At 33.8% G+C, this 110823-nt stretch overlaps 9 protein-coding genes and 1 long non-coding RNA gene across 15 annotated transcripts; 3 read left to right on the top strand and 7 right to left on the bottom strand.

Moving 5' to 3' along the window:
* The first annotated feature begins 3001 nt into the window (after positions 1-3001).
* LOC128187236 (sodium/calcium exchanger regulatory protein 1-like) lies at positions 3002-8238 on the top strand. Its single transcript, XM_052857528.1, has 4 exons — positions 3002-3161; positions 6944-7116; positions 7552-7653; positions 8050-8238. Exons 1-4 carry the CDS (start codon positions 3092-3094, stop codon positions 8098-8100), a joined length of 396 nt encoding a protein of 131 aa, XP_052713488.1. The 5' UTR covers positions 3002-3091; the 3' UTR covers positions 8101-8238.
* Positions 8239-9120: 882 nt separating this feature from the next.
* LOC128187230 (glyoxalase domain-containing protein 4-like) lies at positions 9121-19119 on the bottom strand. Its single transcript, XM_052857516.1, has 10 exons — positions 18916-19119; positions 17438-17487; positions 16108-16228; positions 14956-15094; positions 13633-13683; positions 12963-13042; positions 11576-11662; positions 11322-11435; positions 10742-10828; positions 9121-9621 (listed from the first exon to the last, which is right to left on the bottom strand). The coding sequence occupies exons 1-10, from the start codon at positions 19003-19005 to the stop codon at positions 9556-9558; spliced, it is 885 nt and encodes a 294-aa protein (XP_052713476.1). The 5' UTR covers positions 19006-19119; the 3' UTR covers positions 9121-9555.
* Positions 19120-19805: 686 nt separating this feature from the next.
* Positions 19806-36603, bottom strand: LOC128187227 (RILP-like protein 1). Of its 5 annotated transcripts, XM_052857511.1 has the most exons (9): positions 36170-36603; positions 35607-35757; positions 35230-35348; positions 32652-32885; positions 31998-32293; positions 29546-29584; positions 25933-26031; positions 25166-25234; positions 19806-21738 (listed from the first exon to the last, which is right to left on the bottom strand). In XM_052857511.1, exons 1-8 carry the CDS (start codon positions 36467-36469, stop codon positions 25186-25188), a joined length of 1287 nt encoding a protein of 428 aa, XP_052713471.1. In that variant the 5' UTR covers positions 36470-36603; the 3' UTR covers positions 19806-21738; positions 25166-25185. The 5 variants fall into 5 exon arrangements, with proteins under 5 accessions (XP_052713471.1, XP_052713473.1, XP_052713470.1 ...); XM_052857513.1 differs by lacking the exon at positions 29546-29584; XM_052857510.1 differs by lacking the exon at positions 25166-25234 and having other exon boundaries at positions 36170-36602.
* A 2904-nt stretch (positions 36604-39507) lies between these two features.
* Positions 39508-42021, top strand: LOC128187231 (transmembrane emp24 domain-containing protein 2-like). The gene is made up of 4 exons (XM_052857518.1): positions 39508-39789; positions 40095-40290; positions 40533-40640; positions 40886-42021. The coding sequence occupies exons 1-4, from the start codon at positions 39607-39609 to the stop codon at positions 41008-41010; spliced, it is 612 nt and encodes a 203-aa protein (XP_052713478.1). The 5' UTR covers positions 39508-39606; the 3' UTR covers positions 41011-42021.
* LOC128187229 (rRNA methyltransferase 3, mitochondrial-like) lies at positions 41412-44626 on the bottom strand. The gene is made up of 4 exons (XM_052857515.1): positions 44370-44626; positions 43757-44001; positions 43254-43406; positions 41412-43116 (listed from the first exon to the last, which is right to left on the bottom strand). Exons 1-4 carry the CDS (start codon positions 44624-44626, stop codon positions 42590-42592), a joined length of 1182 nt encoding a protein of 393 aa, XP_052713475.1. The 3' UTR covers positions 41412-42589.
* A 2449-nt stretch (positions 44627-47075) lies between these two features.
* Positions 47076-49982, bottom strand: LOC128188976 (potassium voltage-gated channel protein Shaw-like). Its single transcript, XM_052860330.1, has 2 exons — positions 49272-49982; positions 47076-48440 (listed from the first exon to the last, which is right to left on the bottom strand). Exons 1-2 carry the CDS (start codon positions 49749-49751, stop codon positions 47313-47315), a joined length of 1608 nt encoding a protein of 535 aa, XP_052716290.1. The 5' UTR covers positions 49752-49982; the 3' UTR covers positions 47076-47312.
* A 1120-nt stretch (positions 49983-51102) lies between these two features.
* Positions 51103-52312, bottom strand: LOC128190536 (RNA-binding protein FUS-like). The gene is made up of 3 exons (XM_052862614.1): positions 51599-52312; positions 51312-51344; positions 51103-51198 (listed from the first exon to the last, which is right to left on the bottom strand). The coding sequence occupies exons 1-3, from the start codon at positions 52236-52238 to the stop codon at positions 51194-51196; spliced, it is 678 nt and encodes a 225-aa protein (XP_052718574.1). The 5' UTR covers positions 52239-52312; the 3' UTR covers positions 51103-51193.
* Positions 52313-53319: 1007 nt separating this feature from the next.
* Positions 53320-54254, top strand: LOC128190911 (uncharacterized). Its single transcript, XR_008244402.1, has 4 exons — positions 53320-53401; positions 53619-53827; positions 53958-54027; positions 54145-54254. It is a non-coding gene; the product is annotated as an uncharacterized LOC128190911 (long non-coding RNA).
* Positions 54255-55605: 1351 nt separating this feature from the next.
* LOC128190645 (uncharacterized) lies at positions 55606-56691 on the bottom strand. Its single transcript, XM_052862762.1, has 3 exons — positions 55997-56691; positions 55840-55896; positions 55606-55733 (listed from the first exon to the last, which is right to left on the bottom strand). Exons 1-2 carry the CDS (start codon positions 56520-56522, stop codon positions 55856-55858), a joined length of 567 nt encoding a protein of 188 aa, XP_052718722.1. The 5' UTR covers positions 56523-56691; the 3' UTR covers positions 55606-55733; positions 55840-55855.
* A 213-nt stretch (positions 56692-56904) lies between these two features.
* On the bottom strand, positions 56905-107772 carry LOC128190842 (equilibrative nucleobase transporter 1-like). 2 transcript variants are annotated; one of them, XM_052863054.1, is made up of 11 exons: positions 107510-107772; positions 103403-103516; positions 74448-74895; positions 65473-65519; positions 64262-64431; positions 63380-63560; positions 62888-63049; positions 61210-61308; positions 60785-60968; positions 57998-58124; positions 56905-57366 (listed from the first exon to the last, which is right to left on the bottom strand). In XM_052863054.1, the coding sequence occupies exons 1-11, from the start codon at positions 107610-107612 to the stop codon at positions 57196-57198; spliced, it is 1806 nt and encodes a 601-aa protein (XP_052719014.1). In that variant the 5' UTR covers positions 107613-107772; the 3' UTR covers positions 56905-57195. The 2 variants fall into 2 exon arrangements, with proteins under 2 accessions (XP_052719014.1, XP_052719015.1); XM_052863055.1 differs by lacking the exons at positions 103403-103516; positions 107510-107772 and adding an exon at positions 78441-78525 and having other exon boundaries at positions 56907-57366.
* Between the last annotated feature and the right edge of the window lie 3051 nt (positions 107773-110823).

Genomic DNA, 110823 nt, shown 5'->3' with positions numbered 1-110823 from the left:
AAATGGCAACAATACAGTCATGATGCCCAGTGGGTCATTTTCTTCATTTTGCTGAGAAAAATACTCTCAACTGTGTAGATTACAACACTGAAAACCAGTCAGCATGGTAGATCTATTGCATAATAAGTAAATAAATCAGTTGGGATAGTTTTCTTCTATGCGAACTAACACCCTCACCCCCGCCCCTTCCTCCATTTTCTCTGTCTCTAGAGTGATGTTTTAACTGTATAGTTGTTTTTTAGTTTGATGCCCAATATGAATTTGTGAATCCCCCCCCCCTCCAACCACCCCCTCCCAGTCTATAAATGGCCAGGATCTATCTTACTGAATGGGGAGCTACACAATGAAAGGTTGTTAGATTGTGCTGTGCAATATTTAATTCTTCAGATGCGTTTTACTGCTTTTTATGCTAGTCATTTAATTAATTTATTTATAGAATTGTTTACTTTCTAATTATTTATTTGTCTGTTCAACTTGACACATATTCTCCTTTGTGATATACGTTTACCAAACATTTTGTGAAAGGTTGAGACTTCTGTAAGGATGCTACAGTATTTTGTTGAGTTTGTTTGTCCAGATGTGGAAAACAGTATCTTCTGTGTGATGCAATGTTTGATGAAGTGTTTACGTGAATTATCAATGGACCAATTTAATGTTCATTTTTCTAGTGTGTTGCAAACCACACATTTCCTGTACACGTGTTTGAAATATGTGTGACCACATTCCATTTTATTTGCAAATATGTAGGTTTTTGTTATACAAGTACATGTATTGATTCCGCATCTGAGTATGTTGTGCTTCTTCACATTCCATTATGTGAGCCATATAAGCTGAAAAGTCTACAGATTGTTGTTTAATATGGTAATCACTTTTCGATAGTTTCAAATGTTCACGTTTCCGTGTGTCTCATAATTTTCTTCTTTTACCAAATAAAATATATGATGTTGGCATTTTAGATTTTAGTTTTTTTTATTCAATTTTTTGGCGAAACTTCCGCGCATGTCTATACAAGTATACTCTTTCGACTCCGCAGACTCATCGAGACCATTCTGATTCTGTATGCACGTGTCTGTGCAGACTTTCCCTAACGACCCAGCTATCAATTGTGTAGAATCTACTTCAGATAAATTTAAACGATTTTTGTTCTCCAAATGAGTGATAAATAACTTCCGACATGTCCCCCTGAATGAAGGGCTGTGACATAAACAGTAGTGTTTGCTGGGCCACTTGTGTGTAATTATTGTGTAATCGCTTTATTCCCCTGATTCTACGTGACGCGGTTATGTACTATGTCTGCAGACTTGAAAAAGACGGGGCGTCCACCGGTAGCCTAACTTCTGGCTAATTTATAATGAACACTAGTGAAACCTGCAATTAGTCTGCAACTCGGTTACAAAAATTTGCATTAGAGTTTGTAATCAGCAAAGGGAGAATCATTGATGTTAATTATTTTTTCTTTCTTCCTAATTGAAAGTTAGTATATACATGTATAAGCATGATAAAATGACCATCCTTGCTTTCTTCCAAAAGTTTTCTCTTCCCGATTATTTTGAATTTCTCTCTCTCTCTCTCTCTCTCTCTCTCTCTCTCTCTCTGTGCACTCCCCTGTTATCACGTTCTACACAATAAGTATGTTTGCTCTGCAATATGAATCAACCATTCATTTATACGGTACTGACTTGTACAGTTTTAAACCTTTAAACTATAAGTATTTACCGCATCAGTATTAGTCAACTGCTTTGACATGGATAAAGCGATATGGTATCTGGAAAAACAAACAGTCCCTGAGCAAAGTCGACGGAAATGGCATCGTCTAAATTGTGGACTCTGATTTGAAGACGGTGAACTGAGAATGTTACAGATACAAAATAAGACATGTCAAAATTTTCAAAACGAATATTTGATATAAGAATTTGAATATGTTGTAATATTCAAAATGTTTTTAAAAAGTTCCAATCATTCTTTTAATACAATGCACTGCCTATTTCTGATTGCAAGACTTGCCTTGGACGAGATTCCAAGCAACTACCCGAGACCAAAATATAATGCCGCACGAAGCATCTGTCACCGCGACAGTTTAGTGTAGTTACAAGTGTAATATCGCATTACACTTGTAATTACACATTACATTTTGAGGATGTTCTATATTGAATGCATTTTTCTGATGACAGTGGTATAAACATTTTTTAATTTTTTTTTTTTTTTTTTTTTTTATAATTCCACGCGAGTGTTTTCTAAGGGGACCGCATCGATGCTCGCTAATGTTTGTGTAACAGTACGGAATGATGATTCATTATGATTTTATTATCATTCGATCATTGGAAAATTGAAGGGGGGGGGGGGGGGGTCCAGTAAAAATAATAACTTATTTTTTCTGATTTGATCTCACTCTGTAAGCCTTAAGCGTACGTGTTAGGGTCAATTAGATATAAGAAAATTAAAAATTTGAATGAAAGTTTTAATACGTTATAATATACAAATATTTTTTTTTCTTTGACGCGCGTTTTGCAAACGATTCTATAGTTCCAAAAACCGATTTACAGATAAACCAGTGCCATCCCTCATTATTACATTTCATTATGAAAAACATAAATAAAACAGAATTTAAACATTTTAACCCGCCTCAGGTTAACAAATTACCTATAAGATTTTATCTGAATTTTACATATGATCCTTTTGGCCATAAACTCTAAAATTTGCATGTTTCCCTTTATCTTTATATATTTACACTTGCAAATGTTTTCCCTTATATATTCCTGCATAACATCATTATGGGTCAAGATGTCAAAGTAGCGCATGGATAACCTAGGTCACTACTTCGGGCTTTATGGGATTTGACCACGTGACCAACCCGTATTTATATCCCGATATACATCCAAAAATGATTCCTTATTTCTTCAATAAACCTCTTCTTCTGGGAGATTAATTCAGTCTAAAACTTGCCGCGACTAGTATCTAGCCCTCTTAATCGATGCGTTATCGGCAATACTACACCGTGCCGTGATTTATACAACGCCGTCTTATGCAGTAGCGAGGCCCTCAGATTACATAGGAAAGGTGCAGAGCAGAAGTGATTTTTCAGCAGACGATCATGGCAAGCTTAGTAGGAAAATGGAGCTTTGTGTCCTCCGACAACATGGAACCGTATATGGAAGCTTCAGGTATGAACATTTTTTTTTTCGTTAAAATTTCTTTGCTTTAAATTTTATTTAATAAAAATGTAGCATGTGCAATGTAGGACTCTTCGAAGAAGGAGAAAGTTAATCCGATGTTTGTAATTCAAAATTTTCATATAACTTAAGTTCTATTTAGAAAAATTAGTACGTGTAATTATCTAAGTAATAAGTAGCTAAGAACTAAGTATTGTTACATGAAAAGTTTAAAATTTATCAATTTAAACTTAACTATAACAGTTATAGTTAAGTTTAAATTGATAAATTTTAAACTTTTAATGTAACAATGTTATCTAAGTAATTAAGTACTTTAAAGGCTTAAAATCTAGCCATGGGTAAGGACGCAAGTTGCTGATTTCCCGGGTCCAAAATTTGATATGCAACTGACAGCTATAGAGGACTAATTGTCCAGTTTACCCTGGGGCGGTAAAACCACCATTAGCCCTATTTCAGGCACAAAACGTTGACACGGTCACCCATCTTATGTTACTCTCTCTCTCTCTCTCTCATATGATGATAATTTTAACAGAGACACGACATCGTGTTTCTCATTAAATCTTTGTAAACGCATTGGAAGTGACGAGTGACCATGCCAAACAATAAGACATTCGCCTTCTCCCTCTCCCCATCCATGATATAACACCTGTAACATCCTCGATCCAACCCAGTAGCCGAGCGTCAGAGGTCATCAAAATAAACAAAATAGTGATCGAGAGGCTGGAATGTAGGAATGTTTGGGATATTTGGAACATGACCCGACCTTGTAACCCCCCAGATCAAACCTCCATGGAAATTACGGTAATTACACAGAAATGTACCAAATACTCGTGTTATGATGCGTCCTCGGTGACGAACCACAGGCAACAGTTAGAATATTAGCTGCCGAGAATCGCGCTTTGCCCGTTGCTTGTGATCTTTGAAATAGTAACAGATGTTTTCCCGGTGGAGTGTTGTTTTCATCATTTAATTGAAAGATGATTTTCCAAGGTCCTGGCCTTGTTGCGTTCACAGCAATCTAATCTCATTGTAATCTGAGCATATCCGAGACATGGTAAAAACAAAATAGTTACTTAATATTATAAGTATTTAACTATCGATGAAACACATTAAATCGATTGCATGGAACACTATGAGGGAGAGAGAAATAGAAAAAAAGTGACATGCTGCATAAACAGTAAAATATTTTATTTTGTGCGATAAAAGCAGCAATCTAATTCTTTCCTTCAATGGTCGCCACTTTCTACAGCTCGCATGAACCACCAATTTGTAAGAAAGCTTTCCGTTGTTTTAAATATTTTTAATTAATAAGTTTCCTTCGGAATCTATATTTTATGCTCCATTATCCGTGTAACGTGAGTAAATGTACTTAAATATTCGTTTTTGTTGATCGGTTCGTTTGATAAAGGTCTAAAGGAATAGTCAGTTTGTCAGTACCTGTATGAACACAATCATACGCGCGGGTTATTAGGTAGATGTAAATTGAAATTTTTTGCAAAAAAGCATCGTAGACCTCTGCATCATATACCTAAGCTTTGTATTTCCCAGGAATTGTAACCCCGACTATTACGCACTTCCATGCATGGAGGGCGTCTGCGGTTGTATCCTCGGGCGTCGTACCTATCCATAAGCCTTAAATTCTCGATCATTAATCAGTTAATGTATCTACGCGCTTAGTATCCTCGAGCATCGTCCTTCTATCTTGATCATCATTTAATCTTGCTTTGTATCTTGAAGATTTAGCATCATTATACTCAGTACTCCCGAACTTCGTATATTTGAGCATTTTCGTGCGCGAATAATACGGGTGGGGGGTTCAGGATGTGGCATGATTATTATATCTCCAATCTTTTTGTCCTTTATCATCATTGTATGTAAACCCGATTTTAGAATCATGACAATACTTGAGTATTCGATCACCATTGTATCACCAAACGTTGTAACTTGATCATTATCGTATACCAAAAACTGCATCTTTAATTTAAATTGCATTATCTATCCTTGTATGTCTTCAAAGATTTTTGTATCCCTGAACCCTGTATCTTCGATCATTATTGTATCCCCGAACACTGCATCTTCATCCTTGAGCATTAATGTTTTCGCTGAACTTTGCATCTTAATTAATCTTTGAGCATCATTGTATTTTTTGACACTTGTGTATCTTCATCTTCGAACATTATTTTATCCCCGAACATTGAATCTTTGAGCATGATTGTATTCCCGAACATTTTATCTTCTTTATGATTAATATATCCCTGAACCTAAAATTGTATATTCAATCATTATTATATCCCCGAACCTTGTATTTTCAATGATTATATTGTATCCCCGAACCTTGTACCTTCAATGATTATTGTATCCCCGAACCTTGTATCTTCAATGATTATTGTATCCCCGAACCTTGTATCTTCAATGATTATTGTATTCCCGAACCTTGTATTTTCAATCATTATTATATCCCCGAACCTTGTGTCTTCGGGTCTTCAATCATTATTTAGACGCCCGTATCCTGTATATCCCCAATCTTTACGGTATGCATCCGCGGCCACTCTGTCGTGATATTTACAAAGTTAAGTAATTTTAATGCCCATTAGATCTTGTAAGGACCTTGTTAAGGTTGTGTAGGTAAAATAAAGCAATTCATCAATAGCAAGGCTACCGGTGGATATGCACACTGTCCCAGTCGTGAGTCACGGGGCCAGGTTACTGGGGGGAGTGTCGCCTTATCTGTTCTGTTGCTGTTTTGGGACTTTTCTTTACACAACATTGTACAACATGCACTTTATCGTGCCGTTTCTACGTTAGGTAATTCTATTTCATTCCTTTTTAACCCATAAACAAAGATCGATTTAACCGACATTTGCGACTGAATTGGTGGCATTGCCAAACGGACTAGAGATGACTATAACAAATTTTATTAAATGGATTGAGATTTTTGAGGAATCCAAAGTTTTATGTAGGCATTTGAATAGTTTGTCTTAATCAACATTTTTTCATTATAATAAGTTATAATAATCTAAATCAAAAATTGCAATCCTGAGCTAGCTCCCAAAAATTAAAGTTGAGTGAGATAATCTGAACATCGAAACAATCCTTTGAGCTAGCTAGGACGTATCACTATAAAGGATACCGCCAAATGCATGCACACAGTAAGGAATAGGGATACACGGGTATGATGGATCATTGAAAGTAACCATCTTTGTGCTAAACTTATTTAATAATGCTTTCTCTAAAGAACGAGTACAGACCACACACAATTAAATATATACTTACAGTACATGCACATTGTTACGAATCTTAGAACCATTTTAACAAGGCCTTGGACTTTCCGTAGGACGTAGCTATCATTTCTTGCGTCAAAACATGTTAAAAATGACGCTGGATTCAAGTGAAATATGCACCGATTGCGTAGTCTTAGCTCAGAAGCCAGACAAATCGTGTTGATTTCAATGAGCATTTACTGAGTGGGCAGCAAAGAAATAGACAGGCATACTGTCCTTTCCGATATATTTTATTTTATCAAATAAAACATACAACATGACTTCTTGTCATGTTGTATGTTTTATTTGATAAAATAAAATATATCGGAAAGGACAATACGTCACATTGCTGTTTGACACAACTACCCGAAGTCCAAGCTCCTGTTATAATGGTTCTATTTCTCTTTATTTTACGAAATAGTGCTTATAAATTAAATATGCTTTACAGAATTAGTTACAAATTAAGCGTATCATATATGGCAGCATCTGATACTTAGTTGGTTTTTTTATCAGGCGTTCCAGAAAATTTACGAGAGATTGCTCGTAAAAACCAGCCCAATATGGAGATCAGCAACTCCGGCGACTCGTGGACGATCAAAACAGTGGTCGGAGAGAAAGTCAAAGACTCCACGTTTAAGATCGGGGAGGAGTTCGACTCCGTGTCTCTGACAGGCCAGCCTCTGAAGGTAAAGGGGAGGGAGGGAAATTGCTGTAAGTGTTCTGATATTTGCTACCATTGAATGTTGTCGCGTTTTGTAAGTATGATACCCTTCATTGCTGTTCCGAGTCATCTTCGCTAACCAATGGTTTAATTCGTTTATTCTGATATATCAGAATTAGAGGATTAAAATAAATGAATTGGACCCATGGCTAGAGAAGATGGCTCAAAGTATTACAAGCCAAGGATTATCAGTAAGCTTCACATCTATGAATGTTTCGACGCATCCTATCGCTGAGACCATTTCAGAGTAGCATTAGATTACATCACTCTTATGCACCGTTCTGAGAATACTTAGAATGATTGTAACAGAAATATCTGGTTTAAGTTTAATTTGAGGGAAAATGGGATAAATGGTGGGAAAATATGAAATTTAAAAACTATTTTTAAAATATCTTTTCAGTGCACCGTCGCTTTGAATGGCGAAGAAATGACCGAGACGCAGAAGGCGGGGGACATAGTTGTGACCATCACAAGGAAGGTTGAGAACGGCCAGCTCCTGTCTGTAAGTAGAACAGTCGGGGTCAGTGTAAATGCACATTCATCTTCTATTCCGGATATCCTAATTTTTCAATAGATTAGAATCATAGACTGGAATTCACACAATATCAGCAAGATTTTTTGTGGGAAATTTAGCATTTTTGCCTTAATCGACAATTCAAGAATGGTCACTTATCAAAAAGAGAGTTATTGTCCCTACCAGAGGTTCTGTGCACCTTAAGGCACATGTTGGGATTTTTTTTCGGCAATCGGTTTAAAATCATATCTATTGCATTGCTTAGGTATCTTTACACAAAAATTATCCGTATGTAGCGATCTACGTGAGTGGATCAAATAATCTGATTTTAATCAGATTTTTTTGTTTCATTTTCCGATTCTAATTTTGTTTTCTATGTTGCAGACGATGACCATCAATGGAGTGTCTGCTGTCATCAAATTCCAGAAGGCCTAGAGCACACACCCTGTGCCTTCATCATTCTAAATTATTTGTCTGTCAAATCTATATATTACATGCCATTGTGGATTCATTCGATGAAGATTACTTTGCATTTTCTGCATAATATACAATGAAATAAATGCGTAGAAGTAACATGGTTGTTTTCATATATGACCCATCACCTACTTGTGATCTTTGAGGGCGAAAGAATTTGAAGAAAAAAATTAATCCAAAACACCTCAAGGAAATATAGAGTCTGTTTCTTAAACAAACATGGAGACTACAGATACTTTGAACGGGGGAGACTGGCTTTGATATATTATTACAATGTGTTACAACATCAGATGTGTACATGTAGCCCACTGATGCAGGTTATGTAAATGATGTCTGCAATGATCGCTACAATATATAATAACGCACGACTCCCAAAAAGTCAGCATGTTTTATAGTCCCATATGGACTTCAATATCTTCTAAGTTTTCATTCAAAGTGAGTTTAAGTAAGTTAATTACGTACGATCAATACTACAAGGTTGTGTAGAGGGATAGCCAACCCTCCCAACTGAGTTACTTCGAGCTAAGTATTTGGAAGTTGGAAATACTTGAGCCGTTTCTCTCAATCACGAAACGATTCATACCATTACTCTTATTTTCGAAGGTAAAAAAAATGAATTTTTTCACAAATTAACACGAAACCTTTATTTATATTCACAAAAGTTTCGCTTGAATTCGCGAACTTTTTTCAGCTACGAAAATGATCTCAAACACGAATTCAAGCAATGGGTCTCTAGGAAAATTAAGTAATTAAATTGATAATAAAGAAGGCATCATCCAGCATTGTTAATATCATTGATGTCTGGCTGAATTATAAATTGTCACTTATTACAATGTTTCACGTTTGAAGGCAGTTTTCAAAAGTTCAAGACATGCAAATTGCTTATTGCATGGTAAATTTGCTTCTTCTTTTTTCAAAAATAGATTGTGATTTATATGTAGTTATTTGGCCAAAGATATAAAAGATAAAAAAACTCAGAAGATAAATAAATATGCTTTATTTATACTCAACACTTTTCATTTAATGTGTATTTAAAACTTGTTCAAAGAACTTCATAATGCAGAAAATAACGAAACCTTTTGCCAATAAAAAAGGGGGAAATTTCACAGTAAGCAGCAATTCCATGAAATTAACGGAGCACCGACTCACCCTTGATATAAAACGTTAGTTTTCACCATGGGAATTTACGTACACTTGTAAATGATAACTACATATATTAATGTATATGAATGGCAGCCAGCCAACCTGCAGCACTTCACACATTTCAGCAGACATATTCTTGATTATTGACAAACTACCTGCAGTTAATATACAAATCTACAGAAAATGTGCACAAATAAAGGTAATTGAGTAGATTATGTGGAGAATAGTGCTTGACAAATCAGAATGCCACAGAACTGTCACCACTAACAGGTGCTATGCTGCAGCCTTAGGGATGCCTTTCTTTGTAAACCATTCATCACTTTTATCTGCTGCTATTGCCTGAAAATCAACATCAAATACTAGATAATATGTTGAAAATTTAGGTATATAACTTTCTAGTAATGAGTAAGATGGTAACATGCAACTTTTTCTTGTAATTATACACATGTAGATACAAATACACAAAATTTTGCTTTCTACAGATTTTAGCTCAATTCAAAAAATATGGTCATTATTAAAGATATGTTGACACTGTCAAATGTGACTTATCTGCATGAAAAACAAAAAAATTTAATTTTCATTCACATTTTTTTCTTTTTACATGAAACTCATATGAAGAGAATTTTTGTAGTACATACATCATATAAACACAGTCATTGCTGATTTAATATGTTTATATAATGTACTTTGTAATACAATGTATTCATATATATATATATGGTATCAAACTTGATACTTAAAATAAGAATAAATGCAATAAGCATTAGGGAAATAAATGTTTCTCCTTCATATTTAAAAAAAACAAAACTGACAATAGATCCATATTACCACAAGAACATTTTCTGCCACAATTGAATAGATCAATTTTGGAGTGACATATCCCTTGTCATTTAAGGTGCCTCACTACACCTTGAAAAAGTTTCTCAAATCAGCAGAAAATTACTTGATTATGATAGAAAGCATGATAGATAAGAAGTATTTATGTCAAATAGGCGAAAAAATATGCAATTTTAGTTAAAAAATGATATTTTCAAAAATTTCATTCAGTAAACATAAACAAAAGCCCCAGGTGGATTCGAACTCATGACCTGGGGTTCACATGCCTGATACTTTAACCACTGAGCTATGACGATATACATCTGAATCGATTGATACAAACAATTTAACAAAACATTTAAATCGCCATCTTGTGACGTAGTGTCTTAAAAAGTATATGTCTCGGTGTAGTGAAGTACCTTAAACACTTTTTTTCAGCAAAACATGACAACAGTGAAATTTATTAGATGATATGTGGAATAAAATAATAGTCATTATTATAAAAATACAAAATCATTATTATTGCAGTGATATGAGATTTTGGGGCTGAAGAGTATTAATCTGACTGTCAACAACAAAAATCCGTCCTATCTTGGCCCCCCCCCCCCCCCCCAAAAAAAAAATTGTTTTCAACAAAACAAACCTGATCTAGAAGTAGGTCAGCCTTAGGATCCACTTGTGAGAGTTCCCGGAATGCTTCATCTCCAACAAAACATATCTCATGGCCGTCCTATTCATTGATTAAAAAAAAGGATTTCATACATCAAATCAAAAAATGATTTATGACTAAATGACGCCAAAAAATATTCTTCACTGTTAGCCACTCAAAACATAAAGCCTTTCACTAACTTTGATTATATCTGGATATATGGATATTGACAAAATATTCTAGAGAGGAATGCAAACAACAATTGATAGATTGGAACAGTTTGTGACACATTTTTATTCTTATTGGAAAAAATCCAAACAGATGTATTCCATGAAATAGAGAAATAACTTATTTGGTATACAGAATGAAAACTTACAAGATAAGATTATCAGACAGATAAAGGCAAGAATGTAGCCTGTTTTATATTAAAAGAAGTTCTTAGTATAGCTGCAATAATGTGGCCCTCTCTGATTATTATTTTTGTTGAAATCAGGGTGAATTTGAAGTTAATTACTGTGCTGATGATCTAAGTACTCGGTACTGGTAAGTTCCAGTGACCAGACTAGTTACTTACTGGGTCTGCCAGAATGACCACTTCCACAGTCGCCTTCCCCGGGGTGTCCAGGCTGACCAACGGGGTCAGAATGGTCTGATTGGCAGACTTCATCTTTTCTTGAATGTCTGGTAACTGATAGGCCAAATAAAAACTGATTTATTTTCTGATTGACATATTTTGTTACAACTTGGAACCAACATTTTTAAATAAATTCATTTCATACAAACGCACATGTATAGCCTGTGGTGAAAAGGATCAAACTGAAAAGCTACCTGGGTTCTTGGACAGGAGAAGGCTATTCGCCCAAAAGCTTTGGCATGCTCCACTTTGGTACCAATGTCAATCAACTCCAACTTACACTAAAATACATAAAAAACAGTGTTTTATTATGCTGTTATATTTAATACAGCATTTTATTATATTTTTAATACACACTATTTAATCATGTATATTTTATCTGACAGTGTTTACTAGTATTTGTTAGACTTCAAGTGTGGTAAGAGTAATGATTCTGCTTATTTCCTCTACTTCAATCATGAATGAGATTTTGCACTTGAACCAATCCATGATCAACTGACCATTTAACTTTGGGATGTCGCATTGTAGCATACATCACTTCTGAATTCAAGTAATCCTCTCTTAATCATCAAAGTACCTTTTGTGGGTTTTTGATGTTTTTTGTCTGGCTTAATGCCCATTCAGAAGTATAGAAAAATTTGCTTTGAAATAAACAAATAAATAAATAATATCTATGTATGGTCAATATAGTACTGCTTTTAGCTCCAGAAATCCACATCTGGCTTAAAAGTTTGATAGAGGCTTAATCAGTCTGGGGCAAAGGTCTCCTTACTCATCATATACAACAACCCTTATATAACCACTTTGTCATCTAGATTTTAAGGAGCAAAGAATGATTTAAAAGATTGCATAACTTAGTTCTAAACAACTTTTCCCATGGCCTCTAGGAAAGGTGGGTGATAAATTTCCCAATCTTACAGTTGCTACATTTCAAAAGTCAAGATTGGCCAAGAAGTTGCTTAAAATTTTCGAATGTGGACAGTTAAAATTTGACAACTGAAAACCACGAACAGTGATAGATTATCTGCAACTAGTGACTCTGGTCAGGTGACCAAAAAAGCTTAAGAGATTGTAAAGTCTCATTACATAAAAGGAATAAGGTAATAATCAAACAAGAGGCCCACAGGCTTTCACAGTCACCTGAGTACAATAGTGCTTTGTCAAACATGTTAGGGAGTCTCTTATTTGCATTTAGACTTATTCTGGAGGCATTTGTGCACAACTCTATGACCTTTCTAAATATGCATATAATTTCCATTCAATTACAGAGAGGAAAATGAGATTTAAAGCATTTAAATAACCCTTATTCATTTGCACCCACCCCCTAGACACAAACACACACTCAGTAAATTGGCTCAGTAGATTCAAAAGAGAAGCTAAGACTGTCAAAACTGTTCACTGATGACCGACAATTCACAACGCGTGAAGACCAATAGCAAAAGGGTATTTGAGTGACACGGGTGACCTTAATTTTGTTTATTTTAATCTACATGAATTCTCAACTTGATCATCACAGAGCTACTAGCTATTACAATTTTCATTGAAACCAAAATGAGTCACGCCATTTCCTATCATTTGTACCTGATTGTCCCCATATCCAAGCACTGCAGACTTGTCGTCCTGGGAGTAAATCTTCATGTCACATAAATTTGACCAAAAATCTTCAAAAATTAAAAATAAGGTAGAGTTCCTTTTCCCAGTGCATCAAAAGCGATTTTCACTGATCTTATGTGGAGTGCCACTTGAATTAAATCATTTAAAAATCTGAAGTAGAAAGTAAATGACAGTTTTTTGTTTTTTTTAATCCTCCCAACATAATTAATTTACTGATAAAAGTGGCCGGGTAAAGTTTATCAAGGTAAATCCAGACAGACAGAAAGGTCTGTGAGTGACTGCTTCTAAAACTGCCATTCAATTAACCAAATTGATTTGTATGTTTTTTGTTTTTTTAATTTTAGGAATAAAAACTGGCAACTATCAGATCATTTGAATTTAAAAAGCTCTGCAGAGCAATTGACTTCTGTACCAAAAATGCCTGGAGGAAATTTAAATTTTATCAAAATACTCAGTTTTGTATACTTTACTTTAATAAGCATGCGTGATTGTACAGGGAAACATTTTAAGTGTTAAATTTTTTTTTATACAGTGTTAACTAATCTACATTAGTTTTTATGGAAAAAAATATTTTATCAATCTTGAAATACATGTATTTCAATTTAATAATTCACATAATAATGCAAAGGTTCCATACCAACAGATTTCTTCAGATCTGAACAGGCTAATGCGACTTTCTTTACTGGATCTAGAAAATAAATGACGAAGTTACTGTTTTGCTTATATTATTTTATCTGAAAGATTCAAGAACTCAGAAATTCTATAAATTAAATTTCTAATTCTTGGAAATTGAGCAGTATCTCAACCTAAGTATAATATACTAGCTTGTACAGAAAATTGACAACTCCCTTGTACCTTATCAGGTATGATTTTAACTTAAACACTAAAACAAACCTACATACATAGTTGAGTTTAAGTTTGTTGTCAATTACAGATGTTTTCATGCAGTAGCAATTAGAGTAAACGGATTGATGAAAAAAATTCCTGAAATTTCTCCAATTTTGAGACTTATATGTATATTCGTCCACAGATTGATGAGATCACATGCTTGCCTCACCATAATCTGCATAAGTATTTGATGAATCTTATGCTGTTTGCATCAATTTTAACCAGATTGGTTATATCTGGTCCAAATATTATAAATTGATTGAATAATGAATATCATATTGTAAAGATATCTCGATAAAATATAGAACTAAACATGTCTATTACTACAATGTACACATTTTTTTTATCATAACCTATTTAATAAAACATATGTGTATCTATAAAGACACGGAAATGGTTTATAGCTATTACTCAAAACATGAAAATATGATTGTTTTTTCTTTATATTAAACTTTAAGAAGCTCTTGCACCATATCCAGATATAATTTTTATACTATTTTAAACATTAAGGTTCTCGGATCCTCAGCCTCAAAGTATTTTTTCATCATAAACATGTTATTCATCCTTCAAATTTTATAAATGAAATATAAAGAAATTTTTGGATGGTTATCCATGCGTTTTACGAGGTTATTGCAATTTTGGCCACGATGAATATGATGGAATAAATAACATATACAAGTTGAAATCAAATTAGTAAAAAAGGTTGTACCAGTGCATCGGTGGCTCACACCCCTTTACCTTTACGTCATAGATCTCCATGGAGCCACTAAGCCAATGAGTTCGTTGAAGGGCTTAGCATAATATTAACATTTCAAAACTAATTAAATTTGTCTATATAAAAAGCATTTTTATGGTATGAATGAAAAATTCTGGATAATTTAGAGTTATTGAGGATCAGAGATCGTTAAGTACATTGTAACATACTCAGACTTATTCAATAACCTGCACCAGACAGATCAATTGGTACAGCTAAGACTTCAGATTCAGGGGGCCTGGGTTCAAATCCTGTCTGGCCCATCATTATTTCTCCCACCCTGTTACAGTCCAATCTTAACTACACCCAGCCACTGACCTCCATTGGATTCCTTGTCCTCTATGATGAACTGGTAACCATCTGGTGATGTGAGAATATTTTGGCCTCCCTCTTGTGTGACAGAGTAGCCATTTTGTTTGGCATTTTCCAGGATATTTTTGGAATGTATTGTGATACCCTAAAAGATTGTTACTTATGACATACCAGCATTTGACATATAATTGGTACAACCTGTAAACATTTATGTCAGATATGTTTTTTCCTCAAATGATGCTATCAAATTATTAATGAAACATTTACAGTAAAACACGGTTATAGCGAATAAACTTATAATGAATTGACACTGACAGCGAAGTCACTTTCATTCTCTGAGACTTTAATACATGTTGTAAACTTGACGGATATAACGAATTACCCTTATAACGAAGAAATATCACACGTCCCTGGCACTTCGTTCTAAGTGTGTTTCACAGTAAATTGTAATGACTTTCAATAAAACTGTTACATTACAACATGTTCATAATGAAGTGCCAAAGAAGGGCGATTTTGCTTTGTTATAAGTGTTATTCATTATATCCCTCAAGTTTACAACATGTAATACATGTACAGTCATGGGGAATAAAATCGCTTCACTGTAAGCGTCAATTCATTATAATCATGTTCGCTATAACCATGTTTTACTGTACATTGATTGTGTACTACATTGCTTCCACTGGAAATAAACCTTTTATGTGTACATGGATATGGTTGACACTTTATTCTGGAAAATTTGGGAGTAAAGGGGAATAACTTTAATACACAATACTACAATGGAAAAGAATTTGACTGACCCAGGCTGCTGTTATAAATAAATTTCAAAACATACAGGGAATGTATCAGTTGTCCAGAACAACTTGGGTTAAAGTTCAACATTAACCCAAGTTAGTCTCAGAGTCTGGTATTTTTTTTTTGAATACTTGGAGCCATTTTAATTAAATACTATAGTAAGATGATCAAGCATCATATCACTCACAATATTTATGAATTTGTGATTATAGGTACATAAATCAATAGAACTTAGCTCATATTACAATGTAATAGCTATCCATATTTCACCTGAGCTTCATGTTTGCAAATCAAATCAAATTAAAATTAAAACCATATTTTAAAGACTAAATAACTGTTTGAACGATTCAACTTTGATTGACTGACCTTAAAATCATTGCCCATCTGATAAGTTCCAATGCCATAGTTATAGGTTAGCTCTACAACAAAGTGATTGTCCTCTGGTCCATACCCAACCATTGACTTGCTCCATTTACCATCATATGGCCTGCACAAAAATCAGTGAAATTCAGTGAGATATATAGAGGATATCTATATTGTGTGATTTTATATTTGCTTTATCCAACGAGTTGAAATGGTGTATATATTCACGAGGCTTGCCGAGCGAATATAACCATTTCAACGAGTTGGATAAAGCAAATATAAAATCACACAATTATAGATGTTTTATTTATCTCATACAATTTGATTTATATTATGAAGCTTTTGAGACAGTCCCTTATATAACCCGAATTTAAGTAATTGATTTTTTTTCAAAGATTAAAAAGGATGATGCAACGTTGTGTTATCCGGTTATTGTGACCTTGCGCAATACAATTTAGTACGTCATTTCTGAGATAGATCTAACTGTTTTAATGTAAAGTATCACTGAAATAAACCTTGAAATGATTTTTTAGCTCTAAATAATTTTTCTTAGAGCTTATTCATTTGATTAAATAGAAATACTGATCAGAAGACTTGAATTATCAAGTTTGTTGACATACACAAAGTTGCGAATGCACGTTAGTTTGAATTGACTCGAACAAGGAACCAGCATAATGATTAGGGATTGAAAATAGTGAATAAGGAGGCTTACTGATGGTGGAATCAAAGTCTTATGAAACATTATTTCAGTAAGGTCTTGTATATAAACACAATTTGCACAACCAGTACGATCTGTTTCCATCGCGTCGTCAGGATGAACTCGTTGATGGTTAATGTAATTTGCAGTTTTATAAACTACACAAAGCAAATTGAAAGTTTGAATGGGGCTAAACTTATCAAAAATCTTGGCAAACAAGAAAAAAAAGGTCTTTTGGTTACAGTTATGTATAACTTTGTAAAAAGAGTTTGGGGGGGAGGGGGCTAAGCCCCCCTAATAGCCCGGGTTCCGACGCCTATGCTACGCAGTTATGTGTTTTCTTTCATATTTGTAAGTAATTGAGGTCTTTGACAAAATCCATTTAAATCACTTTTTGTAGTTGATATAATTATGTTGAAAGTACTAGCAAATCTTCGAAAATAGGTCACTAAAGCGTTGAAGCGAGGGGCTGTGTCAAAAGTAGTTCTGACCGGAAGTATTTGATATAGCATGACCCGTGTGATGTAGCAAAGGTTTATCACACGGGTAATATACACCACACGTATGAGATAAATTTCATTACTACATGATTCTTTTTCATTCACCTTCGTTACCAGCATCATTAACTATACTTACCCATTACATGCAGCATCACATCCTTTTTCAAACTCTTCATGTCGTAAAAACTGGAATTAAAATAACAACAGATACAATCATGTGAATTTGCCAGATAGTTATATATACTAGTATGTTTTGAAAAAGCATTCTATCTTTTTTTACTTTTTAGTACATAAAATAGTCCACTGCAATTTATGAATATTAGAGGACTAACTTCATTGTTAGATTCTTAAGGGGTATACTGTAACAGCTTAATTACTCATCCAAAAAATCTTGACAAGCAAAAAATAAAGAGAAGAAAAATGTTTGCTCCCCCATTCAACGCTACCTTCCTGTTCCTTTATAATAGTTTTGCTATGTTGGCACAGTTCTGTCACTACTTGTCAGAAAATTATGTTAACTTAATTGTCACATTTTAAACAGGTCCAGTACAATCATTACATTTACCTGCGTAGCTTGCTTAACCTACATAGTTTTATTTACCTACCTGAAGTAGGTTTATTTAGCTACCTTTATTCAATTATGCATTTTATGTAAAACAGATAAAAAGTCACATATTATAGAATTGCAAACCTATATGTGTACTGTGTAGTTCCATAAAAACAACCCAGAGCAAAATTAGTTAAAACATTGCTGCTTTTGAGCAGTTTTAAGGAAAACATGCATTTCTATTGTTTGAGTAACTGTATGACACCTTGTGTAAGATGAAACATGGATAAGTGTGATTGCTTTACATTAATTGTGCTGAATTATTAAAAATCAATCATCATGTTAGCCAGACCTGTTTTCTTTCTTATTCCATTTACAAAGTAGCTGCTTGGTTACACATAAACAGTTATACATGGCCCCAAAACTTTTAGAACTTTGACTGCATTTGCACAAAAAGAGCAATATATTTGCAAGTGTTTTTGTGAATTTCTTTAATTCAGATCACAATGAGTTCAAAGTTGAATTATTGCTGCACCCAAGTGCAACTTTTAGTACAAATGCCCATTTAAGACAAATGTATGGTTGAATAGCTAAATAAACCTTCTTCAGCTGTTCAGGTAGGTCAATAAAGCTATGTACATAAATCAAGCTACACAGCTAAATCCAGCGATTGTACCTGACCTGTTAAAGTCAGATTTATGTCGTCATCTTGTTACATATTTCTTTCAACTTGTCATTTCTTTATACCCTCTTGTCAGTTGTCAGAGATTTAGGAACCCAAAATTTGTAACAAAACTTGTTTTACCACTCACTGTCATCATAATACATGTCTGACAAGTCGATTTACACTTATTAGGTCTACATATATATTACAGGTGTTCAAATAGTAAATATAATTATCTGACAAGTCGACTTTTTTTACTATTATAAGATCCGAAATGCAACATAATTATCTAAGAAGTGTTGGCAGAACTACATGCCACCATATTTTGCATAATGTAAGCCTCTTTTTGCTCTAGAAGACAAACCATATTATGATGAGTAAATTCGAAATACGTCACACATACTTTCATTCCTAATGCATTTCGAAGGAACCTCGCTGTCTCAGTTCGGTTACCTATCTTAAAAACAAAGTGAAGTGCTCTTCTTGACGTCATTTTTGTGATACCAAAAAGATAAAGAATGTTGAATAACACCGATCAAATTGGCTTGGTGATGTTGGCATTCACGTGAAACTTTGTTTACTATTGCACGCATTCGGCAAATCTCAGACGATTTCTTAGTTTAGATGAGATAGATCGAGGTGTGCCGAGTGTATTGTACGGTTTCATATTGTTTCGCCACCAGTGTTACAAAACAACACCAGGACTTTTCGGTCCAATAGTAAATACAGAGTAAATACTGAAATTTCATGAGTTTCTTTCCCTTTCTTCATTATCTTTTATTATAGTTTATTCAAATATGAACTTTGATTGTGAAGAATAATTAATTTTGAAATATAATTTGCTTGTGTATACAGTACAGTGGTACAGAGAGAAGTAAAATAATTCCATTTTCTAATACCTTTTTTGTTTCATCATTAATCTTCAAGTATTTTTGTTTCTTTTTCTTTATGCCTTCCATAGGCATTCCCCATTTCAATCAGTGTACATAGAAATATTTCATCCATTCCTTTAGAAACAATATTGTATATCTACAGTATTGAACCACTGGCACTTGTTTCTGAGAAAAAAAATTTTACCCTATAGTATAATAATAACGTTATTATTATACTACAGGGTAATTTTTTTTTCTCAGAAACAAGTGCCTGTGTATTGAACATGCTGATTAAGATGGTGGAGCACCTATGGTGAATTCAGACGGAATGAAAACAATTTTACATATTCCATAAAAGTATGTAATTTACATGAGGACAAGAAAGTCATTTATTCCTGAAGAAAGAAAAAAAAAACATTCAGCAAATATGAATTTTATTCTAAGATAACTGAACCACTAGTACGTTATGAATACTTGGTGTATTACAAAATATATAAAGATGTTGAGGTAATTTTCTTTGATACAGTGTACAGTACAGTGAATGGAATGACAATAGATTTAATCAGTTCCTCTCTATGATGCCTCAAAGCTGAGTTACATGGAATGCCTTTAACAGAATGGTAGGAGCGAATCGATTTTAAGCCAGCAAGTACATTAATAAAAAAAAAAATAGAGACACAAGTTTTGTTTTGATCATTAAATACTTGAGATATACTATTTTCCTGATTGTTTTAAAAAGTACTAAAATTTATGGTGATCTTGTGTCCGATATTATACATTAATGTACAAAAAGTGTATATTATCTTGTACATTGAATGTTTACTTGAATAAAAATTAAAATACATTCAATTGAATCATAAAAATCCTTTTAGAAAATATCTTACATTCTAAGTACAACACATACTATATTGAGACATCAGATTCTATAAGTATATCTCTTAAATACATCTTTGAAATTGATTACCGTAGTAATTAATAAAAGTAATAAATTCTCTTTGAAACATTGGTTTTAGCTGATTAAGCTGAAGAAAAAAAGATTGAAAAAAAACCCTGCTCAAATTTACTTCTACTTCATTTCTTTTGCAAAAGCAATAAAATGGAAACATACCACATGTATTATATCATCACATATAACTCATATCCTTTTAATTAGCTTTCATGGTTTTATCTTAAATTCCTGTCAGTAGTAATTAAGGTTTGCCTAAGAAAGCATGCATTGGATAAAAATTTACTGCAACAACAATTCATAACAAAAACTTAACAATAAAATAAAATCATAACAAATGAAATATCATATCAGTGTAAAATGAAGTAAGGTTGTCAAATAGTTGCCGATTTCTAGAACACGTTCCATAGACATTTACTGTTAATTGACAGATTTCATTTAAATCAATATAAGCAACACCTGTACAAATATTGTAAATTTGTCAACATTTTGTTTGTTTGATTGTATTTGAATCTAAACTACCAAGGAGAAAAAAAACAAAACAAACAAAAATGAGTATATTTTCCATTGAATATACCCAACTTGTGCGTTACTTCAGTTGGTACATGTATATGAAGTCAAAAGTCTTTGGGAAGTTTGCCCTGCTGTTAGCTTGGACATTACTTGAATATCACTATCTCTTCTCTTACACAACAATATGCCTAATCGTCATCTGATACATAAGGTTCCAAATAAAATAAACAGCTGGATAAGTACGGCACCAACAACATTCGTACATGACACAACTAGAACAGTTTCTCAACACACAACCAAAGTCTGCTGGTTCTTAAACTGGATGATTACTAGTAAATAACAAATGTATATAAAAATCTAGCATTAAAATCATAAAGCATATAGCAAATCACAAATCATATACATATAAGCTACCAAAGTTTTATCTGATACACTGGCATTCCAACACTCAGACTTGCTTCAACCAGCCAATATTACATGCAATGAAAAAATATGGTTTTTGCTTTGATTACAATATATAATTCTAAGTTACCATAATATAAACTACCAATTTTCTCATTCTTTTAAATTAATAAATACTGATCATATACTTGATATAATTCTTGTCACTCTAAAATCAACTTGCTAACAGAATTAAATGTTATCACATGATGAATGCCACAGATATGACAAATTTATCCTCTTTTGGTCCCATGATGCATCAGAACATTTCCTGGGCAACAGTCAGTTTCACTCAGTCCATGGATATGATTGTTTGTCGTGCAGAAACATTGACCAAGAGGCTGCCATATTGAGTCGAACATCAGAGAAATATTCTTCATTTACATCCGTTGCTTGTCAACAGATTTCACTGTCTGTACGACTTCTTGAGGAGGAACCAAAGAGACTATCAAAACTGAAAGTAAAATCAAAAAAGAAAGTAAGTTATATATGACAAAATTTCATATTACAATCTCATTGAAAATTCTTTTTGCCTCTAATTCCATCAAATATTCATGTTGGAGGATAACAAAAACCAATTTTATAATTTCTTTCATTAAAGTATACATCAAGATAACGTTGTAACGTTGGCAATGCAAAATTAACAATATAGGCCCCAGTGCCGCATAGCTCACCTAAGCAACAGTGGTCAACTGAAATAACTCTGACAACAGCAGCTTTATAAAGTCAAATTTATGTATTCTTAAATTGTTTCAATAGCATTTTAAGACACTTTGCACCCCCCCCCCCTACACACACACCTTTGTAATGCCACATATATGTTCAATGATGAACCCTAATTGTGCTCCTGTGGGTCACAGTTTAAATAAATCTAACATCAAATTGGCTATTTTAAATTTCAATTTAAACAATCATATTCTCAATGATACTGAAATGTAAATGTGCAACTGGTAACCCCCCACCTCACCTCCGGGCCCTCTCTGACCTTTTAGTTGAAAGTATATATATTTAATATGAAAATTTATAATTTCAATAAAGCTTGAAATCAATATTTATGTTACTTATAACAACCTCGATCATTTTTTCCTCATTAATTTATTTTCAATGTATTTACATTAAACTTTTTAGCTTATGTACTTTTTAGAATTAATGTTCCTGACCCACTCAGATCATGATTTTAACAAAACCAAATCTACCATTGGCTGGGTAGCTTTTGTACCCATTTAGATATAACAGGCATTTTAGGTTCTTGAAAATAAAATTTTTAAAACAGTCCACATATCCTATCTTCACTTTTACTTAATTTTTCCCCTAACCCTTCATTTAAACAAATTTCTATAAACCTTTATTTGACCCACAGCAAAACTTAACTTAAAAATTTTGTTTACTAGCTTGATTCTTTGTTAATTTTCCTTTCACGAATTACAGCCTTCATGCTTTTTAAAAAAACTACTTCAGAATTATGAACTTTGATCCCCTTCCTTACCCCTGGGAATCATGAAAAATAAAATAATGATAAAACAATAAACTCTTCACTATTATATAACAAGCAGCTCATGTAAAGGTTTAATTTATTCCTATTGCAGTCTTTTTGGTTCTTGAGAAGAAGTTTTTTTTTTTAAACAACAATGACAAGCAATAAACAAAGTTTAATCAGAAAAGCTCAAACTTCAGTCTTTTGGCTCAGGTGAGCTAAATACATTTTTTAAATGATATTGGAATACATTTGCACACAACCTGCCAGAGAGGTATCATTGATAAAAATTTCATAAAATTTTCAATAATTGCTTTTACTTATTTACTTTCTAATTTGAAAAGGCAAGAAATAATTTGATACATATATACGATAAACTTATCACATCAATTTCCAAACTGCTTATAAAACAGGTGTACAGAGATACAAAACTTGATTATACACATATATATTAAATAGTGTAAACTATCTGCAGGATGAAAAAAAAAATGAATAAATGGGATGGGGTGTAAAATTTTCAGAACAACCAACATAATTATTAATATGGATGGTACACAATGTAAAATTAATTTTATCCTATACGGACTAGGCACTGATTTGATTATTCTATCATCCGATCTGTGTAAATATGACATGCCATAATACAAAGCTGTCCTTATTAAAGCTCACACTGACTTGTGTACAAGTACTGACATATGGTATATCTCGAATTTTTTGCGATGATCTGTTTTTCGCTTTTTTAGCGACCTCTTTCATTTTCTATAAGAAACTTTTGAAATCGCAAAAAATGACTGATGCAAATTAAAAATGCTATATATTTTGATTCCCCATTTTCGCAAATTTTGTGACACACGAAGAAACCCGTATATATAGTATGTTATTCACGTACAGCATTCAAAAATGACTTTTCTTTAACCATATAATCAAAGGAATGTACCAAGGTTTTAGAATATGATCAGAGAATTCTGTTTAAGTAGCATGGTTCAATTTTGACATACATTTGTGTAAGTTTGAATGAATATTAATGAATTTGCTCTAGTTATTAGGATCAATTTATGCATCTTTTATAAATGCAGCATATGATTAAGCCAACTGTAGCTATTCTTTCTGAAGTAAGTTGATTCAAAAATATGCTGACTTCTTGTATAGATAAGAAACAAGAACCTGGGAGTAACGGCCATGTTTCTGTGACTGTATAGGATATCAGTCTAAAACATCTGTGAAGGCTGGAGAAAGAGAGCATTGTTTTTAAAAAAAAACTTAATGGCTGCTTACTACTTCTTACATATTTTTATGTAACATCATGGCTAGCGAGGATGATGCTAGTTCGTACATATATTTAAGGTTGAAATCATTAACCATGTTATGCGAAGTGTTGATTTTCAAAGAAACTCAAAGCAAAAATCAAAGAAACTGAAAACCAAATTTGCAAGCTACCAAACTGTGAAAATTAAGGAGCCCAATTACCGGTACAGTTAAAGTAATAAAATGACACCCTGCCAGGAAAAATCAGAAGCAGAACCAACATTGAAACAACAAAATAAGGTAAAGAAAAAATACTGAAAATACTGGGACTGAAAGGTCAACTGGGAGCTGAATTAAAACAACGAAATTTGGACATTGCATAAAATTGTTTTAACTGGAACACAATCAAATTCACAATGGTTGGCAAATTAGGTAAAGCATAAAACAGATCACACAAAAATGATTTCAGTTACGTATAGTTCAAGCACTTCCATTCATTCTTTATTTTAATATGTTATTTGAATTATATGTAATTTGTATTAAATACATATGACATGTACATTTATTTGTACACAGTATAACTATTCCTACATAGCATCTTAAAATAACAACAATATCACTGTTTAATAAGTAGGGGAATAAAAAGATTTTAAAGTGCTAGGTTTCGTTGATGTAAAATTTAAAATTCTCTGTACTAAGTACGGTTATATGAGAGTGTTTGTAATATGACAAGAATACAGGTACATGTGCTTTTATCGATAAATCATTTGATTTAATTTTTAAATTTGACCAATTGGTTACAATTATTTTGTCACAATTTACAGCAACACTGGGTCATTGAATGCTATCATAATTAACCAATCAAAACTTCATGATTGCAAAGTTCGATCTTCATTGGAACTATGCATTTTCCATGTGTGTCTCAGAAATATTCTGGGGCATATGTCTTTCACCATCTTACTTACAGATCTACAGCCCTATATATGCAGCAAACGAAATAAAAAACAAACAGTATTACTACTACAACCTAACTGTACAAAATAACCATGAAATAACAGCCGAAGTCATGCACAATGAATGTGGTGGAAATAACACATCAAGAGAGATAACTACGCTACGGGACACAGTGACAACAGCTGAATATATAGAGAACTCAGAGAACCTTTCATTAACTACACAAGATTAGAAATCCAACTCTGGCAGGTTGAGTTTTTCCACTAGCTCTGTAAAACTGAAAAAACACATGTACATATGCACGTTATGTTGTAAAATTAAGTTTTGTAAGAATGACACAAAAAGATGGAGATTTATCAGTTAGAGATGAAGACATCCAAATCCCAAGTTTTGATACCAAGATTTTTTGTTCGTAAAAAAGGAAATTTCCTTTAAAATACTTATACAATAAAAGTGGCATAATATCTGACAACATTTAATTAGCAACATCTTTTTTGGGGTTGAGAAATTCAATTTTATTTTTTCTGAATATTACACTGCCTTTTTTCCTAATGTAATAGTTATATAAATGGGCAATATACCATTATGCAAACACATTTTGTAAAACTACGACAAGTTTTGTAATCTGAAGCCAAATTTTACAATAGTTTCCAATTTCCAATATAAATATTGGAGATTGATACGAGTTGGCATGGGTATTTGTTATTTTCTATGTAATATCTGAATTCAGTTTTCAAAATACAAATATGGTAATTTCGCATTTTACTAAGCTCCACTATCATTTCTTAGTGTATTAACCAATTACCATCCATCATTTTCTATTTGCTTAATTGTAGTCATTTGCTTCACTTATCAACCAACACTTGAAATTTCACATCTCTTATCATATTTCCTTATAAAAATTAGATTTTTACTTGTTGCCATTACAATCACAGGTTCTGATGTTAAGTTAAACATATTTTTGTGATGACTTACAATTTGCGGATCCCTGATGGTCTCCGGTGTCCTGGGTAGACTTTTTCATCGGGCTCCCTGTTGATTGGACCGTGTACTGGCAGGTCCTCCCCTTGGTATCTATAAAACCATCATTAACCATTAATGGTATTCACTTGTACATCAATTGTTACAGTTTTCTACAGACTAAGTCTCTTCCTTACATCAGAGATGTGTAATTAAGTCTAAAATGTTACTGACAAATCTTCTCTCCTTCTCCACTGCTTTCATCACATTTTTAAGTACACTACAGACAGTATATGTATCAATATCAATCAATTCCAGTTTTATTAAATCAATATTAATAAATTCCAGTGTTTTTAAACTATTAAAATTTGTGATTATTGATAATCAACAAGAGGCCCATGGGCCACATCGCTCACCTGAGGAACAATAGCTATGATAAAATCAGCTCAAAGGAGTCATAATACAAACTATCTGGACAATGTACAATAATACATGTAGATCCTGTATAAATAAAATCCATTTTCCCCTGGATATTCTTATGTTTATAATCATTAGTCCCTTTTCTAACAGGATGATTTTATAGTCATATCATATGTTGAGTATTGCAGTTCTCAAAAAGATCCCTATCAATAGTTTATATATGGGATATAAACGTACATCAAACTCTGAACCTTCTCGTGAGGCCAAAGAATTGTCCTGGGGCCAAAGTCTTAACAATTATAAAGAATTATCTGGCTGATTAGTTTCTGAGAAGATTTTTAAAGATTTACCCTATATATTCCTTTGTTAAACTTTGACCCCCCCCCCCCATTGTGGCCCCACCCTACCCCTGGGGATCATTATTTTCACAACTCTGAATCTACACTACCTGAGAATGCTTTCACACAAGTTTCAGCTTTCCTGGCTGATTAATTTCTGAGAAGAAGATTTTTAAAGATTTACTCTGTTTATTCCTATGTAAAACTTCGACCCCCCATTGTGGCCCCAACCTACCCCCAGGGGTTATTATTTTCACAACTTTGAATCTACACTACCTGAGGATGCTTCCACACAAGTTCCAGCTTTGCCGGCGGATTAGTTTCTGAGAAGAAGATTTTCAAAGATTTACTGTTTATATTCCTATGTAAAACTTCGATCCCCCATTGTGGCCCCACCCTACCCTCGGGGGTCATGATTTTCACAAATTTGAATCTACACTACCTGAGGATGCTTCCACACAAGTCTCAGCTTTCCTGGCCAATTAGTTTCTGAGTAGAAGATTTTTAAAGATTTACTTTTTATATTCATGTTAAACTTCGACCCCCCATTGTGGCCCCACCCTACCCCCGGGGGTCATGATTTTCACAACTTTGAATCTACACTACCTGAGGATGCTTTCACACAAGTTTCAGCTTTCCTGGACGATTAGTTTCTGAGAAGACGATTTTTAAAGATTTACTCTATATATTCATTTGTTAAACTTCGACCCCCCCATTGTGGCCCCACCCTCAGGTGAGCTAAAAAGGTTAAGTTTACAATTCAATAAGTTGGTTTCTGGAAGAACAGACTTTGAAAATTTTCGTTATAAATTTTGACAATTTTTTTTTACTTTTTTAATCCGTAGCTTTTAAGATCTGTGTACAAACATAGAATTGTGAGCAAATCTCTGTATCTTGCTTATAATTCGAAGCTTAACACTCAAATATGGTTAGTAAATAGAAATTGTAGGGTAACAATTAAACACAAGAAACATGCACTACATGTATAACAAATAAAGAACACAATTTATTTTTTCTAAATGAATCATATATATACATGTATATACCTACATATTTCCGTCAGCGATATCAAACTCTATTTAAACTGAATAAACTCGAGAAAATGCCGAGCATCTCAACAAAACCTATTGCATTAATCTACCATTACGCAAAAGATAATGCCGAATTACCGATAGAATGAATTGTACTTCAGTACCCCTACATCAGATATTGCTTAATTTGCGCAGGTAAACTGTTAACTGTTTACCGAAGTCTCTGTTTTATTTGATACGTAAAAATCACGAAATACAGACGATAGTTCCCAGGTTACAAAGCATAAATAATGAAAACGAAACGAAAATCAGAACAAGCTAACACCAACGTCACGTGTGAAAACTGTCAACGCATTGAAATATTTAGCCTTAATTTACTTCACAAAATCGGCCCCAATATATTTTGCATGTTTCAAAAATTTCCCTTCATACGCGAACGGTTGCATTGCAAGTAAATTCATCATAGTTAAACAAAGAACCTCGTTTTAGAAGTATGGAATACGAGTCTTGATAAAATGGGTATGCAAACCCGGGCCGTGGCAAAATAAAAGCCGGGGCAGATCGGCAATCGTCAATTCCAAATACGCATTATTTTGCAGCAATATTTACAGCGAATACAAATATACTGGTCCATCAAATATCCCGAAATTTTAATGAGATTGGCAGATTAATACCTGCCAATCTTTTGTTTTGCTCAGACCAAGTCTTCCCTACCCATTTTACCGTAGGTAATTCTTACCGTATGCCGAGCCCGAAGCTATTAAACTGATTGAAACACGCATTTCCTTTATTATTATTTTCGTAATAACTCAGATTTGAATCAGAATTAGCACTTAATTTTTGCAATTTATATTTTCCTTCCCATAAGGATAATTTATGCTAAACTACGTTGAATTGAACTAATTAGTTCTTGAGAAGAAGATTTTTAAAAATGCACCCCCCTTTTTCTACAGTTTCAAGGTTTTCTCCGCTTTGAATACAGATCGGACTTTTATTTCTGCAATTTATATTCGCCCTCACATAAGGATGCTTTGTGCTAAATTTGGTTGAAATTGGATAAGCAGTTTTAGAGAAGAAGTTCAAAATGTGAAAAGTTTACAGACGGACAGACGGACAGACGGACGGACAGACGGACGGACGGACGACGGACAAAATGTGATCAGAATAGCTCACTTGAGCTTTCAGCTCAGGTGAGCTAATAATAAATAAATAATAAATACAAAATCTGGAGTGCTAGAAACAAGGAGCTATGAAAATAAAACCTGTCTAATCTGTGTTTAATCTGAAATAGAATGCTTCCACATCAAACCAGTCATTTTACAATGTGCTGTATTATAAACTATAATGTCTACATCAAATCAGTACATATAAAGAACTTTCACACTGGTCTTAGGATATTTGAATTGTATTGAATAAAACAACAGTTTTATGATAGGCAACACGTTATATCCTTCAATCTCCTCTTCCTATCAAAAACAAAGACGTTTTTCTGCTACAAAGTACATGGTATCCTAATTTAGCAAAAACTCATCAGATTTTTCACCAAGATTCTTGAGTTTTCTAAGTCATAAAACCAACATGTGTACAAAGTTATGCAACAAGAAATACGTGTATTAGACAAAAATCAAACCAAGTGCATGCAATTACATGAAATAATTGAAGTAGACATGCATAGTCACAAAAAAGAAAATCCACATGATCTAGCTACTTTATATTGCAGTGCCATGTGATCAATATTGTGTCTGCAAAATGGCCTTAAAATAACTTTCATTTAAATCGAATATGATTAAAAGAATTGAAAATGTGTTTGTGAAATCAATAATGTAACTCAGAACTTACTCCAAATCGGTGCTTGAATTAGTGTTCTTTCTTGGCACTCTGTAAAGGGGATTAACTCAAACAATACAAAAAATATAGCAAGCATAAAATGTGAGTATACATTCAAAATATTGATTGCCGGTACAAGAAATGTGAACAAGAATCATTACTGTGCGTGGTTGTCAAAGACTGTCCCCCGTTATCATAATCAATACTGCTCACTAACAGACCCTCTGTAAACTCAATTCATCCCGCACCTCTCACGTTGCCTTTATATTATTACAAGTAAAATGTCAATAATTGCTATTTCAAAACTATCAGTAATTATATTCATTGAATCAATGGCACCGCTGTTGACTATAAAACAGGTTAACAATTAATCTTTGACAACCACTAATTTAAAACATCATTTCCAAGAAAATGTGAACATTGCAAGAATTATTCATGCATGTCTTACATGAGTGAGATCTAAAAAGGCTTTATTGAAGAGAGTGAATTTGTGTGAACTATTAAGTCATTTATTTAATATCCAATTTCTGTTTACTCTGAGCGTGGACACCCATGGCAAATGTCTGTGTACAATGTCATTACAGGAGAATATTGCCCTCAATAAAGGCATTAAACGAGAATAATTTCTCAAGAGAATATTGGCAATACATTGTAATGGAGTTCATTGATGAAATCTTGAGCTTATAATTCTTCGCAAATATTGAACGAATTGTTTCATTTAGCTATTTCAGCACATCTTTCTGGCATTGATATCCTATTTTATTTACTTTTTTTTATACTGTTACAGCGTTTTCAGATATACATTATGTGGTTAGCTCACTCTGCTAAGTAGGATGAAATTGAAAGATATATACATGTATATATAATGAAGTATACTACTACCAGTGCATTGAAAGAGATACATAGATCAGTAAAAAGTTTGTTAAATTCAAAATTACTTTTTTTCCTTTGATCTAAAGTTAAAGAAAATTTAAGTCCATTAGATTTGCCTTTTTTCCCCAGTTTGACGCCATTAGTTGTATTTCATTGCATCATTTATATACAATATTCTCTTTTAAATTATCCTTTATAGTTATTGAAGAAAAAATTTGCACATTTCATTTGAAATACATGTACCGTATATACTCGCTTATAAGTCGGTATTTTGGGAGTAGAAATTTGAATAAAAAGTAGGGGTCCGACTTATAGGCGTGACATACAATCAGATAATTTTTCCACTGAGTAAAACTTCGTTTTTGGGTGCCATTTTGCTTCCAACTTTTGACTTGCGATCGCTATACTTGACATTTTTATTTTTTAATTACTAAAAAGATAAACACTTAATAAATAAATTGAAAGTTTCAACTGTATTTCTTAAAATATGAACAAGGTTTATTTGATAGTATTTTTTATTTAAACAGGCAATTATTTACGCCTGAGGTGATAATAGCTGTAGGTATAACTGTATTTAAAACAACACAAGCCAACACTGAGTTTAGGAGGTTAATTACCAACCCTAATCAGTCAGTGGGGGATAAAATCACTGTCATTTTATTTCCAGTAGCATTTAAAATAGCTATAATCAAGTTGTAATGAGTGTTTAAAAAATAAAATGGCGTCCAAAATCGTAAGTTACAAACTTCAAGAAAGATAACTCTGTTTACAGAAAACTATTAAAAAACATGGCGTCTAAAAGCGATCTAGTGGGATTACAGAACAGCAATTTCTGTTTAATACTTAAAAATTAAACACAAGAATAATTGCTGGTCTGTTTAAAAAAAATAAAGATCGATTTATAATTATTCATAATTAATTACACATGAGGTGATAATAGCTATATTGGTGGCTGTAGGTGGCATGTCACCTAAAACAACACAAGCTAACACACCACTTTTAAAAGGGGCTATACCATCTTAATCAGTCAACGGGGGATCAAAATCACTATCATTTTATTTTCAATAGTAATTTAAATATTTTTATAGCTTACACCAAGCTTTCATTAGTGTATCAATTAAAAAAAAATGGCGTCCAAAATCGAAAGTTATTCATCCAGGATAGATGTCTTAACTGAACACAACACTTTAAAAATGCATTGCATCTAGAAATGATAACAGAGGGGTCAAACACCAATATTTTTTTATCTAGAATATAGTCATGCTTGATTAAAATGTGCTTATTTGATTGGCAATCTGTAGACTGATTATCCAGAAAAAATTACCCGACTTATAAGAGGGTCAATGGCAAAATCTTGAAAATAAACTTGAAAAATGGTAACCGACTTATAGGCGAACAATACTTATAGGCGAGTATATACGGTACCGGTATTCCATTGAAGCAATCAAGCTACCACAATAGTAATCCAACATCTTTAGGCATTCAAAATCAATTTTAGCAGGCAATTACTTTTTAAATATTTTTAGAAAAAAAAATGAAGAAAACTAAACAGCATCTACTGACACAAGAACTAAACAGATATATGGCTTACTTTGGCCTGAATGCCGTGAGCTCCTCCTCGACCTCTATCAGTTTGGCCTTCAGCTCGTTACGTTCCATCAGCACTGTCTTCAGCTCCTTCATCGTGAATCGCGGGCGGTCCGGGTCCTTCATGTCGATGACCATCTTTCCGATCATGCTCATGTTTTGTTCGATGCTCTTCATGTTTTCCCCCGATTCCTCCCCTCTCTCCTCCTCACTCCCTGGCGGAGCCCCTGGGGGAAACTGGGGGATACCTGTGGAATGTGTGGCCTCCACCTCATTGTGTAGAGTCGTTTCATCCTCTTCCTGTAGTTATAGCCACATTGTTAATTTGTTCCAATATCACTATTTACACTCTAGTGAATTGGTATCTCATTATTTTATGATTTATTGATAAAGAGATTACAGGTAGACATGTTTTACATATGAAACATATCTCTCTGAAGTCACAAATTTTCTGATAGAGATTTTCAACTGCAGTATAGATAGTTGTTATCTTACAATATTTCCTCATTGGCCATCGCTTTGTTTGTTTATAGTTATTGCTGTGAGGTGGTTTTAAAAATAGAATATCTTTTCAGCAAAATGTTTGTTGCAGTTGTCTATCTACTCCATTAGTGTAAATTCTACATTCTATACTATTGTTAGAAAAAGTGGTCCTTACCACCTCCAGGGAAGGGTGTGGGGGTCTGGGGGCGGCGGTGGTCTGTGGGGCCTGTTTCTCCTCCTGCTCTCTGACCAGGGAGGTAATCTTGGTGATCTGTTGCTCCTTGTCGGCTAGCTGGGCCTCTAGCTCACTCTTCTCCTCCAGCAGGGTGTGCGACTGCTTCCTCTGTATGCTGTTGCTTCGCCTCAGGTCAGAATTCACCTTCACGATCTGTTCTAACTGGCTCTGTAGCTGTGTTAAAGAGAAGCAGTTCACTATATTAACGCGTTGATTTACTGAAGTTATAGCATATATTGGCTTCATTGGTGTATCTATAAAAATTCAGTACTATCAAATATATTATACTGTGTATTGTTTTCTTTGGTGTTACAGAGTAAAATCAAAATGTTTTAAGCTTTCACTTATTTTTTTTATAAGGCCTATTGCATAACTAAATACGTACTAGCTGATTTAAGTCAAAACCGGAAGTAATCGTAAAAAGTAAACTGGACTATAACATGTCATACTATGATCACGGTAGACAGTACTTGGATGGATTTTAATATATTCAAGCTACACAGCAGCTTTTTTAGCTCAAAATCAGAGAAAAACCCGCAGTGGTTGTTGAATTTGCATGTAAAGATTCAGAATTGGGGGGGGGGGGGGGGGGGGTTATGGGGAAGACAAATACGATTGCGGGAGAAATTTGTCTCCAGCGCGGGAGATAGGTCGGATGCGGGAGACCTTAGATTTTTAGGCCGTTTTGCGGGAGTCTCCCGCACAATGCGGGAGGGTTAATAGGTATGTTATAGCTAGGAGATATCAACATGTACCCATGTACATGTATGCAAAACAATACATTCAATTCACCAACTCACATGCGCGGATCCAGAAAATTTTTCCAGGGGGGGTCCGAAGGATAATTGTGTTTGCCAGGGGGGGTCCGAGGCATATTTTCGCGATAATTTTACTATGTAAATTTAATAAATTTTCATTTTCCAGGGGGGGGTCGGGACCCCCCTGACCCCCCCTCTAGATCCGCGCATAGGAAATACTATTTAAAGCATCATTTTGTATGTTAAAACATTACTGTAGTACTGATCCAAACTGCATGAATACAAAATTGTTGAAACTTAAATTAAGACACAAAAAGGCACCTAACAGATAAAACACACTTCAAAGTGAATTACCCTTCAAATGTACCTTAATTGCTTATGGGCATTCAAGGAAGAATAATATTTTATTAGATTCCTGAAAATTCATATAAAACTTTCATAAAACTGCATGTAAAGTCCTTGTAAACAAAAATCAATCTATCATGTCTGTAATATTTATAAATTGTGATAACTCAAATTATCAAGTTATAATTTCACACAACTTGGTATTGGAGTCACTTTTTTAGGATTCAGGTCAAAAGTGTAAATGAATTTTATAAATTAATACATTGTCATTCCAACACAAACAGTGCATCGCCAAATTTTGTCTATCAAAGTGGGGAGCCAAAGTCATAGAGCAAATAAGTTTTAATGCCTAACTTAAAACATATAAGTACATGTATTAACAAAGTTAAAATTGCATGTTAAATAGTCAGTGATTTATGCAGGAAAAGTTTAAAGCTTTTCTTGCTGTACTTGACATACTATGTGATCAATAAATAACAAACACATGTTGATATGATATATTTTTCTGTAGCTCTATTATTCTTTTAAAATATTTTAAAATCAGAATGGGGTAAATTCGTGGGGCGGGAATGGGTGGTGGTGGTGGTGGTGATGTTGAGGGTGTCCTCTGTAACCAGTGATAGTCAGTGAGAGGTCAAGAGCTCACTAACTGTTTGTTGTAAAGCATTGTACCGGTACAAATGTAAAAGGTAAGTATATGTAGAATTAAGTAATTTATTTTGTCATTGTAGCTACTTGTGGTTAGTAACTTTTGCCTACAATAAATTATTACATTGGTCTGTTCCATTTCTGAATAGAACACAAAACTATGACATCTATGTACACACATGAAAACACACACGTCATATGGCATGGTACTAAAAATTTAGTAAATGAACAATTGTTGTTGATTTCGTATTCTGCGGTTTTTTCTGTCTTTTAAGCAATGCTATTTTAGTGGACAAACTCACTACAAATCTTCAATTGTGTGTCAGTTTTGACGCTATTATCCATTACATGTACTACTTATTCTCAACCTGTGATCACAGCAAACACATTCATTACAATTCATTGCTACATTACCAGACCTGTGTAACTAACTAATTAATATGGACCCTTATATCAAAGTGATGGCATTACTACTGAGGTACATACATAATGGTAATTTTACCTGTTGTACCTGAAATATGTGGCGATCGAATGGCTAGACGTCTAGCATTATGACAGGTTTTAGATATGTGATATATATATATACAGGTTGGCAATATAACAGGAGGCAATATATGGAAATGACGGTGTAATCTAGCAACCAATTTTCTTTTTATAAATGCACATATGAATCAGCTTTTATCAGGAGACTTGAATAATGAAGATAATTCAATGTAAAATAAAATATGATGATATGCAAGGAAATCATTCTGTTATGCAACACTTACTGCATCACAATCTGCTGATTTATGCTTCACTTCAGTCTTATATTTCCTTAGTTCTTCTCTTTGTTTGTCTACTGTTTCCTTTAGTTTAGTTAACACTTGAATTTCCTTTTGCTCGGTTTCTACAATTAACAAAAGTAATCTTTTTAAAATAAAAAAAATCAAGTTTATTCAAGTCACTAATGTTTTTTTTTTTTTTTTTGGTTTGGTATGGTAAAAATTCAGTCAGTGACAGATGATATTTTGCACACAATACCAAAACTAAAACCTCACATATAAAATACAATAAACCTACAGCTACCAGTAGATCAATCAGTTTACATGTTCATACCATTATGTAATCTAATTCTCTCACACCTCTGGACTGATCTCACACCTACCTCTAGTAACTGCTGCCACCTCCTCAGCCACTGCCTGTTTCGTGTCCACTAGGCGGTTCTGCAAGCGTTTGTTCTCTTCCTGGAGGGCAGACACAGCCTTTAACAAATCCTTTGTTTCCCTTTGCCAGTTATCCTCTATCTGCAGCAACTCCTATGTATAAGATGGTTAAGTTTTAATGGAAAATAAATAATTCACTTATGATATGTTACATGGATTTGTTATTTATTCTAAAAAAAAAATTCTAAATCTAAAAATAAAATGTAATTGTCTATGACATTGTTGTCACATTAATGAGAAGTATCTTGTCATCTTGAAAATCATAACAATATCATATTGTTATTTTAGATACTACAATAAATTGATGAAACATGTAACAGAATAATCTATCAGCTAGACTTAAACACCACCATGTAGCATATACATAAAATATTCTTGTGCTGCTTTGTGCTGTACATAACCTGATCAATAATAAATAAAAGATTTTGAGCACAATTAATATGCAATAAGCTAAACTAGATACATGTACATGTATTCATGAGTTCATAAATTTGCAAAAACACACCTCTTCATAACGTAGTCTTTCTTGTGATCTTTCTTGTTTCTCTGTCTCCAATTTATCGATAGTGTATCTTAACTCTGATATTTCACTACTCTCTTTTTCGTATCTTCCTGCTAAACTTTCTAACTGCTCCAGGGCTTTTATCACTTTTGGCATTAGGTCTGTCACCGCATCTACTCCATAGTTCTCGATTAGCTTTTCGAACTCCTTCCCTATCCCTGCAGCCTGATCATAAACATCTACAACGGTTACCGACTCTAAAGAATCATCCATTATTACTCTTCTATCGGGAAAAGGATCCATTGATCCCACCTCGTTCCAGTAAAGACGACGATATTTTTTCCTTATTGTTTACATTCCTGTCATCTGAACTTACACAGTTTATCTGACAATCAAGCACCTGACTCTCCCATTGATTACGTCAATGTTAAAGACACGCTTGAAATGAACTGTGTCAAGGTCACGCTGTTAGAAACGTTCACATGACGCGATTCATGAATAAATAAAGAGTGGCGCGGATCCAATGGATGTTATGATAATTTATCTATGCGATCCGCAAATGTTTTGACTCGATATCATTATGTAATTTACTTTTTGTTCTTTTTTCTCTCAGTTTGACTCAACTATCTCAAAACACTGTACTGAATTATGTGCATGTTGTGATTGAAAATCACAAAGAAATCTTTTATTGAAATATTGCGTTTTTCGGCGTAACTAAAATCAGGGACGTACATTATAGTATATATACGTCCCTGGTAAGATATGATGTCTAACAATTGACAATTAATTGGGTGTGAGGTATAATTATATTGTTTTAAAGGGTAGCATAGCAGTACAATGATTTCGCTCGAATTATTCTATTTTCTATAGTTATCATCTTTCCAAATTAATTATAATCATATTTTTCTGTTTTATTGCTTCAATCCATCTCTATCTCCTGGCTAAAATAGTTCTTAATACTACCCGATAAACATAAAGATCAAATCAAACACTGGACGTAATTTGATAGAGAGATGCCCAACGTGTGGTCTGTAAATCCTATAATCTGATAATTCTAGTTACATGACATTATAGTGTCCTACATGAAAATGATATACATTTCGGGGTTGGGGGTGTGTGAGTACATGGTGAATGGGGTAGGACGCAAGTTGTTAAAGCTCATTTGTCAGTTTAGAGGTGCATCAGAGCCACTCCCACCTCTTTTAAATATGTGCAAACTATGTCCCGTATCTTAAAGTGAAGTCGTATGATTTTTGATCAGATTCGCAATAGGAACATCTATACCTGAAAGTAGGGATGGGGTCAATTTCATTCGAAAGTAATTAATCACCATTACATGAATTGTCAAATGTAAATAATTAAATTAAATTTAACCCATCCCCGCCTGTAAGTCAGTCAAAATGAATGACAGGACACCTGCTCCAAAAACTCTAGATCTAATCATCTATAAATCTATGTATACCTATGTATACCATCTAAAAATTTATGGAATGCCAGTCTGTCAGTTAAGCCCATCACCAGTGGAATGAAGTTTGTAGGATAAGACAAAAACTAGATCATGATCTATAAGACTTCCTTAAAAATGAATCCGTACGCCGAGCGTACGCGCCCATTTTGACTTCGTCACGGTGAGCCAAAATTGAGCTCGAAATCTGAATTCATGGTTTAACTCTTCGATTAATTCATGCAGATTCACATAGCAATATCAAAGTAAAAGCAATTTCCCTCCATGATGTATAGTGCCCTGTCCTAATACCAGAACCTAAATTTCAAATTTTGCCTGCCTAGTGACAGCAACAAGAGTTTTACTAGACTTGAACGTATTTCCAGCAGTAGAGAATAGGATTTTAAATATTAATGTTTGTTAACTTATTGATTATTCTTATTTTCTAAAACATAATTATTCCTTTTTTTAGCAATCATTCAATTTTGTTTAAGTAATGTTTATTGAAATTAGAAATTTTTTATTGTGTGTATAGCGAAAATAAACATTGCTAAAGTTTTTAAAAGATCAGTATCTACGGGGTGTAAATAAAAATTAAAAGTATAAATAGAAAACAGAAAATATGATGATTCAAGATAAGAATAATGACATTTTATATGGACAAAAGATATTTTTTTCTTCTCCCCGAAAAAATGGAAGGATCTCAAATCCTGGACCTCCTCAATCCTACGGTACTATCTCGACATCGTAACTCCCACCCACCCCCAACCTCACACACGCACGTGTTTTTTGGGAAGCAAAAAGGGGCCTGACCTCTCCACTTAAAAAAAAGAGAGAAGTGCATGTATATTGTTACATATGTACAAGTAAAGTATCCATGATCAACGATACCACCAACCAATGAGCATAAAAAACTTTAGATTGGTTGTTTTGGTCTGTCTGGGTTAACAATGCAGTGGCGTAGCTACCATGTATGCTTATATGCCCGAGCATGCACATCATTTGGGAAAAAAAGGAAGAAATTCAGTAAAAAAAATAAAGAAAAAAAAATTTAAAAAGAATTCAAGTATTAAGGTCCATACTTAGTTATTCCATCAACCCGTTTCCGTCACCCGGTCCTGCTTTATCCGGAATCTATGTATCGAAATCCCAGCGGTCATTGACAAATTTATCAATGCTAAACAAAGACGTCTTAAGTACCAAATATAAACACGCAACGTGGTCTTACAGTGCCATATTAATGAAACAGTACACAATGCATGTACCTAATAAAGCAAAGATTTATTTTGCATTTGAACTTAGTTTTACACATCATTTTAAATTCCCCCCATAGAATATCACAGCTTTATTGCTTCATTACCATAGCTTCATTACCATAAACTAGGTAAAATAAAAGCTTTGAGTGAGTCAAAAACAAACGTTAGTATTAAAAATCGTCAGAATCTATGAGCTTCCGGGGCCTTCGCCCCCTGGACCCCCACCAGGCCTCGCCCTAGACCCACCGGGGGGGGGGGGGGGGCTCATGGCGGCCCCACATCCCCTGACATTTTAAGCATGCACTTCATTTCTGGTCTAGCTACGCCACTGCAATGTTTCTATTTTATTTAACACTGAAAACTTTCTAACAAATCAGTTACTGTAAATTATGATCTACAAACAGAATTAACTCAGGTAAAATAATTAAATTTGATATTACTTTGTGGATCCACATTTCTTACAATGGAATGTTATATACGAAAATTTATCATTTTAATTATAAGACAGCAATTGAATTTGATTAACAAAAAGCACTATTTACAAAAGCAAGAGAAATAAATGTTTTTTATGTCTCTGACAAAGCAACCCCGTTTTCTCTCTTTTTGGATCGGGCTCGGTCGTATTGCTGTGCATGCGCAATAGATCAATTTACGTGGCATCCTGTTTCACTTCTGAGCCGACGTGTTTGTAACAAACCGGGCATATTTATTTTTATTTGGTTCTTCATACAACCATAACTATGTATTTAAACATTGCAATAGGTGTTTTAATTTCAATAATTAGTTTGAAATCCATCGACTGTTATTTTATTAACATAGATGCACACGCAGAAGAATGTTTTTTCGATAAAGTGACATCTGGGACAAAAATGAGTCTTATGTTTGAGGTTGCTGAGGGTGGTTTTCTTGATATAGATGTGAAGGTAAGATTCTCTTTTACAATTTCCCTAAATATTGGGTTTGGATTGTAATTTGTGTTATTTATGTCTCTGATATATCTACCATATCTTTTAAATAGTTTCTTACTGTACAATTTAATCAGCAAAAATGCATTAGTGCAGATATTAATATAAAGCAATTTTATGGAGTGCTGGCATAGAGCAACAGAATTCCATAAAAAATATTTCAATACCGGTTCTCTAATGTCATTTTGTTTTACTTAGGTAATATGATTAACATTAATTTTTACAACCATATTTTGAGACATTGAATACTCTTGGAATTTTAGATTTATGGACCTGATGGAAAAGTCATTCACCAAGGAGACAGAGAATCAAATGGAAAATACACATTTGCAGCCCATATGGATGGTGTTTACAGATACTGTTTCAATAACAAAATGTCGACTGTAACTCCAAAGATTCTCATGTTTACTATGGACATTGGAGAGAAACCCAAAGAGACAGATAATATGGAGAGTGATGGTATAACAGACATCTTTTAGAAATTTCATAGTGTCATTTGATAATGCTGTCAAACTGATTGAACTTTTCACAGATCAAGTATCTGTTCAATTTCTTTTCTGAATGAGATGTGCTTCTATCTCTATGATGACATGTGGACAACTCATAAAGTGGCACAAATATAGAACATTAAATATATTGAATTAATGCTTTTAGAAAAATTTATTGTTTTATGACTCTCTAAAACTTTTTTTATTTTGCAGCAAATCACAACAAGCTGACAGAGATGATCAATGAGCTCTCCACAGCACTGACTGGAGTAAAGCACGAACAAGAATACATGGAAGTCAGGGAGAGAATCCACAGAGCAAGTAAGTCACAGCTTCTCTGTGATGTTCACAGTAATACCTTGACATCTCAATTTTTCAAATAAACATATCCCATAACACTAAGAATGTTTGATACTGAATAAAGTGAAAATTACCAATGGTAAATTGTTCTAATGTCAAAAGAAATATAATCTTAATCAGTATATGATAAATACAACTTTATATACATGTATTAGCAATGTATTTAGAATTTTGATTTTTATAACACGAGTTGTTATTTTATTTAGTCAATGAGAACACCAACTCCCGTGTGGTCTTGTGGTCCTTCTTTGAAGCCCTGGTGCTGGTAGCGATGACCCTAGGACAAGTGTACTATTTAAAGAGATTTTTTGAAGTCAGAAGAGTTGTTTAGTCATGAAAAACTTTACTATAGATGTGTGTGTGTGCGTGTGATTTTCCATTCAGCCAGTGTAAATTGTCGTATTTAAGAATTTAATTATGCATGGGGAAAATTTGTCATATAGACTGAACAATTATTAACTTTCATTCACTCTTCAAGTTGAAATCTAAAGTAAGATACACTTAAATCACTACATGTTAAAGAACAGGGTAATATGTTGATTTGTACTAAGTAAGTCCTAAACAATAAACAAATGAATGTATTGTGAAAACAGTTTGCCCTGATTCAAATTCTTCATTTGATTACCATTGTACAAAGATGTAGTGAGTGCTTGATAATGGCTGTGGGTATGAATGCTTTAGAAAATGTGCATAATGTAAGCCTGATATCTCATTTTCTACTGTTAGGCTACATTATTTTTTTTTTTTAAAGACTAATGTATTGAACTTTAATTTAAGTATGCTGGTTGGTTTCTATTTCATGATTTCTAATCATGAGTAGAAAATTTCAAAAGTTAAAATTCATTCCTTCACATCATTGTATAGAATGTACATGTATGAGTGGTTTCTTGTCATTTTAAATATTTTAGTTCTGAAGTGTATATGATTTTGACATTTTTTTCATTCCCTTTCTTTCTAGGTGACAGCTTTTTTGTTTTATATTTAAGGAAAAAAAATGTTAGATTTTGTTTTGCTCTATATTGGTGAACAGAACTTCACTTACCACGGAAATAATTTTTAGATGAAAATCTATATTTTGTGTCAGATGTGTATTTACCATCTAGAATACAGGAGGGAAAGATTATAAGATTATCAGTTGAAATAGGTTGTTTTGATTTAATATTTATAAAAATCAAATGTAATAACCTCGAAAAATATTTGTTTTGGTATTGAAGCTTTATTTTCTTCCCTAAATTTTGGCTGCACAACATAAACTGCCTTGTTTTACGAAGCAGCATTATCGTAACAAATATTGTTTCTTTTGTTGCACTTTATGTATCATTAAAACTTAAGAAAAAAAAGATCAATTTGTTCGTTTTTTTTTTAAATAAAAAAAACCCCAAAAATTTAATGAGGATTCCATGTAACATTCCATTAAAAAAACCACATAAATTAATATATTCATATTGATATATGAGTTGATATGACCTGCAAATATAAAATATCCTCCCTGTGTCCTTCAATTCATGTTACATGTGTATTAGTTTTTGTTCAACTGTTTTTTTATCACGATAATGAACTAGTGGAAAGATTTTATACCAAGTTCTTAAACTATTCGGCTCACTATCAACATTTCATCAAGAGCAATTTTTAAACAAAAATTATTGACAGGTGACAAACTAAGGCACAATTTTAAAAATTGAAAGGGTTCATCATGTTCCAGCATACATGTATATAATGTGGCTTGTATTGACTACATTTGTTGACATTTTCTTCTAGAAATATGAAAAAGGGAGATCAATGTATGTTTGTTCATTCAAACACACAGAACTATTTATACAAAAGCTTGTGCATGAACCATGGTTAGTTCTATATCAATTGTTTGATGCTGACATTTCTGTTAGAAGTACATAAAGAGAAATCAAGAATTTTCAAACTTTATTAGAAGTCAGTTGACCAAGTAAATGATACAACATCAAAGTACCGGGCACTGTTGGATTTAACTTGGTCAATCCACTTGTCATAGGTACTGATGCTAAAACAGCATCGTTTTCATACAGAAATTTTATCTTTTGATTTGAAACTTTCAGTGTGTCATCACTGATTATCAATGTAAAGACGTCAGCATTACTTAAATCCACCTCGTTGAAATTTGTTAATTGAAATCCGCTTTTCTCTGCAGATTTTGATAAACTTGTAGGTGATGAATCATTATCCAATGCATCTGTATCCTCATCCTCAAGGTTATCTGTAAGAAACTTTTCCTCTGCTTTCAAGATTGCTTGAAATGTCATTGGCCTTGCTGATGTAAAAATAACCTTCCTTCTTGTACATGTATATTCTTCAGCTTCTCCATTCTGTTTGAGTACATTCCAGGACAGATTTGTTTGAATTGGCATGTAAAAATGGCTTCCATCACTAGCTGTCAAAACTTCAGAGTCCCACATATTGCAACACCCTAAATTCATTATATAAATGAATTAAATATTTGGTAAATAAAGGTACCATACATATAACTACAAATTGTGAGTTGTGAATAACAATAACGTGAGTAAACAAGATTTGATAGCAGAAAGAAGATGAGTTTCTTTGAACCTTTTGTGGTGACAAATCTCCTACATCCTACACCGTGAGCTGTTCTCAGGAGAACTCCAGCTGTCCAAGGATCAGTGATTCTGTCCATCACCACGGTAACAGGCAGCCTATTCTCTGTCTCACTGACACTTGGGTCTGGTTTTTGAGCTACAGCTATAAAAATTAGCAGATATGTTATACACATGTATTTATACTACATGTACATATAGTTACAACTACAGGTCACTCAACTTTATAGGTAGAGTATCTGGTGTTTATTCCATATATAAATACAAAATAAATATAAAAAATAGTGTTATATAAAATGTGTTAGTAGATTGTTGTTTTTTTAATGTAATTAATTTACCTGTAAAAATGGAAACATACATACAAGAACACAATATTTTGTTTTAAAATTTTTGGCTGAAATTTGAATATTTTGACCAAAAGAGATGAAAGATTTTAGCTCTGATTGATATTAAATTTGGAACTAAATATTTAATTAACTCTGTCATGATACCTACCACAAATGATGCCATCAGACTCAACTGCCTTTTGGGAGACCCAGCTCTTTAAGGCTTTGACCTTTGTAATGTACTGCTGAGCTTCACCCAACTCAAGTTTCTCCAAAAGTTTCACCTCTGTAGTATATACCGATTTAAAATGGATTCCAGCTTTCACAGCCTGTCTAATAATTTTTTCTCCTTCTAGAAATATTGTTTGTGTTTTCTCGATACCAGCTGCTGATTTGGAATCAACCAGTTCATTCCTAAAATTGCAAAATGTCAAACAGAATAAGGTAGATTTGACTTTATTCTTGAAATTCCATTCCCATAGTACATAGTGTACTGGTGTATTCGACAGAGGCAAAAACTGACAAAATTCTTTAACTTGGCACCAAAGGTGATCAACTCATAAAGTTGTCAAAACTGTGAAACATTCACTTGCAAGATTCCATAGAAACAGCTTTATCATGCCTATCAATAACATTTCAACCTACGAATCTTAAATAAAAATATTTCCATCGTCTGCTGCCCATTGTTCAAACCATGACAAAAAAGATGAGGTTTGAGGAGGAATCTATTATCTTGCACATCAAGAAATGCTTTATGATCTTACTGAAGTCATGTCACCTACACATGATCCCCAGTTATTTCATCCAGCTGTCTCACTCCGGGATATGATTGCAGCAAATTGCTTTTCCCGATACTTGATCCTTGAACTTTCTTATATTTCTGGTTTTTTCTTGGGTGAAAATAGTGACCGGCATTTTCTTTTGGGTTCTTCATCTCGTTTGTACTGTTTGCATTAGAAGATTTGTTTCTAAAGTGCATATTATGTGCATACATAGGAATGATTGGTTTGATAAAATTATGCCTCATGGACGCGGCCATCTTGGTAATAATTTTGAAACCGCGATCCCGATTAACAGATACCCCAAAATTACACGAGTGCTCAAGATCTGTATATTATCTACAGAGGTAAGATACTTGAAAATAAAATAAAAATGTCATTATATTTAATTTGTTGTGATAGCAAATAATATGGTTGGCAAATGATTTGCTCAAGCTCATTGAGCTCCTTCGTATAAAAATGCATTTGCTTCAACTTTTTTTTATACATGTAGTAGGCCTAGGGAAACTTCCAAATGTTTCAAAGCAATTTTCACTATAAGATCATAAGCATCTTTACAGCTACTATTTCCAGAGGACTTATCGATAGAAATTCTTGTGGATCGGGGAAAAAAGTTGTCATATGACGGTGTTACGAGTCACGTGGTGATGAACCCAAGAGTGGTGTTCGAGTCAGTTATTGCCATGCTCCTTATCAAAATTTTAAAAAAAATCATTCCAAGATTTTTGTTGAAGGTTTAAATATCATTCTTGCAAAGTCCCTGGATTATCATCGAGACGGCGCACATGCAGTTTTCCAATCCATTCATAACATTTAAAAATAGTCGATTTTAATTTCGATCAGAATTTTATTTGCGCTTTTTGAATGAATGACCAAAATTTGAATGTTAGAGGTCAAGTTATAAGAGAGATACAGAGGTAAGAATTTATTGTAATGTAAACAAAGCTCGAGTCTTATATTTGTTTACAAATAATGTAAAGTATAGAATTACCGTAATGATTTCTTTGACAAAATGACTCGTGGCAAATAAGGTAAACTGATTAAATGTGTTCATAAATACATGTATAGTTATCAACAGAAGAAAGCACCATTTGATTGAAACTTGAGCCAATTAAACACATATAGGTTAACAATAACAAGGCTCGTGCTTTGCTTACGAACCAAATAATTAAGACTCTTTATCTTGCATATAACTCAAAATTTGACTCTCATATATGTTATCAAAGCATTATATTTACATCTACCAAGAATGATTCAATCTATTTCTTACGGAAACTTGTAGTTAGTTCATTGCTCTATAGAAACAGCCAGACTGAAATCTACACGCCGCATTTATCGATTGGTCGAAATCTACAGCGGCTGAAACTGACAAGTAAATGACAGGACAGATATCGACACGCCCTGTTTATCGATTGGTCCAAACCTATAGCGACCTAGGAAAAATCACGGACTGCACGAAATAATCATGACGATGTCAGACTCAAAGTCTCACAGGAGACGATTTTGCTGTTTCTTTTAGCTAACTTACTTACGTACATTAACAGTAATTTAATGAATTTTACTTACTTTTCCTAATTCATTTATCAATTAGCTTAAAGAAAGATGTTAATATAAACAATAAAATGCTTTCTTTGGTGATCATTGCAGAAAAAATTTACATAACCCGCTAGCGCAGGTTATGTATTTTTTCTGCAATGTCACTACCTTCATATCATTAATGAATCACCATAGAAAGCGTTTTATTGTTTAAATAAATACCTATATTAGCCATTTTCATAATTAAAATTGGATTGGAAAAATGAAATTTAAGACTCTGAGCTCAAATCTTGTACAAGTCCTTTAAATACAAAGTGCGTCTTTGGTTAACGAATATAAGCAGTGAATTTAACGTTATGCAGTTATATCATAAAAATCTATCTGTGAGCCAATGCTCACTTGTAATACCCCCGCTCTGATGTGAATATACAAAATAAGCAAAGTCGACATTTAAAGGAAGTTAAAGTCCAATTTGCACAAAAATACATCCCAACGTATGGAATGCTCAAAGAGTGTGTTAAAATTTTAAGCATCTGCGATGAACAGTTACTGAGAAAAATGCTACAGATTTTTTTTTGTTACGGACGGACAGACAGACACTCAGGGGCAAAACAGTATACCCCCTTCTTCTTCTTCTTCTTCTTCTTCAGAGCGGGTGTATAAAAATCACGCATTCATCTTATATTAAATAGTTAAGTATTATGTGAATACACGCATATACCAGTTGATAGCTCATTACATTTTAGTCAGAAGTTTTTTTTAGTATACCCTTACACTATATTTTTTTTCTTCATGATATCAACATTTGGATCTGTTTTCAAAGTTCACAAAATACAACTTAAATTTAATATTAAGATAAAGAGCCCATAAGTGTCGCGTGATTGCGCTGTCTGTCTAAATAGAAACGTCTACCTATTCAAATCAAAGTACTGAAGAACTGAAAGCTCAGCTCTTTGTACTAATAAATAAGCTGAGTATTTTTTTGTTGAAAATGAGAAGGGTAAAAATCCATTAAGCCAATGTCATGAAGGGGTCATTCTTCGCTATCAAACTGTTTTTATAGGTTAAAAAAGATTTGTTTTCCAGGATTTATAGACTTTTGAATCAGAAATTTGCAGGAACAATTTGTTGGGACCGATGTGACACCAGACTCAAGAGAATACAAAAATAAAATAAACTGAAAACAGTATATTTAAAAACAAAATACACATATTTGACAATACATGAACATGTACAGACAAATATTCATAAAAATAAAACAAATAATTGCCACGTTATTACAAATAAAATGAGTTATATATAATCAGCGAATAAACATATTATCCACTTATTTGATTGTAGAAGTACTGTTCTTCATCCATTACTACTTCTAATAACTTCTCAATATCCGGCAGTGCATTATTCCTCTGCCTAATGTACACGCAAGTCCGGTACATCGTACCAAATTCCATGGTTTTCATTTGTAACAGACTTTCTCGAAATAGCAGACGATGGTGCGTCTCTTTTTTGTACTCCATTGGGAAGATTTTTTGTCTTTTTGCCCTTTTGCTTTTTCGAGGTTCCATTCGACTTTGAATTTGATGCAATGATACCTGTTAGCTTTGAGTTCTGTCGTTTTAATAAGTTCCTTGGTGAAGGCGGACTAGAGCTATAATGATTGACCTGTGGGGACTCCCCCCAGCTACAGCAAGACCTCTTTTTCTTTTTACTCTTCATCAGTCGTCCTCGAAGTCTTCGTTCACTATTCTTCAAATAATACTCACTGAAATTAGCGGCTACAACTGCTATCGGCATTGCTATAATCAGTATACCGGATGCTGCGCACGCAATGCCCACCAGTTTACCAGCAGAGGATGTTGGGTACATGTCTCCATAGCCAACTGTTGTCATGGTGATGATTGCCCACCACACACTTTCAATTATAGTGGGAAAGACATCTTGTTCATTAAATTCAGCAAAATACACAAAGCTGGCGAAAAAAACCGAGGCCAGAAGAAAAGTGATAAACAATAGCAAAAGTTCCTTGATGCTTGCTTTGAGCGACATGAATAGAATTTTCAGAGCGCTGAATTGCTTCATTAATCGAAAGAACCGCAACAAACGCAAAACTAGCGATGCTTTGAGAACAGTGTAAAAGTTAATCATCCCGGAATCATTCAGATATTTTTCGATCTGCGTTTCTATTGCAAAAGTCGTCCACATGGCAACCACAAGATACAAGTCTAGAACATTAAGAACGTAGGTGAAAAACTTGATTTTGCGCGGGCAGGTGAGGAAATGCGCGAATAGCTCTAGTGTAAAGAAGACTATACAGAACAGATCTATGTTGTCCAGCAGAGGATGAATCTCCGTGGTTAAGAACATGACTTGTTTGGCATTGTTCAGGTTCACGGATTGGAACAGAGAGATCGTAGAGTAGTTTTTCATGTACACCAGTTTTTCATGCGTCATGGTTTCGTTTCGGCAATACGGCTGATAGGACAAGAGGAACACCAGAACAGACAACAGGACCAGAGCCAGGTACAGGGCGTTGAAAACCTGGGAAAAAAAGAAAAAAAAGTGAGATTAAAACACTTTTGGGGGTAAACGTAATCTAGTAGAGTAAGACGGTGCTACCATTCCAAATCTTACTATATGGTTGCAAGAATTCAGTACGTTGTTCAGATTAATTATACAAGTTTGGACCTTTTCAGCAGGGAATTTTTTAATAGGTTGAGGTGATATCATGATTTCAATTTGTACCTGATTATATACTAGTATACAGGCAAGCTACACAAATGCAATCTTTAAATACTTCACACAAATGTCCAATCTATTTGTAAAATGGTAGTATTAATAAGTAAGTTTTAGAATTTAAGAATGTATAAATGGCAAGTACATATGTATAACGTTTTGTATTGCTAGCATTGGCTTGCCAAAGAACATATTTTCAAAGATTGACTGTGCTTTGATGGCAATGTTTTATGAATACTTTGAAGTATAAAAGCTTTTGTAAATCACAGATCGAATAAAGTACATGTCCATGTACTGATAATTTTGTTTCTAACCTAAATGTAACTGATAAAATCGGATTTGATTTTTCCATTGCATAATGAACAATTATATTCTAGTGAAAGATTAAGACAAGAAAAAGGGATATCATTAAGGGTCACAGTTATATAACAAGGCTTTTTACGACGGGTTTAAAAGAATAAGTGGATTGTCATGCGTTCGAATATGACGAATATATTTCGTACACACAGACAAGGATTTCGGTGTCGTGTATTCGATCAGAGTTTTTGTCCACCTCTTTCAGAAGTTGATGATCAAGAAGTGTAACAAAAACTGTGACTTTAAACAGAGTGTCTAAAAGAAAAAAGCATCACAAACCTTAGCACAAGTTGAAGATTTTGGCTGGTCTAAAGTTATCCATATTGTTCTGAACATTTTTTTCATCTTACTGTTCCTATATTCCGTTGGGCTATAATCTAAAATGTTATCCTCGAACGATTCTCTAATAGACTGTATAGTATTCTGAGCCTGAACGTAGCTATGGTAGGAATGGATGCAACACTCGGATATGAGACACTTGGGGATCTTCCAGTATTCCAACTCTCTCTGCAGCACGGCGCCGCAGCAGTTGGACGGCACGTGCAGCTCCCCCGTGCGATACAGGTCCAGAATCTCGTTGAACAGGACCGGACTGTGGTCGAAGAAGTACTCATCCGTCTCCGCGTTGTATTCCGGCGATGCAGGCGACAGGCTTCCAAGGCGGGAGTCCGGGATCTTTTTCAATGTGGACATTCTTGTTTGGAAAATTGTTCCCCCAACATTGATGAAGATTGCATAAATCCATCTCCTTTCCCCCATAGCATAAGATTTGTTAGTATCCGAATTACACTGCTTGCTGTTTTGGAGAAGCCATTTTCCCCAGATGGTTATTGTTTATGCCTACACTGAAAGAAAAACGACTTACTGCCTTTAATATTGACTTTCGGCCGACTCTAATACGGTATTAAATGGCAGATTTTCTGAATTAACACCTAAAACTTATTACATTGATCAGTTGTATAATCTTTCAATAGATAAACTTTAACCCTACCGTTAGACCCTTTAAAACGGGGAAATATCACTCAAATCATCAATGTATTTGAATGAATCGCCCCTAGGGTCTTAGTGAATTAGTGTCATTAAGTTGAGTTATATTCAGAATATATGTTAACAAAGATAATTAAAACATATTCTCTTGTTATAAATGATATCAAAAGATCATGTATGGTATACTAGAATGCCAGATAATATACATTTTACAACCCTTCATTATTGGATTTGTCTAGTGATGCACTCCGCCACCCACCTGCGCTGGCGACTTTCGAATAAATGCTTTAAAATTTCATAATTCAATTATGCCTTAGACAAAAGAAATGGTGGTACAAAAGCAATATCATATCGTTAATACTCGACTTAATAAAGAGATCTCTTTTGGGTTGTGATTTCTATGATGAACTCTGAAAATTTCGTGATTTTCTTTATGTGAACTTATTATAAGTTGTCTGAACGTAAAATTAGTTGTAAAACTTAGGCTTATATAAATTAAGAGGAGCTGTTGGCTTAGTGGCAAGGGTGTTAGGCCAGTAAACATAAAGTTGGTGGTTCGAGACTGGTTGTTGTTGAAAGCTGTGTCCTTAGACAACATACTTCAAGTACACTCACCTATACAAATGGGCAACCACAGACGCGACGTCTAGAAACCTACATGAGTATATAAATAAATGTATATTTTTACAGAGATGTGGATTTTTTTGGCCATCAAAAGATCCTTAACACAGCCATATTTTACCAAATTTTAACATAAGTTAATATAAGATACACTCTCTCATATTGTTTATAAAGACAAAGAAAGAATCGCCTTTGTTTACATTGTACACCTTCGAAAATATTCAAACAATGTTTATGATCGCGACCGTCACAAAGATGCTATAATTCTTCTCTCACTCCCGACAAACACAGTAGGTCTTTGAATATGCAGTTACATTTCTGCATACTATAGTATACAAATATCATGTATATACCAGCATAACCTACATCTATTTCCATTAACTTGGTCAATAGCTATCTTCAAATTAGACTTAAGTGTGATGGCGCTAGAACTTCGCTATCAGTCGTCATAGAGGTGTGTTGTTCCGCGTGTGGAACATGTTGAATAAATACAACACACATATTCTATATAAGTGTAGTTTATTTAATATACAGCACACACAATAAATAATTTGGCACACTGGTTGCATTTTCATCACCGGAGATCAGGTAGATCACCCTAAAATGAAAAATAACTCGATGCTAATCTAACAGTACAATATCACAGATGTATTTCACATGAAAAAAATTCAAAGCAAATAAATCTGTAATTTAAGCAAGATATTTTCCTACCTAGAGTTTTGTATAAGATAGTTCCGAGGGCGGCTGAAATGAAAACAAAAATAATCAAGAAAATGTGCCGAGCAAAGAATAATGAGCTATTTTTTTCTCTCTTATATAGCTTGTTACTGTATTCGTCTTCTGACAGTAGTATCTGGTGAAACTATTCAATTAAGCATTTTATACTTTAAAATGGGGTTACAAAATTAGAAAATTTTGAGCTTAAATTAATGACAATAGCCCCTTTCATAAAGAATGATATAATCAGTTTTTTTTCGCAATATATTAAGGTACTATACCTGCTCCTACTAGTTTCCCTGTGTCAGTCTTGAGAAATCCCATGGCATGGTCCATTAAAGAAGGTCCTTGAAATAAATATGGGGATATTGGAGAACCCAGAGAACCGTATCCATTTTGTGGGATACTATTACCATATCCAAAACCAGCTGATGGCAATCCATATCCAAATCCAGCATTGTATCCAAATCCAGAATCAGCCCATCCAGGGTGACTGGAAAAGCCGGTACTAGGCGGAACAACGACGGCGACATCTTGACCTTGGTATGGCATCTGTTTCCCGTACCCTGAGTAAGTTTTACCATAGGATGCCGGGTACGAACTTCCGCTGTAACCCGAATTATAGAACCCTTTTTGAGAACCAGTTTTTCCGTACCCCGTAAAGCCGCCTTGATACTGAGACTGGGGATATTGCTGGGCATTGCCTTGGTAAAACTGTTGTTGGTAGAGCTGATTGTAATGGTTTTCTAGTAAGTGGGTATCATAGTTTGTGTTTGTCTTCCCACTCCACTGGGTGTCCTGATATTGGGTAGAACCGTATCCATTCTGAAGTTGTGTGTTGCCCCCATAATTAGCACAGAGACTTAACTTTGGTAGCAAGCAGGCGATGACAGAGACAAGAATAACGGTATTGCTACGCATTCTGATGTCGGGTTCAGGCAAATGATGTTGATCGACTCCATGATGGTTCCCTTTATATACCAGACCTTACTGCAAAAATCTCACGTTTTACTATTACTCATTTCCGATTACAAAACCCCTGCCCATCGTTACGCTCTCAGGGCTACATCGATTTCATTCACAAAACCTTCTCGTGCATGCCCTCTGGTGTTGCAGCGTCATAGGGACCTATCCAATCAAATCGAGGAATGAGCGAGTTATGGAATAAGTTGTAAGTCGGAAAAGGCGAGACACCCCTGCCTTAAGTTGATTAAGTAATGATTAAATAACTCGTTGTACATGGTCTTCCGAAACTCCCCAATATAGCATATAGCAATTAGCTTTTGATGATTCATTCCATCAAATTAAGCAACAGATTTTCTATAATTCTTTCTTTATTTCACCTTATTTTGAAATCGAAGCGTGCTGGTTTCTTCTATATCTAAACATGTATATTTTATCAAAATCTAGAATAATAAAAGTACAGTTTTTATTTTTATAAGTCATTAAGCTGTATGGTCAGATTTAAATATTTATTTTATGGTTATAAATGAAATTATTTCTTGCACACTTTCAGCATTAGAAAAGTTACACAAGTTATGATAATTATATACTTCTCAAAACTGAATTGATAGACACAACGGTACTCCAAAAATAGAGGCTTACTGAACGAACAAATTCAAGGAATTGAATTTAAAGGATTAATCGTGGATAAGGTTGCTACTTCGTTTACATTCTCTGCTTTTTTCCCTTGCTATTAACTTTCAACTTTTTACCATATCTTTTACTTTTGTTTTGATGGTCTCTTATAACAGGCTTAGTCCATATGCATTTAACCAATACATTCCTAAAAGGGTGAAAGTTAAATATTTAGTGTGTATGGTTGAATAAAAAAGAATTTTCAAAAAGGGAGAGAAAAGTATACTTTATTGCCACGCATGCATAAAATGCAGCCAGGTAATCATTAGTAATACGTGAACGTACACTACGAGTCATACACAAGGGTAGACCGTAACACCACAGGGGGCGTTCTCTCCGGAAGTATGAGGTAATATATCCGGCTATTCAAAAATCCTGGGTACCATGCTTGTATATATACCTTGAATATGCGAAACCTGGTCAAATCGTTGTTCCTGTCCTTTTATGTATGTTGTCTTATGCTCTCTGTTTTGTTGTTGTTGTTGTTGTTTTGTGTGTGTGTGTTTTTGGTACTTATTGTCATCTCTGCAATTTTGTAAAGTAAATGTTATAATTTTCACAAAAATAAATAATCTAAAAAAAATTTTCCTTTTCTAAGCTCATAAAATACCCGAACTTCCAAATGACTTGAAAAATAAAAAAAACTTTAATTTTCTTTTTCAGATATTGTTTCGTGTGCTTTAATCTGACAATCATGAACCAGTGCCATATTTCGGGGGTCGTCGTAGCCGTCTGCCTCTGTGTGTTATTGCAGACTGCCTCTGCCTCCCTCTACTACACCGGGTACAGCCCGGCTCTGTACGGATGGAACCAACCATCCACTGATTTCTTTGGGAACTTCTCCGGAGGAAGCCTTGTGATGCCTATCTTTCGTAAGTCCTCGATATCTTTTGCTCAAATTAATACTATGATTGTCTGATTTTTATTTCTAGCATCCTTGATGCCTTTTCTTTGCAATTGTCACGGTGTACGTTCTGTTACCTTCCCAAATTGTTTTTACAGTGGTGTTGATTCTACTGTATGTGGCCAAAAATGTCTTGGAGAGCAGACGGCTGGGATAATCTTACTTGTGGTGAGGAAACTAGAAACCTACAAAATACACGTTTATTCCCAGTCTTAGTATATGAATATTGAATTATACTTTTATATTTAATGTGGTCATCTTTTAATCCTTGCGCATCTTTTTCAGGAACTTTAATACGTCATCCCACCTGTCTGGAGGAAAAACTCTGTCCATAGAAATTGCTGTGGATGAAATTGAATCTCTGAACATATTTATTAAAGAAGTTTCACAATTCATATGATATTCTTTCATTGTTTGTAATTTTGATGATCGGGTTTAACGTGAAATACTAGAAAGTGAACCGGATTTAGTTCATAAAGAGGTTTGCTCCTCTGCTTTTGAGCAGACATTTTGGAAAACCTCCGTTCAAAAATTTACTTCTTTTCTAATTCTACTCATATATTTATAGTATACAATGCCAACTACACCATATTCAACAACAAAGTTAAGGGAGAAAAAGCAAATTTGGAGAGTTTAGTTAAAAACCATTACAGTGTTAGGGTTTTAAGAAAAAAAAAAGAACATTTTAGTTATCTCAGTTTAATCGCCAATATTTTTAAGTGTAATCAAAGTGTAACTTTAGCTTGCGAGTATTTACTTATCTATGGAAGTCCGATAATATCAATAAAAGCAGTTTTAACAAGAGGCTTGGGTTTTACGTAGGATATTGCGTTTGGCAAGCTCAAAACAAGCTCTGACATTTTGACATCTTTTCTTCTAATTCGCTAATTTGCTCATAAATTTTCTAAGAGTATCAAAACTAGAAAGTTGCTAATTGTATGAAATGGATCGTGTTTCAACAAAATATACATCTCTTGGTGTCATTGCGTTCAATGTATTCATATTATATCTATTAGCCAATGACGGTTAACCATGCGTAGACCCTGCCTTCGTTAGATCGGAGTTTGTCACCTTTCGCCGCAAGTCCAAGCTCTTGTTAAAACGGTTCGAGAAAGCTGAGGACTGTTGTATGTATCTATAAACTCTTTGCCATACTTCTCAGATCCGCCATTTAATGTTTCTAAATTGCATCCAATCTCCCATGCAGAGTTGTCGTTCGTTCCTCTCTCAGTGACTGTATGAGCCGATGGTAGAGAGTGAATTGCATCTTGTTGATGACGAGTTATAACTGGTGCTTGGTGCTAGCTGTTTTTTAATCAACAAGATTCCGGGCATGACAGGTACACCCACAATTTGCCTTCCCAGAACTTGTACTTAGAATTTGAAAGATACAGTAATGTTTCCATTTATATTAATGAAAGCAGCATTAACTGCAATTTCTACAATCATGTATGTTGATATATTTTAGTGCAAATTTGTTATTAAGCGCTTAAATGACTAAAAAAAATATATAGTTATTATTATAATAATAAGTGGCTAAAACTATCAGACACGTCCATTTTGTGTCACGCAGCCTTTATGAAATTATTGGGCTATAGGCTTCAGAATTGATTCGTATAGTTATCACAGACAAAGGCAGTTGAAAATGTAAATATCAAAACATAATGTACATGTCATCCTATGGTAAAGTAGCCCTTTACTACCGTTATGACAGAAATATAGATATATAAGTTAAACAAGAAGTACTCATTCTCAGACATTGATAAATGCCAGTTTATTAGAGTATTTGTATAAAAACATAAACAATTGTAGAATGTTAGGTTTTGGTTTTCGCTTCTTGTGCTGTTTCAATTTGTTTAGGTTAGACCATTACTCTGAAAATAGAAAGTTGACTGAATTAGGTAAAAAAAAAAATAATGCTGCATGAGACGTGGAATCTGATTTGATTTTTTCCTTCGGGTGAAGCAATATTCAACTTACCGACTCTTTTTCCTGATCAGTTGTTGATAGTCTTGGCCAAAAGAGTTCCAGCTGCCACTAAAAATAAGAAATCACGAATCATAATTAGATAAAAAAAATAGTTACAGCATGTGCACATAAATATACATAGAGCGGGTTTATGAAAATTGATACGTACATGCACCGATCGCCTTTCCTGTGTCGCTTTTCGCGAATTTTCCAACTTTGTCCATTAATGATGGTTTGTCGTATTGCCAGAAAATGGGCGAGACGACATTCGGCCTATAAAACGGGGCATGGTGAACCCCAAACTGGATTCCGGGTGCATCAAAACCGGACCCCCCAAATCCAAATCCCCCGATGCGACTGTTGAAAGAGGCGTGATACCGGTTTTGGGGTGGAAGGATCATGACTGGGCGCTGAGGGTGCTGAGGCACGGACGGGTGTTGTAGACGTTGGTCAGTGAAACCGCCCCTACCCTGATAATCGTCTGGGTAGTCCGGCTGATACGGAGGCACCCCCTGTTGTTGCTGCAGAGCTAATTGGTTGTAGTGGTTCTCCAACAGGTGCGTGGAGTAATCCATGTCAGGTTTATAACTAGGCTCCCATGGATGAACTTGCCCAAAAGAGTTGGTGTTGTGTCTCTGTCCCCACGCACATGATAACAGTGTAAGCGCAACCACAGCTTTCGTTAATCCGTTCATTGCAAATTTTCTCAAATATTAAGTCTGCCTAAGAAGGTTGCATGTGCGGTATCTTATAACAGTTTACTCCATCCACGTGACGTTATGAGCATGATTTTGTTATGTAATCCTCAGGTGCTACCTGCCTTACTAATGTAAAATTCACGCGGCCTAAGGGTTGAATTATTGCTTCTCAATGACTTTAAACTACATGATTAACCGTCTAAACTGTGAAACAATTTCAAAACTTGGGTTAATTCTTATAAAAACTAAATGAAAGATGAACATGATTTATTGTATGTAGTAGGTAGCCTCAAGGACACATTTAAACACATTATTGGTGCGACTTCCATCGATCATTTGCATATTCTTTCAAAGTTAATCATGCCCATTCTATAGCAAATGAAGTAAAATTCAATATTTCAATCAATTTTATTCAATATAATTGACATCAGTATAAAAACTGTTTTCATTGACGCATCGTCAAAATTTTTAGGGATATTCATGGACCAAATATAAGTAGCATTATATACAGAAGAATTTTACACATCATATAGTATAAACACAAAGCAGAACAGATCGTTGTCATGTTAAAATTGAATTTAAAAAAAATTGCAGAACAATCACATATTGTGATGTTTTCTTGGACTTTGAATCTTTTTTGAATATATTACACAAGTCTGGCGTCGATCGTTCATGCTGTACTTGGACTATCGAGATCGGGAACTAGTTTTTCCTGCGGCGTGATTTCCACTCCGTAATCAGACTGCGAGGCGTCGTGAATGAGGCCTTGACGACAGTGATACCAAATGTTGATTGGATGACCGCAGGAGATGACTAATAACACCAACAGTATCAAATGCACCTGTAAATGCCAATACGTGTAGGTGTCATTGATCTGCTTTATTAATCATAGAAAATGTTAGTGACATTGTGTGATTTATGACGATGAATTATTGAGCACAAAAGACCTCCATGTATTAAGAAAAAGGGGAAAAAAAGTTCAATGTCCCAACATAAGTAGCGAAATTTACGTAAAATCAATAAATGATTTTGATTCTCAATCGTTTTAAAGATTTAATTTATGAATGTCTTGTGTGTTTAATGGCATTGGTCAATGATGGCATTTATAACAATTCCTTGCACCGAGATTTTAACAATGACTGTACGTTGTAACTAGAACCATTTTAACAAGAGCTTGGACTTTCAGCAGGACGTATTATTTCTTGCGTCAAAACAAGTTAAAATGACGCTGGTTTCAAGTGAATTATACACCGATTGCGTAGTCATAGCTCAAAAGCCAGACAAATCTTGTTGATTTCAAAGAGCAATGGCTGGGTGGCCTACAATGAAATAGACAGGCCTTCGTCACAATGCTGTTTGACACCATCTACCCAAAGTCCAAGCTCTTATTAAAATGGTTCTAATGCCGATTAAATACACTATCTAACGTTATATCGTGGTTGATCTTTGCTGTGTCTATTATATTTACTTACATAAAAAGGGTTGCTGTTCATGTGATGATGAATTAAGTATTGGAATGCAAACCCAACTAAACCACTTAGACTGGCAACAAGATAATGGCACCCGATGTATTTCCCAAAATGCTCTATTGGAAAATGGCTGAAATAGAATAAAAGACATTTGAAACTTGCAAAAGTAAAGTAAAATTTAACAATGAATCATTTTTTCTAGTATTATCCCATATTCACCGTGAAGAAAAAAATCTTAACGGCATAGCGGAGGAAGACATAATACTGTTATTGAGCTCGAGAGGTAATCATATATTAGATCAATAATTTGGGTTAATGATTTTTAATACATTCGATCAGTGAATACCATCTACATGTATTCAAGTTATATCACTATAGTCAAGTACACTTTAAACAATAGCGCTGAAAAAATGTTCTTAATCAGCGGATACAACATTACAACAAATGTTTAGAATACGGATGTAATAAATGTAATACGTGGAAGAAACAAAATTAACGTAAAATTATTATATTTAAAAAAAAAAAAACCCACGTTTCTCCAAGCATTGTAATTATTGAGTACTCATATGTTTATGCTATTTGCCTCCTCAGTCCTTTTCACAAAAATAAAGGTCATTTTCCAATTGAAAAAAAATTCACTAATTAATACTGCTTATATCATTACAATAATTATATGACTTTCATTTCATGATTATTGCTCTTTAGTTATCACACATTTTCGGATCACACTCGTGCAGACTCTATTTAACCACAGATCTGTGCACTGTTTTCTAGTGACGCAATACTGGTGGCAGTATTTGCTTCGGACATGACGATCTATTTACGCCAGTTTTTTTTTTAACAAAGTCAGTGATTTTAACTTAGAAATCGGGTGAGTACAGTGAAAATTCAAATAATATAATAGTCGAATATCTTGGATATTGGGGTAACCTATATCTATTGTGGTTTATAATAGGAAGTAGAAAAAAACTTTGAAAATAAATTGTAATTTTGTACACTTGGTTTGTCTTGTGGGAAATCAGGAGAAGCCTGCTAAGGGATAGGGTATATGGGAAGCGCTTAATTTCACGCTTGTTCACACAACTTGATAAATGACTACGCAATAAACTTTAAAATTATTTATTTCTCACTGTAGACATTTCTCAGTTTTACGCAGAACGGAGATACTTCTTTTGATATACTGATCAACCCGAACAGTCAGGTGCATACGCAAGTGCTTCCACATCATTTAAAATAAATAAATAAATAGAAATTAAAAAAAATGAATTTAAATAATGCTGATTAATGAAAACTTTCGTTTAGTAATAAAAATTAAACCAAGTTATCTCAGAATTTGCTGAGAAATAGCACAGACGACTGAATTGCCTTTCTTTTTCAGTAAGTAAAAAAAATAATGAATTGCTTCTCTGATATATTCTGATATTATTTGCATGCAATTCTATAGCGTGAGCGAGAAGTTGACAATGATTAAGAATAGATTGTCGAGATAGAAATAACGAAATCTTAAAGTTAAATATATAATTATCTTTTGTATTATAAGAGTATTTTGTAGACAAAAATGCTATAGACAAATAGGAAAGAAAGCACAAGACCATTAAAATAAATTAAATTAATCATATTATAAATCAGGCACTACTTTTTCTTCTTTATCGTTAATCTTATGATGATGTTGAAGTAATTTTACACATTAAAAACTGAGGTTATTTTGATGAAACTTCTTTTTCAGGATACTCAAAATTAAGTGTTTGATATGCTGAAAACTCGCCAGCTTCCGGGGGCTTCGCCCCCTGGGCCCCCACCAGGGCTTCGCTCTGTACCCATTGGAGTAGGGGGTGGGGGCTCAAGGAAGCCTTAGCTACGCCCCTGAACAGGACAGTGTTACTCTCTATTCTATAATGACCAAAGGAGCCATAGTGTGCCTCATGGGTACATACTAAATACTAAGAAGTTCTTGAAAATAACTTTTACAGAGTTGGTTTTTGTTACAAATTTAACTACTTTAGCTTGAAAATCGCATTTGATTTCGGAGAAAATAAACATACAATTATTGACCTGGGTCAAAAAATTTGTTGATTTCGATCGAAGAAAGTTGCGTTTTATTGGACCTGAGAATTAACACAGTCTGAAAAAAACCCCACATTTTCAAGATATCTGTGAACATAATCAGTCTGTTGTTGTATTTTAGTTTTTTTTTTCTTTGAAAGCATGTTTTGGTGGAGAAACCAGTCAAAGCCACTGTGGAGCAGGTGTCCACGAACAAACAGTTAATAAAAGGCTCAGGGAATGGTCCGCCCGCCAACATCGTATTTTCAATGGACTGGACGTAATCTCATACAGGTATTGTAGTCGTTTCATTTCAGAACTTGAAAAGTGTAAATTAATATTTCCATGAATGCCTTTATATATTTGTGTAAGTCTTCCTCAGATACTAGTATGACATCTACAGTTTTCTGAGTTTAGTTTTTGAGCCTTTGTAATAGAGAAAACCATTTATGGTCGCTAGTTACCCAGTGCCGGAAATTTTACAATATCTATGAATAGGGATTTGGAATTTTAACAGTCAGGCATTTTATTGAAACATAGTTGTAAGAGGCATGCAACATGTGACGCTCCAGCATTTTCGGTGATAATTCGCTCTCTTTCGTCATTTGACCGTAAATGTTTCATTTCCAGACTAATCCTTAATGGTCCGTATGATGCTAATTTGACTCTAATCAAATGCTTACTTCTACAGATGACTAGTTTTTAGCAGAGTTATTCGATTATAAATGACAAGAACATGCTACTTACACGTGACTTAAAAAGCTGACCACGGCCACCAACACTGCCACCCGTTCTACGATCTGGAGCACAAAGCCAGCTATCTGGAACGGCAGCGACGGAATCAATGGCAGTAGGGAATTGAGCAAGGCCAGGATACAAGACAGCACCATCAGCATCAGACTTCTGTACATGTGTTGGATTCGAGGGGGATCTACAATTGAGTCAAACATGTTTCTATTACCATGCAGAGCGGGAATATCTCATATCTCATTTCTGTTACCATCATATCTAGATGTATTATGGTTATGCTCTGGTATTTCAACTAAATCAAGTGTCAAACCGGGCCAAAAAATTCACTTATTCGTCACAGGCAGTTTTTATCTATTTTTAGAAATATATAGCCACAACTCTATTGAACATGATATCTTAAAAGATAAAAGTGTTGGACTTACTATAGCTTCTCCTCCAATCCAAAACATATCCAAGGGCCGGGGCCACGGCTAACCCAAGCAGTTTGAGACCGGAATATAGACGCAAATACTCTGTATTTACTGCAATAAAAACCTCTGGGATTACTTCAGTTCGTAGGATTACACAATATTGAAATTAAATACATTACTTGATGAACAGATTCGGAATAGACCGAACATAATGATGACTGTATTTAACTGTCTAAAAGATATCTTTAAAATTACCTATACTTTGTATCAGCTTCGAATGCTTTTAGGTACCGTACTACAAGTGTTAGTATATAAATAGTGCCTGTTTGTACAGGCACTATTTATTTTATTATAATGAATGTCTTATTTTTAAAGAGAATTTTACTGCTTTTATATAGAAATGAAGTGAATTCTACGGCGAACCGTACGCACATAATTTACGCGCATGTAACAATTAGTTGTGTTACCCGTTGCTAAGTGTGTTCCAACGCTGAGGGTAATATAACGGATTACCAACTGCGTCTAAACCAATCAGATTTCAGTATTTAACATGAAAATATAATAATATTTAATATAAACATTTCATTATACTTTTGATCACTACAGAATGTGTATTATCGCTATAAATAATGCAAGGACGCAAAAAGAGCTCTAATCAGTACGTATGTCAGAAGTTCGATACTAGTGTTTCCGCTTTCGTTAGTTTCTCACATGATCTTGAGATTTGACACCTTTCACAAGTATCATGTGACACTACGTCTAAGTACAGACTATACTATTAAAAATGCATATAGCATGATATCATGGCTCTAAACAAGATATAGCTTATTATGGAGTCTGTATTTTTTTCAAAATGAAACCTTGCATTAGAAATCTGTAGTTTTCATAATCCATATACTAGTAATCATCAGAATTTGACTGTAACAACCAGGGTTGTATTGTCCCGATACTGGTGTCCTGTCCTTCCGATGTCTAATTGATATACTAGTAATCTTATTGTAACAATATAAACTACATAATTATATATAAAGAATTGTAAAATGCATTTGTAATCATAATAGATTGCATATTAGTAATAATTCATATGACTGCGGTCTACAAGTCTGTTCTTAATTTTAATACCACTGTAATTTAGTTTGAACTGAACAAAACGACTGCATTGCTTTTTGTGACGTTGTTTCGTGAATGCAAATTAGTTTTGGTAATACATGTGATATAGCAAAAAGGGTAGATTACATCATTCATTCTCTTACAATGGGCTTCACTAGTAATTCAATAATGGGTGCTTATTCCTAGAGATATCAAAACCAAGTATACATAAAAATCTAGAAATATTAGAATAATGTTAGATCACTGAATCCACTAATCAGATTATGAGCTGGAATACTGAATAAGCCCGCAGGAACTAAAAATAGCACACTGCGGAACAAAGAACATCAATCGAATTAGATCTGCTTTTAGTAGAAATAAAATAAAAGACCAAATCAAAAAATACGCCGAGGAAAAACTAAAACGTACTATCTGTCCGACATCAAAATGTCAAGGCTGGATTTGCGCATGTTCTTTTGTCCTTTGATGTGTTTACTTGCAGATTTCAGTGAAGCAAAAATAGATACGAGATTTTAATTACACAACCACATTAACGATCCCTTGAAAGAAAAAAGAAAAATAACAAAATGCTTGTATTTACTGTATTCTTTATCGACTCCCAATCTTGTGAACACCAGGCGGAAATTCTCGTCGTAAAAGCATTCCCCCAGATACAGAATTCCAAACCAGACGAGGGACCACGCAAACAAAGAAGAGCACGCTACGTTTTTAAAGGCAGCAAAGTCCTCTCTATTTCTGGAATCTGAAAAATAATATCTTGACGATTACTCCACATGCTTTAATATTAAGGAGGCTAGTTTGTCAACAAGATTAACCATTAGATCTACCTTAAATTTTGAAAAATGATTTATTAAGCTATAAACTAAAATTATCTAGTAAAGAATAAATCCATATATTTGAATTTTAAAAATTTGAATGTTTTCCTATATCGTTCTATAGAGAGCTCTTCTATTTAAGGAGATTCATATGGTCTTAAAATAGCCACGGCCATCCAGCTCTCTTAAAGAATGAGATTTTGTTCAGAATCTCTAACATTAAGATCATGGAATTCCAAGAATGACTGCATCCTTACCCCTTGAATTTTTACTTCTTCCATGTCCGTTTAATACATGATTATTCCCATACGTCGCCGGAAGTGGCCAGGGTATCCGACTCTTGGGTAAAAAAGCTATCGTGGACACCAATATTGGAACAATAGCAATAGTCAAAAACATAAAAGAAGTTTGGGTTCCTACGCCGAGGTCATTTGTAGCCTGAAGAGAATAAAGTATGTCAAACAGATCAAATTTCAAAATTAAAATGCCATCACAGAATTTTTGTTTATATGACAGTCACTCTTAAACCAATTCCATTTATTTTGTTTTGCTTCAAAAGACTAGTAAAATAAAAGTCCTCATTTAACTTTGCATAATCAATTTGTACGACAAATGTTACCGCCAAAAGGTTAATGGTGACAACTTAACGTCAATATCAATACAGACGACCCCCTTTACGTGTTTATCAATAAGCTGCATTATTTTTAGCAACCATTAAACGTCAAGAGAGAAAGAGAGGGAGTATGGGTCTTAATCAAAAGTAATGGTTGTTTTCTATGTCCTATAGAAGTACATAATTTACATCAAAACATGCTATAGCATTCAAAACGCTCAAGATTCTCTTAATGATTTCAGAAATTGGGTTTATTTAATGTCCCTTTCCGCTGTTTCCAGTGTAACAAACTATTTTCGGTTCTATTTTGCTTATGTAGTACATGTTAGTATGACGTGCAACAATTTTTCAAGAATTCGAAAATCAAAAATTTCAAAAAGAAATATTTATATAAATACATGTAGGACAATACAGACTTTACTATGTGTTTCATTACTTTCACATATAAAGCATCCTTATTTACATGAAAATGGCAATTAAATGATATTTTCCATGAAAAGACAAGAGAAATTGATACATATTTTACCTTCATGCATGTCATGATGACTGAGCATGCGTGGTACGCGCCTATGAAGGTTGCCATGACAGTGTATCGATGTTCCCCAAACAAATTGGCGACCTGCAGGTTTGTGATGAGGAGGACCAAACCGGCCAGCGAAACGAGGCTGAGGGCGGGGATCAGTAACCAGGGAAACGCTGAAAAAAGGTGAGGACCAGTTTAAAGCGGGGAACATGTGCTGATACCTACATGTACCACTAACAACTGTTCATTTCAAGTTATTTTTAATACTTCAATGCATGAAAAAAATTTAGAAATGTTCATAAGCATCCCGTGTATTTTACCTCCCACAAAGAACGGTTCATTTCGAATACTTTTTAAAATATTTTAATATATTCGATATATGGCAAAAAATTAGGGTTTTTCACGAACTTCCACGTAATCAACACCAGTGTATGGCTTAAAATAGGATTATTTTTATGAACATTCCGTATATAGTTCAAAGTTCCCGATTTTATATATGCAGTACATGTATACTAGTGAACAATTATTTCATTTACATACATTTAAGGCACAATGGAACTGAAGGGCCAAAGATATATTTTGTTTAAAATATGTGTTTTGATAAACAAAAGAAAAGTTTATTCAATGGAATAAAATATTCTAATCTATATATTAAGATCCTTCTATGTTGTATACGTATAAATAAATAAACCGCTTTTTGGAGATAAATAACAATGTATATTTCTGATAATAAAGTCTTTTACTCATAAGAAGATAAAAGAAATTGAAGAATAAGGTTTTGTTGAAATTCAAATCCAGGCATCTTTACTAGCCAGAAAATTTTGAATAAAATAATTAACTTTACTACGTTTCGGTATGTTCAAAATCGCTTCCATTGTAAAAAAAAAAATATTTCAATATCATCCATCTTTAATGCTTCTTGTATTTTTTTTAGCCCTGAGAAATTGTTAACGTTGGTTTTCTCTTAAAGTGAGAACATTAAAATGATCATTATAACACATCAGCTCGTAGGAAAAAAACGAAAATAAGGGAAAAAAAGTATTAGAAAAGCAATTTGTCAATAATGTAATTTGGAGAACTTGTTATCAAGTTGTTTATCACCCGTAGCGTTTGTCATGAAATGGGTATCAACAGACATAAAGAGTTGCAAACGAGGGATAAAGAAAATTAATCTAAAACTGAACAAAAGCCGCGACAAATGTCCGTCAACGTACCGGCGCTGGAGAAGGTCATCATCAGGGTCCCCATCACGAACGTCAATCTGAAGAGAGGAAGGAAATTGGATATAGATAGATAATTATCACATTACTTATACTCAAGTTTGTTAAAGTACACTCCCGTTGTATTCTTTGATTTTTTATTAAAGGTAAGGACAAATTACTTATAAGTCTATTTTTTTTTTTATAAAATAAATCTATCCGGCTGTCGAACTCATACAACTAGAGCAAAATTGGTCGATTTCGTTGAGAATTTATGTTTTATTACCATACATTAAAGGGACTTGGACACGATTTGAGATAAAAATTTTATTTTTATTTTTTATCTATAAAATGGTTTACTGGTGCATTTTAAATGATTGGCCAAAATATTGAATGTTAATGTCAAGTAACAAGCGAGATACAGAGGTAAGAATTGAAAGTTATGTAAACAAAGCTCGAGTCTTATAGTTGTTTACAAAAAATGTAATGTAGAAAATTACCATTTCTTAGACAAAATGACATGTAAAAAACAATTTAAACTAATTCAATATCTTCCTATATACTATTATCAACAAAAGAAAGATTCATTTGATTGAAACTTACACCAATACAACGCATATGTATCAAATGACAATATTCGAGCTTTGTTTACAAAACAAAGAATTTTGAACGCTGTATCTTGCTTATAACTTGATATTTGACTTTCAAATTTTGACAGAGCATTATAAACTTCTATATTTATCAGTATAAACAGTGAAAATAAAAAAATATAATTTGAAAATTTTAAGTCAAATCGTGTCCAAGTCCCTTTAAATTGTACAACTGTTGAAAGCATTACCACTTGTCTCGGATATTCTCACCATCACTAAATGATGATTTGTATAAACTGTGTGAATTTGTGCTTGTTTGATTGTTTGTTTTTTTCCTGGGAGTGGGTGGGATGGGGGATAACAATCGCAAAATTATTTTAGAATCTTTCACGTTTATTTTCACATTTAGGAAATACTTAAATTTCCTTTCTTGGTAAATCAACTAACGTGTAAGAAGTCAAGTCTGCGGTATCTTTGAAGAGTACATGTAAAATTGGCAACAGATGGTCCATTTCGCCTAATCAAAACAAATTACCTTTTTAAAACATACGTGGTTTTAGTATCGATATAAATTACAATTTTTTTATTTTGTATGTGTACATAATTTTGTAATGTGAATTAGATGCGCGAACATCCATTTAATGTAAAGACTCCATGTCTGCACGTCGTGTTTAAACATACTAATTAAACATTAATATTTCACGAGTAATGTGCCAAAATCAAAGTCTGTGATGTCTAAATATGCCGTAGTGGCACAGAGAGATCTCAATGCGCACAACAACCACTGCAAGGATGAAGGCAAAATCCCTTGCAAGGTGCACCATGCATCTCCGGTAGCCTAGGTATCTAGACCATCTCTACACCAAGCACAGGTGTCCATGAATCTAGTTTGTCTATTCCAAAACCACAGACTGTTTTGGCATCTAGTTTTTTCAACTCTGTGAGCATAGAAATTTTTGACATCAAAAGTCTTGTTTTAATTCCACTAACACACACAGTTCCAATACTGTGGTTTGATTAATATTCAAGGGTATCAATTTTCGTTGATAAAGTGAAAATCACAGTTTCAAGGATATCAAATTCATGGCCAATGACCCCATCAATACAAAATGTTAATAGAAATTTCATTTCAATGATCATTTAATTTCGTGGATCAACTTAAAAACGAAATCCACGAAAATTGGTATTCAATGAAATATTGATGAAACCACACAGACACGAATGTCAGATCACTCACACTTCACTGTATCATAACCAATAAGCTAACAGGTCATTGGGAAAAGCAATTTCATTATTAATAACAAGAACCCATAAAAATTCTAACGCATGTAAATCCAATAAATCTACTGAACTTGTACGTATTTGAAATGTTTTCTACGTTTTTCAAATGGTTTAATTTTGTTTTGTTTTTAATCAATTAAAATTTGTTTTTCAATTTTCAACAAATTTCCTTTTTGAAGTAGTTCAAATACGAACCATGCAAGCATTTTGTTTTTCCATGGTAGCAAACCTTTAAGAATATCATACATGTATGTCTACGTGTTTTAATTTGTTTGTTTTTTAAAAGCCAACCACTTTAAAAGTTATAATTTGGATTCGGATACACGTCGATCAAGTACTTTTAAAGACTCAATTCTGTAAGGTTGTCCGTATAAATGAATTTCAATTCAATATTATTTTAACAATTATTTGAACTAATGTTTTTCAAATTAAACTACTCTAGTATGTCTTGTACGCAGTAACAATAAAAAAAGAGTTTTTGATGAAAAAGATCGTTGTCCTTTAAGCCTGACTGAGCTAAATTGGACAGGGTCTTGAGAACGTGTCATAATCCAATCTGGAAAAATATCCGCTATGTATGAGTTAAAACAAGGACATCTGAATCGGTTGATTGGTGTGATTATTGGAGTTATACCTTAAAGCTGACGAAACAAATCAGTCCTCTCATAGGAATGGTGATTATTTCAGAAACCCGGAACCCGGCACAACCAATTTTTGCTTCTAATTGGAATCGTTTTCCTAAATACTAGTATTTCATTTTCTAATTTGATAAAAACAATTTCTCCAAAAACAAGCTGTTTCCTTTGCGAGCTTAATTTCGATAAAGTCGGTATGGTCTTGTCAACTATAGTCTAATCTGGAGAAATATGCATGCGTAGCTGCCAAAAGAACGGTTGTTGTTTTTTTAATCTATGTGCTGTAATGTTGTTAATCAGTAAGTGCGAAGTTATTCCGGATATACATTTGGAATTTTATTGTACAAAATGTTTCATAACATGATACCGGTGCTGTATTTTACGATGTATTTTCGACTTTATTTGAAACTATCATAATGTGATGTAATAGTTATCAAATATCACAGATCTACATAAGTAATGGTCGTCCTTGGCTTTGCAGATTTCTTGTCCACCAGAGCATTATGGTTATTACGGATCGATTACGCCCAAGGTATGAGTTGACATTAAATATTGATGCCACCATTGCTCGATTACCCTCGTATAACATTGCTATCATCTTTTTTTTTCAAACACCCGAGTTACCTGCCTGTCTATTCAACCCAAATGAACCCAAAACATACCCTGTTTGATCTCGAATAAACAATGACAAGCCTTAATAACTACTCCAAATGAACTCCGACGAAAACGTCATTAACTTTTAGCCAACACGAACGCACCCAAATGTTCCCCAAAAAACACGTAAGCTATTCACTTACGTTACAGCAAAATATATTAAATAATAAAATAATAATAATAATAATAAATAACCTTAACAATTGTAGTAACATTTCATTGCAGCAGTCGGAAAAATTTCTTTAACAACTTTTTGTCGGCAGACAATTTTATTATACGAGCTTCCCAAAATAACCCAAAACAAGTAAAAAGCTGTCAATGTGATAGCAAACTGGGTTTTCTTTTATGTAAATTGCATCCATAATCCATTTGTCAACCCTGATGTGATAAACACTGTCTACCCAGAGAAATGGTGTACCCTGTGTGCAATATTCTGCGAGAAAATGACGAAGTTCAACAGCTGGCATCTTTTTCATAACTTATCAAAAGTCAGAATTCAAGTAATATGCACATCTCTTATTTATGTCCAATTGATATATTGAAAACTGTGGGAGGAGTTTTTCGTACAATAGGGGTACTCTTTTGGCAGCCGCTCACCCACCCGCCAGCCTGCCATTTTCACCATTTCAATAACCAGATTTGTCCTCTGAAAAACCTGCTTATAAAAATTCTGTGGTACCAAAGTTAACCACACTTAATTCTCAATGAACTGAAATTGAAATGAAATGGGTACAACAAATGAACAAAGAATTATCATTTGGAGTACTTAAAAAAAATCATTGAGTTAGTTGAGGTATTACTAGAGTAAAAATACAATACCAATGGTATAACATTCGGGTCATTTAGAATTCCCAGGAGTTAAAGGCCTTATTGGTCTCAGGCATTTGTGACATTAATGACGAATACAATTGCCGTAGCTTTACTTTCTATTTGTACCTAAGAGGCAAAGGTTATAGAATGTTAATCCACAATCTATTTTTATATATGATAAAAGCGAGCGATTTATCCTCCAGTAACAACCACCTCTTAAAATATTCCCAAGTGACTTGTAAACCTATTAATGTCGACAATAGATGCAATTCCAAAATATATATATATCATATTGCACCAGTGGGAAAGATCAAATCAGAATCCCATTCTACTAGAAGGGTCCAGGAAACATTCAATTCTGGTGAAGTGGTTGATTTTTCATGATAAATCAAATCTTCTACTGGTATCTAACCTTTTCCATATCATCTTAATGTTTTTGGCGAAATGCATCAATCTGCGAAGAATACTTATCAGATGACCGAAACAATTCGTGCTGGTGATCTTCCAATGCAGGTGACCCAGTTACCTTTTTAATTGTTGAACATTTGATGTTCTAACATCTCCCTCTTTTCTACGTTGATAATTTTTAAAAAAATCTGAAAGTTTCGCTTTTTTTAATCTACTACCATATATATAAGTATTTTTTCTTCATTGTCATAATGTATAACATCTAATTTTGAAAGCAGATAATTGAAAGTCATTTCCCCAGCAGTTTATACCCATTAAACACCAGGTCAAAGAGGGTTCTTTTATCCAAGAATTCACCAATGTTTTCAGCCTTGGAAATGCTCTTAGTCATTAAAACGCTTGTCCCTAAAGTCTCGGTCTTACGTACATCACCGGATATCGCTTATTACCAGACGTTCAGATGTTGGCCCGTTCTACCTTACAAACAAGTTTTAAGCATGTTTAAAACGTGTAACAGACACCACTGGACTGAGTTCGCTATACGTGTACACGTACAGTAGCGCTTCATTTCCTGCTGATCTCTGTTGGACCAGAGTCACCAGCGGACGAGTTCTGGCCCCTACGTCACCTAAAATTCAAGTCATTCAACTCGGTTCTCAACTACAATTGCATTAATTTAAGGTCAAAATTCAGAAAGTTGGTGTCGGCGGGGCAAGGCTATGAGGAGGATGAACCGGACTGACTTTTACGTTAGTTTCTAATGCATTGTGGATTTGTTTAAACTGGAAATTATTCTTTCCCTAATTGCTGAGGTCCGGAGTGTTTCCGGTAATGGCTTGGCTGTCATCCGTGTTATTCGCTCCGATACACTGAACCCCCAGTAGCGGCGGGGGCGACATTAAATTTTATCAACAGAAACCTAACGGATTATTTGTAAGACGTCCGTCAGCTTATCCGGAAAGGTGTGCTTGAGACGTAACACACAGTCGATGCATCCTTAACTTCGATAAACGAATGGCGCGATAGATTTCGTTTTCACCCTCCTATCTGCAGTCGGGTAAATTCCTTGCAATAAAACTGGTCGTTGGTATTAAGATAACTCTCACTGACCTCACAGCCAGAAACAAAGATAAAGAAATGCTTTGAAGCATTCATATTAGATGGCGGTATCCTTGTATTCTGGAAAGTTCTAGAAGTTCCAGGGCTGTTTTGAAATTAGTGAGACATATACTAACTCTTACTGCAAAATCAAAATGGAAAGGATTTCTTCAAAAATAATTCTACAAACCGCAAAGTCCTTTTGATGCTATTTTTTCGTCTTAATTTTGAGACATGGATGCGTCTTCATAATATGTCCTTCTTAATATCATTCTTTGAATCCTACAGTAACTTATTTTCTCCATTCTCAAAATTTTAAGAGTTAAGCGGGCTGGATGGTCGTGAATATATCTATATAGAGTAAATGAATCTCCTTTAGAGGAGAAGATTTGCATAAAGATATAGGGAAATATTATCTATGACAATCAAATCAGTTGAAGTTTTCACTTGAAACTCATTTGTAAAATTATTTTGCGATCCTCTCCATCTTCCGATCGGCCCTTCATCATCTAAGCTTACCGCTGATTCAACCAAAAACAGAGCATCTGTCATTATTAATATAGATTATCTCTGAATTAGTACCGCTGCTTCAGTTATGCGTTAAATTGTTAAAGAAAAGACGAATGTTTAGATTATTGTGTCATCTTCAAAAGGCGTCGGTTTTGAACTCGATCAACATACAAGTTAAAATTATGGATAAAACAGATATCCAACTCAGGAATTCTAATTTACATAAAAGTGTAAACTTCCGTCCTCCCTTTAGAAGGGGGGCGGGGGGGGTCAGGGGGTCTGAACCCCCCCCCCCCCCTGCAAAATTGAAATTTCTTTAAATTTACATTAGAGAATTACCAAAAATTTGCCTCAAAACCCCTCTCGGCAAACTCAATTACTAGTAACCGCACCCCCCCCCCCCTCCCCCCCGAAAATTAAAAAAAAAAAACACTTGTTGAATGACGTTCATCAGTGTTTACGTTTTTTGTAAAAAGATGGCTATTGCAAAGTTTAATATTCCAAAATTACTTTCCCTACTTTTGTAAGAAATCTTTCATTTAATTTTTTATTTGTGTTGTTTAGGGTATACAGAAAGATGAAACGTCCCGGACTTGATTTTCAAGCATGTGTGAAACTTCGATTTATTCAAACTTCCTATCTTTCGTGAAGACTGCGTATTTTTTGTTCTTGAAGCACTGGTCTAAAGATGTTAACAGAACAAGGATTTAGGATTTTTTTAATTGCAGAAAGTTGCGTAATTTTGGTAATCTTTATCGAGCAATTTAATGGTGTCACATTCAGCATAGGACGCAGATCAAACTTGTCTTGTATGTAAATTTGAATTTTTCAGAGAATATTAAAGTGAATACCTTAATTCATAAAATAATAGCCCTTAAAAACAATATTTGAAGTGCCTCTGTTCTAACAGCTTAACATTTCTTAATGATTTATTTACATCTACAAAGTACTTGAGAGAGAGAGAGAGAGAGAGAGAGAGATTTTATTGTGTAACAAGAAATAGGTCTAAATTACAAAAGACCATTAAACAATGTCAAAGAAGATGATGGAACATTCACGACCGATAGGAATTTGTTCGCCATGGGAATTAGACGAACGACAACAGAAAAATGAATGATACTCGCTATTGTATTTCAAAAGTTGTACCAATCAATCATATCTCTCTCTCTCTCTCTCTCTCTCTCTCTCTCTCTCTCTTCCACATAGCTATAATAATACTTTGAAATTTTGATAATTTTTCTTTATCCCTATCATTTGTTTGTAATGAAGGTTTTTGCAAGGAGAAATATATGTCTAATCGTTAAGCGCAGTTGCTTCACCCTTCACAGGAGGGATTTTCAGTAAAAAAAAAAAGGCTTTCATATATCAAGTTTCCATTCATATATACAACGAACAGAAGAAATTGCAGCTATCAATTAAGAAAAAATTATGGGTATTCATTTCCTGATAAAACGCAAGAGGTCTTTAATTTAGTTAGTGTTTCCACTAATACATTTGTTTTTATGAAATCACAAGACAGAATAAAATGTATCAGAGGAATGATAATTACTTAGAACATACATGTATAGTCTGTCCCAAGATATTTATCCAGCACATTTGGACAATTTTTGTTAAAAAAAAAAAAAAAAAAATATATAAATATATATATATATATATATATATATATATATATATATATATATATATATATATATATATATATATATATATATATACACTTGTGAAAGAAGTGCGATTGAAATCGATGAAAGGGAAAATATTCAAGATATCTTCATTTTTTCACTTCGAAAAAATCACAGGAACGAAAACAGATTTCTGATGAAGATTTATAATGGAAAATGTTGTCATCTTTTCTCCATTCGGAAGTCACTCGGAATACCGGTATCTCTCACAATTTTCAACTTTATTATCCGGGTTTTTTTCAAGTCTGTTGCAATGCAAAAATTAATCACCGTATACTTTTATTTTTAAGCTGTGTATTGAAACTTGACAAGCTAGAGGGGTTGAATCAAAAGAGAAATCTTAGGATTTTTTCATAATATTAAATGACGTTTGATATGTCACGTCAAATTCACAAAAATGAGCTAAAAATAGTTTCTCAGTTGATAAACTAGGTTTATCGACTGTTAACTATGGTTTACGAACCGCAAACTATTGTTTAAGAACCTCAAACTATAGTTTACGAACCGTTAACGACTGTAAATAAACGTTAACCATAGATTATACTGATAAATATAAATTCTCATCTGTAAACTATGATCCATATTCGTTAATTATAGTTAAGAGTTGTTAATCATCGTTACACAATCGTGAAACTACATTCGTCAGATAAATATCAGATATCTGAAAATTAGATGATCGCGTACACCGCTGTGCTTTTAAGTAATAATTAACGGTTTATATTTACATCCACTTAGTGTGACTCCCTCTACTTCTTACAGAAACTGATTGTAACTCACAGCTTTGTTGAACTGACAGGACTGAAATCAACACGATCCAGTTCTAACCAGTTTTTCGATCAGTCGAAACTTTCAGCAACCCAAGAAAAATCAAAGACTGTACTAAATAATCAGGATGACGTCAGGCTCAAATTTCCATACATGACGATTTTGCTATTTCTTTTATCCGACGTACTGATGTACATTAACAATAATTTAGTTTCCTTTTTACTTCTTTTTTACGATCAATTCATTTTTTTTTGTTAAATGAAAGATGTAAACATAATTGCAGAGAAGATACATAACCCGATCACTACCTTCACAACCGGCATATGGGTCATCAAAGAAAGCATTATATTGTAAAAATAATCATTTTTGTTCTGGCGAAAATACGCAAACACTATACACTACGCTTTTGACGAAATCTTCATCAAACTACTACATGTATACGTACATCTTTTAAAAAAAATTAACTTAGCTTTTATTAAAAAAAAAATAATAGTATCAATAAACCTTATCTTTATATATAAAAAAAGCACCATATAAAAATCAGGAAATATACATACACAGTAAGGAGACGGGTCCTGGTTGTACCATACTTGTCCAAGAAAATCCCCACGGGTAGAATCAGAAAGTTCCGCACAATTATAATTACAATATACATGAGGTCTAGACGATCTTCCTGCTCGTCACAGAAATACTGAGTGCCATTGAACGGCAGGCGGTACTCCACCTCCCCCGGGGCCACAGTGGTAGTAGTAGTTCTACACTTGGGCCGGTCCTTTCTCAGACTGTCTTTCAAAACTTCATTTTTCGTTAGATCTCTCGAAATATCTTCGGACAGGCTGACATTGCAGAGATCCAGGAAGTAGGCATCTCGCCGGAGGGTGACGGTCAGCCACACCCATCCGAAAATTACCCCCGTGAAGAACAGGCACTCGAGGGTGGCCCACACAAAGGTCACGTGGCGCTTACTGCAGCAGCATGGGCCCATTGCGACGTCCGCGCCGTATTCTGAAAAGTAGAACCGGCGGAAAAATGTTTATATGATGTACAAGTATTGATTGACTATGTTAAAGTTACCGAGGTAGGATAAGTCAGAATCACCGACGTATCCATGACAGGGGTTTAATCGGATAAAATTTAGGGGAACCTATCAAAGCCGATTTTTTTTTTAATAGATCTAGGTTAATAAAGGAAATATGAAGTTAATTAATGTGTGTTTTTTCCGTTTAGCTTTTGAATTTTTTTTGTAAATATCACTCAGAAATGCAAACAGATTTCATGTATTAATAATAAGTATGAAAATATACAACATTCAAATATACGGTCAGAATAAATAAAATTCACGTCAATTACAAATACATTTCTCATTAATAATTTAAAAACATTTTTTTCATCAAAAATATCCCGAAGCATCAAAATTTGACAATTATTCCGGTAAAATATAAAAAAAAAACAAAACACCGAGATTTACAGACAGTGAAATTGTTTCTCATGGGAGGTGAACCGCTGAAACACATTGAAGCAAAAGTGAAATGGAAACAACCTTTTCATAATCGAAAACCTTTTAAAATCATTTGATAGAGTCTGATGAAAAGGATGACATGAAGATATAACGAATACATGTATATATCTGGAAAAGTATCTCTTACTCTAAAACAAATACTGTAACAATCAAAAGATTTTTGGTAAAAATCATAAAAGAAAGGGATTCTATAAATAGGATATTGTTCAAGGGAAACGTTTACAAAGGATTGTGTATTCTATACATGTTCTTACAGATTTTTTGAACTCTCTGAAAATATATTAATCTAACAAGCACTAGTGATTATGTACCACTTGTTTGAACCACAAGTTGGTTCCTGAATACACTGTATTTCTGGTCATATTAGCTATCGTGTGATTGAACAAAACGCGTTTTTTTTTTTTTTTTTTTTTTTTGTGTTTTAGATATCCTTAGAGGTACCTCTTTACACGGTTCATATGAATGGCAGAGTTTCACGATAACGCGAATTTTCATTGCAATTATTTGGTATATAGGAGGGAATTAATGTATATTTAGCAGTTAATATTTAAATTTTCATGGAAAAAATATGATGTTATGTTTTCTAGACAGACTACATTCACATACTGCACACAGGGTTATTTTCGCCCCGTGTAATTTTCGCCCTTATTTCTACACCTACAATTTCATCCAATCTTGAATTCGCCTCGACACAATTGTGTTTAATATAGCATTGAATGATATATTTTTGACGTCGATTGTCAATAACTGCCGTCAAGTGAGCAGACAAATTGAATAAAGCGCATTAGATCAAAAAATTTAATGGAAAAACACAGTAGAGTGTATATATAGAGATATATATGTATTGAAGGAATTTGCCCAGTCCTAAATTCGCCCTCTGCCAACAAGGGGCAAAGGAATATTGCCCTGTATACATAGTTGTAGACCTCGTCGATGAAACTATCGATAGACCTCCTTTGTACAGCTGTTCTAAAGATGATGCAACAACATTTTTTTTTACTCGCAGTTACATCGTCCAATAATTTCACAATGATGGAATACTTTCTTTTCTTGTTTGATAAAACCTATTTAGTGAAAAAATAAAAGAAAATTAACATGTAGTAAAATGCTAGGTAAACCCGTTCCTTATCTACAATTGTTATTCAAAGTTCACTGCATTCAATTCTTGACAGTTAAAAATTTGCATTACGTGAGCTTAAGTTAATAGTCAGCAATATTGCAATGCGCTCTAGCTAACCTTTCAGCATCCGTCAAGGTACATTTAACTCATTATCTAAATAGTATTAAAAAAAAAACTCGCACGCGATATGGAATAGGTATCTCCCCCTGAGAGCTATTACATTTCCTTCCGCTCGGCAAATGGCAAAAGGACGAGATACAAGAATCTGGATTTTTGTCCTGTCATTTCAAGGGTACTCTTGATTTGAGTGAATCCTGGTTTCAAGGTTCTTGTTTAGCTTTATATGACATAATGCAAAAGCAAACCAACTCCGAAATACATTGATCTAAAACCAGTTTGATCTTTCACGTGCTCTGCAGCCGTAAAACGAACAACGGGGATTTAGTCCTTGCTCGCTTTCGAGTTGACAAGTTCAATCATATCGTAACTTGGATACTGTCGCTATAAGATACAGTCGCACATGGATCAAAAGTACGTTTGATTAGTAGCTTCCTACTAATCTATAGCGTCAATCATCGATCAATTATTCAACCAATAAAGAATAATAAAAGAAAGTCAACGAAAGGATCAAATGAGCATGTATACAAGGAAAGCAACCATCCGTCACAACTGACAGTGCAATGTTAAGTTGATGAAGATGATACTTATTTGAGCAAATTGCAGGTGACATTAATATAGGCATTTATTCCGATATATTTACATTTTTCAGTGTCTTTGCCTGTGATAACACTGCGTATTGATGTTGTACTATACAATCCAATAAATTCAAATGACGTATAATTGGGCTGCAATGGGGTTTGCTTATTTACATTAAAATATTTAATCGTACAATTGCTGAAAATTATATATTAAATAATAAAGAATCATTCTTTGAATATTATGAGGAGGTAATTTCGGTCGGGACGTGATCAAATTCGGACTTTATTGGAATTGATCACACCCCGACCAAAATGATTACCTCATAATACTTAATGAATGATTCTTTATTCCTTAAATACAATACCCCCGAGTGGTTTCAAACTCGTGACTTGCAGATCAGTAGCTGACGCTTAAGCCTTTATCTTATTGCACTACGTTGTTAAGACAGAAAAAAGTAGTGCATTACAATTAATTTTGCAGTTTATTTTGAAAGAAAGTACGTCATAATATGAAGGTATCCCATACCCCCTTAATGCAAACTGACATGATGACCAAAAACAAACAACGCAATTATCTTAGATAAGTTCGTCTCACTAGTTTTGAACTTCATTGATCTATTGAAGTGGCGCAGCTTTGATACGTTATATGGACTATGATCATGTAAGGTACAGTGTACTTTCTGTATTTCGTTCTGAACCCTGGGGACTAGGCGGAAAATCAAGGCACGCATGTATAGCTGTTTCAATCGTCTGTTTTTGTTTTGCACAGAAACAAAATATTTTTGTAATGAAGCAAGGTGCGCAAAGAAAAAAAACCAGGCCAACTTCAAAGACTACAATTGCCCTTTTCAAAGTCATTTGACGTAGACTATGAATATGATTTTCCATATCTTACATTTCATTGATTTTTATGCAACTTTTGAACATACATAAACTGTCCTCCCACTTTTTATTATTAAGACACTAATATCAGAATTAGTCATTTACGATATACCTTTTCAACATTTCAGACGAAGTGAATCGAAATAAAAGCTGGACATAACATATAAAAACCCCTTTTTTTGCTGAAATCGAAAAGCTATTTTGTCTTTATATATCGATGTTAACTTCAGACAAATCAATACTTTCCTTAACAAATGATCAATTATACGTAACAAGAGTCCGATCTGTCCTGATATAGACTGATATTAACAAGAAATAACAAAGCTCCTACCAGAGAAGGACCGAGAAACCCGGGGCGTTCACTCCGAGAGTCCAAGAAAGAACAGACGAAATCGGGTGTTTTTTCGACGCTTTTCACCGCAAGTAAAAGGGTTTTAACGGAGTTTCCAATAATATAGAAATGTTAAGAACATTAACCGCATTACAAGTTGGTGCTCTGAACATCAAAACTTCTATCATTACACATATCTAACGAAGCCACGGAGAGCACAGTTATTATTTAACCAATCTTCTGATGCAATAACGGGCTTTCCAGAGAGCTGAAATATGAAAATTTCCATTTGGTAGCTTTAAAGTAATCCCCTGAAACACGAATTTCAAGGAAAAAGTTCCAATAAAATATGAAAGATTACAACTTTGAAAAATTAAAGGGACATGGCCATGATTTTTGTCACATTTTATTTCTCTATTTTTATTGTTTACAATTCTTTAGTAATGCATTTCTAATGATCAATCAAAATTTGAGAGTCAGTTTTGGAGTTATAAGCAAGATACAGATCTCACAATTCTTTGTTATGTAAACAAGGCTCGTGAAATGTTTTGTTTACATTAATTAAATATATCTGTTATCTCGGTTTATACATGTCTATATACATGATTGACTCTCTTGTGGTTATTATATAAATTGTGCCTGTTTGGGAGGGTAACTGTTGAAATTGACAGCCCTCGAAAACCATTGTTAACCTCCGCTTCGCGTCGGTTAAGAATGGTTTTCTCGGGGTGTCAATTTCAACAGTTACCCTCCCAAACAGGCACTATTTATTTTATTATACTGAATGTCTTATTTTTAAAGAAAATTTTACTTCTTTTATATAGAAATGAAGTGAATTCTACGGCGAACCGTACGCGCATAATTTACGCGCATGTAACAATTTGTTGTGTTACCCGTTGCCAAGTGTGTTGCTAACGTTGAGGGTAATAGAAGGGATTACCAACTGCGTCTAAACCAATCAGATTTCAGTATTTAACATGAAATTATAATAACATGAAATGTCTTACTGGGGGATTGTAAAGTTAACATAAAAAACTAAGAAATTAATGTTGACCAAAATCGTGACCATGCCTCTTTGAAGACTTGCTTCACGTAGTTAATCGTAACAAGTGAAAAGCTGTCAATGTGACAGCAAACTGGGTTTTCTTTTATGTGAACTGTATCCATAATCCATGTCAACCTGTATCAAGTGAAATGGAGTACCCTATATGCAATATTTTGCCAAAAGATGACTAAGTTCAAAAGCTGGTATTTTTTTCCATAAATAAGCAGAAATCAAAATCCTAGCAATATGCACACCTCTGATATATGTAAAATTTATCTGCAAAAGAACAACTTCCTATCTTGAAAATTGTAGGAATAGTTTTCCATACAATGAGGGTACCCTATATGCAATATTCTGTCAAAAAAATGACTAAGTTCAAAAGCTGGTATTTTTTTCATAAATTATTGGAAATCAAAATCCTAGCAATATGCAAACCTCTAATATAAGTACAATTGATCTGCAAAAGAACAACTTCCTATCTTGAAATCTATAGAAGGAGTTATCCGTACAATGAGGGTACCCTTTTGGCAGCCGCCCGCCCGCCCGCCATTTTCACCATTTTAATAACCGGATTTTTCCGTTGGAAAACCCGGTAAATAAAACAATTTTAACAAGAGGCTGGACTTTGAGTAGTTGTGTCAAACAGCAATGTGACGTAGGCCTGTCTATTTCATTGCTGGCCACTTAGTCATTGCTCTTTGAAATCAACAATATTTGTCTGGCTTTTGAGCGAAGACTACGCAATTGGTACACATTTCGCTTTCGGTTCTATTTGTAGATGCTGGTTGTAGCATGAGAAATTAAGGAGTTGTTTCACGAAGTTATTTGTATTTATTTTCATAATTAAATCGACTTTTATTGTATTCTAAACATTTCCTTCGAAATAAACATTTAGATTTTTTTCATGCAATTTACAAAGTACATTAAATAATATTTTTGCTACATGTAAATGTTTATTTCATCTGAAATGGTTTGACTGGGATTGTTTTAGTTTCCGAACAAGTGAAAAGCTGTCAATGTGACAGCAAACCGGGTTTTCTTTTATGTGAACTGTATCCATAATCCATGTTAACCCTGAATTGATAATCACTACGTACTGTATCCAGTGAAATGGAATACCCTATGTGCAATATTTTGCCAAAAAAATGAAGTTAAAAAAAGGTTCAAAAAAGTAGTATATTTTTCATAAATTATCAGAAATCAAAATCCTAGCAATATGCACACCTTCAATATATGTACAATTGATCTGCAGAAGGAAAACTTCCTATCTTGAAAACTGTAGGAGGAGTTATCCGTACAATGAGGGTACCATATATGCAATATTTTGTCCGAAGATGAGTAAGTTCAAAAGCTGGTATTTTGTTTTATTAATTATCAGAAATCAAAATCCTAGTAATATGCACACCTCTGATATATGTACAATTGATCTGCAAAAGAACAACTTCCTACTAGCATTTTGAAAACTGTAGGAGGAGTTATCCGTACAATGAGGGTACCCTTTTGGCAGCCGCCCGCCCGCCCGCCATTTTCACCATTTTAATAACCGGATTTTTCGGGTTGGAAAACCCTGTTAAAAACTCAATTTGGTGACGTCATCACTTTCTCATATGGCACATGTTAGACTGAATTGACTTATCAATTCAAATTTTACAGTATGGGAAGTGTACTTCAATGAACCAAGTTCATCACGGATCACAACACTTGGAGTTGACTGTACAAAAATTTATCTTTTTTAAAGTGAATTATTTCGCTTTATATGAAACGTTCAGGAAATCAACTGTTTTGAAAAATTAAGCTAATACTTGATTATCATTCATTACGTAATTATTAGTGGATTTTTAGGTTGCATTCACTCTCGATAGTTGATGGAACCTATCTGAAGTCAGTAACGTGTGTTAATCACTGACTAAAGAAAGTAATAGGGAGTCATCTTAGATATCGCGACTTGCGTGTCCCTTATTCAAGAAGAGAAAGGGGTTTATAGCATGCAGTGGGCATGCCTCTATTTCTTCTGAAGCAATATATATGGTCTTAAAGCAATGAATTTGTCTCTATTAAAGTACTGTTAGGTAAGTGTCCAGAGCAGTTGACTTAGTATATCATTAATACGTTTTCTGCTGTTCCGTCAATGTTACATTTTCACAAACATTCCAAGAAAAGTGTAAACGCATGACATTATAGCATTGAATGATTTATTTTTGACGTCGTCGTGTCAATAACTGCCGTCAGGTGAGCAGACAAATTGAATAACGCGCGTTAGCGCGTTATGATAATTTGTCTGCTCACCTGACGGAAGTTATTGACACGACGACGTCAAAAATAAATCATTCAATGCTTATATTTACATTCCCTTACTGAAGAAATCAATTGTTTACTTAAATAAATCGATATAAAGTGCAGATCACGGAGGGAGTGAATAAGTAACAGCAAGAACAGCTGTTTTGTAAAACTGGTTTAAACTGGTTTTCACATAGACTGTTGAGATGAGATCGACGAGCATGAAAATATAATCCATGATAAATAACTCTTGAAATGTTGCTTTTAACAATAAAGTCAACTTTTTTGTTGAATAATTATAAAACATGGTGTTTTGACAACATTCATGAAATACATTTTTTAACTGATAACATAGAAATCTCTGTTTGAGAACTACTTATGTAAATTACTCGTTAATTCATACGCAGTGAATAGGTGTTGCATTTAGAGGCATTTAATTAAACATCACGGAATTTAATGGGAAAACACAGTAGAATGTAAATATATACCTGTATACTCTATTTGTGGGGACCAATTATTAAGGATTTAATAAATAAATAATGATACGAAGGATACGCATACCGATGACCAATGATCTTATCAGTACAACACGTTATAAGGAATTGCACTTTAATGAACAAATTAGGCTATATCATGAATCATCTCAACAAGATCCACTTAAAGTATTCAACCATTATCGACGGAAACGCAGTATCTGTTCGTCAATGTATCTTACCTTAACAATACGTATAACTACCAATACAAAAACTTCTATATGATATTGTTTATATTAAATTTTCTCTGATTTTCTTTGCGATGATAAACTCGAAGCGCAACGGATACTAATGTGTTCTTTGCATGCCGATTCAATCTGTTAACATTGCGATCATTACGATGGAAAGTGATTTCCGTTCAAAACGGAATCGACATTACAAAATCTTGATCAGTGAAACAATAGGAAGCATCCAGGAAGAGTCGTTTGGCGATTCACGTTTTGGAGCGGTAGTTCGTACACTTCAGTGATGTAAACTTTTTGACCCGCCATTATAATACATTTTTCCATGATTTGAATGGAAGGAAGAGATAAAAAAAAAACCAGAAACTTGAACGCTGATTTGAATTCTCCCAACAAATCCCTAGGGTGTAAAAATAAAATGATGAAAGCCTTTTTACGAAATTAAACTCGATGTTGAATATAAAGATTGTCAAGGTTGTCTGGATCTTAAATCCTACTTGAACCAAGAGACTATAACCATTGATTATAAACCCCAAGTAAAACCTTCATCAGACTAAGAATAGGCTGATGGCGTGATCATATCTCCTCGAAAAGACCTTCAGCTTAACCAATTTTCTATTTTCAATTACAAAATGGCTTATTTATTTTTTTAATCTATGCCTTTTACAAATGATCAATGACCTTCAAAACACGTAACTACCGGTTCCAACTTTTACACTACCAGTTAAAATATTTGGGGGGAAAATAACACCTGAATCTTAAACAGATGGAGATAGTGTCACTGTGAATTTAATGTAGTTAGAGGGGGTGCCAGTTTTAGGCAAGGGGTCTGGGCAGCCCGATGGTTATACGCTTATAAATATAAGACCTGCAAAATCCCAGCAAAACCCTCTGCAATGAAGAAATATAAGACACATTTCTGTTTCCTTTTTTTCGTACGAATGGATGTAAATTAATCAGTTTTATTTTTTAAAAAATCATGTTCAATTGGACGATATTTAAGAAGTTAAAAGAAGGATAACCATGTCAGTTTGTATTTGCGGGTTTGTAAACAATGAAGAGTCGTTTTACACACTACCTAGTATAACGAATAACATTTGAACCCAAAGAGAGGGTAATTAAAATGGGCTTTCTATGTACACACAGATATTTTAATTTTATACTACACCGTTGAAATCAATTTAATGACTATGTAGAGAAATCCCACGAGTTTCCAAAAAGTTCATGATTAAGACTCGCAAGTTGTACATTTTCTTTTATCAACGGAGTATAATTTAACTTTATTTTGACAATTTTAGAGGGGGTGCGCGCCGGGTGCGCCCCCCTCTGAATTCGCTACTGCCCAACGTTTTTGTTTATTTGTTTGTTTTGGTTGTGTTTAATTTGTTTTTGTTTGTTTGCGGGTTTTTTTTTTTTTTTTGGTTTTGTTTTTTTTTTTGGGGGGGGGGATGTTCTTTATTGTTCTTTTTTAACGTTTTCGCAATGTGTTTTACTTCACATGCCTCTTCTCGATAATCAGACATCCTAACATAAAAAAGCATGTTCATACTCTAGTATTAGATACTGGACAAACAAAAGCTTTTGGTTTAGTTAAAATTTTAAATGGTATTAAACGATAATCACTGCATTAAAAAATTGTTAGACTTACATGTAAATTTAATTTGATTGCTGCTTTAGAAAAATGATAACAAAAATCCAATCATTTTATTTACCAGCCACATTTTCTTCTCAAATCTTAGACTATAATACTTTCTCATTCATTCTAGTTCGTGTAGATTTTATATGATATTCTCTCGAACAGGTCACTTACTCATCTTACTGTGTGAACTTCTAGTTTTATGTTTTGTGAAAACTGAAGAAAAAGCCTACGCTTTTTTCTTTTTTCATATTTGTTTATTTTCTTACAAGAGTGGCAATTATCACCATACAATAGTAGTTAATGTGGCATCTTTCTTTGATTAATTCGAGATAAATACTTGTCTGTATCGATTTTAAAGACCACCGGTATACATGACTACTAGCGGGTGCTACTAAGCCGTGTTATGTTTGTTTGAGGTATGAATGAAGACAAATAAACAGATTGAAGTTCGACATTTTCTTCGGTTATAAAAATACGAGTTTATGGATGAGGTCATTATATACAATCAATAAATCAGAGTGACAAAACATTTCATTTTATCCATCTTGATATTTAATTGCTAAATTCCGGTATATACTGAAGTGAATTAGAAAATCACTGCATTGTTATTTCTGTAATCTTCGATAAATAAAATCATATAATTTACAGTAAATTTTTTACTTGAAAATGTAAATAAAGGACCTTTTAAACGATAAAAATATTAATATCATAAGGAAAAAAAAGCTTTGTGAGCAAAAAAGAAAGAAAAAAGATTTATCAAAGCAGATACTAGATATTCTTGCCTGTAATTTTAGTTTGATTGGCGTTTGATAAACAGATATGTCTTCCTACATGTACGTACATCGTGACGCCACGATATAACTGAAGCCATTGAAAGTGAATAGCAATATTGAAAATGAAATGAAAACTACTTGGCACATCAAAAAATACCACTGCAGTATTGACTAATCACAATTAAATGGGTCGAACTCGTAATAAACATTGTGACTGAAGGTTAATCCCGAGTACATGTAGTATTTTGTGTAGGTAGGAGAAGATTTAGCTTGGCGCATATTTACCTTGCATTGTCGACAATCAAATGACGTGAGTGCACTGATCTTACGAGACAATACACGTATTCTGTGCAAGAGGTAAATTTCGTTCCGTTTTAAATTCGTCCAAATTCTTGAGCAAATTAAACACAGGACAAACGGCGTTAGACGGCTTAGCTACCTTTTTGAATTACAAATGTATAAGTTCAAATTCAAAACTAGTCCCAATCTTTTGCATGACATGCTTACAGCAGTTTGTTAATTGAAACCAACAAACCAAAAAAACCATAACAAAGTAAAACATAAAAAAAACTCAAATCTATACGATTCTTTGCCACTTACCCTGCTATTATCGATATCCGAATAAAAAAAAAATGTCGAGCAGGGAAAATCTTCAACTAGTCGCGCGAGACAAACTTACGTAACATTCAGAGAAATTGTGTGTTAATTAATCAAGAGTTTATAGACTACTCGGTTATATAATTCATAGATAATATAAACAATTAATTTGCACCTTTCATAAGAATGAACATATGCGCGTTGTTATTTCAAGAGAACATGACTAAGCATACCAGAAGTTAACGGTAAATTAAGTAAGCGTTAATAAGAATGTAAGGATCAAATAAACAGGAATAATTGTAACTAGACAAGATCACGTTGCGAGAAACGAGGAGGTCTTCCGTCCGAGTTTTAGAAGGCGAAATGACCCTGTCTTTGATGTTCGTCAAAGAAACAAAGTCTGGAAATGGGAGTAGAATCTTGATGCTTTCAAAATATTTCTCCTGTTTGAGATATTAATGATCACAGTTTTGGACTGCTGTCCCTTAAAACCTCTCATTACGTAACGAATGAGAAAGAGTTTTAAAGAGCGGGTAAAAGAAAACTGTTTATAAACATTTTTGCTTGCATAAAATATTACAAAATATCCCTCAATAACGAACTATAAAAGAAAAAATGTTGACCCCTCTTGGCCCCTTAATCGTGATATCAAATGGAAAGTCTTGATTTTAAGCAAATTTTGTTCAACAAGTATTTATAAATTCTTGTCCGTTCTCATGAACCGTGTATCTGGGAAAGACAGTTTTAGGGGTCAACCCTTTATCTCCTTATTTGGGCCATTCAACGAAATTCGGATGGTTTCATTTTATTGAATACATCATTCTAAGCATCTTTTCTTCTATATTGCTTTTCAAAATATGTCTCATTTTTGAGATATTAATGATAACAATTTTGGACTTCCAGTCCCTTTAAATCCTTTATTACGAAAAAATGAAAAAGTTATTTTAATGCACGGGTTGATTTTTACCATATAAAAAAAAAAATTCATTAGTAACGAGCTTTGAATGAACAAGCTTATCTTTTAAAAAGATTGGTGAGCTAGCGCTGTAGCCATCATAAAACACAGAAGCAGATTTATAAAACATTGGTTTATATTTCTGAATCGATTAATTAAAAAGGAAGGCATAGTGGTGTACTGGAATTGTACTGGAGTGGGGTCTCAATTTAGAACTGTGAATCTAGAGGCATAGCTCATTGACTGTGCCTTAATCATTATGTATCTATTGTAATTTCAATATCGAAGTGAAAATTTTCAAGAACCATTGGTACTGTTCTGTAGCAATCGTATCTTCTCGGGCCTTTCCGTCAAGCTCGGAAAACATATCCGAAGTTGTTTTCCGAGCTTGAAGAAATTTAAGATAAAGCTAGCTATTTATTATAATATTGAAAATAACTTTGCAAAATAAGACGTAAGCTACTTTTACTTTTTGACATGCACAATAAAACAAAAATTCATGTGAAAATGATAAAACGAAATTCTAATGGTACAGTTTATCTACAGTAGTACAGTATTCCCAGAATCCCCCACTATGGAGTCGAGCATGCGTATTCCAGTGAAAAAGACTAACGTAGTTGCTAGCGCTCGAGAGTGCTAGCAAAAACTGCTGACCCCCTTTAGTCCCTATTTGAGAAGACAACCCCTTTCTTAATACAAAATGAACGGTTAATGATTTTAAACGCATTTTTTCTTAAACAAGTGTTTAGAAATTCTTTTCCGTTCATGAGATATCTGGGAAAGAACGTTTTAAAGACCGACCCTTTGTCTGCTTATTGGGAGCATTTAAAGAAATTTTGATGCTTGCATATTGTTGAATTCATCATTCTATAAGCATCTTTTCTTCTAATTGTTTTTCAAACTATTTCTCCATTTTCAGATATTAATGATCTCAATTTGGGATTTCCAGTCTCTTAAAAACCCTTATTACGTAACAAATGAGAACATTCTAACTCAATATCTTTTAGCGTGTAGGAGAAGTTTCAAGGATAAATCGACGCTCTAAAAATCGCTAAAACGTCAAAAAAGATTTTTTTTTATCAATACCTAAAAATTCTGAAAGTTTCAAGAAAATCGGTCTGTTACAACGCACTTTGAAAGATTACTCACTTTGAAAAAAAAATTTCAAAGTGCGTTAAATTTGGGACAATCTTAACGCACTTTTAAAAAATTATTTTTTTCAAAGTGCGTAAATTTTTTCAAAGTGCGTTGCCACATCGGTCGAGTCGTTTTCAAGAAATCTCTTGTACAAAAAAGCGTTAGAAAAATATTAATAAAAGGAAAAGAGAAACAAAGGAGACTTTAATAATAATAATGATAGGGAGAAGAAACAAAGCAATAACAATAAGCTATTTCGTTGAAAATCGAAACCATTCGCTAATTTAATATTACGCCAGACACATTTAAAATAGCAGACATTTTTATAACTGAGAGTATGCAAAGGTTAACGAAAGGTGAACTGTCTTTCAGTAACAATCCGTGACTCAATTTTCGCGAAATCCGATTGCCAATTACAAGAGGTATCAGTCTGAGATTTCAGGGCTCTTATTTTCGTGTCAACCAATTAGCTGCAGTGCTGTAGTTGTCTATTTAGTTTTCAACTTAAGTCATCAACCCATTCAGTGGGATGTAGATGATACAAGACGTGCTAAACTCCTTTGACATTCTGATCTCTAAGAATAATTCACAAAAAAATGTTATAGAGTCAATTCTAAAACAAGAGTCCAATCAACCAAATCGTTTACCTCGTTCATCTTACCTATCCCGGGTTCTCATAGAGATTGGGAAAGTCTGGCATCTTCTATAACTTTCTGAAGTTCACGAAACACTTCGAACATTTTTCCGACATCGTAATCAGTAAGCTACTTTCATGACGTTTTGACATCGTTCAGCCTGTAGCAGTGTAGGGGATTGTTTCTTGAGAGAATACATGGGATTCTCTCATTTTAAGGAATGAGTAATGTTTGAAACCAAATGAATGCATGAAGCAAAAACATTTTGAAGCAAAATAATGAATAAGAAAAAAAAAAATTTGTTTTTCTCAATTGTGACAAAACTGTTTTCAGACACCCATCCAATATTTTGGCCGAACCCCTCTTAGGGAGATCTAGATAAAATATTTTCTAGAACAACCCCTTACTTTAATACATGTATACTCTGTCGATTTCAACCGTTCGTTGCTGATAAGTAATTGGTTTTTATAAAGAAAATCAACAAAAAGCGATCGAAACGGGAACCTGGGACATACTATTAATACTATCTGTCAAACCTATTTACCTTCTGACACGTCATGAAAAGTCAAAATGAAATTTTTCAGACCGTAGACTGTAAACAACATTGAAATGATGGACGACAAACGAAATTATACTGAAGCAACTGTCTGGTTCACCTCCTCAAGGGGAATGGTGTCTCAAAACATTCAGATTTCAATTATTACGTGCGATTCAGCTACCTTGGGGTTTGGGGGGGGGGTTGTTTTTGTTGTTCAAATTCTTGGTTTCACATTTTGTGATATTATAGAAAATAGTCCTAAAATTCAAAACGTTTCCAAGTCTTTGGGCGAAAGGGTATTGTCATGTTGTGAATTTTGAATTTACCGGGTGGCATTTTATAAATACAAAATTTACAAGTTGTCATGTTGTTAATTTTGTATTTACTGCCACCCGGTAAATTCAAAATTTACAACATGACAGTATGAAGAAATCTTTGCTCTTGTACGTTTATTCATAAGGACAGTCAATTTTTGCAAGCCATTGATAATCCATGCGAATATTAATGTAATTTTTTAAGAATTCAAAAATATTTATTCTTTGCAGTTGTACATGGGATGTTGTATATTACATATGATGAAAGACTTTTATCATGATTATCTTAATAAGAAATCCTAAACAAAATTGTAGGGTCATTTTTTCACGGTGTAATACTTGAACTTTTCCTTAAAGGAAAAAAAAAACACAGCGTCCGGTAGTTCTATTTGAACAAGGTACGGTTGCGATCTGAAAAACTTTAAGAATTAGAAAGGAATTTTATTCGTTGATTCATTAAAACGCCTATTTTCAGTTATTATTCTATAAAAATTTTTATAAGATAAAGCTAGGTGAGTTATTCTCGAAGAATGTGGCGATTGTGCAAATCAGACTCATAATATTCATTTGAATCAAATATCTAAATTCTTCATACATTTATTTGTACTGCATTTTTTAATACTCTGTCTTTTGTTTGATTTTCAGGATATTTTATTCGAATGAACAGAGACATGTAACAGCAACTATTGGAGAACGCCATCGGTTTTCATATAATATGTTCAGTCCATGAACTCAATGAAATCGCACCATAGTCTGTGGTTATCACTTTTTGTCATGATATATACATATATTTCTTTTTTCATTTTCACAAATGGAGGAAATCGTGGGCCACAGAGTTAATATTTTAATAACTTGCGTTGTACAAGCGATCTACATGAACAAATCAGGTTCAATGCCTCAATATGTAGTGCAGAGAAATGCTCCCAGATCTTATAACAGAAAGCCATGCCAATGTGCATCAAGGGAGGAGTTTATTGGTTGTACCAGTACCAGTATATGCATGGCGTATTTTTATCATATGCTTAGCTCAATATATGTTGGATATCACTCATGTAGTAAAATGTTGATTCTATACTGTGTATTCTTACCCAACGTAACGTCATAATTTTAAATCACAACGGTCTAGGCGGTTGATTGACGTACAAGAATGAAAAAGTAAAATAATAACTCAGTTGAAAAGTATGGAGACGTACATATGAAGCATTTAATGCTGTTTTATTCATTTTTTTTTCATGAACTGATAAAAATATCTTAGAAAATGAAATTTTTATCAATCTTCGAGGAACTTTTCTCCATAAGTATAGTTATTGACGTCTTGTTGTAAATGTGTTGTGTGTCTCACAATTATAATTTTTACACAAAAAATTGAGGTTTAACAAAAGACGTGGTAAATTATGTGATCAAAAAAATCTCTCATGATTTGCTCGGGGATAGAAAACAAACAACTCGTTGGATAAAAATTATATGCCATCGCAAATCATAAGAGATCCTATATATTATATTATATATGCATGAGCACGTATAAAATATCACACATACAATGGTTTTTCATAACTTAATTTTTTTTACCTATACATTACGACAGGAAAAGAAGCAAGTAAGAATAGAGACGCAGTCAATAGGGGTGGATACCTAGACAAGCTTAAAGTTTGCATGAAACCTGCCAATTTTCTGAATTCTATTCCAATCTTGCGTTTATAAACAACATATGACACCAATCTCAACAAATTTGCCAATATATTTATTGATAAGCTGTTTGAACTCGAATTGATACCTAAATGAAAAGTCCGATAATTCAAACGTATTAAACAACAAACATTGACAGATAAATCATAATTCACCTTCTAGGATAATAGCAAGCTATTGTCCACCTCGACAGCAAATTCCTCTCATGAAATATATCTAGCTGTATAAATCAAGGAGTTGGCTAACACAGGCACCTGATGTTACATTTTTTTTCTCACATTAAAAACAATATACGCTTAAACAGCCACCTGACGTTACATTTTTTTTTTCATAATAAAAAAATTACGCTTTCTAGTATTAGGTAAGCGGTATTTATTTTTTTTAATATGAAAATTTGTCGAGTCAGGTGCATGTATTGGCTAACATTCAGGATTCAATATTTAAACCTTATTTTTTTTTGTCAGGGTGGGGTCCTGAAACAGTTATATTCGAAGGGATTTGGTTTACATTGTAAACAACCATTATCCTGTAAACATAGCCTGATGAAATTATCAAATTTCCTTTAAATATTATTTACATAAGTACTATGCAAGGAGCTGGCTAGCTGTTAACATGCTGACATCTTGGATCCTTTTATTCATTTTAGGGTGGGGTCCCGGAACACAACAATTGACTCCAAAGGAATTATGTTTATACAACCATCAACAGCTAGCTAGTCTGGAAAAATAAGCAAATTCCATAATCCATCCTCTCTCTCTCTCTCTCTCTCTCTCTCTCTCTCTCTCTCTCTCAGGAGTGTGCAAACCGCAAATCTTCCCCATTCATTCTGTGACGTATCGCTATCAGCTGTAAATTATTTTTTAATTGGAGTGACAGAAAAAACCTCTCACAATGATTCGAACACCATCCCGGCCGAGAGGGAGTGTCTACCATCCACCGTGTAACTCACTGAGCTACCTTGCCAAATAACTATCATTGTGAACTTTTTTAGTTTGACAATTATTAAATAAATTCTGAAGTATTTGTGAAAATCACGAATTTTGACCCATAATGGGTTTACTTTAATATATCAACAATAAAAAACATGAAAATATATCCTTTGAATGAAAGTAAATTTAAAATGTAGTCTGGACTCATTCAAATCACAAATTTTCAATTTAGCAAATTATTTAGGCGTATAAAACGTCGAATGGCTTAATTTAGAACCCTATACCTCTTGACAAGTGTTAACAAAAAAGCACGTTGTTGACAAGCATCGTGTAATTTATTGTAAAAACATTGTTATATATGGAACGCTATGGCTGCCTTATGTTAGATGATTTTATTATATGCTGTGGGTCTATTATTATATGCTGTGGTTCTATAATTATATGCTGTGGGTCTATAATTATATGCTGTGGGTCTATTATTATATGCTGTGGGTCTATTATTATATGCTGTGGTTCTATAATTATATGCTGTGGGTCTATTATTATATGCTGTGGTTTTATAATTATATGCTGTGGGTCTATTATTATATGCTGTGGTTTTATAATTATATGCTGTGGTTCTATAATTATATGCTGTGGGTCTATTATTATATGCTGTGGTTCTATAATTATATGCTGTGGGTCTATTATTATATGCTGTGGGTTCAATTATATGCTGTGGGTTCATAATTATATGCTGTGGGTCTATTATTATATGCTGTGGGTTCATAATTATATGCTGTGGTTTCATTATTATATGCTGTGGTTTCATAATTATATGCTGTGGGTTCATTATTATATGCTGTGGGTTCATTATTATATGCTGTGGGTTCATAATTATATGCTTTGGTTTCATTATTATATGCTGTGGGTTCATAATTATATGCTGTGGGTTCATAATTATATATGCTGTCGTTTATTCGAAACTAGCTATTCGAATTCGGATTTCTCGTTTTGGAGTTTACATTTACAAGCACTTTCAGCTGACACCAAGGACAATGGTCGTGTGACCTTGACTGAGACCCATATGCTAAAAATTGCTTTTCAGAACTTTGTTGTCGCCGGGCGCATAGTGTTTCACAAACACATCTTGTTTCAATTTATCAATATTATACTTTCAGACAAAGCAGAAAATGTGTTTGTGTTTTAAATCTTTTATACAATAAAAAATGATTAAAATACTGAGTATGCAAAATTGATTTCTTGTTTTATTTACTATTATCAACTATAATAATTTAAGCTTTACTATTAATCGTTGATGTTTTAAAAGATTCTTTAAAGGGAGTGTGCTATTAAAAATCAAGTACAAGCTTGAGAATCTATACTGTCATTTGAGAGTACGTTACTGAAAGTCCAAGTAGCTCAAAAAATTCTATGTCTCGGCATCTCTCTTAGCGCAGCCGTACGTGTTTGCTCACGAATTCTATCAGGACACATTTTTATGCGTCCGAATCGTATATTGTTTTTGTCCTGTTTGTCTGTCTGTTGTCAACTTTAACCTTCGCCATAACTTTTGAACCATAGGAGAAAGAGACTTCGTATTTAGTATGCATACTTCACTAATTAGGTGCTTTTAAATGACACCTAGGATAATGAGTTTGTGACCTTAACTGTGACCTATATGCTAAAAAATTGCTTTTTTGAAATTTGTTGCCGCCGGGCGCATAGTGTTTCACAAACGCATCTGATTTTAATTTGATAATTTGTTTGCCCCCCAAATGCACCGTTACAGTATTTCTTTTATGGATCCGCCATCATAAATTTATTAAGAGAGTGAGAAAATTCTGATCTTAAATTCATGTCATTTAATGAATTATGAGTAGTTTTTCAAAGGGAAAAAAGCCAAGTTAACCAAAATAAATACAAGATGTGTTTGTGAAAAACTATGTACCCCCAAATCTTCGATTACAGTGGCATAAAATACCGCAAAATTGAATCTGTGTTGGATTTCCGGGCATTGGGCGAGGCTGAATGCACATCTGTACTTCAGTTCCTCAGACAAATAAAAGATAGTGTTTTCAACATTGCGTACATGTATAGAAAAGGTAACGCACTATAAAAATGTGTCCTGATAGAATTCGTGAGCAAACACGTACGGCTGCGCTAAGAGAGATGCCGAGACATAGAATTTTTTGAGCTACTTGGACTTTCAGTAACGTACTCTCAAATGACAGTATAGATTCTCAAGCTTGTACTTGATTTTTAATAGCACACTCCCTATAAAGAATCTTTTAAAACATCAACGATTAATATTAAAGCTTAAATTATTATAGTTGATAATAGTAAATAAAACAAGAAATCAATTTTGCATACTCAGTATTTTAATCATTTTTTATTGTATAAAAGATTTAAAACACAAACACATTTTCTGCTTTGTCTGAAAGTATAATATTGATAAATTGAAACAAGATGTGTTTGTGAAACACTATGCGCCCGGCGACAACAAAGTTCTGAAAAGCAATTTTTAGCATATGGGTCTCGGTCAAGGTCACACGACCATTGTCCTTGGTGTCAGCTGAGAGTGCTTGTAAATGTAAACTCCAAAACGAGAAATCCGAATTCGAATAGCTAGTTTCGAATAAACGACAGCATATATAATTATGAACCCACAGCATATAATTATGAACCCACAGCATATAATAATGAACCCACAGCATATAATTATGAACCCACAGCATATAATAATGAAACCACAGCATATAATTATGAACCCACAGCATATAATAATAGACCCACAACATATAATAATAGACCCACAGCATATAATTATGAACCCACAGCATATAATTGAACCCACAGCATATAATAATAGATCCACAGCATATAATAATAGACCCACAGCATATAATTATAGAACCACAGCATATAATAATAGAACCACAGCATATAATTATAGAACCACAGCATATAATTATAAAACCACAGCATATAATAATAGACCCACAGCATATAATTATAGAACCACAGCATATAATAATAGACCCACAGCATATAATAATAGACCCACAGCATATAATTATAGACCCACAGCATATAATTATAGAACCACAGCATATAATAATAGACCCACAGCATATAATAAAATCATCTAACATAAGGCAGCCATGGCGTTCCATAGTTATACATGCCAAATATAAATATTTTGGTAACATTTGAAAGTAGCTCTTTTTTTTTGGCTCCAAGTGGAAGAGCGGGAGGGGGGGGGGGGGGTAGTATGTAACACATTGTACGCCCCTGTCCTTTCAAATTAACTCCTTTAACTGCTTCAGATCACAATATTATGAAAAAACTGAATGGGAAACTGAATAATTTGATTCTGGTTAGAACGCGCTTTCTGATTGGCTAAAAAATTATTTTAAATCGCAAAAAGAATGTTGCCTACGTCATAGTAAGACTAACGTCAAAAACGTATCAATATAATAATACGCCTGACGTTACATTTGAATTTTGTACAATTTTACGTCATTTTAAAGGTAAAATGACCATTTTTATCGACAATGAAGAGTAAAAAATTATATTATAAGCAATGAATTCAATATTTATTAGTTTTAAACGATATAAAATGGTTTTTAAACAGTTTACGCTTTTTTATAAAACGCTTCGCGGTTTATAAATTAAGCGTAAACTGCCCCGAACCATTTTATATCGTATAGAAGAATAATTCTCATTTCTACTTCAGTATAGGGAATTTTTTTTTAAAAAATCAGTTATCCTTATGATTGAAGTGCGTCTTTTCCAGTTTATAGCTGATACATACATAGTGATATTTCTGATAGCAACCGTAGCGAGTGCACTTGTTAATTTTAAAACAGCCTTTAAAGGGAGTGGTTGGTTTGTGTGTTTTTGTGTCTCCTACCTAGTTATAAATGATTTATTACGTATTTAGCATGGTTTCATTGAAAAAGTTCTTTTGAATCGCGTTGTCTTCGCTCACCTAATGGTCGGATTGTAACAAGTCATCTAGGATGACGGGGCCATTTTATTGATCAGAATCGTTCACAATGGCGGTAATTGAGGTAACATTGACTACTAAAGCAAAGCAAGAGAATTACGCCGATGCTTCTTTCCAGTATAAAAGCTTGTGATAACGATGAAAAAAAACCCTGCCCAAACAGATAAATAATGGGAGATTTATCACAGAAGTTAGAGTTTTTCAAAAACAAAATACGTGTATACAAAAAGAACCATATACTAAGTACCTCTGATGTTTCAGCGACACAGGAAGTTTGGGGCGATGAATGATAGATTTGCTCGACATTAACTGACAAAATACCGAGGAAGTAGTCACATAAAACTGGCTATCTGCATTTAAATGAATGCAGTTGTGTTGTTTTTCGATAGATAAAGAATTTATAAATGAATAACAATGTAAAGGATTATAATGTTGCAACAATTTGTGTTCCGGTTTTTTTCTGCGATGATTATTCTCTCTCTCTCTCTCTCTCTCTCTCTCTCTCTCTCTCTCTCTCTCTCTCTCTCTTATAAAGCCAATTACCTTAATTCAACATTATGCTTACAGTTATTATCTCGTGTGGAATAAACCTGACACCCAGACATATATATAAAAAAAAAGCATGTGAAATTTATACCGTTTCCCGAAGGTGTTTGGAATTTCAAAAAACAAAAAACAAACAAAAAAAAACAGTCGAGAATGATCGGGTTGGAATGATCTTAAGTCAGGAGCCTGAAATGGTCGGATTAAAAATTTCAGTCAGTAAAACATCTTGACTGTAATAACAAAGCAGCACATAAATACAATGTTCACGTGTCCTTTTTTATTTGTTGATATTATAACCAGTTGGTTGCCCGCGTATATATGAACAACATAACAAATCACTAGCGCGCGCAAAATACGTCATTTGCGTAAAAATAGTGTTTTCCCTATTTTATTAGTCATTCATTATCTCTTGTTCTCTACTAAATACAAGATGCTGTTGGCAATAAATCATGCTTCTCAGTCATCTTATGTATGTAATTTGCCCCAGCATGTACAACAGATGTGTCACCAAAGGGTGAAACAAAGCTCCAGTGATAATACGATGGCTAAAAACCGCTTTAGTTCAATGCAAATTGCTTATTTCAATACGACATAAAAGAATAATGGTGAAATTGCTAATGTTTATGTACAATCTTATACTTTGAGAGTTTACTCCTTGTGAACTTCATGATGCTGGGTAGTCAAAAAATTTACCATCAGATCTACCTTAAAGTTTTATATATGATTTGTTTAGTTATAAAATATCATTATTCGTACATTTCAGTTTTGAAAATTGAATGATTTGTTATATTCTTATACAGAACTCTTATTTTAAGGAGGTTAATATGGTCTTAAGGTGTACACGAACATCCAGCCCTCTTAATAGCAACAAACATAAAAGGCACTGCCAGTACTTACTGTCCATGCTTTTCAGCTGTTCCGCCAACTGTCGCTTTCCGATCGTAATAGAGTGTATTTAAGTTATTTTACTCACTTTATATGAATAAGTTGATAGAGCTTCAAACAGAGATGTAAAAACGAGGGCTACAAAGAGGGCGATTCTTGAATAAAAAAAAGTTACGAACCTGTGTTAGCAGTTTATAGATTTTTTTTTCTGCATTGTCCGCTACCTCTATACTCGTATGAACCAACAAACAAAACATTTTATTTTTTAAATAACTTGAAAAAAAAACTAATTTCAAATCCATTTTTGACACATTTGATAAAAGGCAAAAAAGATTGAAATGCAAAAAAGAGCTGCTTACGAACGAAGCGCGCCGATTGATTGGTAATCTTGGTTTCATAAACTCGTTTCATAAACGTTTATAATATGATTACTACATCATATGTTGAGAAAATGACACAAAAAGTGCCTTTAAGCCGTTCATCAATCCTTCTTACATAAAAACCAAGTGCTCTTTCTGTCACTGACCTTAGTGTATCCAGTTAATGCAAATCAAGGCGTGAAAATCGAGATCGGGAAACAGAAAAACAACATGAATCATTGTCCTAATTCAAATATCGTCATTAGAAACAACTGCAACCAGTCCCATAAAGGCCAGTCCTATTCATTAATTTTTGTTGTAATAATAAATAACGAGTCGATAATTAAGGTGAAGCTCATTGATCTCATTAATGTGTATGTCGTATCGTAAATTGGTTTAAACAGGAAAACTGTCTATTTTTTTGTTAAAGCTGCTTGGATTTTTAATCAAATTTTGTGTACGCTTTTAAACGATGATTATGCTAAGTATGTGCATAATACATGTAATAAACATTGCAGTAGCTTTCCTGGTCAATTCAGTCTATTTTAAAAAATGAAAAGATGATGTACAGTTTTTTTTTTCTACGAAACAAACGCCATTAAAGGATATCGCGCTACTAGTATTTCGCCTCTCATTAAAATTCGCCGATGAAGTCGAGGCGGGGATGCTTGCATTACGACTTTGACATCGCTTTTAATATAGTCTAAATATGAGTTATGTTCTGGCAAATCAAATAAAAATAACCTGTGTACATTTTGTTTTTTATTATTTCTGAAGTTTTTTATGTTTACAATCGATGCATAACATCCCGGTTGAATAAACCCAAACATTCGGGGGACGAAATCAAACGGTTCCCTTCCTTAACATTCCCATGCAATCGCGTCTTCTAGGGCCTTTCCTGCAGGCTCGGAAAAACACCTCAAATATATCAATCTCAACTTCTCGGGCCTTTCCGGCAAGCTCGGAAAAACACCTCGAATTTATTAACATCACCGGATGTTAGAATTTTATACAAAATGGAGTCGCTTCCCATTAAAATAACTATCGGCTAGACAGCCTAAAATGTCTCTTCTGTGTTCTATTTTATGGTATATAGTTAACTTTAATAAAGTATAGTTCACATCTCAACAAATCGTAAAATGTGTTGTATTTATATCAAGTTTTAAGGAAAGGGGGGTTGTCATGGACGTCAATGGAATACATTCGAGTTGTTTTTCCGAGCTTGCCGGAAAGGCCTGAGAAGTTGCGATTGCAAATATATTAACATTACCGGATGTTAGAATTTTATACAAAATGGAGTCGCTTCCCATTAAAATAAGTATCGGCTAGACAGCCTTATAAGTCGTTTCTGTGTTATATTTTAGGGTATATCATTTACTTTAATGAAGTCTAGCTTACATCTAAACAGATCGTTAAATGTGTTGTTTTTATATCAAGTTTTATAAAAAGGGCGGTTGTCATGGACGCCTAGGTAATTCATTCGAGGTGTTTTTCCGAGCCTGCCGGAAAGGCCCGAGAAGTTGCGATTGCATCCCCATGATGCATATTGGTTTGGGGTTTGTATGCAATTATTTTATTTACTTTGAATATTTGTAATTTTGAAAAGAGATCGATTCTGCTGGTATAAATAGGCAAAAGTCTATAACTTTCTAAGACATTTATTTTGTATGGAAAATTATTTGATACTATTTTTAGCCCAAAAAATCGGACCATGCAGCCGAGACGAGTTGTATTTCGTAATTCAGAAAAAAGCTGATATTATATAAATTGTTAAAGATAGAACCATTTTAACAAGACCTTGGACTTTCAGTAGGATATGTAACGATCTATTTCTTGCGTCAAAACAAGTTAAAACTGACGCTGGTTTCAAGTGAAATATACACCGATTGCGTAGTCTTTGCTCAAAAGCCAGACAAATCGTGTTGATTTCAAAGAGCCATGCCTGAGTAGCCTACAATGAAATAGACAGGCATACGTCACATTGCCGTTTGACTCAACTACCCTTAGTCCAAGTTCTTGTTAAAATGGTTCTAATGTAGATGTCTGAATTTTTTTCGGAAAATATTTAGAATTGAGTGGAGCAACATTGGCTTTGACTAAGGATTAATTAAATTTCTTCCGTAGTAAAGAAACACACTCCATCTAGTAAATATGACCCAGTTTCTTGGAAATTTGTTAAATAAATCAAATATTCTCAGTTAGCGTTTGCTCATGCTCTCACTTGAACACAAAAATATCATTAAAAATAAACGTGGCGAGTTTATTTTTAAGAGGAAGAAAAAGTAAGAGAGTTATTATATTATGATATTTACCATTGTGTCATTGCGTGGACCCTGAGGTCCACGCAAAAAATATATAAGCGATGTTAAACCGGATGCTATGGGGAAAATTTAGCATGCGCATGAGCTAGCCTGGCTCCTGTGCGTAGTGGGTAGCTCAGGGAACCAGGTTAGCACACGTTTATCTGAATCCGGATTGGCATTCCATGCCATATGCACATATAAGTTCAAAGGCGCTGTAATTGTAAAGTTGTAGGTAAACAATACAGAAACAAAGCATCCCTTTTAAAGAAATGATCGGCATGTAATATAAACTGTCAGTAACATGAAATAAGTTAATGTTATGCCGAAACTCCAACATAGCAAAATTTGCAATGTTTTGTTGTTTTCCGAATACACATGTAGCTTAACTTTACTTTTATAGTAGGTGAGGCTAGAGTACTTCTCGATTAAAATTTTTTAAGCATTTAAGTATGATTGAATAATTTTGTGACTGTATATGATAGATGATTGAATGATTATGTCACTGTATAAAAGTTTTAATCTCAAGAAAAATGCATCAAAGTATGAAATTAATTTACACAAAGCTGTCACTGCAAAGTAATGCGAAGCGTGATGTGTGCGCAAATAGTAGAATTCGCCGAATCCGGATACTATACATGCAATCTTCATTAATATAGATCACAATTGTATAATCGCATTGCAGTCCTTTTTTAAAGTACAGCAACTTGTAATATATAATATATGAAACCGAATATTTATTCCTTTTCGCCACACGAACGTGCATTCATAAATTAATCATCGAATAATTATTTTTCTTGAAACATCGTTCCATGTTTCAAAAATCTTAAATACTGGCATGTGTAAGAAATACTATTTTAAAAAAAATATATTATCTATATCAGTTAAAAAGTCAACAACAGAGAGAGAGAGAGAGAGAGAGAGAGAGAGAGAGAGAGAGAGAGAGAGAGAGAGAGAGAGAGAGAGAGAGAGAGAGATTGGAGGAAAGAGTGAGTTCTGTGGCATTAAATAAGATACATGTAATAAATCGAGATCTTTTGTAAAACTAGACTACTACATGGATTGGTCATAAATCAACAGTTTAGATATCATGGTTTAGGCTTAAAGCAAGTTTTCTTCGAGATTAATATACTTGATTTCCACAATTGCCGATTACCCTTTAAAGCTTTCCATTAAGACCGTTTTGTTTCCGATTGCTGTTTGCCATGTTACGAAAATTGCGTGTCAGTCTTCAATCTTTCTTATAACGAGGTGTCGAACTTCAACTGCGTTTCCGCACTGCTTTTTCTATTGATTTTTGCATCTTAATCTTGACTTCAACGGATTATTAAAAAAAAAAAACACCCCAAGAATCTTTATTCTGATATTTTGATGACGGAAAAAAGTGACTTTCGTACTTTAAAAGAACTAAACTTTGATCCGTGCGTGCACGGGTTGAAATGGAGATTTACGAAATAGATACATCGACACACCGTATCGTTGACATTTACATAACCAAGCTTAAAGCCTACAATCTTACACTCTGCCTACTTAGAATAATCTAACTGTGTCTCGGGACAGGCCTTCACCACAGTTAAAATGCCTCCCTTATGGACGTTGTTTACTCAGGGTTTGAGTTTTCAAATAATCGTATGGCACTACAAAAATATTGAAAAATGCTTAAAAATGATAAAAGACACCATATCTCAAAATTTTGATCATTGACCTCATATAAATTTTATACCAGCAGAGAAAGGTCAATATACTTAGTTTAATACTATAAATGATTTAGCATTATCATCATTCAGTTTTTTGTTATATTGAATCAAAAAATGGGTAGTAATTTGAAAACTGATAGAGGAAATTCGGACTAGAATATCTATAAAAATTGTGAATGAAAACTTAATGCTTTGTATCTATTTGATGTCACTACCATTCATCAACTGTGTTTCATTTGTTAAAGAGTTAAGCAATTTGTATTAATTTCACAATTAAAAAAATCTGAATCATAGTGTAAAATTTTTATGAATTTTTCTTGAATTTTCAAAATGTAAGATCTATAACACACAATAGTTGGTTTTTCATTATCATCAGTGGAATTTTTTTTCATTCTGAGTAAACGTCATCCTTATGTATACCCGAAATGTAGCAGAAAATTGCAGAATTGCTTCGAAACGATTTTGGAGAAAATTAATGAAGCTGCATTGAAAATAACAGTCAAATTATTCATAACCAACTATTTTGAGGCTGTAAATACCTTTAATCTAAAAATTAAATTCACATATTTGAAGAAATGAACACTTTTTCACCAACGTTTTTTTACTCTTTTTTTAACACATCATGTTGACATTCGGAAGTCTCGGGATTTTTCAAACTAAATGCACTATAAGTTAGATTTATCTCCCGTATTTTAAAAATTTTGCGTTTTTGTATTATGGTTTCCATGCAAATGTGACATTGTTGAAACATAAACTAAAGAGCTTCCCGTGACTTAGCGTGAGTGTAATGCGCATGCGCAAGATTGTAAAATCCCAAAAATCAATATGAATTCCGGATTGTTTAAAGGAATTTTTGTTGATTATTAATTAGCGAAGCTGTATTGAGAAAAAAAATAAAAACAAATCGGTAATCTTCAAGTACCAAAAGTTTAAAGTATATAAAACAAAAGAAAGTACTCTTCCGATTTATCGGTATTAAAGCCAAAAAATTCGAGTCTATTATTTTAATATAGAAGTATAGATGCTGTCATTCCTTTGCCGGTATTTTCCGGACTCAAACAGTTATTTGCAGTTACTGTTCAATACCAGATGTAGTTTACTTTCCTTTTGACCAACGTATTTGTTTTCCAATTTATCTTAGAATGGAAAATAAAGAATTAAATAAATCATGAGTGATATATTGATAATTTTTAGAATATACATAACTAAATATTTTTAGATAAAATAACCCTCCTCTTTTAATTTTGATGGTTTCTCTATTAACACGATATCATAAGATTTCAATAATTTATTGTTATAATTTCTATAGAAGATGATGCCGTAATTATTCATTAATTGATAAATAAATCCGTTTAGAGTCAGGTTTTCCCAGAAAATTTGTTGTTGACGGATCAAACAGCTACACAGTGTGTACTTGCCATAAAAACTTCGCAAAATTATGCATAAAAACTATAAAAAAAAAAAAGAAAAAAAAAGGGGGGGGGGATCCAAATATTCAAAGAAACACGCTTTCTAGTTTTCCTGATACTTAGGTACCAAACTCTATCTATCAATCTATCTATCAATGTATGAAACTGCGAATCTGCATTTCTGTGTTTTGTCTCCAAATCTCCTTATATTGTGAATAGTAAACAAACATTACAGCAGAAACAACCTTAGGGATTTTCTTAAAAGCTGACGCAATGTAAAGTACCGTACATCTAAAAATATAAAGCTTCAACAGATTTAACATTTTGTTCATTGTGGACAAAGAAATCGGAGTGTTTGATATCGTCATCTTCATCAACCCCTCTGATTATTTGTTCATTTACTTATCGAATGTTGCACTTGCATCCTATTTTAATACTTTGATCAGAAGTAAATTTAACCATGTCACACTGTGCCATACATGAATTTCAATAGGATTGGTAAGGGACGTACATCTCAGTTACAATTAGGACTCACCTGTTTCTGTTTCGACCACTGCAGGGACCAGCCGGTTGTTTGTACTGGGTTTTTTGAGGAGCTCAGCCTCTCTATGGTTCTGGTCACTTTTTATCTCGTTGTCGGAGTAACACTCTGAAATATACGTATCAATAGTCTCAAAAGAAATATCACCATTCATGCTGCCAGTTCTGTTAAAGTGTGCCAAATTCAGAACGCATCAACGTCACTTCCGGTTAAGCATGCATAGACAATTAGTCAGCAACAGAACGACCTTACTTCCATGTGAAAGAGAAGCAGCTTTTAGACGTGGACCTGTCCACTTTTAGCTATAAAGTATTGCGCCAGGAACAGTGATCAACCTTTTTGATCACCGGTGATAACTTGAAAATCAATTACTGTCTCTACAAGCTAATAGAACGAGTGTATAATCAACAAGACATAAAGCACCAGTTCATCCCCGCATTTACATGCCATCTGTCCACGCAATCAAGACACGGCGCAGCCCACACTTTTTTCCATATGTGGACGGCAGAAGAACGTACCAAAATAGTCACCAAGATGGTGAAGACCAATTGTTTATTCAGTGTCCTTATACGTATTTGTAATGTAGCATTATGAAACTCTCTCTCTCTCTCTCTCTCTCTCTCTCTCTCTCTCTCTCTCTCTCTCTCTCTCTCTCTCTCTCTCTCTCTCTCCATTCTTTTCACAGAAATTGGTACTGATTAATTCTCCATTCCTGGATTAACGCAACCGTTAAAATTGAAACGAAGCTGCGTTCAATGACCGGAAACAAACAAAAAAACATGCGTAAAATCCCTTGACTGCTGTTTTATATTTAGATCAAAGGATTTGCAAAGCTGCAATTCAAACGAAACATCATCCAATTTATCCCAATGAAACCGAATGCTTTTGAAATAGCGGATAACAATGTCATAAGTATCAAACACAGACTGATTAATAAAATCGCCCTTCTTAATTCATTCAATTTGATAGCCTTTAATGGTATTTTTTCCGATATTACAGGAAGCATGTCAAAGGCATTATCAGTATAGACTGTTCTAGTACATATGTACAACGAGAGGCTATATTAATTATATTAACGACATACGGGATATTCGTGAGAGATTGAAACAAACCCCTCCTATGCTACATGTATTCGTTAGTACTCTTGGTTACTTGTTTTAGCCGGTATTGGAGTCGTACACAGCTTGAAAATACAAGGTGACAGAGAATTCGAACTGAATTTTAGATAAACTCGCTTAATTGAGACTACAGTGTTTTATAGATCATTAGTGCACTATTCATCATCATTAACATTCAAAGCAACGGATGTATAGAACATTGTTCCTTCAGCAGTCGTGACATCTTTTATTTCATCATTTCGCTTAATTTGATAAATTTTAACAAGAATTTCCGGATATGAGGGGACAAAATTGAATGAATTACTGTCACATAGAGAGGCTTGCAGGGAAAAGAACTTGATCTTTAGTCAACGATGGATTAGAAGTAATCCACAACTGACGACGTAACTCCTCCTTCGTACAAAGAATGATTTATCTTGTTCGCACACTAGTCGATTTAAGAACACGCGCCTCGCTTCCTGTTTATAGTTACTGCATGGTACTTTTGTTATTTAAAAATAACAAAAAATATTTACATTTGCAAATATGCTTCCTTATATGAACCTATAGAATAGCGAAAACGTTCAATTCGTGACGTCACAATGATAACCACACGCACTTATCACATGTCGGTTGCAATATTGTAAACGCAAAAACACCGTTATTGCGTGGACCCTGAAAATATATAAGCGAGGTTAAACAGGGTGCTATGGGGAAAATTCAGCTTGCGCATGAGCAAGCCTGGTTCTTGTGCGTAATGGGTAGCTCAGGGAACCAGGCTAGTACACGTTTATCTGAATCGGGATCGGAGTTCCGTGCAATATGCACACATAAGTTCAAAGGCGCTGTAATTGTAAAGTTGTCGGTAAACAGTATAGAAACAAAGTATTTCTTTTAAAGAAATGATTGGCATGTGATATGAACTATCAGTATTCTGAAATAAGTTAATGTTATGCCGAAACTACAACATGCATCAAATAGCATAATTTGCAATGTTTTGTTGTTTTCCGAATACACATGTAACTTAACTTCACTTTTATAGTAGGCGAGGCTAGTGAACTTCCCGATTAATTTTTTTTAAGCATTTAAGTGTGATTGAATAAATATGTCACTGTATCAAAGTTTAAATCTCAAGAAAAATGCATCAAAATATGAAATATTTAATTTACACAAAGCTGTCACTGCATAGTTAACAAAGTAGTGCGAATCGTAATGTGTGCGCAACAGGGATGGGGTTATCATAATCAGTAATCGTAATCAGCTGTAATCGATTACAGGTTGCTGAGTAATCATGAGTAATCAGTAATCATCCATTTTTCTGATTACAAGTAATCGTAATTTAATCGATTACTCTGTGAAAAAGTCCTGTAATCATGATTAATTTTTGATTACTTTTATGATTACAATGGCAAAATTCAATAGGTTGAAATCATTATTCATTGGATGTTATATTTAGTGAATAAGGTTCAGTCTTAAAGTTGGCCAGTATTCCTTTATTGCCCTTGGGCATATTTAAATTCATGTCCAGTCACGATACAATGAGTTTGCTATTCAACAGTCCTTGCTTTTAGGTGCATTAGAAAACAGTTCACATACTGTGCTTATTTAATTGGGAAATTTATTTCTTTTAGTTGGACTTTGTTTAGAGAAAAATGTCTGCTGTACAACATTTTGAGTTTTCTGATGATCAACCATCATCGGGTATTATGAAAGCCAAATGTAGATACTGTTCTGCATTTATATGTCGGGGAATGCAAAAACTACTTCAAATAGTAAGTAATGCAACAAATTACATTGATACCAGAATAAAGAGTCCTGTCAAAAAATGCACTGTTTTTTTTTTAAATGAAACATTTAAACTATGAAAAAACTGAAAAACAAAGAATGTAATCTAAAGTAATCACAAGTAATCATGATTACAATGAGGAAAAGTAATCGAATGTAATCAATTACTTTAAAAAATGGATGTAAATAGCCTGTAATCGATTACTTTTAAAACCCAAAGTAATTGTAATTTAATCGATTCTTTTGAAAGTAATCAACCCCATCCCTGGTGCGCAAATAGTAGAATTCACCGAATGCCTGATAATTATTTTAGAAGTATGAATCCTTTAAATTCTGAGATAAAAAGTCAGGGCTATACATACATGTATACGTAATACAACGTACAAATTTGGTGGTTAAAAGCAGAGGGCTAGAGTCGGTGGAATCTCTTAAGGCTTTTACGTTTTCGTTGGAAACACATGCAAATGGTCCACGTATTGTAGTCCTTTTTTAAAGGACAGCAACTTGTATTAATTTTATTATTCTGAACGGTTTGCCGTTTTCAAACGTAAATATAAGTAATAAACAGCAATGTTAAAAAGTTCACTGGGATATGAACTTGGTTGGTACGTGATCAAATCTTCTGAGAAGCCCTTCGGGCTTCACATTTTCTTAAATGAAGACCAACGTTACACTTGCTATTATGTTCATATTTCAATGCAAAAAAACTTTATAAAGCATAGAATTAGTGATATTAAAAGTTGCGTAATGCACACGAAATACTAGAAGATGAATTCTGTAGATTAGAAGTGCTGATAAAGGAGACTAAGTGGTCAACATACATATTGCTTATCACATCTACCTTCAATTTTAGATTAAGAAAAAAATCATAAATTTCAGCTTTTAAATTTGAGCATTTTCCAATATCTTTATACAGAGCTTTCCTTATAAAGGAGATCAATGCAGTGTAAAAATGGTGAAGACCAATCAGCCCTCTTAAGTTGTCGATGATTTTGTTAGTACCCGATGACTTCTCACTTTTTTCTGTGGGTACCTGAATCTACCAACTTTTATTACAGCTCGTTTTACCTATTACAAAAATAACTTGTGATATACAAGCATGTTCCCATATCTTCTTCTATCAAACGTATTTGCGCTGTTTACCAATGGAAATAAATAGCTAAAAGCGTTAATGATATTTACTTGCTGAGATCATCACTATTCACCTATGTTTACTTACCGGAGGCTGCTGATTCTGATGATTTTGGACCCAGCAAGAGGATATCAAGAAAAGCAGCCGATATATAAGTATCGATGGTTTCAAAGGGCCGGTTTTTGTTCATCCTTGTCTTGATGTCTTCCCAAGAGGCTTTAAAAATCCAGATATTTCATTTCATCCATTCCATCTTAACACCGCTCCTTCAGTATGTCGCGGTTTTTTCGCACTCTAAGTTGACAGAAATATGAAACTTTACCAATAATCCTTTCATATTGTATTAATCTGTTGGAAAACAACAAAATCTCATTTCAACACTTCTTGAAAAAAAAAAAGACCAAAAAAAAAAATCAAAAATGAAATCAAATTATTAAAAGATTTCGTCAGAAAAAGAGTGCACCGCCTCGTCTAATTTGATATCGGGTTGTTTTTTTTTCTCTCTCAGACATATCGACTCTTCCCTTGTGATGCCACTTTACGGTGAGACGATATTTAGATGGCCGTGCACTCTCAACAGTTACTGTAGTTGCTGTGGAAGAAAAAATGGCTATCTCGCCTGTAAGAATCATTAAAAAAATGCAGAGAAATTTTCAAATGTTCAACGCCATGCGGAAAGAAAGAGTGACTTTGGACAATTAGCTGTGAACATTATTTCACGTCAATGAGCGATAGAAGAGCAGCAACGACTGCTCTAATAAGTAACGATCGGGCTTGTCATTTGGTCCATTGCTATTCCAAAAAACTAGGCCGGAAAGTAATATCGTAAAAATTAGCTTTTACGTCCTCGACGAATCGGGAGGAGCATAACAATTTGTATTGTCTGATATATATGGTTTTTTTTTTCCTTTTGTAAAAATTCGATATCTGAACCGAACCTTAGAGGGCAATCTCTCACCAGAGGGCGTATTACGCTGCGCTACAACACCTCTGTTAACGTCTAAATGCCAAGAATCTTGGCAAAACCCATTCTCAATCATGATATTATAAATTATAGTTTTATATGTATTCAGTCTACATTTCGATGTTAAAGCCTCGCCAAAATATTGAAATAAAAAGAATGTATTGGTAAATCACGGTAACAAACGAAGAACTATTTCTCAGAGTAATACTCCATTACCAATGATTTCGTGGAACTACTTTTTAGACGTTAACAGAGGTGTAAGTGGAGCGAAGCAGGAACGATAACTCTGGGTAGAGATTGCTTAGAGGGAACAATCGCAAATTTCGGGCTTTTCAGGCAGTACTCGGAAAAAAACCTCAAAGTTTTTTTCCGATCTCTGTCGGAAAGGCCGAAAAGTTGTTATTCCGAGCTTTGCCAGATTTGCCCAAGATTCAACGATTGTAGTATGTAAGGTATCGATGTTTTGCACGTATATTTTACAATTATATACTCAGATCTAAGAAAACCTGGTCGTCTGTTTGTCTGTAATCAATAAATATAATATGATCAACGACTAGATCGATTCCACATACCAACACACGTCCATTCTATTAAAAACAGAATTGAAAGTGATATCAGTTGCAAAAATTCAAATGTTTGATGAATACATACATGTAACAGGCACGTGACCGCGGGAGGAGGGGGGGGGGGGGGGTCCTCCACTCACTTTTTTAAAGGGCAATACGCTTGATATGAAAGCCAGTTGGCTCCTCCTCTTTTTAAGACATTATGAAAATTGATATTGAAAGTTTATAGGTAAAGAGATGCTTATCAAAATATCTTTGGGTATGTCTGCCCCTTTCTGAATACATGTACTATGCAAAATGATGCTATGTACTTAAAATTCCAAAGATAATTCCAAAGTCAACATTTTACAAAATAATTAGTTAAATTTTACGCTGTTTTCATGCATTTACTTTCAACGGGAGGCCGTCAACTGAAATATAAGATGTTACGTCATTCAGATATTTTCAATATGACTGATGATTTGTTTTTAGCAATTCCGTGCCTCCGCACAGAATCTCAATCTGTGACAATCAGCGATTCTCGCATACATGTATGTCTAATCGTGGCGGCTTTGTTTTTCGTCCGAAGTTAGGTTAGATATGTTTTAATGGTGTTCTTTTTCGGCTGGTTCTTGATGCTTGTCTACTTCTTTTAGAACAGAATCTTTGACCACTCACACATTACATAACCCTTTACAAAGAAACATTCCAAGTACAATATTGGGTTTTTTTTTTTACCCTGAAATTTTTGTAGAGAGTTTTATCCAGACTTATTTAAAGAATACAGTACATGTATTTTGAAAATTGTATGCATGATAATTTTCTATTGAATTATTGGTTTCAATAGACATTTACTTCACTTAAACAATAAAGTGCTTTCTTTGGTGATTCATCAGGGATACGAAGGTAGTGACATTGCAGAAAAAATACATAAATCACTTGAGCGCATTATGTAATTTTTTTTTTCTGCAATGATCGCTACCTTCATAACCCGTATGAATCATCAAAGAAAGCACTTTATTGTTTACATTAAAATCTTTTTTTGAACTAATTCATAAAATTATTATGAAAAGTAAGTAAAATTCACTGAATTACTGTTAATGTACACGAGTACGTAAGCTAAAAGAAACAGCCAAATCGTCTCCTGTGAGACATCATCATGTTTATTTCGTGCAGTCCGTGATTTTTTCTTAGGTCCCTGTAGGTCACAACCAATCGATAAACAGGGCGTGTCAATTTCAGTCCTGTCACTTTCAGCCGCTGTAGATTGGGGCGTGTAGATTTCAGTCTGGCTGTTTCTATAGAGCTAAGTTTCCGTAAGCAATAGAGAAAATCATACTTGGTAGATGTAAATATATCATTTATGTAAAAATGTTTTATTAAATAAAGATATTCCATTATAGTAGGTTCGTGGGGGATAATTGTGGTTGTTCTTATTCATCTTGCAGATAGGGTAAACAGATATTTGAAAGAAATTTAATTTTCATGAAATTGCTTCCATAATAATGAAATACCGTATTTTCATGCAGCTATTAGCGAAATAATTCATATTCTAGAAACAAAATCACCAACTGCTTCATCAATGACAAAAGAAAGGTTTACAATTTTTTTTAATAATTTATTTTCAACATTTAACATAAACATTAAAACAGAGTTATAAGGGTGTTGGTACCTCTAACTTTATGAACCCAACATACATTTTTGCAATATGTTAATAAATGGATGTAAATTGACATATAACATTGATTACTGATGACCATCAAAGTTGAAAAATTATAACAATGCAAGTAAACAGTGTTCAATTTTGAAAGGACAGTATATGATATGTTTGTAGACGAAAACATTGTATAACCTTAACTCCAACTTTTACCTGAGCATTTGATCGTACTCTT

This window comes from Crassostrea angulata, chromosome 6, assembly GCF_025612915.1.
Source record: "Crassostrea angulata isolate pt1a10 chromosome 6, ASM2561291v2, whole genome shotgun sequence".
Lineage (NCBI taxonomy): Eukaryota > Metazoa > Mollusca > Bivalvia > Ostreida > Ostreidae > Magallana > Magallana angulata.
The sequence above is the reverse complement of the archived record's forward strand: the minus strand, read 5'-3'. Positions and strand labels throughout refer to the sequence as shown.

What these genes read in the sequence shown, in the direction of transcription:
- LOC128187236 (XM_052857528.1), top strand. Translation starts at nt 3,092, where the DNA reads ATGGCAAGCTTAGTAGGAAAATGGAGCTTTGTGTCCTCCGACAACATG. An exon ending in ACCGTATATGGAAGCTTCAG is followed by an intron (nt 3,162 to 6,943) that starts GTATGAACATTT and finishes TTTTTTTATCAG; the next exon opens with GCGTTCCAGAAAATTTACGA. An exon ending in AGAACGGCCAGCTCCTGTCT is followed by an intron (nt 7,654 to 8,049) that starts GTAAGTAGAACA and finishes TCTATGTTGCAG; the next exon opens with ACGATGACCATCAATGGAGT.
- LOC128187230 (XM_052857516.1), bottom strand. Translation starts at nt 19,005, where the DNA reads ATGACGTCAAGAAGAGCACTTCACTTTGTTTTTAAGATAGGTAACCGA. An exon ending in AGATCTGAAGAAATCTGTTG is followed by an intron (nt 13,043 to 13,632) that starts GTATGGAACCTT and finishes TAATTTTTGAAG; the next exon opens with ATTTTTGGTCAAATTTATGT. An exon ending in TCTCCTGTCCAAGAACCCAG is followed by an intron (nt 11,436 to 11,575) that starts GTAGCTTTTCAG and finishes TTGGCCTATCAG; the next exon opens with TTACCAGACATTCAAGAAAA.
- LOC128187227 (XM_052857510.1), bottom strand. Translation starts at nt 36,469, where the DNA reads ATGGATCCTTTTCCCGATAGAAGAGTAATAATGGATGATTCTTTAGAG. An exon ending in CACACCCTTCCCTGGAGGTG is followed by an intron (nt 32,294 to 32,651) that starts GTAAGGACCACT and finishes CTATAACTACAG; the next exon opens with GAAGAGGATGAAACGACTCT. An exon ending in CCATCAGGGATCCGCAAATT is followed by an intron (nt 21,739 to 25,932) that starts GTAAGTCATCAC and finishes TTTTACTTTCAG; the next exon opens with TTTTGATAGTCTCTTTGGTT.
- LOC128187231 (XM_052857518.1), top strand. Translation starts at nt 39,607, where the DNA reads ATGTATTTAAACATTGCAATAGGTGTTTTAATTTCAATAATTAGTTTG. An exon ending in TTCTTGATATAGATGTGAAG is followed by an intron (nt 39,790 to 40,094) that starts GTAAGATTCTCT and finishes TTGGAATTTTAG; the next exon opens with ATTTATGGACCTGATGGAAA. An exon ending in AGATAATATGGAGAGTGATG is followed by an intron (nt 40,291 to 40,532) that starts GTATAACAGACA and finishes TTTATTTTGCAG; the next exon opens with CAAATCACAACAAGCTGACA.
- LOC128187229 (XM_052857515.1), bottom strand. Translation starts at nt 44,626, where the DNA reads ATGGCCGCGTCCATGAGGCATAATTTTATCAAACCAATCATTCCTATG. An exon ending in GAAATAACTGGGGATCATGT is followed by an intron (nt 44,002 to 44,369) that starts GTAGGTGACATG and finishes TTGCAATTTTAG; the next exon opens with GAATGAACTGGTTGATTCCA. An exon ending in GTCTGATGGCATCATTTGTG is followed by an intron (nt 43,407 to 43,756) that starts GTAGGTATCATG and finishes TAATTTTTATAG; the next exon opens with CTGTAGCTCAAAAACCAGAC.
- LOC128188976 (XM_052860330.1), bottom strand. Translation starts at nt 49,751, where the DNA reads ATGGGGGAAAGGAGATGGATTTATGCAATCTTCATCAATGTTGGGGGA. An exon ending in AATCTTCAACTTGTGCTAAG is followed by an intron (nt 48,441 to 49,271) that starts GTTTGTGATGCT and finishes TTTTTTTCCCAG; the next exon opens with GTTTTCAACGCCCTGTACCT.
- LOC128190536 (XM_052862614.1), bottom strand. Translation starts at nt 52,238, where the DNA reads ATGCGTAGCAATACCGTTATTCTTGTCTCTGTCATCGCCTGCTTGCTA. An exon ending in AGGGAAACTAGTAGGAGCAG is followed by an intron (nt 51,345 to 51,598) that starts GTATAGTACCTT and finishes TTTTCATTTCAG; the next exon opens with CCGCCCTCGGAACTATCTTA.
- LOC128190645 (XM_052862762.1), bottom strand. Translation starts at nt 56,522, where the DNA reads ATGAACGGATTAACGAAAGCTGTGGTTGCGCTTACACTGTTATCATGT. An exon ending in AGGAAAGGCGATCGGTGCAT is followed by an intron (nt 55,897 to 55,996) that starts GTACGTATCAAT and finishes TCTTATTTTTAG; the next exon opens with TGGCAGCTGGAACTCTTTTG.
- LOC128190842 (XM_052863054.1), bottom strand. Translation starts at nt 107,612, where the DNA reads ATGAACAAAAACCGGCCCTTTGAAACCATCGATACTTATATATCGGCT. An exon ending in ATCAGAATCAGCAGCCTCCG is followed by an intron (nt 103,517 to 107,509) that starts GTAAGTAAACAT and finishes CGTATATTTCAG; the next exon opens with AGTGTTACTCCGACAACGAG. An exon ending in GATGACCTTCTCCAGCGCCG is followed by an intron (nt 64,432 to 65,472) that starts GTACGTTGACGG and finishes ACCTTTTTTCAG; the next exon opens with CGTTTCCCTGGTTACTGATC.